At 39.6% G+C, this 144,179-nt stretch overlaps 4 protein-coding genes and 1 pseudogene across 25 annotated transcripts; 2 read left to right on the forward strand and 3 right to left on the reverse strand.

Annotated features, from left to right (window-relative positions):
• The first annotated feature begins 2,833 nt into the window (after window positions 1-2,833).
• On the forward strand, window positions 2,834-42,002 carry CENPU (centromere protein U). 2 transcript variants are annotated; one of them, XM_014839505.3, is made up of 13 exons: window positions 2,834-3,189; window positions 6,379-6,427; window positions 8,223-8,340; window positions 12,504-12,609; window positions 16,542-16,602; window positions 17,101-17,337; window positions 24,468-24,534; window positions 25,699-25,807; window positions 35,504-35,582; window positions 35,795-35,842; window positions 36,971-37,032; window positions 39,000-39,156; window positions 41,336-42,002. In XM_014839505.3, the coding sequence occupies exons 1-13, from the start codon at window positions 3,149-3,151 to the stop codon at window positions 41,441-41,443; spliced, it is 1,242 nt and encodes a 413-aa protein (XP_014694991.3). In that variant the 5' UTR covers window positions 2,834-3,148; the 3' UTR covers window positions 41,444-42,002. The 2 variants fall into 2 exon arrangements, with proteins under 2 accessions (XP_014694991.3, XP_044616512.2); XM_044760577.2 differs by having other exon boundaries at window positions 3,179-3,422; window positions 41,336-41,704.
• A 271-nt stretch (window positions 42,003-42,273) lies between these two features.
• PRIMPOL (primase and DNA directed polymerase) lies at window positions 42,274-82,568 on the reverse strand. Of its 20 annotated transcripts, none has more exons than XM_014839499.3 (16): window positions 82,268-82,541; window positions 81,083-81,141; window positions 80,627-80,711; window positions 78,509-78,618; window positions 76,743-76,949; window positions 74,362-74,459; window positions 73,322-73,451; window positions 69,853-70,000; window positions 65,437-65,724; window positions 54,648-54,810; window positions 52,768-52,856; window positions 50,752-50,838; window positions 50,566-50,674; window positions 45,218-45,300; window positions 45,089-45,135; window positions 42,274-42,679 (listed from the first exon to the last, which is right to left on the reverse strand). In XM_014839499.3, the coding sequence occupies exons 5-16, from the start codon at window positions 76,920-76,922 to the stop codon at window positions 42,428-42,430; spliced, it is 1,674 nt and encodes a 557-aa protein (XP_014694985.2). In that variant the 5' UTR covers window positions 76,923-76,949; window positions 78,509-78,618; window positions 80,627-80,711; window positions 81,083-81,141; window positions 82,268-82,541; the 3' UTR covers window positions 42,274-42,427. The 20 variants fall into 20 exon arrangements, with proteins under 20 accessions (XP_014694985.2, XP_070356124.1, XP_014694982.2 ...); XM_070500023.1 differs by having other exon boundaries at window positions 42,274-42,771; XM_014839496.3 differs by having other exon boundaries at window positions 50,752-50,841.
• An 87-nt stretch (window positions 82,569-82,655) lies between these two features.
• LOC139042256 (uncharacterized) lies at window positions 82,656-83,726 on the reverse strand. The gene has a single exon (XM_070499726.1). It carries the CDS (start codon window positions 83,724-83,726, stop codon window positions 82,656-82,658), a length of 1,071 nt encoding a protein of 356 aa, XP_070355827.1.
• On the forward strand, window positions 82,856-103,295 carry CASP3 (caspase 3). 2 transcript variants are annotated; one of them, XM_044760560.2, is made up of 7 exons: window positions 82,856-82,986; window positions 93,706-93,773; window positions 96,103-96,227; window positions 98,982-99,110; window positions 99,443-99,618; window positions 99,886-100,006; window positions 101,432-103,295. In XM_044760560.2, exons 2-7 carry the CDS (start codon window positions 93,721-93,723, stop codon window positions 101,659-101,661), a joined length of 834 nt encoding a protein of 277 aa, XP_044616495.2. In that variant the 5' UTR covers window positions 82,856-82,986; window positions 93,706-93,720; the 3' UTR covers window positions 101,662-103,295. The 2 variants fall into 2 exon arrangements, with proteins under 2 accessions (XP_044616495.2, XP_044616496.1); XM_044760561.2 differs by lacking the exons at window positions 82,856-82,986; window positions 99,886-100,006 and having other exon boundaries at window positions 93,712-93,773; window positions 101,432-103,294.
• Window positions 103,296-133,070: 29,775 nt separating this feature from the next.
• LOC123281375 (transmembrane protein 256 pseudogene) lies at window positions 133,071-134,130 on the reverse strand (annotated as a pseudogene).
• Window positions 134,131-144,179: the final 10,049 nt, after the last annotated feature.

Here is a 144,179-nt window from a genome sequence, read left to right on the forward strand (position 1 = left end):
TTGTTTTTCCAAAAGGTCCTGATGTGGCCGTTGAGTATGCATTATATATCTGCTTTAAGCATTTGCTATGTCTCAAAGACAAGAACAAATGTCCTTAAAATAAAGGTGCAACTTCCCCCACATTAGCATTTCCTTAAGGATAAGCATCTCTCCCTAGGCTAGGAACTGATTGCTGCACTCACCTGTGATCACATAACTTGAGAGAACAGACCTGCCACCCTGCTGTGTCCATCAGTTGCTGTGCCAGCTAAGCAATCTTGTGACTGTTGTAAAAGGGACATTCCTATCAAATGTAATGTATGCTCTTTGATGGTATATATCTACTCTGTGCACCCCACTTCTTTGGTGCCCCTACTTCCTTGGGGAAGGAAGGCCCTGGGCTAGTCCTCAGATGTGGCTCGTAATAAACCATCCCAATTTTGATTTATAGATTGGTTATGGCTTATTTGCATCAACATTTTGATCATAGTGATGGGGTTGAGGGCAGGCCACCCCAAGATGCACCACTCTGGTATGTGGATTATTTTGAGCTGAAGACAATAAAGGCTCAGAAGACTCAGGAAGAACATTTGACCTTCCCCCAAAGTGCTTAAAAGAATTTAACATAGAAGGCCTGTTCCAAGAAGGAGCTGATACTTTAAGATGGCTATAGTATAATGTAAAATACGTGTGATAGAAAGGCACCAACAAGGCCATTTTTGGCCCAGCAAAACTTGTTTAACAATCATTTCCATTTTCATCTTCATGTAAATTGTCTTGCCCTCCTCTGAACTCCCACACCACCACACCCAACATCCTCCTTTGCCTTTATCTGAAGATAATATTTAAGCTGGCAGCTCAGCCATTTTGTTGAGTTACCCAGTTTTCCTGGGTCTCTCCCGTGTATACATGTTATAAAGCTTTGTTTGATTTTCTCCTGTTATTCTGTCTCATGTCAATTTAATTCGTAGCCCAGCCAGAAGGACCTAGAGTGGGTAGAGGATTTGTCTTCCTCCCCTACAATAGTAAATGCTCAATAAATCCAAGTGATGATGACGACGATGATGATGATAGGACCCAGGGAAAAGCTGACATACAAGGAGGGCAAGAAAGAGCCTTGATGGCTTCTCAAACTTCTAGATCAAATGGAGCCATCCTACCTTTTTCAGTGACACAAGCTCATCAATTCTCTTATTATTTAAACCTCTTTGGGTAGAGTTTTTATTCCCATCCATAGTGCTAACCCTCTTCCTGTCTGAACAGGTGGGCAGTTTCTTTTTTCAAACCCACAAGCACAAAAGGTTTGACTACAACTTCTTTCCCATAAAATGGAGCTACTTATCCGCTCTCTTAAGGATGACAACTGTCAGTGGCTCTGGGATCCCTATTTCTCCCTGAGAGTGGGAACTACCTTCAGTACCTCAAAGGTGATTTATTCCTCTATGGCACTTGCCCAAATGATTCCTGGGTGGGGTGAACAGGCATTTCACTGAAGAGGAATCAGGCAGGACCAATAAATGATGAAAAGATGAGCAACTTAAGGGAAATGCAAATCAAACACACCATAGGATAACATTTCAACTCACTAATTAGGTAAAAATTTTAAAGTTTTGTAAATCCGAAGTATCGACAAGTATGTGGAGCCAAGGGGACTTCTATATACTGCTGACTGGGGTGTAAATTATACAATCTACAAAACAATGTGTAAAAATTGGCATTATCATGTAAAGCTAAGTGTCTTTATCCTATGACACGATAATATTACTACTGAGTCGATCTGTAGAGAAGCTCTTAGATGTGTGCTCTGCAAGACACGTGCAAGACTGTTTAGCACCGTATTGTTGGTAACAGCAAGAAGACTGAAAACAACTGATGTATCCATACCCAGAAGGATGGATAAAGAGAATGTGGTATATTTACTTAATGCATTCCAAAGACAATGAAAATAATGAGCTACAGATACATGCATCAAGTAGATAAATCTAAAAATCATAGCTTTGCATGAGAAAGAGTGCTTGCAGAATACATACCAAATATTTATATAAATTTTAGAAACATACAATAATTAATACATTACTTAGGGATATATCAAGGTAGAAAGGCATGGGAATGATAAAACACAAAATCAGATGAGTGTGCATCCTGGGGAGGAATGATAATGGCTTATTTCCTAATCCAGTGGTGAGTCCATGGGTGCTCCTTTTTATCATTATATTATATATTTATATGCTTTTCTATGCACGAAATGTTGTAATTTTTTATTGTGGTAAAATAAACATAATATAAAATTTAGCATTTTAACCATTTTGAACTAACTGTACAATTTACCGGCACTACTCAAGTACGTTCACATTGTTCATAACCATCCACCACTATCCATCTTCAGAATTTTGTCATTATCTCATACTATGCTCTCAGCATCATATCCAAGAAATCATTGCCAAATCTCATCTCATGAAGCTTTTGCCCTGTTTTCTTCTAAGAGGTTTATAGTTTTAGCTCTTACGTTTAGATCTTTGATCCATTTTGAGTTAATTTTTATTTATGGTGCGGTGTCCAATATCGTTCTTTTGCAGGATAATACATTTTTAAACAAAAAGAAAAGAATGGGAGAATACTAACTCGAGAAAGGGCCTTCCCCATTTACGAATGAAGAAACTGCGACAGAGAGAAAATAACACCAAGCTTACACAACTGATTTACACCCTGTCCCTTTGGCAATGCGTTGCTTTAGACAGCTGCGCGGTAGCCCTAGCAGCAGGGGCTCCCGCCCTGGCTTTGGATCCGCCCCTTAGGGGCGAGAGCCTTCTAGTGTTACGGCGCTGGCTCCGCCCCTTCCTCCGCCCCTGAGGGCGGGGCCAAGCGGCTCAGGACCTTCGGAGCCTTGGAAAACTGGCGAGGAGCACGGGTGGGAGGGAAAGCCGGGCAAATCTGGTGTCTCATGGACCGCCAGCGACTGGCTGGAAGGCCTGGACTCCAGCTCCGCTTTTGCAGGATGCCAGGCCTGGTTTTCCCTCGCGCTCTGGGAAGGGCGGGAGCCTCATCCAGCTCGGGTGCACGGCGGGGGCGGGGCGTGCGCGCGAGCTCGGCCCGGATTGGCCGCTCGGGGTGGCGCGGGGTTCGGCGGGAGCTTTGTGGGCTCCGCCGGCGCAGAGGGCGGTGAGCTCGGATGGCTCCGCGGCGGCGGGCGCGGCCCCCGGCGGCCGCGGGGTAAGTGCTGCGAGCGCGGCTGTACCTTCTTCGCCTCCTGCGGCGGTCTGTGTCTCGGAGCTGCTCGGGCTGCGTGCCGAGCCCCCCTGGCTCTGCCGCTGGGGAAGCTGTGCGAGGGACTGATGGCCCGGAGCCTCGGCGCCCACGTCTGTAAAATGGGAGCAATAATTGTCCCAACTTTCCGGGGTTACCATGAGGGTTAAAGGAGCGACAGTCCAAACTGTGCCTGGCGGGTAGGAAAAAACGTTGGCTACTGTTGGCATTACTTTGTGTGGGTGAGTGTAGTCTAAAGTAGGCTGCAAATACTTTGAAACAAAATATCCAACAACGACTTACTGAGTGCCTACTACTTTTTTTTTTTTTTTTTTTCTCCCCAAAGCCCCCCGGTACATAGTTGTGTATTCTTCGTTGTGGGTTCTTCTAGTTGTGGCATGTGGGACGCTGCCTCAGCGTGGTCTGACGAGCAGTGCCATGTCCGCGCCCAGGATTCGAACCAACGAAACACTGGGCCGCCTGCAGCGGAGCGCGCGAACTTAACCACTCGGCCACGGGGCCAGCCCCTGAGTGCCTACTACTTTTACACATTCCATTCTAGTGATCTTGAAGCTCTGGCCGTCAGGCAGTATTCTTATTTTCAAGACCCTGTTGTTTTTGTAACACAAACCACAGACCATAAAGTGGGGGTACCAAGCTGCCGCTTGTTATTCTTAAAAGGGGTGCTCCAGGATGGGTCAAGCACATTTTTTTTTTAATCAAAAAGGGCAAGCATTTAAAAATAGGTTGCAAAACTGCTCTCTTGTTTTGTTTTATATGTGTGTGTGTACTAATTGTGATGTAAAACATCATTACTGTGAATCACGGTAAAGAAACAGTTGGAAAATTGGCAAATGTCCCGCAGGCGGTGTCTGATCCTGGCTGGAGGGATCTCTGCTTGCTATGGCCAGTACACAAGATCCTGCCATCCATCCAGGAGGTCCCCCTGGGCGGTGGGAAGACTTCCTGGAGAAGGTGGCGTTTGTAGATGTGAGGTGAGAGTGGAAGGCCAGCCAAGCGGAGCGTGGGGAGAGAAAGGCTGGCTCAGGACTGAGCAGGGAGGTGGAATAAACCGAGACTAGACTCCTGTAGCCAGAGGGGAAGAAACGAGGATCCCCCCCCCCGCCCCCACCACCAAGGAAAGGAGGATTGAAAGAGAATATCGGGGCCTTGAACGTCAGCTGACAAGAGTTACACTTTGTCTGATAGGCCAGTGTTATTCTCTCTCTCTCTCCATGTATACATATGACATTTTTGCCTTTAAGACTCATGAAATCTGTTCCGTCTTCCCCCCACCCCCAAAACCACTGGTGCATGTACACCAAAAATTTTACATATGATATCACAGGTTTCCATCTTTTGGAAGCCTCACCTTGCACCTAGCCTAAGGTAAGGAGGAAACGACCATTTTTTTTTTTTTTGAGCACAGACAAGGCAAGAGACAGTGGAAAGAATTTAGTTTAAGGAATTATGCAATCTGGTTTCTAGTACCATTTCTGTTACTTGGCTATGTAACCACTGATAAGTCACTGAACTTTTCTGAACCCCAGAATCATGAGTGCCATAAAATGAAACCTGTCCTACCTTCTTTTTTGGATCTGAGAATCAAAGAAATCAGTGGTTCTTCAAGTGTGGTTCCCTGACCAGCAGCTTTAGCAGCTTCAGCAGCACCGGGAACTTGTTAGAAATGCGGAATCTCAGACCCCATCCCAGACTTACTGAATCAGACATTCTGGGCCTGGGGCCAGACAATCTGTTTTAACAAGCCTTCCAGGTGATTCTGATGCCTGACATTTGAGAACCACTGCTCTAAACAATTTTGCAACTTTTTGTGATTACATTATGATTCACAGTAATGACGTTTTACATCACTATTATACACACACACACACATAACAAAACAAAAGGTTTATGAAAATACTATGTTTAGTGCAATCTGATATTTTATATTCTCTTGTATTTCCAGTTTTAAAATGCTGGAGAAAAAACCCTCAAAGGTTTTTTTACTATGGGCAGTTGATGAAATTTGGATATCGACTGTAGATTAATCATATCAGTGTTAAATTTCTTGATTTGGAAATTATATTGTGACTAGGCAAGATAATGCCCTCTTTCTTAGGAGAGACACACAAGTATTTCGGGGTCAAGGCGCACAGTGTCTCCAGTTTACATACACACAGAAAGCAGTTGAGACAAAATGTAAGTCATTGGTGAGCGTGAGTAAAGGATATACAAAAGGTCCTTATATTATTCTTGTAACTTTTGTGGAAGTTTGAAATTATATCAGATGAGAAGTTACTCAAAGAAATATTGGTTCAGCCACACGACACTGATGTTGGTGTCCACAAATGGTGTCTGCATGGCCTGTCTCAAAGTCAGCGACTGTGTCTGGTGTCACTCCAGAGCGTCCCAGTGTCCTTGTGCAATGCCTGCTGCACAGAGGATGCTCAATGTGTATTCACTGACGGTGTGGTTTATTTCCTGCCCTCTTATTTCCAGTTTTTATTCTAGTTGCTTTTGTTACATCTTGTTTCCGTTAAGCTTGCTGAAGATATGCAGCTGTTTCCTTTTATCCTCATGCCCAGTGGAGGGAGCATGAAGGAGTGGAAAGAGGGCAGTTCTGGATCTGAACTAATGCAGCTTTTAATTCCAGCTTCTCTCCTTCCTGGCGGTGTGTTGCTTTGGGCAAATATACATCTGTAGCATGGGATTCGCTTCTACCTTGTAGGACTGTTAGAGCTAAATGATAAAGTGTACGTAGAAGAGCCAGGCGCAGGATGGAACGGGTGTCAGGCGCTTACTAACTTTGCGCAGTTCTGTAGAAACGGTCATTCATTGCTATTGCTTGGGACCTTAGGGACAAGGCTAACAGCAGGATTAGGCGTTTTCCATGTCCCTGAGGGAGAGACCTAAGCTGTTTTATACATTGGTGATCTGATTTGACCTACAAAAAATATAATTAAATTTGTGATATGGGCTCTGCTTTCTAAAAGGATTTTGCCTAAACTGAATTTCACTGGGTGCACACTGTTACTGCAACGAATGAGGAATATGATTTGGAAAGAAAATGCTTGGAAAGAGTTGCAAGTTATGGTGTTTCCCCCAATTATTTTACAATATTTCCTAACTCTTTTGTGTGTGTTTGCTGTTTAATAGTGCGAGATATTCAAAGAGCACTGTAGGAAGAGCACATTCCACAAAACATGTAAGTTATCTTTTTATATTTTAATATAATTTTCTCATAATCGACAACACAAAGTAGCATTTAATGGGAGCCCCAGAGTTTTGTAGACTTCACTTGGTAAGCTCAGTGTTTTGTTGTAGTGAAAAAGTATGTTTCTTTTCCTCCCACTTTTTCTAGTATAATGGAGAAAATGACCATTGTTGATGTTTTGAATCTCTTTTGAGGGGGCCCAGGTTGGTTTTATTTTCGTTTGAATAATTGATATCATACAAACATTGTACAACACCGTATTTTGCTTTTTTCATTTTTAGCCATTTCTCCTTGTTATTATAGTTTTCAGCAATTGTTTATGATTTCATAATATTCCACTTAGTCCACGTTATAGTTTTACATTAGAGTAGAGTCTTAGAATAAGTGTGTTATGTTAAGGGCAGGTACATTTCTTTCACCCTCTTGATAGCTCATTTCACATCGTTTTCCAGTGGCCTGTCCAGCTGGCATTGGAAATCCGCATTAACACCGGACGAGAGCGCCTGCTTTCTGGGCGCTCGGGCGTCAGGAGTTCTCTCTGCTCTGTCCTGACCCCGGCCGTCTGTCTTGCATGGTCTCTCTGCCCTACTGCTTTAACCCCTGCCTTCGGAGGCTACTCTTTTACTCTCTGGGGAGCCCTGGGACACCTCTGCAGGGGTGTGCTCAGCTCTGTGCTCCCACCCAGCCCTAGCGTGCTTGTTCTTTGGATGGATTTCTCTCCGCTCTCCGCCCTGGGTGGCTGTAGTCCATATCGTGCCTGGGGGGGATTTCTCCGAGCTCTTCAGCCCCACCCCCAGCCTTCCTTAGCTGACAGTCCAGAGTGCCTGGTGTGGATATCTTCAGGCTTCCTGACTTGTCCCTCCTTTGGAAGGCCGCTGCCTTATATGTGCTGGAGGGAGGACCGAGATCTGTCAGCATCCCTTCTTTGGCAGTCCACCCCCAAGCCCTCTATGAATCATTTTTTGAGGGAGTCTGTGCGTGGTAGAGTTTTTGTTTTGTCAGTTTTATGCCATCACCTTTATGTCTTCCAGAATTTCTTCATCTATGAATGGCACCCTTGCACATTTTCCAGAGTTTCTCTGGAAGTTTCTCTCATCTTCTGTATGTTTTGGTCCTTCATTAGGATTTGAGGTAGAAACTCCATGGGGCTTATTGTTAGTCCATTGAACAGTAAACTGTGGTCTGTCTCCTTCAGTCAGGAGTCTTCACCCCTGTGTGTCTTCAGAACTGTTGAGGAACTTTCAGGTAAACGGGCATATTTCTGGGGAGAGGACCCACGGCCTTCGCGAGGTCAGGAGTTGGCAAACTGTGGCCCGTGGGCCAAATCTAGCCTGCCACCTGTTTTTGCACAGTGCTGTGAGCTGAGAATGGTTTTTACCTTTTTAAATGGTTGAAATAAAAAAAAAGAAGAATATCTCATGACATGTGAAAATGATATGAAATTCAAATTTCAGTATCCATAAATAAGGTTTTATTGCGACACAGCTGTGCTTTATTCTTTCTGCATTGTCGCTGTCTGCTTTTCACACTACAGTGGCTGAGTTGCGTAATTGCAGCAGAGACCCTATGGCATGCAAAGCCTATCATGTTTACTCTCTAGTCCCTCCTAGAGAAAGTTTGCCAACCCCTGCCTTATGTTATCAGAGGCGTCTGTGTCCTTCCAGAAAGCGTTGTGGCTCGCTTCTTTAAGCGGCAGTGATAGGAACATCCTTGCTAAATAAATCAGCTTTGTAATGTTCTTCTTTGTTAGAGCCAATTCAATGACTTTGACTTTATTCATTCTCAGAAAACTGACCAGAAGCACAAGCCTCTCGATGTGTTTGATTTTTCCGATGATTCTGATATCTCCAGCATTGGCAAACTGGGTGAAAATGAGAAAGATGAAGAACCTTATGAAACCTTTGGTTAGTATTTGAAATAGTTATCCTAAAAACTTTAAAGTAGGTCAAGCTACAGCATAGGCTAGTTACTAATAAAAGTATAGAAATATCTTCAAATATAAAAATTAGTTGACTGCATATGAATTGAGTGTTCTGGGGAGTACTGATAGTTTGAAGTACTTTTTCTCATGTCTAAGAACGTTGGAACTAAGAACTCAAACGTTATCAAAGTGGAACTCTTCTAGTAGCATTTGTCAATCAGCCTGCAATGTTAGGACACCTATTATAGCACTCTGTAAAGGAGGAATATGAAGTCTCTTTCTCAGTCCATACCACCACTTGCGTCATTCGGTAAGGGGTTTTAATTTAGGGAGGAGAAGAGGGTACTTCTCCCTTTTCTTAAACATGTGAGGCAGAGGGCACTTCAGGAGACCCAGTGGGAGAGTCTCACCGGTGTTCCTTGGAGTGCGAAGAAGGCAGGGCTGGTGCCCGGTTGACCGGGAGTGTGTGAGTGGTCCAGAGGGCACTGCTTCTGTCAGTGTCTCACTCACTGGCCATTTCAGGGCCAGAAAAGACACGGAAAGAGCCAAGTGCCCCCACATCTAGAACAGCAGGGATCAGACATTCTTGCTGTAGTAAGTTTTAAGGGAATTTTGAAAACATAGACCCTTTCACATATTTTTAATTTGGCGTCTAATATTTTTCATTGTAATGTTTTGTTAATAAAGAAAATCTGGGAAATTTTATAAGATGAAAAGTAATCATTACCAGAATACATCTTTTATTATGATTCGGTAAATGTGTTTTAATTATTTATCTAAAAGAAATCTAAATGGAAAATATCTGAATCTAAAAGAAATCACATAATTTTTAAATTGAGATATAATTCACTTACCATAAAATTCACTCCTTTAAAGTGTAGAATTCAGTGATGGTTTGGTATAGTCAGAAAATTGTAAAGCCGTCACCATTATCTACTATTCCAGACATTTTTTTTTATTGAGGTAACATTGTTTTACAGCGTTTTATAAATGTCAGATGTACGTAATTATATTTTGGTTTCTGTGTAGACGACATCGTGTTCACAACCCAAAGACTAATTACCATCCATCCCGGTACACATGTGCTCTGTGACCATCTCCTCCCCACTTCTCCTCTGGTAACAACCAATCAAATCTCTCTATCTGTTTCTTTGTTGTTGTTGTCTTTATCATCCACTTATGAGTGGACTCACAGAGTACTTTGGCTTTCTCTGTCTAGTAATACCTTTAAGGTCCATCTATGTTGTCACAAATGGCAAATTTTCATCTTTTGTTTTATCGTGGAGTAGTATTTCCATTGTGTATGTATATACACCACGTCTTCTTCATCCATTCATCCGTTGAGGGGCACTTAGGTTGTTTCCAAGTCTTGGCTATTGTGAATAATGCTGCAATGAACATAGGGGCACGTAGATCTTTTTGAATTAGTGTTTTTGTGTTTGGATAAATACCCAGAAGTGGAATAGCTGGATCATATGGTAGTTCTCTTCTTAGAAACATTCCAGAACATTATATCACCCCAAGAGGAAACTCTGTATGCGTTAGTAGTCACTCCCCCTTCCTCTTTCCTCCCAGCCCCTAGAAGCCATAAACGGCTGCCTGTCTCTCTGGATTTGCCTATTCATAGAATGGAATCATACTCTGTGGTTATTTGTGACTGGCTCCTTTCACTTAGCATAGTATTTTCAGTGTTCATCTGTGTTGTATCAAGTATCAGTACTTCATTCCTAAAGATTTTTATAGCTCAATAATCCATTGTTTGGATATACCTCATTTTGTTATCCATTCATCAGTTGATGAACATTTACGTTGTTTGGCCGTTATGAGTTATCCTGCCGTGAACATTCATGTACCAGTTTTTATTTCTCTTAGGGATATGCCAAAGAGTGGAATTACTCAGTCGTATGGTAATTCCACTTCAGCCTTTAGAGGAACGGTTTGACAAAGCAGCTGCACCCCTTACATTTCCATCAGCACAGTGTGAGGGTTCCAGTTTCTCCACGTCTTCGTCAGCGCTTGTTATTGTCTGGCTTGTTGATTCCAGCCATCCTAATTGGTGTGAAGTGGTATCTCATTTACCTGTGTGTGTGGTAAAATATACATAACGTAAAATTTACCGTTTTAACCATTTTTAAATGCGCAGTTCTATGGCTTTAAGTACATTCATGTTGTTGTGCAGCCGTCATCATCCATCTCCAGAACTTTCTCATTCACCCCCACTGAGACTCTGTCCCATTAAACGGCTCCTCATTCCCCACCCTCCAGCCCAACTTTCTGTTTCTCTGGATTTGACTACTTTAGATACCTCATATGAGAGGAATCATACAATATTTGTCCTTTTGTGTCCTTTTTCTCCACTCAGCATCATGTCTTCAAGATTCATCTGTGTTGTAGCATGTGTCAGAATTTCCTTTTTAAAACTGAGTAACAGGGGCCGGCCCGGTGGCACAGCAGTTAAGTGCACACGTTCCGCTTCAGCAGCGCGGGGTTTGAATCCTAGATGCAGTTTGAATCCCGGATGCAGACATGACACCGCTTGGCACGCCATGTTGTGTTAGGCATCCCACATATAAAGTAGAGGAAGATGGGCACGGATGTTAGCTCAGGGCCAGTCTTCCTCAGCAAAAAGTGGAGGATTGGCAGATGTTAGCTCAGGGCTAGTCTTCCTCCAAAAGAACCAAAAAAACCTGAGTAATATTCTGTCAGCGGACACTTGGGTAGCTTCTACCTTTTGACTATTGTGAATGGTGCTGTTATGAACATGGGTGTGCAATAGCTGTGCAAGTCTCTGCTTTCACTTTTTTTGGGTGTATACCCAGAGGTGGAATTGCTGGGTCGTATGGTAACTCTAAGTTCACTTTTTTGAGGAATTGCCATGCCGTTTTCCACATTGGCTGCGCCGTTTTACATTCCCTCTGGCAATGCACAAGATTCCGATTTCTCCACATCCTCACTTGTTTCCTGTTTTTTTGACAGTAGCCATCCTAATGGGTATGAAGCGGTATCTCATTGTGGTTTTGAATTGTATTTCCCTAATGACTAATGATGTTGGGCATCTTTTCACGTGCTTATTGGCCATTTGTTTATCTTCTTTGAAGAGGTGTCTGTTCAAATCCTTTACCGCTTTTTAAATTGGGTTATTTATCTTTTTATTGTTGGGAGAGTCCAGTTTGCATGACTGGTTCCATATGGAGATTTGGCATCGGTCTATTTCTCTTTTTTGCTTGTTGTTAGTGGAGCAAATAAGTCCCTTTGCCTACTTGAGGGCAATACAAAGTTATTAGTAACTTTAAAATTGTGCAGTTGACAAGTTCATTATTTAAGCAGCTCTTTATTTGAAAATGTTGTTGAAATTTGCACTGTCGTGCTGAAGTGTGAGCATGAAGAAATGGGTGCTCAGCTCTTCCCAGGCTCCCCTGCAGGAATTCAACCCCATGGTGCTGGCCACCTGCCTCCCACCCTGCTCTGAGCCCAACCCAGTGTGCTGACGTCTCTCCTGCTCTGCTCTCCTGAGCAGGGAGGAGCATTCTCTTCCTCTTAGCATCTTCTCTCTGTGCCTTTCCACCAAGGCCATTTAGTCTCCTTGTTCATCGCCTTCTTCCTCATCCCAGTTGACTTTTTCTGCTAACTGTGGGCTCTAGAAGTGCCGAGTAAAGTAGAGAGAGAGGAAGTGAGAGGTGCCTGGAATCCCTCCGCGGAGGTCCATTCAGTCACAGATGGTGCGTGCCCGCTTTGTGCTGGCCCTATGTGAGGAAGTAGTCACGGAGTGGGCCCGGCACTCGAACCCTTAGAGTTTACAGTTAACGCAGTGGTCTCGCGAGGAGAGTGTGTGACGCTCCATCGGATGAGGAAAGAGAATGCCAGACTTCCTATTTATATTTATCTTTTATCTCATTAAAATTTTCTGGCTAATATGTAAGTATAGTAATACAGGTTATAATTGTAAATATCTATGTATTGGTGAAATGGTTTGAATTTTTCATTGTTGAGGTGTGAGATCAGAAACATGTGGGAAGTAGCCTGTGCAAAGGATTTGGATTTTGTTAACCATAAACAAAGATTGCTTTGTACTCCATTGTAAGGGAACAAATGTAAATACTGCCCAAACTGCCAGACTTTGAGCGTAGCTTTCTGTGTCTTTCGTAGATCCTCCCTTACACAGCACTGCCATATATGCGGATGAAGACGAACTCTCCAAGCACTGTGGGTCCTCCATCCCTTCAACTCCTCAAGGAAAAGAAGCGAAAAGAAGGTACGGTTGTGTCTCAAGCAACGGTTTATTCATGGTTAGTGGGATTTATGAGAAGCTCCTTAAGATAGAAACTTATAAAAGTAAAGCTTTTTAAAGATCTTTGGGCCAACTTATGTCTGTGTGGCTCACTCCCTGGTTTCCTTTCAGATCTCCCCTGATCACAGCAGTCTCCTCTGATACCTCATAGAAAATATCGCCTTTGTCAATATATTTCCTTTACTCTGTTCTTTTTCTCATAGCATTTATCTCTACCCAACCAATACTTTATGTTCATTTTTTAGTTTGTTCGTTGTCTGTCCCTCCGCAGTAGAAGTATCTTCAAAAAGAGCAGGGCTTTGTTCTGTTCACTGCTATCCCTCGGGTGCCTGGAACACTGCCTGGCATATGGTCGGCATTCAGTGAATACTGGAATTCGGTCTTCCTTCATGCCGTGTAAGGGTAGTGTCATGGTTAAGGTCACTGGCCCTGAACCCAATGTCCTGGTTCAAATCTTTGTTCTGCTACTACGAAGTCTTTGACCTTGGACTAGATATTTAATTTGTAGGTTCTTTCATCTGGAAAGTGGGATAATGATACAACTTACTTTATATGATTGTTTTAAGATGAATTTATCCTCTTAAGCTCTGAAGACAGATTGGCGCCTAATAAACTTTCAAATGTTAGCTTTTCATTATTGATATTTTTTCAACAAACATTTATTGAGCGCTGACTACATACCAGGCACTGTGTTAGGCTCTTGGTTTAAAATAATAATTCAAAATGGACTTAATCCTTGCCCTCATGGAGCTTATGGAGCAACAGATATTAATGAAGAATCACTGACAAGTCACGTATAGGGATGGACGTGATGCTGTGAGTAGGAGCTGGGTTGGTGAGGGGTAGAGTGAGGAACATTCCACACAAGGGAATAGCGTGTCTCCAGGCACCGTGATGGGAGGAAGCATGGTGAGTCTGTGGGACTCAGAAAAGCTGGGATGCCCCAGAGGAAATAGAGTGAAGAAGGGAACACATTGCAAGATGGTAGTTACTTTGAATGTCACAATTAGGAGAGATGGTTAGTTGTCTACTCCGACGTCTTCCCCTTCTTCCTTGGTGATAGAATGTTTGATTTTAGCTGAGCCCCTGGCTGTCAGAACAAAGAATATATTTCCTACCTTCTCTTGCAGCCGAGATGTCTATATGATTAAATGTTAGCCCACATTCCAGCTTCATCTGCAACTTCTGGAAGTGTCCTCATAGGGAGGATTGTGCCTTCTTTTTTCCTTCCTTCTTCCTTCTGGTTGGAATTGGATGTGACTGCTGAAGTTTGAGCAGCCATCTTGGACCATGAGGCAGCCTACTAAGAAAATGGAGCAATAACGTAGAAGGAATCTGGGCTCTGATGATGGTGGGGCTGCTGTACCAGCCCTGAAATGTCTCTGGAGTTTTGTAGCAAGGGAAATAGAGTATCTCGTTTAAGCCATTTTAGGGGTGTATTTTTCATCATTTGCTGCCATAGCTAATCCTAACTTACAAACTTGGTAAAGAGTTTTGTCATTATCCTCAACAGTTGAAGAATTCTAAGCAGGAGTGACGTGGTCAGGTTTACATTTAGAAATTATCACTCTGGTTACTGTGTGGAGAATGGATTTGAGAGAGGCAAGAACGGAGTGGAGAGGCCAGTCTGGAAGCTGTTTTAGTGGTCTGTGGCAGGGAGGACCACGGTAATTGAGACAGAGATGGAGGCAACTGGCTGGGTTCAGGAAATAGTTAGGAAGCAAATCCACAGGGCTTGGTGTTGGGTCAGATATTGGAGGGTGGGGAAGAGTTGCTGTCAGAGACAACTGGCTTTCTGGCTCGTATACATGGCTGGTAATCGTGCCACTGGCTAAGTAAGATAGGAGTTACTAGGAGATTGAGTCACCCTATCATCATCAGCCGATCGTGAATTTGGTGTGGAGATGTCAAAGAGACTGTCGTATGCTTGAGTCTGGAGCCCGGAGGAGAGGGCTAAGCTGGAGTTCAAACTGAAGTTGTCTGCATATAGTAGGATGCATGGATGGATGTGGGCATGGATGAGAGTTCACAGGAGAGACTGTGGCCTGAGAGAAGGCAAGGACCTGGGACCAGCCCTCAAGATAACCTGCCTACTGTCCCGGTAGAGGAGAAGGATCTTTCAAAGGAGAGAGAGGAAAAGTGGCTAGAGAGGAAAGAAGAAAACCAGGGCAGTGCTTGTTTGCAGGATAGTGGGGGGAGCGTGCATGTGTGTGTGTGTGTGTGTGTGTGTGCGCCAAACAGGTGCATTGCAATGAACAATATGGACATTCCTGGTAATCTTGGTTTTGGCGGTGTGACAAGTCCAAACGAAAAATGTTGTGTGGGTTAGACAGGGTCTGTATGTGGATACAAAGGGGAGTCAGGGCAGAAGGGATGCTCTGGAGAGAGACCAGCAGCATTTCCTGGGACTCACGGAGGCGTCAGCATCCAGGGCCCAGATCCTCTCCAGGGATGTTCAGTTGTTCATTCCCAGACTTCTCCCTCCCTCCCTCCTCTTTACGTGCAGGAGATTCCGTTCTCTGCCTTCTCCTCTCTACCCACCCCACCATTCCTCTCAGGGTTTAACTACCCATATGCCACTGTTCCCCAAGTCTCTCTCGCCCAGCCTTTCTCCTGAGGCCCAAGATGTCCTGCATCTTGGCCATATTTCCCTAGATGCCCGCAGGTGCCTAGGACTTGGCAAAGGCAAAACCAAGCTCAATCCCTTTCTCCCTCATCCAGAGTCAACAAGCTTCTTTGGTGTTTTCTGGGTTAGTGGTCCTGCTGTTACCTAGTCACCCAGAAAAGCAATCTGGGAATCATTCCTGGTATCTTCTGCTCTCTGACTGATCCTGTCTGTCCTGGCCTCTGACTGCCTCAAGAATCCACTTTCCCTCCCCTAGCCCTGCCGCCTCCCTGCAGCGGCCGTTGGTTATGCACTTGCTGCCCTCACCAGCACTCCTGCAGTAGTTTCCTGCTTGGTCTGCTCGTCTCCAGAATCGTTCTTTCTCTTCTGATCCAGCCACCTACCCAAACAGCTTCCAATGTGATCTTTCTAGAATGCGAGTCTTATCTCACTCTCACGCTTCCCACCTTGTAAGAGCACTCCATTGCCTGTACGCGTGGCATGGGCCAGTTTGGATCCTCAAGTCAGTAGACGCTGAGGCAGAGTTCGAACTGAAGAGCTTTATTAGTAATTCCTATGAAAGTGAAAGGTGGAAGGGTCAGGGTTGGCAGAGATGGCCTCAGACTGCAGTGCAGCCCTCGCCCTTCCAGCCAGCCCACTGGGAGCTCTGGAGGGAGGAGTGCCCATTAGAGGAGGCCTGTGTTGGGCAGAAGTGGCAAGGCCCTGTGCTGCCTTTGGCCTTCCTGTTAGACAGTGAACCCATTAAAGGAAGCCCTCTCATTTTTAAAATAATTTTATTCACTGTACTTTGCATTTTGATGTTGGTGTGAAATAAATGTTTGTTGTATTAAAATGAATGAAAAAAATGAAAGAACTCTTATCACTCATCAGAAGTTTAGAGTTATTTTTTTCCTTTTCAAAGGAAAAAAGAAGGTATTCCTGTTATGTCACCTAATCATAGGCCAGGTGTCTATGGATTAGCTCTTAGTACAAATGATGGCCGCTACACCTAGGAGGGGTTAGATGGAGGAAGGTGCAGTTCTCAGACGTGACGACAAGATGCTACAGTAATGGGACACTTACCTGCCTACCAAGGATAAACTGATGTGGCCAGGGTGTGGGAAGATGTGGGAGATGACCAGCAAATCTGGGAAGGTGGCAGGCCCGCCTGTGACACGGGGGAAATCTCCTTACATTGAACTTGTTTTTGTGTTGGGCAAACGACTTACAGAAGACGTGTGAATAAAAATGAAATGTGTGCAAGATATTGATGGCTTGTTCTTTGGTACAGTTTGAACACTCCTGAAATTGAAGCAAGTGAAAACAAGTCTGTAATAATTAGTGCAAAAAAGGTATGTTTTCTCTTCTATCTTAATTTGTAAGATATTTCACATCCTATTTAGACTGGATGCAAGTGGAGAAAATGTTCTGTAGAATATTTCATATCCTGTTTAGATTGGATGCAAAGGGAGAAAGTGTTCTATAGCAACATAGAGAAAGAGTATTATGTTTTAGAAGATACTTTTATAATAAAAAGTGGACTATATTTATATCTGAAGTGTTCTTCATTACAGAGGTCTCAAATTTCTACGTACCATGTCAGTTTTCATAGTGTTCATGTAATGTGTTTAGACTGAGATTTGCAAAGGCACAGTGGATTGTTGGGAGTGTTTATTTGGAGCTATTTAATCTGGGTTTCCCATCCTGTCCAGTAATCATGTCGCCATCTTCCTAGTGTTCAGTCTTGAAGTTCAGAAATGAGAAATGTGGACTGTACAGTTATCTACTATTACAGTAAAAACGATAGCATTTGTATTTTCTAAACCAGTAATGCTGTTTGCTTGATATAGTCAGGAAGAAAACTCAAGCCCATTAGTGATGAATCTGAAAGCAGTGAAGAAAGTGACGTAAGAAGAAAAGTTGAACTAGCAGAGAAAACCAGTACAGAGCAACGTGAAGCTGCTCCAGCTACAGCATCTTCAGAACTTTCAGAGAAACCAGTGGAATCGGTCACTCCAAGGAAGATAGGACCCCTTAGTGCCGAGTCCACTGTTGAAAAAGAGACCCTGGCAACAGAAAGTCAACGGGTAAGAGAATGTCTGCCATCCGCTTGGAGAGAAGAGAAGGTTGATCAAAACGTGTTAAGGAGGAAAATAAAGCATTTTCTCTCTTTCCTTCAGTTCTTTTAAAAAATGTCTTATATTTTTCTTGTTATAAAAATGTTTGTTTTAGAAAATTTAGAAGGTATGGAAAAGAAGATAAAATTATGTATAATTCCATCACCCGAAATAACAACCAGGTTTTTAAATCTGCACTCTTCAGTACTTTCACTGAGCTTTTCTCACCCTAAGTGGGACCATATCCTTGTCATTAAGTATTCTACAATACCATTTTAATGAATGCATGACATTTCATTCATGAATTTTCCATAGTTTAGTTAATCTCTTACTAAGGAATGATTGCCACTTAAAAAATTTTAAGTGCTTTGAATTTCTTTCTGGCTAAATCTTTCTCCACACCCTTGATCATTTCCTTAGAAAAGAATTGCTGTGATAACATTTCTAGTCATGCGTGTTCTGTTTTAAGATTCTTGGCATATCTTTTGGTCAGACTCTTAATATGTCATTTTATTCACTTGGCTTAGTGTTTTGAGTAAATAATTCACCCTCTTGTTCACAAATTTTTCTAAGTGTAATAAGCTATACCTGCCACCTCATCTTCCACTTTCCACCTTCCCCACCCACTGAATATGCACATAGGTAAGTTTATAACTAGTTTCTTATGTATTCTCCCAGAGTTTCCTTCTACGCATACGAACAAGTACGAATGTGTTTTCTTCTTTTAATTTCCCCTTTTTTACACAAATAGAAGCATGTTATACATGTTGTTCTGCCTCTTGTGGGTCTGTCTTGGTGAACATGCCATGTAAACTTGAATTTACAGTTGTTCAGTATGATATTCTGTGAATGTCAACTGAGGCCAAGTTGATTGACAGTGTGGCTCAGATATTATCTCTCCTTATAGTCTTTTTTTTATTGAGGTCATACTGGCTTATAACATTGTGAAATTTCAGGTGTACATTATTATTAGTATTCTGTATAGACTGCATCATGTTTACCACCAATGGTCCATCCTCATATATATGCGCCCCTTTATCCCTTTTGCCCTCTCCTCACCCCCTTCCCCTTGGTAACCACTAGTCTGCTCTCCTTATCTGTGTTTGTTTATCTTCCACATGAGTGAAATGATATGGTATTTGTCTTTGTCTGACTCATTTTGCTTAATATAATACCCTCAAGGTCAATCTATGTTGTCACAGACGGCACAATTTTGTCTTTTTCTATGCTTGAGTAGCAGTCCATTGTGTGTATATACCACATCTTTATCCATTCAGCCATTGATGGGCACTTGAATTGCTTCCATCTCTTGGCTATTGTGAATAATGCTGTGATGAACATAGGGGTGTGCAAAATCTCTTTGAATTGTTGGTTTCACGTTCTTTGGATAAATACCCAGTAGTGGGATAGCTGGGTCGTGTGGTATGTCTATTTTCAATTTTTTGAGAAATCTCCATACTGTTTTCCGTAAGGCAAAACCAGTTTGCATTCCCACCGGTAACGTATGAGGGTTCTCTTTTCTCTACATCCTCTCCAACCCTTGTTATTTCTTGTCCTGTTAATTATAGCCATTCTGACGGGTGTGAGGAGATATCTCATTGTAGTTTTGGTTTGCATTTCCCTAATAATTAGTGATGTTGAACATCTTTCCTTGTGCCTGTTGGCCATCTGTGTATCTTCTTTGGAAGAATGTCTGTGCATATCCTCTGCCCACTTTTTGATCGGGTTGTTTATTTATTTGTTGTTGAGTTGTGTGAGTTCTTTACATAGTCTAGAAATTAACCCTTTGTCAGATATGTGGTTTTTAACATTGCAGTTTTGTGGATTTTCTTTTGTTCTCTGATCTTTTGTGTCATGAATTTTGAAGCTATCTTATTTGTTTTTTAATTTTAGACTTATAGAAACGTTGCAAATATAGTTCAGGGAGTTCTCACAGATTTTTTACCCAGCTTCATCTGATTCTTACATCTTATGTAGCCAAAGTACATTGATTAAAACCAGAAAATTAATGTTGATATAATACTATTATCTAAAGTACAGAAGCTCTGTTTTTAATTGCATACTTATTTAAGGTTGTTTGTCTTCTTGATGAATGGCTTTATTATGATGAAAATTTCCTCTTTAATTCTAATACTTTTTTGTCTTAAAATCTATATTGTCTGATATTCATCTAGCCCCAGCAGCTTACTTTGCAAGGTAAATCTTTTTTCATCCATTTACTTTCAACCCTGTCTTTATTTTTTTTCCAGCTTTATTGAGATATAATTGATATATAACATTATGTAAATTTAAGGTGTACAATGTGTTGATTTGATACACTTATATATTGCAAAATGATTACCAGTAGCATTAGTTAACAGCTCCATCACTTCACATAATTACCATCTTTTCTGAGGTGAGAACATTTAGGATTTACTCTTTTAGCAACTTTCAAGTAAATACAGTACTGTTAACTATAATCGCCATGCTGTGCATTAGACTATTAGAACTTATTCATCTTATGACTGGAAGTTTGTACCCTTTGACCAACATCTCCCTGTTTCCCCCACCCGCCAGTCACTGGAAACCACCATTTACTCTTTGTTTCTATGACTTCAGCTTTTTAAGATTCCACATAGAAGTGATATCATTCAATATCTGTCTGTCTCTGACTTACTTCACTGAGCATAATGCTCTCACGGTCCATCCGTGTTGTCACAAATGGTACAATTTCCTTCTTTCTCATGACTGAATAATATTCCATTGTATATATATACACACATTTTCTTTCTCCATTTATCCATAGACGCACACTTAGGTTGTTTCCATATCTCGGCTATTGTGAATAATGCTACAGTGAACATAGGATTACAGATATCTCTTTGAGATCCTGTTTTCATTCTCTTTGGATATATACCCAGAAGTGGGATTGCTAGATCATATATGGTAGTTGAGTTTTTAATCTTTTGAGTAATCTCAAAAAAAACAAAGTGAGATATTGAAATTCCCTACTATTACTGTATTGTTGTCTATTTCTCCCTTCAAACATGTTAGTATTTGCTTAATATATTTAGTATTTTTGCTTTATATATATATATATATATACTTATGATTGTTTTATCTTCTTGATGAATTGACCCCTTTATCATTATATAATAAGCTTCTTTGTCTCTTGTTACAATTTTTGGCTTAAAGTCTATTTTGTCTGATAGAATTATAGCTACCCCTCCTCTCTTTCAGTTTCCACTTGCATGGAATATGTTTTTCCATCCGTCACTTTGAGCCTATGTGTGTCCTTAAGGCTGAAGTGAGTCTCTTACAGCATATGGTTGGGTCTTGTTTTTTATCCATCCAGCCACTCTATGCCTTTTGATTGAAGAATTCACTCCGTTTAGAGTAATTATTGATAAATAAAGGCTAATGCCATCTTATTGTTTTCTGGCTGTCTTGTACTTCCCTTATTCCTCTCTTCGTTGATGATTTTCTGTAGTGATAAGCTTTGATTCTCTCTCTTTTGGGAATTTACTGTAGGTTTTTACTTTGTTGTTACCATGAAGGTTATATAAGGCATATACGTATCTGTAGTTAGATGTAACTGTATATAAATATACATATTTATAGTTGTGTATAAATACATAGTTATATATAAAGTAGTTTTATAATATCTATGTCTATTTTATGCTGATAACAACTTAACTTTGATCACATATAAAAACCCTACCCTTTTGCTCCCCTTTTTTTTGGATGTCACAGTTTACCTCTTTTCCTACTGTGTATTCATTAACAAATTATTGTCACTATAATTATTTTTAATACTCCTGTCCTTTCACCCTTATACTAGAGTTAAGTTGTTAACACACCACCCTATTACAGTATTAGTGTATTCTGAATTTGACTGTATACTCACCTTTACCAGAGGAAGATTGGCACAGATGTTAGCTCAGGACTGTGCTCACCTTTCATATTACTTACTAGCGTCCTTTCACTTCAACTTAAAGATCTCCTTTCAGCGTTTGTTGTCAGGCAGGCCTTGTGGTGATGAACTCCCTCAGCTTTTGTTTACTAGTGAAAGTCTTTGTCTCTCCTTCATTTCTGAAGGATGTCTTTGCCAGATAGAGTGTTTTTGGTTGCCAGTTTTTTTCTTTGAGCCCTTTGAATATATCCTTCCCCTCTCTCCTGACCTGGTAGGTTTCTGCTGAGAAATCTGCTGATAGCCTTATGGCAGTTCCCTTGTAAGTTTCAAGCTTCTTTTCTCTTGCTGCTTTTAGGATTCTCTCTGTGTCTTTGATTTTTGACAGTTTTGTGTCTTGGAGAGGATCTCTTTAGGTTAAATTTGTTTGGTGAGCTGTGAGCGTCAGAACTTGGATATGTAAATCTCTCACCAGATTTGGGAAGTTCTCAGCCATTATTTTTTTTAAAAACTCTGCTTCTTTCTCCCTCTCTTCCTGGAACTCCCATATTTCGCAAATTGTTTCTTTTGTTGGCATCCTATTGATTACGTAGGCTTTCTTCACTCTTTTTTTCATTTTTTTCTTTGTGTTCTTCTATTTGGATAACATCAAAGTTCCTGTCTTCTGACTCACAGATTCTTTCTTCTGCTTGATTCGTTCTGATATTGATGCTCTCTGTTGCATTTTTAATTGAATTCATTGTATTCTTCAGCTCCAGATTTCTCTTTGGCTCTTTTTAGTGATTTCTGTCTCTTTTTTAAACTTCTTGTCTTGTTTGTGTATTGTTTTCCTGCTTTTCTTGCATTGTCTTTCTGTGTTCTCTTGTATCTTGTAGCGTTTCCTTAAAACAGCTATTTTTAATTCTTTATTGGTGAAATTGCAGATCTCCATGTCTTTGAGATTGATTACTGGAAGATTATTGTGATCATTTGGTGTCATGGTTGCTTGATTTTTCACATTCATTGAAGTTTTGCATTGCTGTCTTGCATTTGAAGTAGCAGTCACCTCCTCACATCTTTACTAGTGCCTGTGGGAGAGAAATACTTTCCGTCAGCCCTGGGGATTCTGAGACTTTCTCAGACCTTCTGTGCACGCCTTCTCCATGCCTCTTGCTCCCTCTTGTGGCAGAATTCTTAAGCTTGTATGCCTTCTCTTGATCTTGTAACACAACAGGCCGAGTGTGACAGCCTCCCTTTTGTTTTCCCAAAGGTGGCACTAAAGCTCAAGTTTTTGGTCTCTCCCTGGCCCACAGATTTGGGCCAGCTTTTTGTATGTGGTCACTAGCCATCTGCCAAGGCTCGCTCTTGCCACTGCCTTCAGGAGTGTGCATAGGGAGCCGACCACAAAGTCGGGGTCTGTATTGGTGAGGCGGTCTGTATTGGTGAGGCATGGAGCGCTGGGGGTGCCCATGGGCCAATTGGGATCCACAGGTGAGGTGTCCCTAGCAGCTCCTGGGTGGCGTTCTTGATGAAATCCGCAGTGCAGTTAGGATCTGCTCCCTTTACTGCCCTCTGACAGTCCTATGTGCCACCAGGTTTGCAGTTTTATTCTTTAAATATGTCATTATGTCAGCTCTTTAAATATGTCATTCTGTTGTCTTCAATCTCTGTTGTTTCTGATGAGAAGTCTGTGAGATTTGTCATTGTTCCCAAGTGTATTTACTGTGTCCTTTTTCTCTGGCTGCTGTCAAGATTTTCTCTTTATCTTTGGTTTTTGGCATTTTAACTGTGATATGCTTTTATCTTGCTTTGGGGTTTACTGAGCTTCTTGGATTTGTAAGTTGGGAAAATTTCAGTCTCATTATTTCTTCGAGTATAAGTTTTCTACCCCATTCTCGCTCGTTTCTTCTTTTGGAACTCTTCTTATACATATTTCAGAGCGTTTGGTATTGTCATAGAGGTTCCTGAGACACACTGATCATTTTTTTTTCCAAACTCCTTTTCTCTCTGATCTGCCAATTGGATACATTTTTATTGCCTTGTCTACAATTTCACTGACCATTCTTTTGCCTTTTACGATCTGTAGTTAAGCCCGTGTGTGGTGGGCTGAATGGCGCCCCCCAAAGATATGTCCGAGTCCTAATTCCAGGAGATTATCCTGGATTATGTGGGTCGCCTGTGAGTGTCATCGCAGTATCCTTATAGGAGAGGAAGGGAGATTAGACAGACACATGCAAGGAGGAGGCGACATGAAAACAGAGGCAGAGATTGAAGTGCTGTGACCACAAGCCAAACAATGCCACAGCCACCAAAGCTGGAAGAAACAAGGAATAGATTTCCCTCCCTAGGCTTTGGGAACAGTATTGCCGTCTTTGAGATTACATGCTCTAGAGTATGATTTTTACCCCTAAATTTTGGTCTTTCTACTAGCTCAGCTAGATAGACAGGTGTTAACTAGTCATTAATGAGGTGTCTGCATTTTATACATCCAATTTCTCTTGGCATTGCCTGTCCTCTGTTACCTGTTATCTTCTTAATCCCATGAGAGCTGCTTTGAAGTAAACTAGATGTGGTGTCACTCTGCACATGTGGAGTATCAGTCAAGGACTTTTGGATAACCCCCACTTGGACTTCTGATGCTCTCCTCTGAGCAGCTTTTTCTAAGTGCTTCAGCTGCTGTGCTCTGACTTCTGCCTGCTCAGTGGAGCGGGGTTATGATGCTCTGCTTGGACTTAGCTTGCTGTGCTGCTGTCTGGAAGTGGTCCCAGGTCTGGAGGGGCAGAGCGTAGGGTTCACCTTCTGAGTTCCCTGGTCTTGTTTTGCCTCTTGCCCAATGCCTAAGCAAAGTCGTCACCCCCTCCTCCCATCGTGTGCTTGTTTATGGCAGTGGGGCTAGTTCAGAAGCTGTTACTTCATCATAGCTTGGAACAGAAATTGAGCTGATTCCACACATTATTATCTTAAGTAATGTAAAAGTTCAATTTCCTCCAAAGCAAGCACTTTTAAAAGCCAACTGAAAGTTTTATTTACTTTTTATTTTGAGACAGTTTAGTTTTTTTCAGTGTTCCCTTATGTTAATTTAGATAATTTATATAGCATATTAACTTAGAAGTAATGAGAATTATAGCTAAAATATTAACTGACAGTGTTTCATAATATTGCCTTCTTAATCATTGTTTTAAGAGAAAGAAAACTTTTCTTAAACAAAATACTTTGCTGTATTTTTTTGTAGAAAACTCAGAGAAAGGAGGTGTTTCATGGCAAAAGGAAGAAATCAAGAAGTGAAGCCGGAGACTCAGGTACAGAATAGCGTTTTATATTTAACACTCATTCAAGAGTTTCATTAAAAAAACATATTTCTTTTTTTAATTTGTTAAAGTAGTAAATTGTAAGTATGTAAAATTGCCACTTTAAAAAGTTCAAAATATGTGACTTTGGAGTAACTGATTTTTTCCAGCTTCTATCATGAAAATTTTCAACATACAACAAAGGTGAAAGAATTTTACAATCGATATTCATATACCCACCACCTAGATTTTACTATTAAATTTTATTATACTTTATCACCCATCTATTAATCCATTTTAATTTTTCATCACATCGTATATATACTCTTTTCACGTATCATGCAATATGTTCTCTTTTGTATAAGGCTTCTCTTAGTTGGTGTAACTTTTTTTGAGATTCATCCATGTTATTTTGTTCATTTTTATTGACATGAATAAAACATTTATTGAAAATGTTTGGTAAGATAAAGCATTTTCTCTCTTTCCGTCAGTTCTTTTAAAGATAAGTTATTTATTTTTCTTGTTATAAAAATGTGTATTTTAGAGAATTTAGTGGGCATGGAAAGAAAGGTAGAATACCGTGCAATTCTATCACCCAAAAATAACCACCATGTTTTTTGGTCTGTACTGGTCAATCCTTTGAGTGAGTTTTTCTCACCCTAAGTGGGATCATATCCTTGTCGTTAAGTATTCTACAATACCATTTTAACGAATGTGTAATGTTTCATTCACAAACGTACCAGAGTTTAGATAATCTCTTACTATATATTGTTACAACTGTCTAGATCAGTACACTGAGTGACCTTTATGTGTTCTAGAAATGACCTATTTGGTAGATTAAAATTAAGAAAATACAGTTAGCAAGAAGAGCACTGTCACCAGTAGTGCTGGATGACAGCAGACAGTTAAGGGCACAGCAAGGCCGTTAAGAGGCAGCAGCGCTTTAGGCTGCGTCAGCCGAAACAGGAGAGCCAAGGAGACGGAGAGCGACGAGTGGACGGGTCTGTGAGATGTGCAGAGACAGGCAGGAGTGAGGACGTCTCCTGTGTGCTTCTTCTTCTGTGGCTGCTTTAGCAGTTTGGAGGGACGATTTTTGTTGTAGACTTTGAGAACCCCAGACCCAGACCCAAGTTATTGATAAGCAGTATATTAAATTGACTTATCTTAATGTTCTAGATATTTCCGATTGTGGACACATTTGGTGTCTAAAAGGAAAGAAAACCAGTGACATCATGGAGTTAGATGTTGTTTTGTCTGCATTTGAGAAAACCCTCCTAGAGTATAAGTAAGTCTTTGATGCCGTGATATATGTACCTAAGAAATTTCTCTTGAAAATACCACTTTTGCTCATCCACAGCTTTTGATATGTAGTATTTTCATCATCATTTAGTTTTACATATTTTTATGTTTCCGTTATAATTTTCTCTTTAATCTTGTGAATTATTTAGTAGTATTTTTTGTATGTCCAAATATGTGACTTTTTAATTTTTATATATGTATATTTTTCTTTTTTTTAAAGATTGGCATCTGAGTTAACAACTGTTGCCAGTCTTCTTTTTTTCTTTTTATTCTTCTCCCCAAAGCCCCCCAGTACATAGTTGTAGATTCTACTTGTGATTGCCTCTGGTTGTGCCATGTGAGACACTGCCTCAGCATGGCCTGCTGAGCAGTGCCATGTCTGTGCCCAGAATCCGAACCGATGAAACCCTGGGCCGTCAAAGCAGAGTGCACGAACTTAACTACTTGGCCATGGAGCCAGCCCCATAATTTATATTTTTGTATTAACCTTCTAACTTAAATATGTTGTGGTCACATTTCATGGACTGGTGTTACCTTTTTGGGTTTTTTTTCAAACTTTGAGACTTTCTTTATAGCCTAGCTCATAATCCATGGGGAATCTCTAATTAGTGTGTCTATATAGAATCTCTAATTATTGGATCTATGTAGAATCAGTATTATTCAGTTTTTCCTGGTACCCCTGTCAATTTATGCTTATATGTATTTAGAGACTATTTTCTTAGGACATCATGTTTAAAACTGCTCTGTCTTGTAGATTGAACATTTTATCCTTAAGTAGTGACCGTCTCCATTGCTAAAAATTCTTTTGTCTTAAAATCTATTTTATTTGATACTAAGATAGTGTTGCTAGATTTCCTTTGCTAGCATTTGCCAGATTTTACATTCTTTTTACTTTCTTTTACTTCCAATCTTTGACTTTAAACTTTAATATTTCTTATAAAATCTTTTTCAATCCAATGTGTCCATCTTGGAATTTCACCTATTGACTTTAGTCCATTTACGTTTATCGTAATTATCAATATATTTGGAATAATGTATTGATGTATTGTTTTTACTCTTTTAAATTTTTTTGTTCTATTTTTTCTTTTTTTTTGAGAAAGAGTAGCCCTGAGCTAACATCTGCTGCCAGTCCTCCTCTTTTTGCTGGGGAAGACTGGCCCTGAACTAACATCTGTACCCGTCTTCCTCTATTTTATGCAGGATGCCTGCCACAGCATGGCTTGCCAAGTGGTGTGTAGGTCCGCACCTGGGATCCGAACTGGCGAACCCCGGGCCACCAAAGTGGAACATGTGAACTTAACCACTGTGCCACTGGGCTGGCCCCTTTTTGTTGTATTTTTTGATGTTTTTAATCCTTTCCAACTTTTTTTTTTTTTAAAGATTTTATTTTTTCCCCTTTTTCTCCCCAAAGCCCCCCGGTACATAGTTGTGTGTATTCTTCGTTGTGGGTTCTTCTAGTTGTGGTATGTGGGACGCTGCCTCAGCGTGGTTTGATGAGCAGTGCCATGTCCGCGCCCAGGATTCGAACCAACGAAACACTGGGCCGCCTGCAGCGGAGCGCGCGAACTTAACCACTCGGCCACGGGGCCAGCCCCTCTTTCCAACTTTTTTTGAAAAATAAAACTTATAATGCCCCCCTAATAAGATTAGAACTTTGGCAAGCTGTCTTACTTCTTGGTCTTCTCTCCATTTCCCCCACCCCAAACTCCATCACGTTTATAATACCTAGGCACTTTTAATTCTGGGTTGAGACAAATTGTCTTTTTTATTCTCTCTCTCTCTCAGATAGCAACAGATGTTACTAAGATATTTTGTTGATCACCTTTACTTGATATATTTCTTGCAACATCCTCTGCACATGTCTCTTCTCTTATTTAAATGCTTCATCCAACACTTTTCAGTGTGGCTCTTTATGTAGTAACACTTCTAAATCCTTCTGATGATTTTGATCACGCCTTTGAATTTGAATGAATTTGGCTGGATCTAATATTCTGGGCTCTAAATCGTTTCCTTAAATACTTTGGAATGACTACTCCTTTGTCGTCCTTTGCATCTAGTGTTGATTTGGAAAATTTGATTTGATGTCTAAGTCTTGTTTCTTTGTATGTGATCTGCTCTTTCTCTCCCTGTATAAGCTTTTATAATATTTGTCTTTGATATTCTTAAATTTCACTGTATTGGATCTGACTTTTTTAATCTAAGGCTTTTTTTTAATTCCAAAAATTTAAAAATATTTTTATCCTCTCTATTTCTATAGCATTGTCTTTTGCTTCATTCTTCAAGGAGATTTCCTCGATCTAGAAACTAGAAATCTGCTAATTTATTTCTCAGATATATCTATTCTGTCACTTATTCCATCTGTTGACTTCTTAGCTATTTTTCTTTTTATATCTAATAGTTGGTTCCTTTTTATGTCTTATATTAGTGTTTTATGTTGCTAGTATCTCCTTTAGAATATTTATTAGGCTAATTTCAAATGACGGGATCATCTATTGTGAAATCCCTGCTTCTGATAGCATTTCTGGTCTAATAAATTGCTTTCCCTTTGAAATGGTCGTGTTCCTCCAGTGTCTTGCTACTCCAGCCTATCAATTTATTTTCCCTTGGGGCTGTCAGCTTCCCTGTCAGACTGTGTATAAGGGAAGGCCACACCTCCATCCCTGTCAGTTCCTGTGGGTGCAAGCAATGGGGGTGGATGAGTCCTAGGGTGGGACGACTCAGTCACTCATCCCACAAAATAACCTGTCAGGTCAGGGCTTCACCCTTTGCCCCGCAGAGAGAAGTAGCATTAGGAGGAGATATACTCCTTAGGTTTCATTCTCCAGCACTGGGGGATTTGGCAGGAGAAGGCTGAGGAAACAACTGCCCCAAGTTGGTCAGTCTCTAGCTGTTTTCTCCAGGCCTCACACACACACAGCCCAGGTTTTACTCTAGATCACACGGGGATAGAGGTCTGAGTCGCTGCAGTGTCAGGGAGGCACGACTCAGTGCTGGGGAGGAAGCAGGAACCCACCTCAACAGCTCTTTTCCTGCCCTGGGTCACAGCCACCCCTCCACGCCAATTCACCCATTCTAATCACCTCTTCCCCTCACCCCTCAGGGGTTTTCACAGCTTCCTCCATTTGGGGAGTGTCCCTCTGTAGTTCTTCTGAGGTTGATTTTGGGAAAAGGAGCCAGCCTGTTATGCTAACTCCTCATTATAGGAAGTGTCTGTTGTGTTCTTTTGTAGTGTATGTTCCAGAGCCAGTTTGCTGTTAAAACGGGTACAGAAGTTCTCTTAACATACCCAAGACCATCTTGGTTGTGTTGTCCTTTTCCCATGATAAATCTCTTTAAGGGAAGAAAAGATTTATTATAGACGCTGATGTTTCAGGGAAAATGGCATTATCTTGCCTTTTAACATAGTAGGTTCTTGATGTATGAAACAATTTAGAAGAGGCATAGTATTTTCATTAGACTTTTAAAATTATAAAACACTTTTGTATTTTTTCATACCAAGTAATTCTGGTGAATCACTGATCTCATTTTATCTTCTTGACATAAAGTGTCCTCAACCACATGGAAAGCTTCACTCTTTCAAAATCAAGTTAAGTATTTGAGGGTCTGCTTTTTTTTCCCCCATGGGGAAGATTCACTCTGAGCTAACGTCCAGTACCAGTCTTCCTTTTTTTTGGCTTGAGGAAGATTAGGCGTGAGCTAACATCTGTGCCAGTCTGCCTCTAGTTTTTTTTATGTGGGATGCCTCCACAGCATGGCTGATGAGTGGAGTAGGCCAAACCTGGGATCTGAACCTGCGAATTTCGGCTGCCAAGGCTGCCAAACGGGTGGCTGGAACTTTAACCACTACGCCTCAGGGCTGGCCCCAGGGTCTGCTATTTTTAGTATCCTGTACCTGGCACTTAACACTTGAACAGTTTTTTGTTAACAGACTTACTGATTGTAAGCAGTTTATCAATGTGTTTAAGTAGGGAAATACACCATGAAATACAAACATCACAAACTTAGAATATACAGTAGCTGACTCAGTTATCGGTAGGGAGGTGACCAGATTTTTAAAGCACTAGAATTTGAAGGAGCTGTATCTGGATATCATATGTAGACCACTACCACTTTGGTTGGTAGAATCCACTAATTTATCATCATTATAAGCCCTATGCAGAAAGGCATGACCATTTTTTCTAACTTTTTCAGTGTTTTTAACATCTTAAAATCATGATTTCACATTTATATTACAAATAATTTTTTAAAGATGGGGCTGATGTATTTTTAAATTTTTAATTGTGATAAAATACAAATAACACAAAATTGACCATCTTAACCACTTTTCAGTGCACAGGTCAGTAGTGTTAAGTATGTTCTATTGTTGTGCAACAGATAGCCAGAACTTTTTCATCTTGCAAAACTGAAACTTTCTGGTATACCCATTACAACAATTTCCCTCCTCGCCCCCCCCTCCCCCCCACCACCTGGCAACCACCAGTCTACTTTCTGTTTCTAAGAGCTTACTTCAGATACCTCATAGAAATGGGATCATGCAGTGTTTTTCTTTTCGTGGCTGGCTTATTTCACTTAGCATAATGTTCTCAAAGTTCATCTATGGGGTAGCATGTGTCAGAATTTCATTCCTTTTTAAGGTTGAATAATATTCCGTCTGTAAATATACCACATTTTGTTTATCTGGTCACCTGTCAGTGGACACTTGAGTAGCTTCCACTTCTTGGCTATTGTGACTCATGCTCCAGATGAACATGGGTGTATAGAAATACGTTTTTATTCCTGAATTATTTCTTTAATTCAGTGTGTTATAACCAGTTACATCTTTATTCTTTTTTCAGTCGTGTTTTCTTTTTAGATAATTGTAGAGTCACAGGCAGTTGGGAGAAATAATAGAGATTCCGTGTACCTTTTAATGTAATTTCCCCCAGTGATAACATCTCATAAAACTATAGTACAGTGTGACATCCAGGATATTGCTGTTGATACAATCCTCTGATCTTAGCCAGATTTCCTCAGTTGGATTCTCGTTTGTGTGTGATTAGTTTTATGTAATTTTATAATGGTTCATGTGCCCACCACCAGTGAAGATACAAATTAGTTCCCTCACCACAAGGATCTTCGTGTCCTGCTGCTGCCTGTGTCCTCATGTTGCCCTTTTATAACTACACCCGTTTCCCTCTCACCATCTCCCATCCCGTCCCTAAGCCCTGGCAACCGCTAACCTGTTCTCCAGTTATATAATTTTGTCATTTCAAAGTGTTATATGAATGAAGCCATCCATTATGTAACCTGTTGGGCTTGGCTTTTTCCTCTCAGCATAGTTCTTTGGAGATGCATCAATGTTGTTGTGTGTGTCAGTAGTCCGTTCCTTTTCGTGCTAGGTAGTAGTCCGTGGTATGGATGTACCAGGGTTTAACCATTCACCTGCTGAAGGACATTTGGGTTCTTTCTAGTTGTTGGCAATTGCAAATACACAACTATGAACATCCATATACAGTTTTTGTGTAAATATAAGTTTACATTTCTCTGGGATAAATGACTGAGAGTGCATTTACTAGGTTATGGTAATTGTGTGTTTGGTTTTGTAAGAAACTGTCAAACTGTTTTCCACAGTATATGAGTGATCCAGATTCTCTGCATCCTTGCCAGCATTTGGTGTTGTCACTATTTTTTTTTTTGGTTATTCTGATAAGTGCGTAGTATAGAAATACTTTCTTTTTAATTGAAGTTAAAAAAAAAGATAAAATTTGCCATCCGAACTGTTTTTAAGCACACATTAACAGAAGTGTTAAGTGTATGCACCTTGTCACAAGCTTTTTCCAGAACTTCTTCATCTTGCAAAACTGAAACTCTACGGTGTACCCATTAAGCAACAATTTCTCATTTCTCCCTCCGCCCCAGCCCCTAGCAACCACCCTCCTACTCTCTGTTTCTGTTTGACTACTTTCTGTTTCTGTTAGCCATTTTTAAGTGTACCGTATCAGTAGTGTTAACTGTATGCACCTTCTTAGGAAGTTTTTCCAGAACATTCTCATCTTGCAAAACAAGCTCTATGGTTTACCCATTAAGCAACAGTTCCCCACAAGCATCCACCCCCAGCCGCTAGCAACCGCCATTCTACTTTCTGTTTCTGTTTGCCTACTTCAGGTGCTTCATGTAAGTTCAATCATGCAATATTTTTCTTTTTGTGACAAGCTTATTTGACTTAGCATAGTGTTCTCAAAGTTCATCCATGTTGTAGCATATGACAAGATTTCCTCCTTTTTTAAGGCTGAATAATATTCCATTGTATGTATATACCACATTTTCTTTATCCCTTTATCCACCCACCCCTTGGCTTTTGTGAATAATGAACATGGGTGTGCAGATATTTTTTCAAGATCCTGTTTTCAGTTCTTTTGGATATATACTGAGAAGTTGGGTTGCTGGACCAAAAGGTAGTTCTATTTGTAAGTTTTTGAGGAACCTCTGCACTGTTTTCCATCACAGCAGCCCCATTTTACAGTCCCACAAACAGTGCGCAAGGGTTCCAGTTTCTCCACATTCTCACCAACACTTGTCGTTTTCTGTTTTGTTGATAGTGGCTATCCTAATATGTATGAAATGATATCTCATTGTGGTTTTGATTTGCATTTTCCTGATGTTCAGTGATGTTGAGCGCTTTTTCATATGCTTGTTGGCTGTTTATACGTCTTTGGAGAAGTGGGTTTTCAAGTCATTTGCCCATTTTTTAATTGAGTTATGTTGTTGAGTTGTAGGAGTTCTTTATGTATTCTGGATATTACCCCTTATCCCAGACGTGGTTTGAAAATATTTTCTTCCATTCTATAGGTCACCTTTTCACTCTGTTGATTGTTTCCTTTGCTGCACAGAAGGTTTTTGTTTTTTTTCGCTGTGGAAGATTAGTCCTGAGCTAACATCAATGCCAGTCTTCCTCTATTTTGTATGTGGGTTGCCACCACAACATGCCTGACGAGTGGTGTAGGTCCACGCCTGGGATCCGAACCCATGAACCCAGGACACTGAAGCAGAGCACGTGGAAGTTTAACCACTGTGCTGGGGGCTGGCCCCTGCACAGAAGATTTTAAGTTTGAAGTAGTCCCATTTGTCTTTCTTTTGTTGTCTATGCTTTGGGTGTCAAATCCAAGAATTTGTTGCCAATACCAATGTCTTGAAGTTTTTCTCCTATATTTTCTTCTAAGAGTTTTATAGTTTCAAATTGTACATTTAGGTCTTTAATCCATTCTGAGTTAATTTTTGTATATAGTGTAAGGTAAGGGTCCAACTTCACCCTTTTGCATGTGGCTATCCAATTTTCTCAGCACTGTTTGTTGAAGGAGCTTCCCTTCCCCATTGTGTAGCCTTGACACCCTTGTTGAAGATCATTGACCGTTTATGAGATACTTTGTTTCCAGGTTCTCTATTCTGTTCCATTGGTCTGTATGTCTGTCTTTATGCCAGTACTATACTATTTTGGTTACTGTAACTGTGTACTATGTTTTATAATCAGGAAGTGTGAGGCCTTCAACTTTGGTTTGCTTTCTTAAGACTGTTTTGGCTATTTGGAGTCCTTTGATATTCCATATGAAGCTTAGGATGAGTTTTTCTATTTCTGCAAGAAATGCCATTGGGAATTTGTTAGGGATTGCATTGACTCTGAAGATTGCTTCAGAGTCATTTTAATAGTATTAAATCTTCCAGTCCATGAGCATGGGATGTCTTTCCATTTATTTGTATTGTCTTCAAATTCTTTCAACAATGTTTTGTAGTTTTCAGTGTACAAATATTTCACCTTTTTGATTAAGTTTATTCCTAAGTGTTTTACTCTTTTTGATGCTGTTGTAAATGGGGTTGTTTCCTTAATTTCCTCTTCAGATTGTTCATTGTTAGTATGTAGAAATGCAACTGATTTTTGTGTGTTGGTTTCATATCCTGCAACTTTGCTGAAATTTGTTTATTAGTTCTAACAGGGTTTTTTGATGGAATCTTTAGGGTTTTCTACATATAAGATCATGTCATCTGTGAACAAAGATAATTTTTCTTCTTCCTTTCCAATTTGGATGCCTTTTATTTCTTTTTCTTATCTAATTGCTCTGGCTAGGATTTCCAGTACTATGTTGAATAGAAGTGGCAAGAGAGGGCATCCCTGTCTTGTTCCTGAGCTGGGAGCAAAAAGCTTTCAATTTTTCACCAGTGAGTATGATGTTAGCTGTGGGCTTTTGGTATATGGCCTTCCTTATGTGGAGGTAATTTCCTTCTACTCCCAGTTTGTTGAGAGTTTTTGTCATGAAAGGGTGTTGAATTTTGTCAAATACTTTTTCTGTATCGATTGAGATGATCCGGTGGCATTTGTCCTTCATTCTGTTATTGTGATGTATTACATTGTATTTCATATGTTGAACTATCCTTGCATTCCAGAAATACATACCACTTGGTCATGATGTATAATCTTTTAAATATGTTGTTGAATTCTGTTTGCTTGTATTTTGTTGAGGACTTTTGCATCAATAATCATCAAGAATACTAGTCTGTAGTTTTCTTGTAGTAGCTTTGTCTGATTTTGGTATCAGGGTAATGCTGGCCTCATAAAATGAGTTTGGAAGTGTTCCCTCCTCTTCAGTCTTTTGGAAGAGTGTGAGGACTGGTGTTCATTCTTCTTTAAATGTTTGGTAGAATGCTCCAGTGAAGTCATCTTGTCCTGGGCTCTTGGATGGGAGGTTTTTGATTATTGATTCAATCTCCTTACTAGCTATGTGTTTGTTCAGAGTTTTTTATTTCTTCATGATTCAGTCTTGGTAGGTTGTATGTTTCTATAAATTTATGTATTTCTTCTAGGTTACCCAACTTGTCAGTATATAATTGTTCATAGTCATCTTTTATCGTGCTTTTTATTTCTGTGGCATCAGTTGTAATGTCTCCTCCTTCACTTCTGATTTTGTCTTCTCTTTTTCTTAGTCTATCTAAGGATTTGTCAATTTTGTTGATCTTTACAAAAAACAACTCTTAGCCTTGTTTATTTTTTATTACTTTCAATTAAAAGGACGTTTTAAATTATAGTATCCTACTGTGCCGAGGCAGAGTAGGGGTCTAACAGCTGCCCTGGCAGAATGTCTGCTGCTGCTGCACAGTCACTATGGGTCTGCCGTCCAGCCATGAGGGAGCCAAACTGGGAGACTGGACTCTCTGCTCCCTGATGCGAGGAACCAGTTTGTTTGGGTCAGCATTATAGTTTATGAAAAACTGGATGGCTGGCTTTGGCTGCTTACTTGTTGGTTAGTGCAAATGTCTCATATAATTATTCCTCCAGTTGTTAGCAGGCAGGGAGGGAGGGGCTGAAGTATTCCGGTCATTGGATCAAACAGCAGGAAAAGACTGGGGTTGGCTGTAAAAATTTCCACATCTCTTGATATCACCTGTGGATGTGGCCAGTGTCAGGCAGTTAAGCTGACCACATACCTGAGGTTTAGGAGAAAATATTTCCTGTTTTTTTTCTTTTGTTGAGACATTTCCAGTATTTTTTTAAGCCTAAGAACAGGCTGCAAGCTGACCATGCCATCTTAGATATTCAAAATGGCATGTGCCAAACTGTGTGTATTTGTTGGTGTGCTAATGAGCAAATGAAACACACCTTTCAAAATCCTTTAGGACACCTAGTTTGATTTCTTTCTTTTTTATTTTGCTATAGACAAAAAATGGGACCTAAAATTTGTAAGGAAACCATCAACAAATTTCATTCTCATATGAAAGAAGAACTCATCAAAGTGGTAAGTTCATTGACATAAATTTGGTGGTCTAAATTTTTTTTAATAATCCTGAGGCAGCATCTTAGAAAAGCTTGCATTTGCTGGTAATGTGGTGAAGCTCTCATTAGAATGATCCGTATTTCACATGTTTTTAAACTAAATGTGATATATTGTAAACTATAAACGTTTAATTTTGGAAAATGCATATGAATAATTATTTTTGTTTTGTGTAGCTTAAAGAAGTCCAGATGTTGAAGACTCTGAAAAGGAAGAATGCTAAGGTAAATCACTTATGATTAGGAGCTTATAGTTGTTAGAACACTGACAGACATAGAGTTAAGTAAATTGACTCTGGGTTTTATGACCTTCAGAGTTTGTGTAAGATTTCTTATTTTTAGTTAGGCTTTTATTTGGTTGATCTTGTGGTTGAATACTGATAATGTAGTCAAAGGAATGAGGATCCTAGTCAGCCAAAAAATGGCTCTCAAGCCCAAAATGACCACTTATATGGATAAGGATTAAGTAATATATATTTATTGCTTTTGTGGATGTCAAAAAGCAAAACCTTTTAGAATAAATAACTGTCTCAGGTAAAAGGACAGTCTGGGAACAACACTAGATTAAGGGTCAGGAGACCTCATTTCTTGTCCTGGTTCTGCTATGTCAATGTTGTACCACCTTTTTGAAAACTGCACACGACTCGATGTGCAACCAGGAACAAGCTGGTCAACACTAGGCGCTGCCTCCCCATCTGTCTGTGGTTGGACCAAGTGACCTCTGAGGTTCCAGCCCTAAACTGACATGAATCTAGGAGAAGAGCAGCACCCTCTCTACATTTATAATAGAAATAGATTTGAAACACACACATTTTCCTTCAAAGCCTTTCTTTGTGTGAGTTTTAATCTCTTACTGGTCAATGCTGTGTTGCCTGTAAGTAAGTGATTACAGTCTGAATGTCCAGCAGTGGAATATTAGGTAGTCATTAAAAGTGATGCTGATAATAAAATTTATTATATTGAAATGCTCGTTTTTAAAATGCAAACTGTATGATGACACTCCCCCGCTTCAACATTTTCCTAGTGTACCTAGATAAAATGGAAACTCCTTACTTTATAGCTCACAGGGTAGTAAAGGTCTGGTCCCCACTTCCTCTTCCAAGTTATCTTGGAGTAGAAACCGCTGCCCTTCTTTTTCCAAGTTCCCCGTTCTTTTCCTACATGGCACACATGATGAGCTGTAATTCCGTATTGTGTGTGTGTCGTATCTGGCTTCCCTAGTAGACCAAAGTTCCGTGATGGTAAGAAGGGGGTCTGTCTTGTTTCTCACTGTATTTCCACCACGTGGCACAGTGTACCTGGCAGTGCTCAAACATGTACAAAATCAATTTAACAAACTATTGCGTTACTTAGGTGATTTCAGATATTGAAAAGAAAAGGCAGCGTTTGATTGAAGTCCAGGATGAACTGCTCCGGTAAGACATCAGCATCCTCTGAGAACTCAGCCGTAAGGATTTATTTACAACGTCCTGTGGGGCTAGCAGGACTTGCTGCTGTGTTGAATTAAGATCCAGGTTTTCTTTGAGCTTGGAAGCTCAGTGAAGGTAGGGTGTGCTGCCAAGTTGGAGAAGCTTTCAGCACAGGAGAATTCAGCACTCACCTATCTGCCATCAGATCTCTCAGCTCTGGCCTGAGAGGCAGCCTAATGAGAGATTTAGTGCATACACTCCAGAACTAGACTACCTGGGTTTGAATCCAGGCTCTGCCACTTACTGGCTGTGCAACCTTGGGCAGGTTACTTGACCTCCCAGGGTCTTAGTTCCCTCATTTGTAAATGAGTATAATATTACCTACACCTCACAGGGTGTTGTGAGAATTAAATGAATAAATAGACAGAAAGTGCTGTGTCAGTGCTAAGTTCTTGTTAATGTTGTTATTGTTGAAATACAGACCTTGGTGGGGCACTCTTGTGAGTCCATCCCCAAGTGTTGGACCAGGAGGACTTTGCTGGGGGGTCGCCGTGGTCTGCTCAGGAAGACTGGAGTACGCTGCATCAGCGCTCCACCAACCAGTGTTTTCTGGTGCTCTGCTAGACAGTCAGGATCCTGTGTGAGCTGGAGGGTTGGCAGTAAAGCAGTGGGAGGATAGGCTGTAGCAGATATGCTCTCTGCTCTTAAGGAGCTTTAAAATAGCTTGAGAAAGTGGTATTATCAGAAAAGACAGCCTGTAATTAAGTACTGTTTTAAAGAAGAGACTGCCACAGAACTTTAGAAGAGGGAGAAATTGGTTGTCTAGTCCACTGGTTTCCAAATCTAGTCTATGGACAAGTGCTGGCCCAAGATAAAGCTTTCACTGGCCAGGCATAAACAAGAATGTCAAAGATACTATAATAATGATGGCTAATGCTTAAAAAGCTTCCTGTGTGTGCTGGGCACTGTCCTAAATGCTTTATATATTAACTCGTTGGTCATCATAATCCTGTGAGGTAGGTTACTATGGCTACATAATAAGACTCAGACATGTCTTAAAGATGAGCCTCTTTTGTGCCTTTTCTAGATATAATTTTAGAAGTTGAAAAGTATATTTTGAAAAGGCATGGAAAAAAAAAATGTGGTATATCATTATTTTAACTTTACATGTGGAAAACCTACACATGGGGAGGTAATTGCCCACAGTCACCTCTGGGAAGTGGGGGCGAGGCTCTGATGCCTGCATTCCTGACCGCAACCCTGGCAAAGAGGAGGGAGTTTACAGAACGCTGCCTTTGTTCAGCGTACAAATCATGTTAGGGATGCTTGCTTTTTACGTCTTTATTTGTGAGAATAAAAAATTGGCACCTCTCCCCCTCCTTTTATTCACTGGCCCGTAAAATCCAAAGTGTCCCTTGTCATTTTATAGTTACAAAACGAAGCCACTGAGAGGAAGCAGTGTGCCCAAGGTGACACATCTTTCCTCCAGGCACTGTGGCAGTTTTCCACTCGTTTTACTGGATCTTGGAAATGGGCAAGATTTTGAGAAGAGGCAGGGGAAAAGGGGAGGCTTTTTGTCCCTGCTTTTGCTGTTCAACTGCAATGCCTGGGTATTCCTGCCAGAAGCTCTAAAATGTCAACTAAGCGTATGTTCTAATTCACTAGTTCCCAAGACCCTAACAATGACTTGATGAATTTTAGGATATGGAAGGCAGGCATGGTCCTCTGTGGGTTTCACTGCTAATTACTCATTGTATATTGTATTTCAGAGGTTTTTTTCTATATTTTAAATTGAAACGTAGACTCTTTCATACGTTTGTAATGTCATAGCCAAAGATATCTTAAGCCATCTACTCCACGTCCCCCATTGTTTCTTCTTTCACTCAGTGTACTTAGTCTCATACGCTGCAGGCTGTTACCGTTTATTATATGTCATTTATTTTGGGGAAAAATATTTTTTTGTTTATTTTCAGGTTAGAACCACAGCTGAAACAACTACAAATAAAATATGATGAACTTAAGGAGAGAAAATCTTCCCTGAGGAATGCAGAATATTTCTTATCTAATTTAAAACAGCTTCATCAAGATTATTCCAATATTCGACAGAAAGAACCGAATGTAAAGGAAACGGTAACTTTGGGTTTTACTTTTCTCACCGTCCTTCAGAAGATAGAGGGCGTTTGCATGCTAGAGGACCAGAAGCTTTGAGGAGAAAGAGAAGGAAATGTAGATGCAACATTAGTTTACCCAGAACAGCATCACATAAATTGGTGAAAATTTGTTATATCATCACTTCTTTAGCTACTTAAGGCTGGAGGAGTACAGAAAAATCCAGAAACATTGATTTTATTAAGGTATTTATGCTTCAGAGAACTGCATTTCATCAAGGGAAGGAAATCCTCTGTGTACAAATCTCAAGTGAGCAATGATGCTTTACTTATTAAAATTGTCATCAACATAAGACTGCTCAGACATGTTTTACAGAGACCAAGCTCTTTTGTTCTTTGTTCAGCCCATGTTTGTAGTATCTTTTGTATCTTAAAAACAAGCCATTATCCCATATAAATAGTAGGTGTATTTTTTTTTTATTTTTTAATTTTTGGTGAGGAAGATTGGCCCTGAGCGAACATCTGTGCCAATCTTCCTCTATTTTGTATGTGGGACGCCACCAGGACATGGGTTGATGAGTGGTGTATGGGTCCATGCCCAGGATTTGAACCTGAGAACCCCAAGCTGCCCAAGTGGAGTGTGCAAACTTAACCACTACATCATCGGGCTGGCCCATAGGTGTAATTTTAGAAGCTGAGAAACATAAAAAGGGCATATAGTAGGGAAAAGTGTAGTATGTTACTGTTTTAATAAATTTTGTAGTTGCTTCTGGATTTTTGCTGCAGACTTTGCTACTGTTATGATAACCAGCTCAGATTAATAGAAATGTTTAAGTTACAGAAAAAAACATAATTTGTATTCCCTAATATAATTTTATATAAAATGTATAATTATGATCACACTTGTATTTTTTACTTCTAAATTCAATTTTAAGGTTTTGACACTGATCTAAAAGTTAATTCTCCTGAGCCTAAGGTTTGTTCATATATTAGAGATCTGGAAATAGAATGTTTTTAATTACCTTTTTCTGTGACAGTACCCAACTAGTCTAAAGCTTATGTGGAGTTGGGGATTTGGTTACTAAACTTGGAGAAATTAGTGGTAGCACTGATTGAATGTGAACAGCCTAACTTGGGTGAAAACTTGCTATGGTGACTCTGCATTGTTTGGAACGCGCTGCTCTTATAACATCCCGTCCTGCGCGTGCCCTCGGTGCCTTTCGTACTTCCATGGCAGCATCTATCCTTGATGCTTTATAGAGTGCAGATATTTGGCTATCAGTCTTACGTCTTTTCCCAAACTAAAAATCTAGCAGCAACTGTAAGTTCTTCCCCTCACCCGTCCCTGAGAGCATGTGCCCCTGGCAGCTGGAACACTGGGCTCTCCAATATCTTTTGAACTGAATTCCATAGTAATGTGGTAGCTTCTATCCCAAAAGAATTCCATTATTAGGTGGGTGGTAGTCGTAGTGTGACAGCTTTTCTGTTTAATTTTCATTTCTAAGAAAACAACCTTGGAAACATTAAACTATCATAAGTATGATAAAATTCTGTAAGGGGAATTCAGTCACTCACCCTTAGACACAGTTTGCAATACGAAGTTTGGCTTTGTTAATTTTTCAAAATCATGAGTAGGGTTTTGTTTTCTATTTTATGTTGGGTTTGTATCTAATTTTGTCTTTAATCATTAAGAACATTTGGATTGGCAACTTTTAAGACATTTAGTCAATCTTCCCAATAAATAATTTTTCTAGATAGATTTTTTTTTCTCATGAACTTTTATGGACCTGGTGTTCTCATTTTGTCAGTTTTGCGGTGAAGGTGAATGTCTCAGTTTTCTGTGTTTAAAATAGGCCTGAGATCAAGCAGGCCCCACAGAGCTCTAGTGCACTTGCCCAAACCAGGTCTGGACCTGTCCCAAGAATGATTCTGTTTTAAATAATTCAGATGCCACAGTTCTTTAAACCAGCTGGTCTTCTGGGATGAGATCAGCTCAAGCTTTGCAGAGCAGTTCCCGTGCAACGTTATTTATCAAAGGAAATGGATAAAAACCAATTTTCTTAATAGTCCTAGTTGCCAAAATGAAGAGTAGTTTATGAAAAGCTCTATTAAAATTGGCATTTCGTCATAACATTGAGCTATGTAAAATAGATTATAAAAGTTTTTGATATTTGTTAACTTAAATTATTTTCCTTCAACAGTATGATTCATCCAGCCTTCCAGCCCTGTTATTCAAAGCAAGAACCCTTTTGGGAGCTGAAAACCACCTGCAAAATATCAACCGTCAATTAGAGAAGCTGCTTGACTAGGAATGAGGCCAGTCTACGAAAATGCACCTTCATAAAGATCGGCCTCATGCTACTATCTGTTGCCTTCTGAAACTATACTTTTATAAATATTCTTTTTGAAAAATTAAAAGGGAAGATATATGTTTTTACTTCATTTTTCCACTAAGAAGATTGGGAGGAAAACCCCAAACTTTATTACTGTTGAGTTGAGCATTTTTTTTTTTAATATCTGAGAATGTTGCCATAACAATAAAAAGTAAACTTGTCTAATGGTTCAGAGTGGTTGTATGGCCTTGTCACCATTTTAATATTTAATATTACTTTGCCATTCAAATTAAGTGAGTGAACAATGTTAAGTGGCATCAGTTTGATTGTATAGTAGTTTTAGAGGCCATAATTAAATTGTTAGTGTCTTGAATAATAAGTTTTAAAATATTGACACCTGGGGCCGGCCCCGTGGCTGAGTGGTTAAGTTTGTGCGCTCCACTTCAGCAGTCCAGGGTTTCACCGGTTCGGATCCTGGGTGCAGACATGGCACCACTCATCATCCCACATGCCACAACTAGAAGGACCCACAACTAAAAAAAAAAAATATATATATACACACACACACACACACACACACACACACACACACACACACACACACACACACACAACTATGTACCAGGGGGCTTTGGGGAGAAAAAGGAAAAATAAAAAATAAATGTTGACACCTAATCAGCCCCAGACATATAAAAGAGTTCTAACCTATAAATAAACATGCAAAACTAAGTTGATGCAACATAGACTAACTTTGGTTAACCAATAAGGAGATTTCTACTGAGTTTAAATACACGAAAGCCAATTTTCAGTAAAACTGGTTTACTTCAATAAACAAGAATTGGAAAGCAAAGTGATAAAATTTAGTTGATATAAATAAGTTTAATAAGTTACTATGTCTGTTATTAAATCTGTCTTCAGGCAAATTACAGGCTTGTTGTGCAAGTGTCCACAGTTAATTAGCTACTCTCCTAACACTTCTAGAATTAGTTCATCGGGAATTTCATCCGCTCCACTGTTAGAACTGAGCAGCCCATCCTCTGCAGCTTCTGCCAGCTCAGCATCTTCAGTAGCTTCCAAAAAATAAGCATCCTCAATGCCATCACCCCAGTCGGCATGAGAATCTACACCTTTTGACAAGGTGCTAGACGGTGGCTTAGGAGGCGTCTCAGTCTCACTGTGGGTTGTCACTTCATCTGTTGTCAATGCCTCTTCCTTTAGTTCCAAAGGGGAGGGTGAGGGAGAATGGGATGGAAAGAAAACACCGGGTATCAGCCAGAATACGTGATGATTTCACCAGCGTCAATCTGCGTGGAATTAAGGTATTTAAGTATACGACCAGTTCTTTGACAGACATTAAAATGAATCTGCTGGGTGATATTGTCTCCAGTATAGTGACCATGAAAATGAGTTCATTAATTCAGTGCTGCTGCCATCGTAGCTCAGACGCTGCTGAAACTCCAAATTTGGAAATGCCTGCAGCTCCTGTGGTACATTCTTTTCAAAATATACAAGACCTACAACTAGAATATACAACTGTATACTGGGAGGCTTTGGGGAGAAGGAAAAAAAAGAAGATTGGCAACAGATGTTAGCTCAGGTGCCAGTCTTAAAAAATACAGATGGAGTTAGAGCAAGGGCAGACTGAATTTTTTAAAAAGTAGATCCCGCTGCAGGCGCAGTGGGAAACACATCCGCTACATTAACAACACACTGATTTCCCTATTTATTAAGTATGTAAAAAAAGAACTTGGGTTGAAAAATTCTCATTCTCCAGCTGCACACCTAAACATTTGAGATGAAGGGTTTTAATGTCTGCAACTTACCTTTCAAGAGATTTGTTATAGACTGAATGTTTCTGTCCTGCCCCCCCAGAAATTCCTCAGTTGAAATCCTAACCCCCAACGTGCTGGTATTAGGAGGTGAGGCCTTTGGGAGGTGAACAGGGCATGAGGGTGGAGCCCTCATGAATGGGATTAGTGCCTTTACACGAGAGACCCCCAAGAGCTCTCTCGTCCCTTCTGCCCTGTGAGGGCACAGCGAGAAGGAAGCTGGCTCTCACCAGACACCAAATCTGCCAGGACCTTGATCTCGGCCTTTCCAGACTCCAGAAGCATGAAAAATAAATTTCTGTTGTTTCTAAGCCACCCTGTCTATGGTCTTCCGTTATAGCAGCCCAAAATTACTAAGCAAGAGTCATCAAAAATTACACAGATAGCAGTAGAGGGAGAAAACAAGGGGGGCCAGATGTTAACAAATGGCAAATCTAGGTGAAGGGCATACAGGAGACTTCCTTGTTCTTGTGCAACATTTCTGTTTTAAACGAACAAGGATGACATTCCTCCTCCTCTTAGAGGCAAAGTTTATTTTTAAAAATTTACTTTGTTATTGGTTATTTCAAAACACTTTTTAACCTAGTAGATTCCCAGAGAACTTGGCTATCAGCTATTTTATGTCCAGCTCCTACAGACCACAAATCAGATTTCTACCATTTCTATCTTGGATGTATGAGCTTTTTCAGGAGAAATTTCATTTTCTTTTTTTTTTTTGGTGAGGAAGATTGACCCTGGGCTAACATCTGTTGCCACTCTTCCTCTTTTTGTATGTGGGATGCTACCACAGCATGGCATGATGAGCAGTGTGTAGGTCCACGACCAGGGTCTGACCAGGCGAACCGCAGGCTGCCGAAGCAGAGCGCATGAACCCAACCACTATGCCACTGGGCCAGCCCCTCAGAATTTTTTAAATCAAATTGAATAGGTACCAGACCATTATCTAGAATGTAAACTCAAGCACTTACTCAGCTTGCAGCAGGTAACTGACTAGAACACGATAAAGGAAAAGGCTGACAGATGTAGGGGAAGAAAACACTAAAAAGTCTAGGAAATAACACAAGAGTATTTAATAAAAAATTCTTATAAAACATTAATAAGATCTCATAGAAAAGTAGAAAGAGGCCAGTTATAGGCAATTCATAAAGAAATACAAATAGTAAATCTGAAAAATGTTCAACTTCATTAATTAAGAAATGTAAATTAAAACAACTGAAAGACCAATTTTTGCCTACCAGGCTGATAAAGAATAAAAGGTAAAAATAAGCAATGTTGGCAAAAGCTGGGGTAATAGGTGTTCTCATACATTGTGAAGTCTCATTTCCTATCATTTTTATGGAGAGCAATTTGGTAATATATACTACTGAAAATATTTGTGATCATTTAGGGAAAAAAAGCCTGCAAAATACTGTGTATACTATGACTTTAGAAAAAAATATATATGTAAGCATACATAGACACAAATTCTGGAAAATATATGCCAAAACATTTACATTAGTTATCTCTGAGTGGTCAAATTATGAGTGAGGATGATTTTTACCCGTTCTGCTCGTAATGTCTTTAATTTTTTCCTACAATAAATGTGAATTATTTGGGTAAATAAAAGTTTTTAAAAGAAAAATGTTGGTTTGGCAATCTGGTAATATCTACCCAAACTAAAAATGCATATACCCTTTGACACAATTCTACTTCTAGAAATTGAAATCGGGACACGTTTGGACACTACCCATAGCTCATTTATAGTATTGTACCAAGAATAAGTAACGAGAAAGAAACTGAAAACTGGGCTTACATCTTTGATAAGAAACTGGAGACATACTTCAGCGGGTAATGGAAAACCTGAATCAGAAAGACAGTAAAATTATTTTATTATAGATACCTCATTTTCACTTTGTGGTAAAAGTAAAAACTAATAACTCACAGGCAGATTTGAAGTTTTCTGCTTTACATACAGGGTCATGACATTTTTGATACCAAACTTCATTTTTCAGGTCAACCAAAATCCTTTACATTAAAAAAAAGGAAGAAATTATTACTTAATACCAAGACTGGATAGAAAGCAAAATTCAGCTATAAGCTGTTTACAAGAGACACGCCTAAGAATTAAGGATGGAGAAGAGTTAAAAAGTAAAAGGATGGAATAGATCTACACCAACCAAAAGCAAGCCATGGCTGCCAAAAATATCACACAAAATGGACTTTAGGCCAAAAAGGACATATTGACAAAAGTTCCTCCGAGGAAGATACAATAATTCCCAATCTGTACCCACCACGATACTTCAAAATATGTGTGCAGATTGACAGAACTTCAAGGATAAACAAACCGTCTACCACAAATCAAGATTTTAAAGAACATTCTTTTGATAATTGATACAACAAATAACCACAAAAATTCAGTAAGGACGTAGAAAATTTGAATGACATAATTAAAAAGCAATTAACAAAGCTGATATAATAGTCATATATGAATACTGCTTCAAATGGCGAGAAGCAGCCCTTTACACTCACATAGAAAACAATGATAAAAAGGGACTATGCTAGGTACAATGTGAATCTCATCAAATTTAACAGTATTTATTCACACAACACATTCTCTGACTAATAGCAAATTATTTAGAAACAAATAACAAGAAGATAGGTAATAGAAACCCATAGCTTGGAAATTAAAAACGTTTTAAAATAATCAATGTCTCAAGGAAAAATCATGATGAGAATTAGAAAATTGAATGGAATTGAAAATACATATTAAAATATGTGAAATAGAGCTAAAGTAATCTATAGAGGGAAATTTTAGAATCTTAAAAGCTTATCTACAAAAAGGAATGGCTAAAGCCAAGTGAGTTCAGTAACTAACTTGGAAAATGAACAATAGAATATAAAGGAAATAAAAGGCAGGAAGTAATAAAGAACAAAAATTAAAAAGAATTAACAAGGGCAAAATGTGAAAACTAACAAAATTCTTGCAAGATTGATCAAAAATACAGATATATGTTATTAGAAATTCAGTGCAGATAGAACTACAAATACAGAATAGACTAAAAATAGAAGAAAATTATGAACTTTTGCCAGTAACATTGAAAATTCTGGTAAAAAAGACAAGTTACTAGATAAAAATATAACAAACTAAGTCAACTTAGAAAGTTACAGAATTCCTAAACAATCCCATAAGCAATAAAAATAAAATTTTAAAAATTTGAGTAAGTAGTTTAAAACCTTCCCATAATTCACAGAAAAGAAAACATAACATGGCTAACATTCCTGTGGCAGCGGGACACGTACCCAGGAGAGAAAAATGCAGGTGACTCAGTCTAATCGCCTCATAAACTTATTCCAGTAACAGATTTATGGATAAACACGCTGATGCTGCAGTCCTCAAATGTATACCAAAGCGCCCAGGAGACTCCAGGATATTCACCTCTTTCCAGAAAAGCACAGTGACACTTGACCTCTGTCAAGCACCATGCAAACTACCGGCTGGCAGTTCACGACTTCAATATCACATGGCCCTTCCTTCCTCTCAGTGCTGTCCGACCTTTGCAGAGCTGGGCTGTTTTTGCCGGCAGCTGTGATAAAAAGTACCATAAACACCGATGTGGGGGTGGCAGTACCATAAACACAATGGTGGGGGTGGCAGTGTCCAATTCGATTATTCCAAGGTTTAAGAGGTGAGGCAGTGCTCAAAAGGACACAGTCCACTAATACGTAACTGCATTTAAGAAGGGTCAAAAGGCACAAACTTCTGGTTTTAAAATAAGTAAGTCACAGGGGTGTAATGTACAGCGTGGCGACTATAGTTACTACTACTGTATTGCATATTGGAAGGTTGCTAATAGGAAATCTTAAAAGTTCTCATCACAAGAAAAACAATTTTGCAACTATGTATGGTGAAGGATGTTAGCTAGATGTATTGTGATGAACATTTTGCAATATATACAAATATCAAATCATTATGTTGTACTCCTGAAACTAACATAATGTTATATGTCAATTATACCTCAATTAAAAAAGAATGAAATCGAGGCCGGCCAGTGACGCAACGGTTAAGTGCGCACGTTCCACTTTGGTGGCCCCGGCCCGGTGTTCACTGGTTTGGATCCTGGGTGCAGACACGGCACCGCTTGGCAAGCCATGCTGTGGTAGGCATCCCACATACAAAGTAGAGGAAGATGGGCATGGATGTTAGCTCAGGGCCAGTCTTCCTCAGCAAAAAGAGGAGGAATGGCAGCAGATGTTAGCTCAGGGCTAATCTTCCTCAAAAAAAAAAGAAAAAGAAAAAAGAAAGACAACTCATTCTTAATATTTAGGGGCCGGCCCCATGGCTGAGTGGTTAAGTTCGTGCGCTCTGCTTCAGCAGCCCAGGGTTTCGCCAGTTCGAATCCTGGGCACAGACATGGCACCACTCATCAGGCCACGCTGAGGTGGCGTCCCACATGCCACAACTGGAGGGACCCACAACTAAAACTACACAACTACATACCAGGGGTCTTTGGGGAGAAAAAGGAAAAATAAAATAAAAAAAAAAAAAGAATGAAATAAAAATATTTTCTTTCAATTTATGAATATTTTTTCAAAGAGCTACTAAACTGTTAGAACATAAATACTTATTAAGTTGTTTGAAACTAATAAACAGAACATTAGGTATTTCTTTTGGCCTCATAACAAAGTGAAAAAACTACTAAGATACTAAAGTCACCATGAACTGAGAAGGTTGGGAACCACTGGACCAATGGTATTTTCTAGGCGGAGAGTCCTTCCCTATAGAATGCTCTTTGCAGGATTTTTCGGATTTCTGCATATAGTAAATAAATCTAGAGTCTATTTATTTATGAGGCATGTTCCAGTGGAAATGTCACCATGCTGGCTAACCATATGAGTATAAAATGCAGCTGTTTCGTAAGCTCAGTGCTCCCTGCTCTGTGCGGTGAGTGCTCACACCTCCCTTGGCTTTCACCCTGAGTCAAGAGAGCTTCGAGTGCAGGGAGGACCTGGGCAGCCGCGCCAGGTGGCTCGGGCCTCACTCCGCTTCACCTGTGCCTTTTGATTCCTCCTCTCTTTAAAACTATTAGTAAGGCTTGACATTGGGTAAGATCTCTGATTCGTAAGAGTGCGGTCTGACAATCCAATCCTCAAATTCATTAGTAATCAGAGAAATTCAGATGAAAACTACAAAAAAGAAAAGCTAACAATACTAAAGGGTTGGTGAGAATATGGAGCAGTAGAAAATCTGAAAACACTGCTGGTGGGAGTATAAGTTAGCATGACCTTTTGGGAAAATAATTTATCATCTAGTAAAATTAAATACGTGCAGGTTTTACGACACAGCAATTCTACTTTTAGATATATACTTTGAGACACTCTTGCATATGTGCACTAGGCAATATGTACAAGAATATCTGTAGCTTCGCTGTTCATAATGGTAAGCCAAATGTCCATAGTAGGACAACAGATAAACTGGCATACATATATTGATATAATGGCCTACTATACAATCATGAAAACAGAATAAGCAAGAGCCAAATGCTGCAATATGGACAGACCTCACAAACGCAATGCTGACCAAAAGCAAGTCAAAGGATGCAACTTACATCACATTTAAAAACATACACAATGAAGCAATATATTATATGGGGATACAAATATATATGGAAAAAATCACAAAGAAAAGCAAGGGAAAGATTAACACAAAATCCAGGATAATAGCTATTATCTCTGAGGGCCAGAGAAAGGAAAAAATCGGTGTTGGGCCCACAAGGTGATCCCGAGGTTTAATGAAATTCTGTTTCTTAAGGCGGCTGGCAGATATGACAAGTGGTCACTCTAGAGTTAGCCTTTAAAATGTACACACACATTGTATACACTCTTTAATATGTACGATATATTTCACAGTTAAGAAAAATAGATTATGGACACATACTACAACCCGATAATTCTTCAGAAAGGAATAAACAGCAATGTGAGAATCACAAAAAGGTAAAAAATGATCATTGTACAATAATGATTTTTTTCGTAAACTTATATGCACAGAAAAGAAAAACTAGAAAGACACATCAAAATCATAACCATAGTCATAGTTATTACTGGTTCTGGGCCATCTTTGCCTTTGTGTGTTTCTATGTTGTAGCTTTGCGTACCGAGACTTTAGTTTTTGAAGTTTTTTTAACTGAATTAATCTACATAGATAAGTCTAGCACTGAATCATGATACCCTAAATGTTTTCCAGCTTTCTGGCAAAAGCTTCATGATCACCTTCTCATGTCTGGCATATGTGCTGTCTATGCTTGATATACAGAAGCCTCAGCTTTGACATTAAATATAAAACAGAAAAATTTCTCATATTGTAACTGATAACGGCTGAGTTTTATTTTATCCCTATTCTAACCACATCCTTACATTATTTAAAATTCTATTTATGGTTTTACTTCATCTTTTACTTCTTCCCCTTTTGCCAGGGGCATTTTAAAGAAAACCCCTAAAACAGGGCCTGGCATATACAGTAAACAGTCAATACTGGTGGGTCCCTCCTATACCATTCTTTGTCTTCAACATGTTAACATAATCTTAACTCCAACTCTTAACACTAACTGTTAACTTGCCCAAATCTGCTCAAATTCAATTTTAGACTGCATAAGGCGTCAAGGGCTAATGGCAACAGATGAAGGAGAGATATACCTTCCACTATCATTGTTCATCCACCTGTCTGCTGCCTCTCATTTCTTTTTTTTTTTTTTTCAGGAAGATCAGCCCTGAGCTAACATCTGCTGCCAATCCTCCTCTTTTTGCAGAGGAAGACTGGTCCTGAGCTAACATCCGTGCCCATCTTCCTCCACTTTATATGTGGGACGCCTGCCACAGCATGGCTTGCCAAGCGGTGCCATGTCCACACCCGGGATCCGAACTGGCTAACCCCGGGCCGCCAAAGCGGAATGTGTGCACTTAACCACTGCACCACCGGGCCGGCCCCTGCCTCTCATTTCTTTCTAGCCCTACTCAATTCTACCTTAGCCTTCTCAAGATTATATTATCTGAGGGATTATTTTACCAAATAAAGTACAGATACAGATAATATGTGCTAGAAGCAAGGTAATAATTAAGATGCTCAAGTTAAATACTATAAAACACAAACCAAATATAATATAAATTGAATTACAACTAAATCTACTATAAAACTAAAATCACTTTTATATTCTCAACTTTATTTAAAAATTATAAATGTTTAAAATATAATATTGGTTAAATACCTAGAACTCATTATTAAACAATATTACTTACATGATATTATTACTCTTGTGAGCTCTTCCAATGTTTTCACACCAGCGATATTTACAAATATCATACACCAATAATTCTTCTAGGAAAAAGTAGTTCCAACGCCGAATTCCTAAAATGCAAATAATATGTCTAAAGGTATTATTACTCTATCATACAACACTTAATAAAGAATAAGATTATCTTTACCTCCTTTAATTCCATTTTTATTCACCAAAGAAAGAACAAATCGATCAATTTCAGGGTAGGGTGAACACTGAAAACCTTCAATGGCTTCTACTGCAACAGAGAGAAAAACTAATTATAAACTATAATGGCTAAAAGTTCAGGGGTTAAATTTTGATTAAGCTGTTAACACAATTTGCAATCCCCCAGATTTTTTTTTCCTTTTTGGCAATTTGCCTTTCATCTAGTCACGGATTCTTCTTTTTTTAAATTGAGATATAATTGACATATATTAGTTTCAGGTGTACAACATGACTTGATATTTGTATATATTGTGGAATGATCACCACAATAAGTCTAGTAATCATAGATTCTTGTTACCCTACAAGGAAGTAGTGAAATTCAAACCTCTCAATTAAGTCAAATGTTAACTGATTTTCTTAAAAGCATTTCTAATCATTTCAACGGTTTTCTTCATTCTGACAAAGAGAGAAGCAGCCCCTGACATCTAGGAGCTGGCTTAGTACTGTCAGCGAGGCTTTGCTGTTGCTAGAAGCTGGCCGGGCACTCACAGCTCAGCCCTGGTGTTCTCCTGTCAATCGTAAACTATTTCACAGGACTTCAGCAGCAGAGAAGACCACTCTGTGGCCATGATGATTCCAGACAAAAGAAAGACCACTCGGTAACCATGTGTGAACACAAACAAAACATGAACACTTCCCAAACCACAAAAATGACCAAACATCCCCCATCCTACTACAAGTAACTGTTGCTTCTTTACCAACTATGGCTTTCGTCTTCTCCCTGTGGTCTGCCTTCCTTCTAGATGAGATTTATCAAGATACTCAATCACAGAATCGTCCCTGACAGCACACAATTCACAACAAAGCCACACTTCCTGGGACACTCCTCGAAAGCACCTAACCTAAGCCTGACTCCTGTAAGCTCTTTCTGACAGCCTTTTACTGTGATGACCCACGGTGTCCTGCAGTGAGCGTCCTCCAACGCTGCAAGCAGTAATAAACGCAGCGTGCTCACTACAGGTGTGTTCTCCGCTGATCTTTAGCTGTAGGGCACTGACAATTCAGTTATATTTTGTACCTAAGAATCTACTGAAATAATTTAGGATAATTTATTCAAAATCTCATCTAATTTTTAAAGACAGAATAATCTAGTTCTTAAAGCCTGTATTTCACTTATAAAAGGAATACACATAATTGGAGAAATTTTGGAAAATATATTAAAACAGAAATGAGAGAAATAAACTCCAAATCAATGTCTAGAAAAAACTGCTAAACATCTAGAAGAAATAAACTTAAGAAAATGTTATCCATATTTTTTAATAAAACTTGTGATCACACCTCATTTATAATTTCAGTCTACTTTTTCTCCTAACATCATGAATGAACATTTTCCATATTATACAGCCTTTATAAACAAATTAAATGGCTACAGAGTATTCTGATATAATTGATATAACCAATCGTATTTTATTGTATATTTAAATTGTTTTCAGTTTTTCACTATTATAGATAATGATAGCCCAAAATATGTGCATAAAAATGTTTACTGGAGAATTTATGGAAATCTTAGAAAAAACCTGCATTTTCCTTGGCATAGAAATGAAGGACATAGGATTTCATGAAAAACTATGCAGCCATTAAAAGAATAAGGAAGCTCTGCATATATTGGAAAAACAGAAAAAGCTCTGCCAGTCTACATACGGAACTATTAACACTGGTTACTCATCTTTGATTGTGGACAAAGGGGCGAAGAAAACTTCTAGTTTTTTAATTTTAATATGTGTTTATTTTATATAAACAATCTACATTATTTTCATATTTTTTTCAAAAACACCATAAAATGAAAATTTGTGAATAAGCTTTAAAAAATATCTTTTTTTACACTTTTTCCATTTTGGATAGAAACCTACTTGTTTTAAAGGTTCAGTAGATATGAATACTTAAGATTTAAGATTTTTAAGGCAAAATAGATTTTATATCCTTAAATGTTCATAGGAAATTGTTTTCTTAAAATTACCTGAAGTGCTGGTACTGTTAAAATACTCAACTCGTTTTTGTTCATTCTGAGATATGTCACATGTAAGAATTCGTAAAGTATCTGAGAATCTGAAAAAGAAAATATGCACAACAAAGCAACATTATATTAGAATTAAAGAGACATGCCTACACAAAGACTGAATTTCAAATAGTTCCATATGAAAATCCTTTGTTCAACGGCTAATTTTCTAGGACATCTATGCCACATTTGCCTACAAAAGCACCAAGCCTATATAAAAAAAGAGCAGTTTGGTGAACATTTAAAATCCCTTTCCTCAACTACAAAGTGAATCAGAGGACTCTAGGACCGCTGCAGCTGTAGAATAAAGTATAATTCTATTCCCCAAACGTACAGAGCTTTTGAAATTTTTGTTACAATGATTTTAAAAGTGTGAATAATAGGAAGAAAAAAGAAGAAAAGATGGATGAAAGCAAAGGGGAAAATGGATTCAAATTAATTGAAAGAAAAGATAACATTCATAAGCATAAAGAATTTAGCCTTTACTTCAGGAAGAAAAATACCTGGTATTTACTTGTATACACAAAGGACAATTACAGTAACCCTATTCAGTAGAACTCACCACTTCCGTGAGATTATTATGGAAACTACAAAAGAAGTGGGATTTGGTAATCGGGAGATTACCTGGACTTCGGGCCGTATTACAGGCCAACTGGGTTGCTTTTCCCACCCACGATAGAACGTGATCCTGTTCTGGTGCCAACAACAGCGGGCACCAACAGTCATACGATTTCTCCACTACTACACACGACCTCTAGAATCCCAGCAGCCACCACGAACATCAACTGCTTAGCTAACTAACTGGTGTTTACAAAACAAATGCCACGTGCCAGGCACAGTTGTCAATGTACCCGTACAGTTTTAACTTACTTAACCCTCACAACAACTCCCTCAGATAGATGTTAATATTATTTCCATTTTAAAGGTACTTCTGAGATACGCTATGAAAGAAATCAAAAAGCCCAGAAATACAGGAGGAAAAACAACCCATCTTCCCACCCTCCTGGGTCACCGCTGTCCAGTGGGCGTCTGAACACAACTTTCCCTATAGCGATGCATTTTAAATATTTTTATTAAAATTCATTCCTATGAAATTTCTCTTTAAAATTATATCTAGGGAAGACAAAGGGAGAAGAATTAGAGCAAGTTAATTTAGCGAGGCCATTTAGTATGATCCTTAACTGCAGGTTTTAGACTAACAAAAATTGCCAGCCCAGAATGAAGGGAAATATTTCTCTTGAAGGATGCCTTTCACACTTCGTAAAAATGACTGAAACAAGAAAATCTAAATGTTCAAAAACAGAACTGACAAAAAATTAGAGTATATCAATATAATGGAAAGCTATATAGGCATTAAAAGTTTTATTTACAATTAACTGTTGGCAAGTTATTAACTTGGCAAATATTCATGATATAATATTGAATGGATTAAACAAGTGACATAACCATATAAATAATGATCTTAAATATTTTTTGAATGAAGGTCCTATGTAAATTATATGTACATAAGTACATACATAAAAAGAAAATGAGATGTTTCCAAAAGCAATATAAGTAGTTTTATTCTTTATAGAATTGATAATCATTTTAGGAAAACTAGAAAATATATAAAAATGTAACTGTAAAAGGATATAGAAAGAAAACTAAGTGGTTAAAAAAAACTTTCACTATCATTTTTCAGTTAATAGACAAAAGAGAACAGTTAATCTGGAATTTTAAGAACTTTCTTTTTCTTAAGGTAGAACGAATTTACACAATTCACATTTTAATACTATACAATGCCATTCACTGCTTCATAAACATTCATGAATAGACAACGGTTTAATTCTGGTAGTATATACCTGACATTGCTGACCAAAGAAGAGAGGAAATACTGATATTCTTCAGAAATATTGGTTGACCGTGCAGGAGAAAATCTGTTCTCTTCAGCGACCTCCAAAGCCACATGCTTTCCTATTTTGGAAGATTTATATAGACGAAAGTTTCTATTTCTTGTATAAACTCCTATATCAAAAATTAATAAAACAATATGAATGCATGTTTTAGAGATTTATTTTATTTTATTTTAATTATTTTTTTTTTTTTGGTGAGGAAGATTAGCCCTGAGCTAACATCTGTGCCAATCTTCCTCTATTTTGTATGTGTGTTGGGACCTCAGCATGGCTGACAAGTGGTATAGTTCTGCACCCGGGATTCAAACCCACAAACCCGGGCCACCAAAGCAGAGTGCACAAACCTAACCACTATACCACTGGGCCGGCCCCAGTGATTTATTTTTATAGTCGGCAAATACTAAATCAATTTGTATAGCAGTATTAGAAGAACCAATTTGTTCTGGTTCACAATGGCAATGTAGGAAGATCCTGAACTGGCCACCTTCCAGGGACACACTGAATCTGTAATTATATACAGAACAATTTCCTCTGAAAAAAACCCTGAAAACTGGTGGAGCGACCCATTCACATCAGGGAAACCACATCAAAGCAGGTAGAAAAGGCTGAGATAATCTTGCCATAAACCTCACCCTCAGCACAGCAACCCACAATCAGGAGGGAACTCAGAAGCTGAGCTTCTTTCTGAGGAGCAAAGAGCTCGCACTCCATCTCAGGCACCAACTTTTAAGAGTGGCATCTGAGAGACAAACCCCCAAAACACCTGGCTTTGAAGACCAACTGAGCTTGCCCACACTCACCCACCCCAGGGCCCTTTGAAAAGCACCCAGACTTTATGTGAAAGAGTCTCACTTGCTAATGTTAAAGCGGTAGTTTGAGGGGCCAGGGCTCCTGTTAGGATACGCTCCACGGACAGAGGCAGGTAGGCACTGTCTTCCTGCTTTCCCTCGGCCTTGTTAAAGCCGGCAGGTGCCATCTTTGATTTTTCTTTTCTGGCAGTTGCCATCTTTATGCTCCAGTCAGCAGGCCCCATCTTCCACACTCTCCTTCTGAGTTGCTAAATGGGCGGGTGATATCTTTTTAAATTCTTTTCCCTTTTTTCAGTGGCTGCGATCTCTGCACTCCCCTCTGCCTCACTCCAGCCAGTGGGCACCATCTTCGTACTCTCCCTCTGCCGCCCTCCAGAGCACCAGTACCTCCCGGAGGGCAGCTTCTACAGGTCTTGTGCCCCAGTTTTCACACATGGTAACCTGGTTTTTGTGGCTGCCACCCAGGGATACCCCTTGATCACCTGGCTCTGGAGGCCAGGGGGCTTGAGTTCCTGCGTCCAACAGGACTGTAACAATCAGAGAGACAGCTCTTGGCAGGCCACCCCCTACCCGCCCCCCCACCCCCCCCCCCCCCCACACACACACAGGGCATTGCACAGACAGCCTATCTGTGAAAGGGGCCCAATTGTTTGTCCTGGAGCTTTGGCCTTAGGGGCAGGCTTCAGGTTTTGCACACATCTAGATGGTATGGAGCTGATCTCACGGAATATAGGGCAAGGGGCACTCTCTTTGCACTGTCCCTATACCTCAGTACAGCTCACTGATTTTTCCCAGAAAGGAGCATACATACCCCAGTTTTTGCAACTGCTGCCCAGGGGATACCTCCAGACTGCCTGGCTCTGGTGGCCAGCAAGTCTTACCCTTGCAGCTCCCAGATCGTTTACATTTGCCTTCTTTAAAAGCCACTGCCTGAGGGTTTGGTTCTAATTAGCCTGAGTCTAGGTGCTAACTGAGGTCTTCTCCTTTGGGACAATGACTGGTTTGGGCACACCCTGAACTACTGGGAGCTATTAAAAATAAAACAGGCTGCTTGGACCATCACAAAAGTTTGAGAGACAACGAACAGCTAGGGCAGGGTTGAACAATAAAGCTCATCTCCTACACAAGCCCAGCCCTTCCAGACTTGGAGAGGTGACTGTTTCATCTAAGACATAGAAACAACACAGAGAGTCAAACAAAATGAAGAAACAAGGAATACGTTCCAAACAAAGAACAAAATAAAACCTCAGAAAAAACCTCAATGAAAAAGAGATAAGTAATTTACCTGATAAAGAGCTCAAAATAATGGTTATAAAGATGTTCACTGAAACACAGTGAGAACTTCAATAAAGAGGTAGGAAATATAAGACACTACCAAAAAGAAGTCACAGAGCTGTGGAATACAATAACTAAATTGAAAAATACACCAGAGGGGTTCAGCAGCAGAACAGATGAAGCAGAAGAGAGGATCTGTGAATCTGAAGACAGGGTGGAGGAACTTACCCAAACAGAGAGCAAAAACAGAAAAGAACCCAAAAAAGTGAAGATACCTTAAGGGGCTTCTGGGACAGCATCAAGCAGACTAACATTTGCATTATAGGAGTTCCAGAAGAAGAAGAGAGAAAGGGGCAGAAAACTTATTTGAAAAAGTAATGGCTGAAAACTTCCCTAACTTGGGGAAGGAAATAAACATACAGATCCAGGAAGCCCAGAGACTTCCCAACAAAATGAACCCAAAGAGACCCACATCAAGACACATTATAAATGTCAAAAGCTAAAGGCAAAGAGAGAATCTTAAAAGCAGCAAGAGAAAAACAACTGGTTACATACAAGGGAACCCCCTATAAGACAATCAGATTTTTCAGCAGAAACGTTGCAGGCTAGAAGGGAGTGACACAATATATTCAAAGTGCTGAAAGAAAAAACTTCCAACCAAGAATAGTCTACCAGCAAAGTTATCAATCATGACTGAAGGATGGATGAAGAGAATTTTCCAGAGAAGCAAAAGCTAAAGGAGTTCACCACCACTAAACTGACCCTACGAGAAATGTTAAAGGGACTTATTAAAGCTGGAAAAATAGAGTACTAATGAGTAGCAAGAAAACATACGAAAGTATAAATTTCACTAGTAAAGGTAAATATATAGTAAAGATAGTGGATTGATAACTTATAAAGCTAATATGAAAGTTAAAAGATAAAAGTAGTAAAAATAACTACTTAGTTAAGGGATACACAAGATAAAAAGATATAAAATGTGACATCAAGAATATGAAATGTGGGGAGAAGGAGTAAAAATGTAGACCATGCAAACTTAAGTTGTTATCAACTTAAATAGATTGTTATAAATATAAATTGTTATCTGTAAGCCTCACGGTAACCAAAAGCAAAAATCTACAATAGATAGACAAAAGACAATGAGAAAGGAATCTAAGCATAACACTAAAGAAAGTCATCAAAGAAGGAGAAAGGAACAGAGGAACTACAAAACAGCCAGAAAACAATTAACAAAATGGCAATAAGTACATACCTACCAATAATCACTTTAAATGTAAATGGACTAAATGCTCCAATCTAATGACACAGAATGGCTGAATGGATTTAAAACACAAGACCCATCTACATGCTGCCTACAAGAAACTCACTTCAGACATAAGGGCACACAGACTGAAAGTAAAGGGATAGAAAAGATATTCCATGCAAACGGAAACCAAAAGAAAGGTGGGGTCGCTATACTTACAGCAGAGAAAATAGACTTTAAAACAGAGACTGTAATAAGAGACAAAGAATGGCACTGCATAATGATAAAGGGGTCAATGCAACAAGAGGATATAACATTTGTACACGTTTATGTACCCAACATAGGAGCACCTAAGTATATAAAGCAAATATTAACAGACCCAAAGGAAGAAACAGACATCAACATAATAATAGTAGGAGAGTTTAATACCCTGCTTACACCAACGGATAAATCATCCAGACAGAAAATCAGTACGGATTTTTTTTCTAGAAAGTTAAAAATACATGAGAAAGGTGCTTCTCTTAGAGAAGGCACTTTTGCTATCATCCTGCCTCTAGAGTTATTTAGAGAGAATATCGAATTATCATTGACGAGAAGAAAAATAGTCCAAAGATCACTTACTAGTAGAAAATCATGGCTGTCAGAGAAACTTCAAATTTATTTTAAAATACATGCTCACACACACATACACACATGCATGCACACAATGGCACAAAACAAGTGTTAACAAATTTAAGAATACTGAAATCATATCAAACAACTTTTTCCAACCACACTAGTATGAAACTAGAAATCAATTATAAAAAGAAAACTGAAAAATTCACAAATAATGTGGAGACTAAACAACTTGCTACTAAACAACCAATGGGTCAATGAAGAAATCAAAAGAAATAAAAAATACCTTGAGACAAATGAAAATGGAAAAACAACATACCAAAACTCATGAGACGCAGCAAAAGCAGTTCTAAGGGGGAAGATCATAGCAATAATTGCCTATCTCAAGAAATAAGAAAAAAATCACAAGTAAACAACCTAACTTTACCTCTAGGAACTAGAAAAAGAAAAAACAAAGCCAAAAATTAGTAGAAGGAAGGAAATAACAACAGATCAGAGCAGAAATAAATGAAGCAGAGACTAAAAAGACAATAGAAGAGATCAACAAAACCAAGAGCTGGTTCTTTGAAAAGATAAACAAAATTGACAAACCTTTAGCTAGATTCACCGAGAAAAAAATAAGTAAACTCAGAAATGAAAGAGGAGACATCACAACTGATACCACAGGAATACAAAGGATTATAAGACCACAAGGATCATAAGAGACAACTATGAACAATTATATGCCAACAAATTGGACAAACTAGAAGAAATGAGTAAATTCCTAGAAACATACAACCTTCCAAGACTGAATCATGATGATATAGAAAATTTGAACAAACCAATTAGTAGTAAGGAGATTGAATCAGTAATCAAAAACCTCCCAGCAAACAGAAGTGCAGGACCAGGCTGCTTCAAATATGAATTCTACCAAACATTCAAAGAAGCATTAATACCAATCCTTCTCAAACTCTTCCAAAAAATAGAAGAGAAAATACTTCCAAACTCATTTTACAAGGCTAGCGTTACCCTGATACCAAAACCAGACAAGGACACCACGAGAAAAGAAAATTACAGGCCAATATCCCTGATGAACATAGATGCAAAAATCTTCAGCAAAATATTAGCAAACCAAATTCAACAATACACTAAAAGGATCATACACCACGATTGAGGGCAATTTATTCCAAGGAGGCAAGGATGGTTCAATATCTGCAAACCAATCAGTGTGATACACCACATTAACAAAATGAGGGATAAAAAAATCATATAATCATCTCAATAGACGCATAAAAAACATTTGACAAAATTCGACATCCATTTATGATAAAAACTCTCAACTAAGTGGGTATACAGGGAACATACCTCAAAATAACAAAGGCTGTATAGGACAAGCCCACAGCTAACATTAGATTCAATGATAAAAAGCTGAACCATTTCTCTCTAAGATCAGGAACAAGACAAAGATGCCCACTCTCACCACTTTTATTCAACATAGTATTGAAAGTCCTAGCCAGAGCAGTTAGGCAAAAAAGAAATGAAAGGTATCCAAATTGAAAAGGAAGAAGTAAAACTGTCAGTATTTGCAGATGACATGATATTATATACAAACAGACCTTAAAGACGACACCAAAAAACTGTTAGAACTAATAAATGAATTCAGTAAAGTTGTAGGATAAAAAATCAATATACAGAAATCTGTTGTGTTTCTATACACTAATAACAAACTATCAGAAAGAGAAATTAAGGAAACAATATCATTTACAATTGCATGAGAAAGAATAAAATACCTAGGAATAAATTTAACCAAGGAGGTGAAAGACCCATACACTGAAAACAGTAAGACATTGATGAAAGAAACTGAAGAAGACACAAATAAATGGAAAGATATTCTGTGCTCGTGGATAGGAAGAATTAATATTTTTAAAATGTCCACACTATCCAAAGCAATCTACAGATTCAATGCAACCTCTATCAAAATTCAAATGGCATTTTTCAAAGAAATAGAACAATCCTGAAATTGGTATGGAACCACAAAAGACCCCGAATAGCCAAAGCAACATTGACAAAGAAGAACAAAGCTGGAGGCATTACACTCCCTGATTTCAAACTCTATTACAAAGCTATAGTAATCAAAACAGTATGGGATAGGCAATAAAAACAGACACAGGTCAATGGAACAGAAAAGAGAGCCCGGAAATAAGCCCATGTATATATGGTCAATCAATTTATAACAAAGGAGGCAAGAAGATACAATGGGGAAAGGACAATCTCTTCAATAAACGATGCTGGGAAAACTGAACAGCCACATGCAAAAGAATGAAATGAGACCACTATCTCACATCATACACAAAAATTAACTCAAAATGGATTACAGACTTGAATGTAAGACCTGAAACCATAAAATTCCTGGAAGAAAACATAGGCAATAAGGTCTTTGACATCACTCTTGACAAGTGTTTTTTGGATTTAACACCAAAAGCAAAGGCAACAAAAGCAAAAATAAACAAGTGGGACACTACATCAAACTAAAAAGTTTCTGCATAGCAAAGGAAATCATCAACAAAATAAAAAGGCACCCTATTGAATGGGAGAAAATATTTGCAAATCATATATCTGACAATGGTTTAATATCAAAATATATAAAGAACTCATACAACTCAATAGCAAAACACCAACAATCCAATTTAGGAATGGGCGGAAAATCTAAACAGATATTTTTCCACAGAAGACATACAGATGGCCTACAGGTATGTGAAAAGATGCTCAACATTCCCAATCATCGTGGAAACGCAAATCAAAACTACAATGAGGGACCAGCCTGGTGGCGCAGTGGTTAAGTTTGCACGTTCTGCTTTGGTGGCCTGGGGTTTGCTGGTTCAGATCCCGGGGGTGGACCTACACACTGCTTATCAAGCCATGCTGTGGCAGCATCCCACATATAAAATAGAGGAAGATGGGCACAGATGTTAGCTCAGGGCCAATCTTCCTCAGCCAAAAGAGGAGGATTGGCAGCAGATGCTGGCTCAGGGCTAATCTTCCTCAAAAAAAAAAAAAATGAGAAATCACCTCACATCTCGTAGAACAGCTATTACCGAAAGATAAAAAGTAACAAGTGTTGGCAAAGATGTGGAGAAAAGGGAACACTAGCGCACTGCTGGTGGGAATGTAAGTTGGTACAGCCACTATAGACAATAGCATGGAGGTTTCTCAAAAAATTAAAAATAGAACTACCATATGATCCAGCAATTCCACTTCTGGGTATTTATCCAAAAGAACCAAAAATACTAATTTGAAAAGATATATGCAATCCTTTCACTGCGGTACTATTTGCAGTAGCCAAGATATGAAAACAACTTGTGCCTATAAATGGATGAACAGGTTTTTAAAATGTGGTATATATATAGAATGGAATATTAGTCAGCCATAAAAAAGGAAATCCTGCCATTTACAACAACATGGACGGACTTTGAGGGCATTATGCTAAGTGAAATACATCAGACAGAGAAAGACAAATAGTGCATGATCTCGCTTCTACATGGAATCTAAAAAAACAAAAACAAAAACCAAGCTCATAGATAACAGAGATCAGATTGGTGGCTGCCACAGGTGGAGGGTGAGGGGTGAGCCAAATGTGTGAAGGGAATCAAAAGATACAAATTTCCAGTTATAAAATAAATAAGTCTGGGGATGTAATGTACAGCATGGTGACTACAGTTAATAATATGATGTTGCATATTTGACAGTTGCTAAGAGAGTAGATCTTAAAAGTTCTATCACAAGAAAAAAAACTTCTGTAACTATGTATAGTGATGGATGTTAACTAGACTTAGTGTGGTGACCCTTCTGCAACATATACAAAGATAGAATCATTATGTGTGTATCTGAAACTAACATAATGTAGTATGTCAATTATACCTCAATAAAAAAAACAATAAAATGAAGGTGAAAAAAACCATCTTCAAACAAAAAAAAATACAAAATAAAAACAAAAAAAGAGAGAAACAATTATTTTCTACCAGCTGTAAACAAAATAAAAGCAATATAAATTAAAATAAATTAGAGTTGGCATGGAAGAATGCCACATCCAGAAATAGCAAACTAGATTTTGGGGGGCAACTCTGCTATTGTAAATAAACAGAAAAGCTAGACAAATGTGATAGAAAGAAAAGTTTGAGACTATTAGAGAGTTTCCAAGGCAGCAAGGATTTGTGGCGCCAAAATCTCAGAGAAGAGGGAGGAATCAAAAAATCAAATTTTGCTGTCTCTCTGCCATGTGAGGATACAACGAGAAGACAGCCTTCTGTAAACCAGGAACAGGGCCTGCACCAGAACCCAACCAGGCTGGCACCCTGATCTTGACTTCCAGCTTCCAGAACTGTGAGAAATAAATGTTTGTTGTTTAAGCCAAAAAACAAGCAAACAAAAGCAAACATCTTGAATAAATCTAACACAAGATGTACAAGATCTCTATTCAGAAAGTTATAAAACACTATTGAGAGAAATTAGAGAACATCTAAGTAAATGGAGGGACATAGCATGTTCACGGATTGGAAGACTCAATATTATAAAAATGTCATTTCTCCCCAAGTTGATCTATAGATCCAGTGGAATCTAAATCATAATTCTAGCAGGGTGTGTGTGTGTGTGTGTGTGTGTGTGTGTGTGACACCTGACAAGTCGATTCTAAAATTTAAATGGAAATGCAAATGACCAACAATAGCCAAGAAATAAAGAACAAAGTTGGAGGAGGAGTTACCCTATTGGATATCAAGACTTTAAAAAAAGCCATATTAATTAAGACAATTGTGGTGTTGGTGCAAAAATACATCAACAGAACAATGGAACAGAACACAGTCCAGAAACAGATTAAACATATATGGACACTTGATTAATGACAAAGATGTCCTTTTAGAAAAAGGACAGTTATTTCAACAAATAGTGTTGAGAGAAATGGATATCCACATAGGAAAAAAAAGCGAATCTTGACTCCTTTTCATCCAATAAGCAAAATCCACTCCAAGTGGATTGTAGATCTAAATACAGTACAAAATGTGAAAAAATAAGGCTTCTAGAAGCAGGAGAGTATCTTTATGACCTTGAGATAGGGAAAGATTTCTTTAACAAGAGAAAAGAAACACTAACCACAGAGGAAAACATTGATAAATTAGACTACTAGTACTATTTAAAGTTAGTAACTTTTATTCACCAAAGACACAATTAAGAGAGTGCAAAGGCACGCCACAAACACATCCTATATGATTCCAATTGTAAAAAGTTCAAAAATAGGCAAAAACTAATGAAGGGTGTTAGAGATAGATTAGTGACTACCTCTGGAAGGGGGACGGTACTGACTGGAAGGGAGATGGAGGAGGTTCTGGGGTCCTGGTAATCTTCTATTTCTTGTCTTGGGTGGCGTGGTGACAGGGTGTGTTCATTTTGTGATAGTTCACTGATCAGTGCATTCAACTCACAAGTTACGCATGCTTCTGTTGCAACGCTATACTTCAATTAAAAAGTTTCCTAAAAAGATGTTAGCCTGTCCTATTAAAGCTCTGAACTTTTCAAAGGATACTTGAGGGGATGACTTCCCCATCCGCTTTGGTACATAAATAAACCTGGCTCTACTGTTGAAGTACTTCTTTCAAGCACGTCAGAGCAATTTCCGTGCTAGTCCAGTAACCTAACTTTCAAGGCTGGAGCTGCCAGGAATCGGGGTAATCCACTCAGGGGCTGTTATACTGGGGGAGAGGGAGAGCACAGTGAGCTCTCGCTGCCTCAACTGCCTATTAGGCCTTTTCCCTAGTTTTCTGCACATTAGTCCAAATTGGAGAGGATGTTCTGCTAACAAAACAAAACTTGCCATTTGGAAGAATGCTCCTCTACTCATAAGTCACACGGACTGTTCACACCCAAACCAGTCCATTGCACCTCTCTGACTATATTTCCAAATTCCGGCACTTGCTTGTCAGGGGTGCTAGAAAGATACACAACACAGCAGGAACACTTCCCTGCTCTGGACCTGGTTGGCCGGGTAATCTTGCCTGTAATTTAAATCTACTTTCTCTCAACCTGTAGACATTGAAGCTCCCTGAAGTGCTCTGAAAGTCAATGGCAAAAACGCTGCTGTGTGGCCTTTCGAATCACAAGCTAGAACCTCAATATAAAGATGAGGGTTGGTTCACCAAACTGGAGCTGGCTGAACTAGGGGTCCTGACCGGCCTAATGTGGTACCTAATCAGCTGAAGTCTTGCCATACAGTGCTGTGTACATCCTGAGGCTCAGAGACCAGAGGCAAGCAGAGTAGAAGAGAGCACCGTTGAAGACGCCACCGGTCTGACTGTAGCAGGAAAGCTCATGAAACAGCCCGTGCCACTGCTGCAAAGCTCTTCAGTGAAGAGAACGCCAGCCTTACTTTGCCACATCAGAGTACCATTTTTATATTGTGTCTGTTATTAAAATTTATTTTATCTAATTAAACCTCTCAGCAGTGTTGGTCCAAGTGTCCCCTGTCAAGACTCCCCTGATAGGAATCCTTTGGACAGTTCAGAGCAGAAGCCAGCCACAAGCATTCTCTTTTGGAGCTCAGGCCAGCCTGGTGCTTGTGTCCCACAAGGACCTCTCTAAGACCTCTGAGCAGAAACTTAGCAGATTTCTACCACCTGGGCTCACTGATCACATTATGCTGGTGACCCCACTGTCACGGTGGAGTAGTGGTGGTAGCGAGAATCCTAAGCAGATGGACAAGTGGGTACCGACTGGTCTCTCAGAGAAGTACACAAGGACAGTCTAATAGAGAGCTGTCAATTTTACTTACCTAGATCTACAAAAAGATGCTTTTCTCCTTTGTTATTCTTCACAACTAAAAACGAAAGGTCAGGACTGCTTTGCTTAGCTGACCCCAGCCTCTCCTGTTCCTTTGAATTCAATGCCCAGCTCTCTCCTACATCCTTATCTGTGGACATTTCACTAAAGGAAATTTCTTGTTTAATTGGTGTTTCAGAAAAATGGGAAAATCCATGGTCCATTGTTTCTGGATTCCTATCATCATCTTCACTGGCAATTAAGTGTAAAGCAGGCTGCAAAATTTTTCTCACAAAATTACCTAAGAAAAAGAAATATGATTAATCTAACTCTTCTTTTCTGCAAGCCATAACTTAAGATCTAGGCGCAAATCTACACATGACAATTTTACACAGGAAGACTTCTTTTTTAGATTTCTGGTTTTAAAACTGAGTTGTTATTGCAAACTATAACATGCCTCTCCTGTTACTTCCTTCCTCTTGTGCAATCTTTTACTTTCTCAATTCCCATTGACAGGGGAGCTTGGTGTCACTTACAAACAAATCACCTTAGAAGGGAAGGTTCATTTGAGAAGATGTGTCAATGTTGCTAGTATGGGCTTGAGCCTAATGTGCTGTCACCAAAAAAGCACCAATTTTATTCATAGAAGTTGAGTGGAAAATATTTTCACAATCAATGATTAAAGAATGAAATGTTGATGGGGCCAGCCTGGTGGTGCAGTGGTTAAGTGTGCACGTTCCGCTTCAGCCACCCAGGATTTGCCGGTTCAGATCCCGGGTGCGGACATGGCACGCTTGGCAAGCCATGCTGTGGTAGGCATCCCACATAGAAAGTGGAGGAAGATGGGCACAGATGTTAGCTCAGGGTTAATCTTCCTCAAAAAAAAAAAAAAAGAATGTAATGTTGATATGAGTACATGGTGTTGCCAAGATAATGCACAGAAACCCTGAGAGAGTCTCTGCCACATTCTCCTTGAGTCAGGACATCAGCAAATTCCTCAGGAGCGTCTTCTCCCTCCTTTACCTGAAATAATATGCTCTAAGAACCCTGACATCCACAGCTATCAGTTCCAAAGTTGTTGTTCCTCCTGACTCTCCCTATTAATGGTCACAAGATGGGTCGTGACCTCAGAACTAAAGTCCAGAACTAAAGCAATTAAACGCATTTATTGTATTTCAACATTTATTCTAAGAGCTCTAAATATTAGTGGTCCTATCTTCACCAAGAAAAGATGACATAACAATCTGGAACTTCTTTAAGCTCTCATAAATTATTCATACCATAAAATCAAGTAATAACTTGGTTAAATTGATTCATGTAAAACGGTACTGGAGAAATGCAATACTTTAAGAAAAATTTAATTTAATTTTAATTTCTAACACTGGCATATCTGGGTTTGTCACTTTATTTACCAGACAGCTTGATCCCTTAAATCATAAGATATACATACTCTAAATCCAAAATTCTCCTCCAAATCGGACTTAATTACTCCCCTATTCAAAGAAACAAATCTGCTATGTTATAAAACACTAAACATCAAAATGAAAGCAAAAGCATTTGATTCTTGCAATGATATGCAGACATGATTATCTCTAGAATGAGGGAAATAAGGTAAACACTGAGTGAAAAGAAATCATGATATATCAAAGGACAACAATGCAACACAAACATAAGTTGATAAAGTTAATTTCCCTGGAAATGTATAATTACATCTACTTGACACTAGGCAACGAGAGAGGGAAGGCATGATTGCAGAACCAGCTGCTAAGGTAGGCAAGGAGCTCCTGACCTTTGGCAGGGAGCTAACGTGGCCAGGATATGGTGACTGTATAACCAGCAATAACTGCCAACACAGCCTCCCAGCAAACAACTCTGCTTTCCACTTCCCTTCCCCAGTCTTATCACCCTAACCTCATCATTAATACAGGGGCAATTTCAGTGGCTGAGAATAACTCAAAAGAACATATCAATCATAGAAATGTCACATCCTATGGCAGGCAGGCAGAATCAAATTTATACATTTTGCTAACATTCTATGATCTCTTACAATTACCCTAATTCCCCTTTCTGAAAGGCTGACAATAGGAACTAGAAATGGCACCAATGGATACATTGAGGGAGAGGAATTGAAAGGGAAAATCTGGACTAGTATTTCACAATCTCTGCATCTCTGGTTCCGGCAGTTCCTAAATTTAGAGGAAAGACGCCTTGGATGGCATCCATTTAGCAGGTCTGGCTGTGTCTCTCACTCTAGCCACTCCATACTCCCACTGCTCCCCAGATTCGCCACCAACTCGGATCTCTCCACTTTTGCTTATGCTGTTCTGTCAGTAAAGCCCTTCTTACCCTTGTCTAGAGGATGGAATTTGATTTGAAGCCCAGCTTGAATGTCATCTGCTTTCAGAAGAGATCTATAGCAGAGACTGACAAATTTCTATCCTCCTCTTCTTCCCTAGCAACAAATCTCAATTTTTAGCTTTGTGGCTAGGAGTCTTGGAGGAGTAAATAGGAATCAAAGGAATATCTCTCTCAGGACTCTGCCCCGACACCCTGACAGTAGAGCCCACTTGACATTCAGTCATTCACTCAGCAAATATTTATTAAGTGCCTACTTGTATTTATTATTGATGCTGCTGTTATTGTTATATTATTATTGACAAAGATATTATTATAAGATAAGCTCTGGAAATAAGTGACTAAGAAAGAGTCCCTGCCCTAAAGAAACGGTAGGTGGAACAGAGAAGGTTAAAAAAAACAGGAAATTACCTCAGGAAGTGGTGAAAGCTTAGACACAATAAGCACTGGGTGCTCTCTGCGACCCCGAGGAAACACTACCCTAAGTCTTAGGGTTTGGGATGTGACAGAAATGGGTTCTCAGATGAGGATATCTACACTGAGTCTTAACAGACCAGGTGGAATGGAGGCATGTCCATTGAGACAGCAGCATCAAAAAGTGCAAAGGCCCAGGGATTAGAGAAAATGTGGCCCCAATGGGAGCTGAGTAAAGGAGATGAGAAGGGCCAAGTGGTGAGAGATGAGGCTGGAGCACAGTGGGCCTCACTGTGCAAACTAAGACATCTGGGCTTTTTCTTGAAGGCAATGAATAATCCTTGAAGGGTGTGAGGCACATAAGTGGCAGAATGAGATTGCTCTAACTGGCTGACTAAATAAGTAAGCTGAGCGACACGGAGGTCAAAGATGACACCAACATGTCTTCCTGGGGAGTCGGGTAGATCGTGATACCACTCACTGATATACATATCACAGGAGAAAGAGTACGTTTTGGGGAAAAGATGAGGAGTTTGGTCGAGGACATGCTGCGTTTGAAGTGTCTGTGTGGGGATGTTTAAAAGGCAGTTAGCCGTATGAGTCTGGCGTGGAGGAGAACAATCTCGGCTGAAGATAGAGATTTGAGAGTCGTCAACACGTGGATAGTAATCACAGCCATGACAGACGATGATCCTCAAGGTTACAGATAGAGTGAACAGAGGGATAAGGATAGATTGTACAATTACTAATATCTAAGGGATGAAAGAGAGAGACAGAGAAGGAATATCCAACTAAGCTATCAGAAAACAGAGAGATAAGAAGGAGCCCCACGAATATAGCATGCTAGGCCACTGTGACCCAGTGCTACCCTAATCTAGCAGTTAGGTTCCTGACTTTTATGCCAGTCCCTCAGTGACTATGTTCATGCCTTTTACCCTTGGTACCCTTGAAACTGTCAGACACTTGTAGTTCTGAAATGGATTACCTGTCACCTGAACTTCAGTTAATTGTCTGCTGTGTGGACCTAGGAATACTTGACCTACATCTGCTTTGATAAACACTCAGGATTTTGGCTTCTGTTTAGACTGTGGTTTTCCATGTTCTCTTCTGCCTTTTTGCTCCCCTTCAGACTGTCTTCATTTTATACCTGGGCCTATATCTCTAAATGTCCAACCCTGAGGTTCAGCCTGGAAAAATAAACGAGACTTCCTGGATGTGGCCTGGAACCCAAGCCGCAGTCCTCATGCACTAAAATGTAAGGCCAGGGCAAGGCTGAAGCCAAGGTCAGAAATCCAGATCTAAGACATCACAGGTAAGACTTGAACTGGGCCTCTCAGCTACTACCCATAAAACTTCCAAAATGACTCCTCTTGGAGCAGAAACCTGTACCAGGGCGTGCATAACCATCTCGATACCTACAGCCAGAGGCACCAATGCCAAAGATACACTGAATAGATTGATGTGTCTGAAATGTGTCTAGAACAGGAAGATACACCTAGAACTAAAGGCAAATCCTGAAAATGTGAAAAATCACATTTCCTTGTTTAGAACAGGTTAACAACCATAAGCCTAACAAATACTTACAAAATTTTAAGAGGAAAAAGAAAGTATGAGTTTTTAATATAACCCCATGACTTTTTAAAAAAAATAGTATACTTACCAACATGAATGTTATCTTTAAATGCCACATCATGGAGTTGAAATATTAAATGGCAGCTAAATTTCTCATCAGTGCTAGAATCCAAGTTGAAAACATCCTCAGTTGAACAATTAACTCTGTATAACTCTTGAAGTGCTTTGCAAACATGCTAAAAACACAAGTAAAATGCAAATAATTAATTTTTTTAATTTGTTTAAAAATTTTTCCATGTGCAAAATTCAAATATCTTGGTACAAGTCTAACTTGTTTTTTATTTTGATTTGCTATCAGAATATTTATTATATAACAATTTCACCAAATTACTTATGTATTGTAATACATATCATATTTAAATTGTATTACACGTTTATGTTCAAAAATTCATAGGCTCTCAGGATTAAAGGCCTCTTACAAGTTAACCAATTTACCTTAGACTTTAATATCCTCTAAAATCACAAAAATATTCCTTTTTAAGCAACTCTTTAAGTATCATCTATGAGTTAAAAAGTCACTAATTCCATTGTTTATAGTTTTAATTTTCAGAAAGTTCCTCAAAACATACTGAGCTCCAAATCTAGCTCCAAGAACATAGCCTCTAGGGCGAGATGACGCTGATACTGAAGGCAGTTCTGCGTCGTAGGGAGGCAGCAGACATAAGGTTAGGAGCACAAGATTTGGAGTCAGAAAGATCTAGGTTTGAGTTCTGGCTTTGCCACTTACCAGCTGTGACTTTCGTCAAGACCAAACCTTACATTCCTCAACTGCAAAACAGGATAATAGGACCTGCCTTTTGGGATTGTTGTAAGGAGTAAACGAGAAAATGAGAGCAAAGAGTTAGCAGAGTGCCTCGCACGTGTAACTGCTTAAAAGCATTAGCTGTGCAGCCGTGGGACAAGTCACTTCTCCTGAGCCCTTAGTCTTCTCATTTGCAAAACAAAGTCACTAAGAACTACCATTCAGGGTTATCAGTAGAAATAGAGTCCTGATTACTAGTTAGATACGAGGCCACCCAGAAGAAAGACCACATTTCCTTCTCAGTAAGGTGTGGCTCTGTGACTAAGTTCTGGCCAATGGGATGTGAACAGAAGGAGAGCTGGCCACTTCTTAAAGGCAAGGGGCAGGCCCGCCCTTTCCCCATTTTTCACTGACTAGAATGCAGACATAGTGGTGGTGAGCCATCTTGACATCTTAGGAAGCGCAGAGCAACAAGTCCCTAACACAGAGGAGCCACACCCAGATATTACATGAGACAGAAATAAATTTCTATCTTGTTTAAGCCATCTTAATTTCAGGTCTTTACTATGGCAGCTAAATCTATCCTAATGTGTTATCTTCCATTAGACTATAAACTCTATGAAGGCAGAAGCCACGTCTCTTTGGCTAACCATTGTATTCCTAGTGCCTAGCACAGTGACACTTACTAGGGGCTGAAAAAATTTTGATAAATGAATAAAGCCTAGTTTTGCATTCTGGAGCTATACAGAATAAATATAATGACTCTGTAGGTAATAAAAGTAATCATAATCTCCTAAATTCTCTTTTCCAAGTTTAACTTTAAATAAAATTTTAAGTTATTTAAATATTTAGTTTGAAAAATCCAGAAGTTAGAAAGATAGGATTATTTCAGCAATGTTACCTGTCAACATAGTTTTACAAAATGCTTTCGCATCAGAATGCTTTCCAATTGGGAGAAATGGCTTACTGAAATTTGTCAGCTAAGTCATTGAATCAAAGGGCATTATATATTATCACTAGTTATTATTAGCCAGTTATTTATTAACCATCTGTTAAATTGAGATAAGAGCTAATTTAATTTATGTCTTCACAGAGAGACTCAAAAGGAAAAGTACTTACTGGATTATATACCTGTTACATACAAAGTAATCGATAAATGAAATTAATTTCAATATAATCATTTATAAAGGTTATACCAAGTAAAATAACCCTAATAACTTTTCTACCAACATGATAAACATGTTAAATAAAAATGCTGTATAATTTTACACTCAGATTTCTACAACTTTGTCCAACTTTTGCTGATGTAGAAGTTTAGTCGTTCAAAACTAATTTGGATAAGACCATATAAAGAATTAGAAGGAAAAAATTTTTAAACATCTACATTATCTTTGCCACCCCAGTGTTTATTAATCTATGTTACAAATGGGATTTGCAGTAGTGTTGATTCCATTAAGGATATTTCTAGTTTCTAGTACAATGTGGTACTTTGTTACTGGTATCACCATATTAAAGTGCCAGTGAAAATCTCTGAATCTTAATTCCTTGTCGGCCACACAGAGCCCACATAATAAATCCCACCTTGGACCGTAGAAGTGTATCAAACACCAGAAAAAGTCAGTATCTATGAATTATTAAAAACACAATTAAGGTTAAAAATTAAACAATTTATCAACTATAATGCAATAAAATATTTCAATTTATTTTTAAAGGTCCAATGCCTATTTTAAAAAACATAACTTTTTTGTTATTTTTGGTTTTTGGGGAGAGGGGGACTTATGTATATTTATTCTGCTTCAGAGCCAGGAGAAAGCTAACATTATATGATTTTTTTCGAAAACAATGTTTGCCTACATTTTTCAAATAATTTAAATATTTTTCAAATAAAACATGTAGAGATTCAACATAATCAGTAGATATTTATCAAAAAACTTTAATTTGGATGTATTTTTAAAGTTATAAAATGAGTCATCTCCAGGTAACAGCTAAAAGAAAAAATAGTTAATAAATGTTAATACCTCCTCTGAGGCCAAAAAGTGGTCAACATAATTTTAACACAACTTAACGCAATACAATCTTAAAAGATTTTATAAGCAAAGCTAACAGAGCTTAGTTGCACAAGTCCATATTATTCCTTTTACTAGTAACTTCTTGGTGTACACCACTAAATCAAAAATACATAGTAGAACTACACTCTTTTCTCTTTGTTAAAAACAGTGATAACTGTATTTCTAGAACAGGCTTTGCCAATAACTAGCTGCGGTACCTCGAGTAGGAATTAAGTCTCCCTTGGCCTTAGTTTCCTCATTTATGATGGTGCAAGATAGAATAATTTCCAAAATGCCTGCCAGCTCAAAAATTCTGACACTATTTTTATCAAAGGTTTTCTTGAAGTTTATCTCAGTAACCTATTTTTACAGTAAAAATTACTTTGCATAATCCTTATAAGGGTCAGCTATCTGTAAGTCAGAGAATATATAATTTTAAAACACAGAACATTCCCAAACTGCCACCTTTTTCAAAGATTTTATTAGATATATAAAATTTATGGACATAAAGTGAACTTTCCTCCTTTTTAGAAGTTTACTCAGAGAAGTGATATTAAGAAATGAAAATCAAAGGAAAGCGTAGCAAGAAAAAGGAGAAGAAACACAGAACATATATATTACAGAGGCTGCATTCACTTAATGAATGAATGGTGACTGAAGAGATACATGGAAAGATGTAATGAGAAAAAACTGAGTCTGTAATTTACCTCAATGAGTAAGGCAACCATCTTTTTCCCATCAGCTCCTGGATTCGCAGGTTTGTTAAATTCCAAATCAAAATAAAGTTTGCACACAGCATTTTCAGGAATGACTTCATAGCAGTGTAAGAGATTTTTTCTGAATTGAATAATTCAAGATTGTTAGGTTTATATTATACCTTTTAAATCACAGACGTTGATCTTACATCTCAAGATACTGCATTAACGGCATTTTAATGACATATAACTATGACATAATGAAGACATGATAAAGTGAACTGCTCACCATAGGTTTACCAATCATCGTATCAAGAGTTTCCATCAAACAAGAGGTAACAATCATATTCTGCAACATTATTTAACTGGGAAATATGGTCAACTTCATAGTGTTATTTATTCACAGATGATTGTGATATTGTGTAACACTGCTATATTTGTTTTTGGTGTCACCATGAAACAAATTTTGTTTGAGAAAAGCACTTTCTTTAATCACATATTCTTGAGATTCCATGAATCTTTTGTATGAGAAGTTTTAAGTTTCAAATTTTCATTAGGAAGATAATATTTCAAAAATTGGTTAGAAACATTCGGGATCACCTGACTTCAATGAGCTTTCAGTGCCTACGTTTGCAGCTACATTCTCGCTGGCATCAAGAGGTATGACTTTAACATGGGTTAATAAGAATAGATGCTGACTTGATAGGTAAATGCTAACTTGTGCAGAGTGAAGTTCGGATGGCATCCTATACAAAGAAAAGGGCTGTGGTAATTTGAACAAGGAAAAGTAATGCGGGAATTGTGTCATCACGTAGCACAAGCAGTAAAGGAACTCAAAACACACACAATTTTTTTTCTCCCAACACCTAGTGAGATAATTCAATGTTACTATGACGAGGAAACTCCAGAATTCAATTCTAGTAGGAAAGGAGTAACTAATTGTGTGATTGAGAACTATGAAAGCCAATTCAGCCTGAATTAATCTCACAGACATTACTAGATGAAGGAAATGTAACTTTAGTTTAATGGGTTGTCCTTGATAAACTACGTACCGGGATTTATAATAAAACCAAAGCTCAGTATAGGTTGTTACGAGGTAAATACGTTGTCCATCGCCCCCTTTGCGTTCCAAAGCAAATACATGGACATCCTTGATAAAACCAAAAATAATATTCAAAAAATTAATAAAATGCAAATCTAAAATAAACTGTAGCTATTCAATGTTCATAAAAAATTGTACCATTCAATACATCCAAAACTAGAATTTGAACATTTGTACTGTTAAAAACAAGAAAAATAATCACTAGATCTATGCCAATCAAAATCTAGTTATTTGTATTTTTCATCACTCAAGTAATACATGTTCAAGGCAGAAACAATTAGAATATCCAGATTAAAAAGAGAAAAAAACGAGAAAAATAACTGTTCAATCACTCTCGTTTAACTTCCTATTCTAGTTTTGTTAGTTTATGAAATTAAACTTATTTTTTAAAAGTACCTAAACATTATTTTAAATGATTTGGGCTAAAACTAATTAATAAATTCTCTAATACATACAAAAATATGTGGGGATCAATTTTTTTAATGGAATACTTATAAGTTAATCTTAAAAGCTTCAGGAAAATTTTAAATGCTTAACTCTAACAAGTAACTATAAATTGTCTTTTCTATGAGAAGCCAATTTTTTAAAGGTTAATTGCTGTGGCACTGATCTGTTGGTGTCTGCTGCCATAAGAGTTTCTTCTAATAAAGGAATACACAAGTTCTTTTGTTTCTATTTAGCTAAAGGTAGCTGTTGAGCCTATAAAGGAACAAACTTTCATTTCATGAGTAAGAAATAAGAGGACTAAGTTGCTTGACCCTATTAAAAATCTTCTTGGGGGCCGGCCCAATGGCATAGTGGTTGAGTTCATGCACTCCACTTCAGGGGCCCAGGGTTTGCCAGTTTGGATCCCGGGCACGGACCTCTGCACCACTTATCAAGCCATCTGTGGCAGGCGGCCCACATATAAAGTAGAGGAAGATGAGCACAGATGTTAGATCAGGGCCAATCTTCTTCAGGAGAAAGAGGAGGATTGGCAACAGATGTTAGCTCAGGGCTAATCTTCTTCTTCAAAAAAAATCTTCTTGAGATAAATTGTATATACTGGGATTGGTAAGCGCAGCAATCACATTCCTATACGGTGTATGATCCTATGTGGTGGTGATGATCCAGCAATCATATTCCTATTTTTTTTTAATTCAAGATCAAATGAATCTGTCAGTATTTTCTGATACTTGAATTAGGTTTACACAAAATGAGCATGAAAAGTTCTTCCTATATTTCCTAAACCATGCTGATGACATCTGAGTGAGCTTCTCTTTAGTAAGGAAAGAAAGATCTTCCTCCTAAAAAGTTTTAGCACTTTGAATTTTCATATAGCATCAATAATCAGAACACAGTATATTTATGCTAGATTTTGTATATGCATCTTTTTTTTTTTTTAAAGATTTTATTTTTAAAGATTTTATTTTTTCCTTTTTCTCCCCCGGTACATAGTTGTATATTCTTCGTTGTGGGTCCTTCTAGTTGTGGTATGTGGGACGCCACCTCAGCGTGGCTTGATGAGCAGTGTCATGTCCGCACCCAGGATTCGAACCAACGAAACACTGGGCCGCCTGCAGCGGAGCGTGCGAACCCAAACACTCGGCCACGGGGCCAGCCCCATTGTATATGCATCTTTTCCTTATACTTCTTTACATTCCCCACAGTGCCCAATAAACAAACGACGTGCAATACACATCTGTTTACCTTTGAGCACCACACCCTTAGCAAAGCCAGCGTGTAGCAAGCACTTCTTCCTCCCACTTGCAAGGGAAATTACTCTACTTCCACTTCCCCCTAATATGTTGGAAATTATTATGATAAATCCACTTTCCTACGCCAAAGCACAAAAGGAGACAACAGAAAGATAAATACCTGTGTGCTTTCGCACTATGGTTTAAGTTCTAGGGCTTATAAATTCTAAGATATAATATTTGAGACATTTTCATTTCCTATCATTTAAATTCAATTCTCCTTTCCCTAATTTCATCCTTAAAAATCCCACTCTTCACTCATTCATTTCCTCATATTTCTGTGGGTAATTTTTTAGTTTTACTCTTAAACTCAGTCATCCTATTATTTTTCAGTCCAAGAATACGGTCGCTCTTCCTCTAAGCAGTTTCATTTAAATGTCACTACAAATTTAAAAAATTAAGAGATATCTCATTCTTTTTCATTATTAAGTAAATGGCTAATGATTCATAGAGTTTTTTTCCATAATACTGTGATATTAAGATCATGATTAAATTCTTTTGGTAGAGTATGTGGCCTGAAATGAAGACGAACACGTGTTTTTATAAATCTTAAATTATAGTAGCTCTAAAAAAAAGTAAGAGATGAGAAAATTACCTCTTGGCAACTCTTAACAAAATTAAAAGCTTCAGTTTGCCGATAAAATAGTTTCCAAATGGAAGCTGGTTCCTCTGGCTTGGACAATCTTGGTCTGTACACTGGGGACAATGGTTTCATCTCATAAAGCGATGCCCGTTCTTCAATTTTCTTCAATTTGGCTTCCCATGTTCTGTTCATTGGTTGAGAAGTATGGGGAGACTAATCCTGTCACATGTAAGATTTCTGTCAATTACTACTAAAACAAACAAGGACATCAATTTCTCCATTTAGAATACACTTTGTTTAGTATAACCTCAAAACTCATTTCCTAATGTTTATTTCCTTATCTGCTTTATATTTTATGTTTTGCATGAAGTTTTAATGTGAAATGAGAACAGGGCTGGTTACCAGAAATCTTTAGATCCTGGCTCTTCCATCCAATGGTGCTAGGATTTTGGACAGGTTAATGAAGCTTCCTGAATCTTAATCAACTGCAGAATGGGAACCATTATCATCTTGAATACTTTATGTAGTTACTTGAGGATAAATGTGCTAAGATATATGACAATGTTTTATAAATTACAAAGCCTCATGTAAATATAAATGTTTTTGTATTATAACCATTTATTTTATAACCATTATATTGGTTATTATATAACCATTTTATTGCATCAAGCGCTATCTACCTTGCCCAGCTAGTGCTACTTCCTTGCCCATCATTCTTGTGCTATTATTTCTTGGTGTGAGGTTCATTTCTTGGCACCACTGGGCAGGTCTCAGCTCCATTTTCCTCTGTTTCCATTCATTGCTCTTCTTTTCTCCCAACACAAGTGTAAGTTGGGAGGATCACTCAGTGTATGAATGGGAATTACACTACTGGCTAGCTTTGGTTTAGGATGTCTATGGTTATCATAAGCATGATTAAAGAAAGGAATAAATAAATCTGAACCTTTGTTAATTCAATGACTGTATTTTTGTGAGTAGCCAATGTGAAATGATTGTCTTTTAACTCTTGTTTATTAATGACATGTGTTTTTATTTGTATACAATGCTTCCTGTTAGCCATGCCAAGCTAAGGGGGCCAGGCAATACCTTTCCAATTTGGGATTATGGTTTTACTTACAAAGGAAATAGGATCGGTCTTTTAGAAGAAGGGAGGAAAAGCTTCCATTATAGATAAAAAAATGGCCACAAATTCTTTGCCATTCCTCCCATCAAGAGATGCCATCTAAGACCACTCCCCTACGACTCTGGGCTTGGCCACGTGACTTGCTTTGGCCAATGTCACATGGACAAATGAGAAGCGAGCAGAGATTTAATAATTGCTTTTGCACTGGATCTGGCTATCCTGAAGGCCTGCCCTGAGATTGTTCTGCTATAACTCCAGCCTCATAGAGGATACAAGGCCATCTGGAGAAGAAGCAAGGTATCCCAGCTAATGGCCAGCACCAACTATCAGATATGTGAGTTAAGCCATTTTGGATCATCCACACATCATCTGAATTCAATGTATGAGTAAGCCTGAGTGAGTTCAGGTAAGCTCTGCCAAAGAAACTACCCGGCCAACTGACAGAAGAAAAAATTAATTTGTTGTTGGTTTTTTTTTTTTTAAAGCCAGTAAGTTTTGGTCTAGTTTTTACACAGAAATAGATCACTAATACAGTTTCCCTCTTCATTAATATCATCTATGTCATAATTTATCTATGTAGAAAACAGATATATTAGTTTTTTAAAGTGAAATAATAATAAATACTAAAGCATTTGAGGGTAATATTCTTATGTACCTTTGGCACTGCCTTTCCAGTACTTGTGCTTATCAAGTGGATAAATATTCTCCTAAATTTTAGCCAAAAACTCTGCAACAACACAACCTCAATGGCAAATGATATATTCCCTAGAAGGAAAAACAGAATCACTCTAAAAGATTAAGAGAGGGTAGGAATATCATGACATTGTTAGATTTCAAATTTGACTTCAAATATAACAGACCTAAGAAAGATTATTCTCTCAAAGTTATCCACCTTATCCACATGAAAATTATAAATTATAAACCAAGGGGCCAGCCCGGTGGCGCAGTGGTTAAGTTCACACGTTCCGCTTCAGTGGCCCAGAGTTCGCCAGTTTGGATCCCAGGTGTGGACCCACACACCACTTGTCAAGCTATGCTGTGGCAGGCGTCCCGCATATAAAGCAGAGGAGGATAGGCACAGATGTTAGCTCAGGGCCAGTCTTCCTCAGCAAAAAGAGGAGGATTGGTGGCAGATGTTAGCTCAGGGCTAATCTTCCTCAAAAATAAAATAAAATAAAATAGAATAAAATAAATTATAAACCAAGAAACAAGGAATACAATTCTAAAGGTATCAATATAAATTTCATAACAGATATACCTAGGAAAGGAATACAATTTCAATGGATTGAAAAGATGGAGTAATTTTAAATAAACTGCTTCAATTCTTCGGTATAAAGTGATACGGCTCCTTATTGCTAGAAAGAGTCTTAGTATTCAGTTTACTTCAATCTGCTTTGCATACAGATAGAAATCCCCTACATTTAGACAATCTGAGAAACTGACTTTCTCCTACGAAATTAACTTTTAATAAAGTCCACTGATTACTTAATGAAGAAAATAAACACAGAATACAATCAGATATGATTTCTAGCTCCAGTATCTAACCAATAACTGACTAGGAATAACCATGTGGACATTCACACTTAGTGACGCTGATATGGGGAAAATTCTGATTTTGTAAGAATATTGGTACCACCACGGGAGAGTGTCATACATGAAAGCGAAGGAGTCAGAGTGGAAAACTAGTTTGACACTTACCAGACTGAGGGAACCATGAACGTCAACAGAGATAAAAAAAGAGAAGTTCAATATATGTTAGCCCTCGCGTTCTTTGCACAGTTTGACTATTTTAACAGCTGGGTTGAGGGTTAGAAGACAACTGGAGCTTGTACTATTTGAGCAGGAAGTTGACTGACAAAAGCAAAGGAAACAGAGAACAGGAAGGCATCTGGCATTCTGGTTTCAGACTATCATATTCCTCATCCTTACCCTCTGAGAGAATATGTCATCATTTTAGAAACGCCTTTAATTCCTAGTGGGGAGAGTGCTGTCTTTCTTTTATATAATTGTACATCAGAACCCCTTTCACACAGGGACTGTAATTCTTTTTGGTAACAGCTTCCAAGTTCCAAAGAAAAATATTTGTTGTATTTTAAAATAGTAGGCTTAGGAGCTGTACTGTTTCTTAACGTTGCCCCTGAATATTTATTTAACCATGTTTGATACCAGTTTTACAACTAAAGGTGGTTGGGCTAGAAAAAAGGCTGGCTTAGTCCTTTTAGAGTAACTATAGTATAGTGAGAGAAGGGGACGTGGGGATGCAGGTGGAGAGATGACTCAGATGGCCAACCCAAGGAGCCCTGGTTTCCCTGGGTTTATGCCTCAACTTGCCCAGCTAGGACATGTGACAGCCTGGTGCCCAGGAACAGCTGGCTGGGGCTGCATGCTTCACAATTACTGGCTTCTAGGGAGACCTGAAGCCTGCCTCGCTGTGTTCTCCCTAGGCCACATCTCCTAGTTTCTTTCTTTTCTTGTCTAATCACAAGTCAATTTCCATTCCCCAACTCCAGCTTCCCACTCTGTCCTGAGAATAGATTCATCAGTATTTTGTGTTTTCTGTATGTATGTTCTAATTCTAGTATTTAGTAAAGTTCTGGTGTTTGGCAATGTTTACTTACTATAATCTCTTTTATGGCATCTTGGAAAACATTTATACTATTTCTCCCACTGCTAAAGTATTCATAATAAAGTACATGATTAAAATTCATTAACAGTAATATTAATATATGTTTACTGCCCAGATGAATAACCTTAAGAAATTAAATATACTGACTGAATTTGATTTTTTTCCACTTCAGTCACTTTGCCAGTCTATGCTTGAACAGAAGTAACTCATATTTAAATTTCCCAAAATTCTCCTGTAATGGATAAGAAAACACATGATATGTCATTCTTTTCCACTTACCCCTTTCTACCACCTCCACAGGCTCTCCAACCCAAACAGACTAACCCTGCCAGACTAATCACCTTTAAAACTATTTTTCATAATTTTTCATAGGGACACTCATTAATGATTCAGAGCAACACTCAATTCACACTATAGATAATATCAAGAAGTCCAAACTCTCTCCAGGATCTGGCCCTAAATCACTTACACAGTTTATTCCTTATCATTTGGCCTTCTGAACCAACGGAATGATAATCACCAAATGAATGATAATGACCACTCTCTGCCCCTGGCCCACTCCAAGAGCCCATACATTTCTCTCACCTGGAATGCCCCACTTACCTTTCCCAAATTCTTCCCCTTCAAGGCCCGGATCAAGTTCTGCCACCTCTGAGACAGCTCTGTAAAAACAAATTACTGGACTCAGTCAGAAGACACTGCCTCCAGACAACTGTTTTACTGTAACTAAAGTTTCTCTAGACTAAGTAAATTAGCATAATTTACACAAAAACAGAAAACTGCTGTAGCTTTAACTGAAGCATCATTTTGGTAAGAAAGTTTAGTAGAGGAGCCAGCTGTGGGTAGAGCGGTTAAGTTTGGCTTGCTCACTTTAGCTACCAGGCTCATGGGTTTGGATCCCAGGCGCTGACCTACAACATTCCTCAGCCACACTGTGGCAGCCACTCACATACAAAATAGAGGAAGACTGGCACAGATGTTAGCACAGGGCTAATCTTCCTCAAGCAAAAAAAAAAAAAAAAAGAGGAAGATTGGCAACAAATGTTAGCTCAGGGCCAGTCTTCCTCAGCAAAAAAAACGAAAGAAAGTTTAGCACAGGAAGGGGTTTGGGCATCACCACGGCATAACAGGACTTGATGAACTATAATGGTGCCTTCCTTATGAATAACTGCATGCTGAACCACTTAGGGTTGGGAGTGGGTCCTATTCTTCAGTTTTACCACAGCAGAAAAAGGATAGCCAAATATTCATCTTCTCTCAATTTGGGAGGGATAAAGAAAGGCCTAAGTTTTATTCCTGGGATCCGAGTTTAACTTCTGTAACTCTCCTTTTAGCAAGAACAAACCACTTAACCTCTTTAAGCCCTGGTGGGGACTGGAATTCCTACCTCCCGGTGTTGTTGAAAGGCTAAAACAAGAAAATGCATTTGGGCACACCTAAGAGCGCAGAACAAGCGCTCAACAAACGGTAGCACATATATAATGATGTATACTTATGTACAAAATACGGCCCCTGATTTATACCCAAATAGGCACAAGTGTTCTTAATACGGGGTCCCTGACTTGTCAGAATATCATGAATCTCTAGAAATTGGATGCGCAATTTCGTGGTCATTTGTGTGGGTAGATTCTTCTTCTGCAAAAATGATTCACAGTTTGCATCAGAGTCTGAAAGGATTTCGTAACCCAAAAGAGGGGAACCAGTAGGCAGTGCAGGTTTTTGATTTAGGGACGAATTGGAGGGGACCTAAGGAAAGGCTTCAGGTCATGCGGGGGAAGGGGAGATTACCAGCGCGGGTCGGCCTGCTCCCCTTCCTCCCAGAGGTCCAACAGGGCGGCAGGCCCGCCCTCGACTCCGGTCTCTCTGCCCCTTGGGCCTGGCGCGGCTTTCCGGTCTCCCTCCGTTTCCCTCCAGAACCCCCCGCAAGGGGGGGACACCCACGTGTCCTCTCTGGCTGGCGGGACCTGAGACCTGCCCACGGTGGCGCTAACGCGTCTTCAAACCTGGCGCGAGGTCGGGGCCAGAGCGCGCCGGACCCATGAGAGCGCGGCCTCGGGGCGGTGCTTGGCGGCGTTCTCTGCGCGGGGGCGGGGCCAGAGCGGGCCGGGCCAATGAGAGCGCGACCTCCGGGGGGGCGGTGTTCACTGCGCGGGGGCGGGGCCAGAGAGCGCAGGGCCTACGAGAGCGCGCCCTCCGGGCGGGGCGGTGTTCTTGCGGCGGGGGCGGGGTCAGAGCGCGCCGGGCCTGTGAGGGGCGGCTTGGAGGAGGCAGGGGACGATGTTCTTGGACTGGCGGGCGGGCGGGCGAGCCGGGAGCGCGCCGGGCCTCTGTGGGAGCGGCGTTCGGGGCGGGGGCGGGGCGGGAGACATGTCGACGCGGAGGGGGCGGAGCCAGAGGGGGCGGGCCGTGCTCGGAACGGAGCTGAGCCGGACAGGGTGGGGGCTACAGAAGCGGAGCTGGCGGGGCGCAGAGCTGAGGGGTCCGGAGTGGTGCGTGGAGGCTGAGCGGTGAGTGCTGCCCTCCTGTCTTCTCGCCGCGGCGCCGTCAGCCCGGGGCCCGCTCCCTCCATCGGCTCCAGCCCAGCGCGCGCCCCGGGGACCTGTTGGGCCCTGCGGCTGCTCCGAGGAGACGGAGGAGATGGGCACAGTCCGGGCGGCGGATCCTTTGTTTTGCCACGACGACGAGTGCGAGGACGAGCCTGCTGCCCACGGAGCGAGAGAGTCGGCCTGGGGTCCGGAGGCCGGGCCGGGGGTGTGGAGGCCGACGGCGGAGACTCGGCTGGAGATGCCGACCCGGGAAACCGGACCGCAGATCGAGAGGCCGAGCCGGGAGCGTCGAGGCTGGGGGAGGGTGGTGGGGGAGGACAGGGGGACGGGAGACCGGGCCGGGGAGCGGAAACCCGGCTGGAGATGCCGAGCCCGGGGGACGGGAGGCGGACCGAAGATCGAGAGGCCGGGCTGTGGGTTGGGGGGAGACGGGGCCGGGGCTCCGAGGCCAGGTAGCTGGGGGCTGGACCCCGGTCGCGGAGCTCGCGGGAGGGGGTCGCGGGAGGCCGGGTGGGAGGAGGTCGGACCTGGGAGCGGAGGCAGCGGGATGCTTGGGAAGTGAGGGTGCCCGGGACCGCAGGCTGAGTGTTGGATCGGGAAGGGAGTCGCGGATGGTCGGCGATGAGAAACGATGCCCCGAGGGCAGGAGGCGGGCCCGGTACTGTCTGAGTGGCGCTGGCCCTCGGAGCTGAACCTCCCATTATTGGAAGAGGGTTTGGTCTCTGCTGCCTTCTTTATCTCGGGCCTGGATCTTCCCGGATTGCCTGTGTGACTCAGTTTTCTGGAGAAGTAATTTCAGGTGTTAAACTCTAATTCCTTTTCAGACCTGAAGGTCTCCATGAATCCATCCAGTTCGGCCATGTGACTATGTGTCCGTGGACGAATTCACCCAGGAGCTGCTTTGAAATCCGCTCAGGCCACGCTGAATAAGAGTGCCTTTCTCACACTTATCACTCCTGTTCTGCTCTCAAGCTTTACTTCCCAAGCAGCTGCCTCTGTCCCATTCTCAATCAGTGGAACCCAAGCCAGAAAACCAGGAACCAGGCTTCTCAGCTACCACTCTCCACTCCTTCCCCAGTTAGCCACCAAGCCTCCTAAATGTCCACCAGATCTGTCCACTTCTCTCCATCTCTGATTTAAGTCACCATAGGCTCTTACCTGGCTACAGCAGCCTCCTTCTTGGCCTCCATACTTCCAGACACCCTGCCCCTCTCATCCACTCCATTCTTTAGAGCACAGGCTGAGGGATCTTCACAAAGTAGAAATCTAGAAAACTGTTTGTTTGCCCATAGGATAAACCCAGTCCCTTAACATGGTTAACAAAGCCAAGCACAGGTTGGCTCCTTGCTCCCCTCCCTTTCCTTATCTTTCCTTATAGCACCGTTTCACTTTCTACACAGCCATGCTGCTGTTAATACCTATTCTCTGCCTGAAACACACCTGCATTCATCACATCTGCTTGAGGAACTTCTGCTTAGATTTCTGTTCTCCTTAAACATGTGAAGGTTAAGTCTTATACCATGTGCTCCTTTTGCATCGGAGTTCCCTAAGAGGGAAATATCATATTCTTTGCAGTTGCTTGTTTCCTTTCGTCCCTACTAGCTTGTAAGCAGATTCCATGAGGAACTGTTTATGTTGTTCCTTAGTGTCTTTCCCCTTATCCAGGGCCTGCACAAGTGAATACCCCTCCTACAGTATTATGCTTTTTAATAATTATGCCCTATCTAGAAAAAATAAACGTGTTTTAATATTACTTAGCAAATTATAATTAAAAGATTGGATTAGAAAGGAATGGTAGAGGTGAAATATGGAGTCATTGTAACAATGTGAGTATACAGGATGGTAACAGGAGGTGCTTAGCAAGGAGGTTAGACCAGCCTGTATCAAAACGTGCTCAGCCACTTTGAATGCATTATAGTTACACATGATCTCTAAGAATGAAATGCAAAGTTTAAGTTATCTCCATCACAACCTGATGTTTGAGCTTTGGTTTTGCTTTGCTCTTTGCAAAAGAAGGCTTTTGAAAGTTAGAATGTGTTTTGGAGTGTGGCAATAGAACCTGTTAACAGTAAAAAAGAAATAAAACATTATACCTAATTAAGTCAGATTTGCTTTGCTATCCTGAAGAAAAGGCCTTGCCTCCTGCCATTTTAAGAGACTGGCATCTTATCTGATGTAGACAATTACAATGCCTCTTTAACTGTTTTGCTTTCGAACCTAATTTAGCACAATCTCCTACTGCTTCATCCCCCTTGTAATTCTAGAAAGCAGTCTTTATTCTCATGAACGGTGTTAAATTAATTCTGGCGCTTAATATTAGATACTTTTTAAAGCTCTGCCTTAAAGATGTGGATCACTGATGTTTGGGCCTGAAAAAAAGATGTGGGAATTCTTAAACTGTTATATGCTGTTTTGTACACATTTAACAAATACAAATGTAATAGGGGGAATAGGTACTCTGTTGTCAGACAACCTAAGGCCAGGTCCCAAGGGTGACACTTACCAGCTCATCCATAAATAGGCGTAAGTAATATACATACCTCACAGGGTTCTGAGGATAAAGTGAGATAATGTCTTTGAGGGTGCTTTGTAAATGTCTATGTCATATTGTTATTTCTCTCCCTATTTTGTTCTTGCCTTCAAATTGCTTATAGAGCTTCTGAGTTAGGGGAGAGTAAGATAAAGTTATCTGATGTGTACTGAACACTGGCATTTGCCTTGTTGAGCCACTTTTGAATGCTAGTCAGCATGGTCATGAGTCCCACATTGGGCCAGGGTCCTTCTCTCTCCTATTACTTGATGCACTCAAGGTTTGCTACAGTACTTTGCGCACAGTTGGTGTTCAGTAACTTCTGATGGCTCAGTTGATGATTGAATAGATACTGCTGACTCTGACTTTTTGCAGTTTCAAACCTTCTCTGGCAGGCAGGATTTCTTTAATCAGATGGTTATAAACTTAAAGCTGCTTCTATAGAGGAGTGGTTCTCAGTGGGAGGGAAGAGGCCTTGCAGGTTTATAAAAGGCACCCAAGATCCTTCATTTTACGTTCATTTCATACAAAATATTTAGGTCTGCAAGGCCTTTCCCATTTCTCCTTTTGTCCCTCCAAAGACACCATCTTAGGGCCTCAAGGGAGGGGAAGACAGACCCCTTGCACATAGTCAGTACTGTGTTCTTTCTGGCTAATGGCTTTGAATAGTGGGGAGGACTCCAGTCTGTCTTCCTGGTCATGTGGCCCTTGCCAGAGACAAGGAAAGAATGGTTTTATTTGTTTGTATTGCACAACTGAACCTATGTTAGTTTATTCTGTGTTTAGTTTTACTTGCTGTTTGTGTCTTTTCACCTTAATTACAAAATAAATAATAGAAGATTGATGTTACCAGGCCCAATGACAATATCCAGTTTGGTGATTGTTATAAATCCCCAAAGAAAGAAATTGAGAGACCGGATGGGGAACGATTTCAAAAAAACCTCTAGTACATTACAGCTGAAATGTTTTCTTAGCCAAACTATAGGCAAAAGTATGTTCTCTCTGTTTCACTTACTAAATCTGGAAATGTGACTGCTTTTGAGACTTTGGTAACAAATGCCTCTCAAATTGGTGATAAATACAATCCTGGTGTTTTTCAAGTTTTTTGACAAAAGTTGAGTCTCCCCAGAAGTCATACTGGAAAGGCTTCACCTTTCTTTTGAGGCAAACAAAGATCAGAAAATAAGTCTTAATGACTTATACTGAATATTTAACATGAAACCAGTTATTTTACTTTTAGAAGTAAATTACCCAGGGGCATCAGAAACAGCATAACCATCATTTCTGTTTTCTTCATTAATTAGAGTAAGTGCACCTTATACTATTTCAGTGTCTCTGCAGTCAGTTTCTACCATGTTATTTATGCTCTTTGTCTCATGTTAATTAGAGCTTCTAGGTTGTGGATTTTTGTTTCCTTCCTTGAAATCATCGATAGTATTCCCCGTCCTATATGGTACGGAGCCATGTAGAAGAGTGGGCGGGTAAGACAGACAGATCCTGATTTGAATCCTGGCTGTGCCACGGGAAGTTATTTACCTGTTCTAAGTCTCAGTCAACTGAACTATGGAAAGGGGATCATGATGTCTCAGCATCATTGGAAGGATGAACCAGAAATACATAAATAAATAACACATCAGTCAATCAATAAAAGTATCTTTTAGCCCAGAGTCTAGCCCATAAGAGTAGGCAGTGGGAGGAAGGGTTATTACGCAACACTTTGTACACAATGCTCAAATCACGCATGGCATTGTGAATCTTTGGTCTTTTTGGCTACCTGTTTTGGTAAATCTTTACTTATAAATTTTTTTTTTAAGATACTTATATTCATGGAGATGATTCAAAAGTGAGCAGTGTTGGTTCTTATGTCTTATTTTGAGATTTTAAACCCATTAGAGCAGAGACCAGGTTTTATCCCTTACATCACTTTCCTTGTAGGACAGGTAGCAAGAACAGCCTACTGATGGGAGATGGTTTAGCTGAGTAAGACTCTCTCAAACTGGTTATACTATTTCATGTCTCATTTTGAAATCTCTACCATAGGCACACTTTCAAACTATTCTGTTTTTTTCTGAGGAGCCCTGAGCTAACATCCGTGCCCATCTTCCTCTACTTTATATGTGGGATGCCTGCCACAGCATGACTTGCCAAGCCGTGCCATGTCCGCACCTGGGATCTGAACCGCCGAACCCCAGGCCGCCAAAGCAGAATGTGCGAACCAGGCTGGCCCCAATATTCATTTTTAATAACAGGGTTTTTTTCCAAATTTTTAATGCTTTATAACTTCATGTAGATATTTTAATTTTAGAAGTTAATTTTTATTCCTCTACCTTAACTCTGTAGATAGTTTATTCTGCTTTACTTCCTTATTGTAGTGTGCAATAGTCTCTTTAGTTGGCTTAACCACAATATAAATAGGGAGAACATTACAACTTTTCACTTCAGGAAAACACAGCATAAAATATTTAAGTATCTATTTTACAGTGACAGTAAGTTTATGCTGACAACATTTTTTAACTTTCGAAGATCTGACTGTTGTGGCTCCTGTGGCAAGTGTTAAAGGAATTTAGGAACTAGAGAAGTGATTCTAAGACCCAAGTTCCAAGTTGCTATCTAATGTCAAATAGTCCACTTGGAACTTCTCTGGGACCTAATTAATGTATGTTAGAAAGTTTACCTTATTATCGGCAGCATCCTGAATGCATGGAAAGAAGTACATCCATCAGTGCAATCAGAAACAATTGGTGTTAAGTCCATTGTTGTGCCAAGATAGATTTTTTAAACCCCTATTGTATATTTTCCTATTTCTGTTTTATCAAATGAAAATGTTGTAAGAGGGGCTGGCCTGGTGGCGCAGTGCTTAAGTTTGCACCTTCCACTTCTTCATGGCACTGCTTGGCAAGCCATGCTGTGGCAGGCGTCCCATGTATGAAGTAGAGGAAGATGGGCATAGATGTCAGCTCAGGGCCAGTCTTCCTCAGCAAAAAGAGGAGGATTGGCGGTAGTTAGCTCAGGGCTAATCTTCCTCAAAGACAAAAAAAAAGAAACTGTTCTAAGAACTTAAACTCCTGTTATTGTTTAGGGCCTTAAATATTTCCCTTGGGGGGATAATTTTTTGTCTTTCTAGGATGAGATCACCATCCCCAGAATAACTTGTATCCAGCCAGGCATTAGCTAATGGAGGTGAGGTCATGCTAAATGTTAACACTATAGTGAGTTCTGCAAGAAAGTTCTGCTCCCAAGAGTGTGGGTTTGGGGCTTTTGTGAGGAAAAAGCAGATGGTGGCAAGTAAGTGCAAGTGTGCACATGTCTGATGCAATGAGGACTTTGTTTACCATTATATAAATTTTTAATGGTACGTGAAGGTCAACTGATACTGTTGCGGTATATGTTATCCAGATACCAATAATGAAGGAAACAAAATACATATAGTACGTTGTTCCTGAGAAATCCTTATCAAATAGTCTTAACACTGTTTTAGATCCTATTTTAACAGAAGGCATGTTTTTGCCTTTCAGCCACCAATTACCTTACTCAAGCAAAATAGTCTATCTCATGTCTAATATCAGAAATGATTAAATGACAATTGCTTATATTCAGACTGATCTATCTGCAACTTTCTTTAACTTTTGGGAATTATTTGGTTAACGAAAGTTGATTAAATGTGTGAAAAGGAGATGACTACTTAAACGTCAGCTAATATTTAGATGAAATCTTCATTGGTAGGAGTCAAGAAGCCAAATATTTTTAAACTCACGAAGGCTGGTCACTATTTAAATCTAAACCTTCTATTCCAGTCATAGGATAGAATCGTTGTATCCCACAGCTTTATCGTTGGCATGAAAGGAAAGGTTGCTAGAAGTTGGTATTTCAGCCCAAGAATCACTGCACTATTTGCAGAAGTGTTCAGTAAGAGATCTGTCCTTAGGGCCTTGATCGTTGGTGGGAACCTACCAATATTTAGGTTGATATGTAGTATGAGCACATACTGTGTACCTGCATTTGGCAAACTTGTTCAAAGGGCCAATTTGAGGCAAACCCTGGGGCCAGCAAGGACACTGACAGGAGCTCCAGGTTCAACTTCAGAATTTATCATCTTATTAAGGTTTCTTTCCCATTGTGTTTTCACTCCAGATTTTTTTACAGGCTGGCCATAAAGTCTTGAAACATAGGTCATGTTTTCTCATGGATTGCAATGTCAAATAAACCATTTATTATGTATTTGCCTATGTTTCCGGAATTGTTAGCCACTCTGGAACTTGTTAGCTACTCTAGCCACTCTGATTAGTTCTTTCAATTAATCAAATTAACCATGACTTTATTTTTCAAGCATGGATGGATAATTATTTTGATTTATAGCCTACCCACTTAGAATTGGCTTGCATGGGGCAAGTGAGTTGGTCTTTATGACATTTCTGGTTCAAGGAAGTTTGAGATTTCCCTGTACCTAATACATGTTTGTTATATGTACGCAAGAGAAAAAGAAAGGCAGATGGCCTGGAACATGGTACAGAGCAGTCAAGGAAGGGTTGCAAGTTTCATAGTAGTAGAGATTCCCTATTTTTGTCACTCTTAAAAAAGGGCTGAGAGTTGAAATTGGCCAGCACAGTCCTGTTTGATGCAGTCTGCCAATGTTGATAGATATTATTTTATGAAATAATCTTGGTTCTATTTTATAACTTTAAAAACAATGCAGCTGTTATAGAAAAATTAGGAAATATAGAAAAATATGAAGGAATAAGTAAGTTGTCAGTATTTCCATCATCTAGAGATAGCCACTATTAATAAATTGGTTAATATGTAAGATGCTGTATAATTACTTTTGGTCTTTTTCTTGTGTTTATTTTAATTGAGATTGTATTGTTTTAAGCAGTTTTGTAGCCTATTTTTACTTAGCCTTATGTTATAAGCAGTTCCCATGTCACTGATTAGTTCTTTAAAAAAGTTTTATAGCTATATTAACCAACGTATGGGTATACCATAACTTAACTATTTCTCTGCTCAAATTCTCACTATTTTGATGAATAATGTATCCTTCCCTTTCTCTCCTCTCCCCAACCCCTGGGGTTATTTCCTTAGGCTGCATTCTTAGAAGTCTAATTTTACTAGATCAAATTTCAAGGCTTTTATTGGGGGTGGGGGGCATGTTGTCAAAATGTTCTCAAGAGATGATACCAATTTATGTCCCTTCCAGTAGGCTATGAGAATGCCTGTCTCATGCACCTTTGCTGGCATTGTGCATGATTAGTTTTTGGTACTACTTGATAAAATCCATGGTAAGCACACATGAAAGTATAGATAGGACATTTGGGGATTCCTGTCTCATAGTTTATCATATGCAGTCATATGAGAAGTACCTCATCCTCCTTCCATCAGATTCACCAGCCTTCACATGTTGTGTCCACAGAGTTAGTCTTCCTGTTACAGAGGGTGAACCCTCACTTGTTCTTATCAAACCAAACAAGAAATCTCTACCCCTTGTCCCTCTCCAGCTGCTGTCTCATTTCTCCTTTCCCCTTCATGGCAAAATTGTGCTTACTCACTGTTGTCTTTACTCGTTTTTGTTCTCTCATTCTCTCAGTTCGCTGCAGCAACCTTGATCCTTTCAAAGTATAATTTTCAAAAAGTAAAACTTGGCTGCTGTGTAAATATAAAATAAATTGTGTCAAATATTTTATTCAATTAATTAATTAATAATAAAACCAGTAAGATGTTAAGACCAGTTCAAAGGAGAATTTGAAACAAAACAGATGTAGATGGTATAATGAAATGAATTTGCTAATAGAAGCAAAACTGGTTAATATCGTGTAGAGCAATAGAATGTAGTTTGGGAGGGTCATCTTTTCTATAGATTGGGCATCCGTTGAATCAAAGACAACAGGATAAAATTCATTTTCGTTTCTGTGGAGAATCATTTGCATGATTATCTGTTTTTTATGGCTTAACTTCCTACAGAGTTCTAAAGCAGCCTAGTCAGTAGAAGGTCCATCAAAGGGGACACCCATAAAATCAGATACTCCCCAAGATTCCTCTAGACAATGCCTAGCACCACACTAAAATGATATCCAATAATTTTTTTGCCCATTTCCAAGTTTTGGACAATTTTTTCTGACAATCGCCACCATCCTCATGACATTCTTGCCAAAGCCAGTGGTCTTCTTTCCTCATCTGACTTGACCACTTAGCAAGATTCGAAACAACCCAACACTCATTGAAAGACATCTGCATGCTTTCGTACACCACATTCACCTGATTTCCCTTTTTCACTCACCTCTCTTTTAGTCTCTTGCTGGCCCTGCTTCCTCTAGTAACCGTCTGCGTATCAGAGTGTCCCAGTATGTCTCCAGCCCTGATCTCTTTCTCGATTCCAGATTCTTAACTACCTATATTCGCTGTGCAGCTTTAGTCCACGCTCCCAGCATTCTTTCCGGAACTATTCCAGAAGGCTTCTCATTGGCCTGTGTGCTTCCACTTCATCCTTCTGCAGTCGATTCTTCACTCCACAGCCAGAGTGGTATTTTTAAAGCATGCTGTCCCTCCTCTGCTTCAAACACTCTAGTGGTTTCTCCTTGCAGTTAGGATAGAGTCGAAGCTCCTCTTGGCTCCTGAGTTACCATGTGATCTTGCCTTTGCTGCTTCATCTCCCTTCACTCCTTCCCTTCCTTTACCATGTGCTAGTCAAGCTGGTCTTTCTGCACTATGAGTGCACCAGACTCTTTCAGGGCCTTTGTACTTGCTCGTCCTTCCTCCAGCAAGGACAGCCTCAGTTGGTAGCCTTTATGTCATTTAGATCTCATTGTTAATGTCACCTCAGAGATGACTTCCCCAACTACCTTAGCTAAAGGAGCTCACACTCCCAGTCTATTACATTACTCTATTTTATTTTCTTCATAGCCCCTGTCAGTATTTGAAATCTTATCAATCTATAATTAGTCCTCTTCTCTAGAATGAAAGCTTCTTGAAGGTAGGAACTTTGTCTTGTCTTCCACCCTGTCCTAGTACCTAGAATGGTACCTGGCGCAAAGCATGTGCCACCAGATATTTGTTTACTGACTAAAAGATGGTTCCTCCCAGCTGTACTCACCATCCTCCCTTGGTTTTCTAGAAAAGCTACAGGAAGTAAGATGGTAGAAAAGCAGAGAGCCTTTATAGAAGTGCAGAAACAAAGACTAGCTTCGAGAGAAGGTCAAAGCCTGCCCTCCCCTGTGGTTGAAGTGGCATGTGACACCTCCTCTCCTCCATATTCTTTTCTCCATCTTTCCCCACCCAGGTGCACACAGAACTTAGGGAGACAGGAGGGAAGAACTTAGCTTTGGAGAAGAGAAGAGGTCTCCTTAGCTTTAAGGAGACCTTGAAGAGGACACTTTGGTACTGCTTTCAGTTTGGGAAGATAGAAAAGTTCCGGAGATGAATGGTGGTGTTGGTTACACAACAGTATGAGTGTACTCAATGTCACGGAACTGTATACTTAAAAATGGTGAAAATGGTAGAATTTGTGTCTATTTTACCACAGTTTTAAAAATTTAAATTTAGAAAGGGGGAAGGAGGCTTGGACTTTCTGTAAAGGCTTTTATGGTTGAGCAAGTCCTGTTGATGGGGTTGTGTACTCTTTTAAGATTTATGATTTTAGCATAAGAGTTAAGTTAAAGTCGTATTTTGATTGGTGTTTTTGAGTTAGCCAGGGCTTCTAGAGGCTGGAGAAAGTCAAGATTTTTTTCTCCTTGTTTTTCAAGTTTTTGGTTTTCAACTGTGTTGAGTTGAAAGGCTGAGTTCTGACCAATGAGCTGATGGATTGTAGTAGAAACAAGTGGCAGTCTGTATCTTGATCTGGTGGGGGCATACAAGTGTAAAAATTAATCGAGCTGCACACTTCTTATCTGTGTACTCTATGTACTTCGTAGCTCATTTCAAAAAGACAGAGAGATTGAGAGAGAGAAATGGGCTATATTACACATTCCTTTACAAAGGATTATTCTCAGGTTTGACTCGCAGAACCCTTTAACAGTAGAGGTGAAGCTGGGGTGGGAGTGGTATTGCTAATGGGAAAAAGTCCATATAAAGTATTTAGAGAGATGATCATTGGAATAATTAACATAGTGCAGTGATCTTATAATGACTGATTTTGATTAACTTCTACTTTCTTTATATTCTAGTGAATAAAAGTATCCATGGAGAACTCTAAAATCTCAGTGGATTCAAAATCCATTAAAAATTCAGAAACGTAAGTATTTAAACGGAATCCTGTATAATCAGTGAAAGATAGGTGTATGTAATACAGCAAACCTTGAGGAGTGAGGAAGCAGAAAAAATGGGCTTTCAAACCAAGAGCCCCAGTTGACTTCCTATCTCAACAGCGATATGGCTTTACACGCGTTAAAATGATCCTCTCTGAAGCTCCTCCTTAAAATGAAACTTTGATGGAACTTGGGGGAGGATTGAGGGAAGGACCAGGTACAGTGCCTGACCCATGGTCGGCAACCCTGTCTCAGAAGCAGAAGGACACACAGGAGAGGCAGGACATGCAATTGTGGGTGCTTCTGGACCTTCCCAAATCACTCGCAGGACGAAAGGTTTTGTGTTTGGGGGAGGTTTTTTGCCTCCTATTTATTTATAAGTTTTAAGACTAAAATGAAATGCCAATTCTGAGTCTGGAGAAGAATTGCCTGTTTATAGATTATCTTTTACTCTTTTTTTCCTCAGTCTTCCTCTTTGAAATATTCTGCTTATTAATGCTTCTAATGAAGAAAGGAAAAAGATAAAACTCAAACACTCTTAATTCCTGTCTGTTATTATCCATTTGGGATCTCTTGTGATACTTTTAATTCTAAAAGTTTATTTCTGAGACCCAGTATTATTATTCTGAACCACCCAGGGAATTACAAACTAATTGTAGTACCAAACAATAGTATTACAGCAATACTATTAAGAGCTTACCAATAAAGATTTAGCATATTTGTTTCACAAAGGAATTTTCCTAGAAATTAAACCTTTGAAATGTGATTTCTGGGGCTGGCCCCGTGGCCGAGTGGTTAAGTTCATGCGCTCCGCTGCAGGCGGCCCACTGTTTCATTGGTTCGAATCCTGGGCGCAGACATGGCACTGCTCATCAAACCACGCTGAGGCAGTGTCCCACATGCCACAATTAGAAGGCCCACAATGAAGAGTATACAACCATGTACTGGGGGGCTTTGGGGAGAAAAAGGAAAAAAATAAAATCTTAAAAAAAAAAAGAAATGTGATCTCATTTTAGAGATTTTTGGGGTTTTTTAAAAATGACTTACACATTTTCTTACCTTTTCACATAGTACAGAACATAATTTAATAGCAAATTGCATGGGAGCTCAAAACAAATTTAGGTCTCTTTTGATCCTATGATAAGTTGTCCTCATGCTCCTAGGCCTTTTGAGTCTCTGCTCTTTGTCAGGTGTGCCCCCTCCCACTCTGGCTGTCCCTCTGCCTGGAGAGGAGCAGCAGGAGGTGGTAGGGAATTACTCTTCTGAGGTTCATTATCTGTATGACCTTCAACAAGCCACTCATCTTTCAAGAGTTTTAATTTTTTCGTCTGTAAAATATGGGAATCCTTACCTCTAGCTAAATATAATAGTTGACTTCTGAACTTGACCGCATTAATTTAGTCTTTTAATCTTTTTCCAACAATTTCTTTTAGAATTGTGTATCATGTGAAATACTCTCAGGTTAAGTGCGTGAGTATGTTGACTTTAGGTATCAACGTTTGGCTGCTCCTGCGCCTGTCATGTCCTCATTCTTGGTCCAGATCAGGGTCAGGCCTGCAGTCTGTATCAGTCAGGTTTTATTGGGACATAGCTGCACCCATTCGTTTACATATTGTCCTCAGCTACTTTCACCAGCAGAAGGGAGTCGCTGCAACAGAGACTGGACAGCCCACAACCCTACAAGACTTAATATTTGACCCTTTTGAGAAAAAGTTGATTGATCCTGAGCTAGATAACAGAGATTTTTGGATAAGTGACCTTGAGACAAGTACTTTCAATTGTTTACAATAGTGATTCCATGTATTAATTTGTTCAGCTCATAGAGTTTAAGAAACAATTTAGCAATTGTGATCAATATTGTGCTTTGAGTCATCTTTGCATTTGTTGATTTCTTATAATTTCAGGCCCATTTTTAAGATTTTACTCTTACCTTGAAGGATAAAATATTTCACATAGTTATAGGGATTTTTTTAGAGTATAAAATGTATTTGATGAAATTTTAATAAAATTTAGAGAAAAACATAAAATATAGAGATTAAAAGCCTGAACTCTGCAGTCCAACAGATGGTTTCAGCCTTGGCTCTGACACAGTAGTGTCTGCATAACTGTCAGCACATTCCTTAGCCTCATGGCGGTCATTTCCTCTTCTGTGAAATGAGTTTTTGTGCAATTTAAGTGAGGAAAAGCCTGTAGCACACAGCCTGACACATTACATTCTACAAACGTTAACTATTATGTGCTTTAGAAGTTGTATTAATGTGAACAGCAGCATTGATCATTTCTATCTTTGTAAACTATTGTTTGATTTTCAAACAGAAAGATCTTACATGGAAGCAAGTCAATGGACTCTGGAATATCCTTGGACAGTAGTTACAAAATGGATTATCCTGAAATGGGGTTATGTATAATAATCAATAATAAGAACTTTCATAAAAGTACTGGTATGTATCATAACATAATTTTTAATCCTTTTCAAATATTTGTACCATGTATATTTAGTATAATACAAAAAATAGTATTGATGTTATTAGTAAATTATGACACAGAATGGCCATAAGGTAGAGAGAGAGCAGGACCCACAGGTCCTACAATTCACCATGGACTCTTAGTCTCCTGCCCATCATCACAGTCTCTCCCTCTTCCAACAGCTAGCCTCCTATCTGTATGTTGGCCTCTTCTGCCCTGACTTCTCTGTCACACTTGCTTCTTTATCCTTCTGCTCCCTCTTTTATGCTAATGGAAGGATCTCAACAAATAGTAAGTAGTAGTGTTTGTCCTTTCCAGGAACTGTGCAAGGCACCTCACAGATATTGTCTCATTTAATTTTTACAGCATTGAAAAGTAACCGCCATTAGATGCTGAAAGGTTAATATCCTTGCAGATTCACACAGAAATTTAGTAGCAGAGCTGGGCCTCAGCCCTGGTGTGCCTGACACCCCAGCCCGAGCTCTGAACCCACCTTCTGTGCTGCTTCACTTCCTTGTGTTTTCATTTGCTCTATTGACTTTTTCCTCCTCTCCTACGGATGGCAGACCCCATCTTAAAGAGACCTTACTTCTACTCAGCTTCCTCCTAAGCTTTGCCCAGATTTTTGTCTCCTTCCCTAAATTTTGAAAACATGTACTTTAAGCTCACCATCTTCACTTCTTTCAATTCCCCTTGAACCTGTTTTGCTGTTTCCTCCTCACCCTCTACTGAAACTGCTCTGTTAGGTTCGCCACAGGCTGCTCACCAAATCCCCTGCTTAGTCTCTATACTGTGTACTATTGAATCTAATAATACATTTTAGAAATTTTTTTTAGAGAATATAAAAAGATAAAAGCCTTCATGATCCTAAAAAGCTAATATCATCTTGATATATCGCTTGATGTTTTTCCTTGACCGTTTCTTAAAGCTTAATCTTATTCATAATATGCAAGCAATATTGTATCCTGCTTGCTCCACTTAATGTAATATTACCATTTTTCATGTTGTATAATTTTTGTGTTATTTTAATGATTGTATAATACCCCATTCCTGAATCATACCATTCCCTTAATTTGCATAATTTACCATATGAATGAACATTTGGGCTGTTTCCCCGTTTTTCATTTTCAAATTGATGATGTGATAATTCTTTGAATTGGCATATTAATCACATTAGAATTAATTTTTAATTAAGGAAACTAGAAGCATCAGATCTAATTTAGGAGGCTATCTACCAGAGTGGTGGTAAAAATGGAAAGAAGCCAGATTACACTGGAAAGATAAGCAGGATTTGGTGTTAGATTATAAGGAGTGAGAGAAAGCGTAGTTGAAAATGGGTGTCTAATCTGCACAGTACCGTTTCTATTGCTTTTGGCTATAAGTTGAGATACCGTCTTCAGCCATTAGGTATTCTGCTTCACATTGCTAGTGATGATGCCCTCTTCCTGTAGAATTTTACATTGCTGAACCTATTCTTTTTTTTAAAAGAAAAGTATATCATTCCACTCTTCCCCCCAAAATAGTTAGACCAGTGGTCGGGCCTTAGCCTTTGAGTGAGCCCCTTGTCTGCTCTGAAATTTAAAGGTCAGGTTCTCACAACGATCTCTGACAGCCTGATGTTTTCTGTTTTACTACCAAGTGGCTCACAAACCAGGACCAGAGTTCAGTCACCTTGTCACACAGGTGCATGGTGTCCTCAGCCTTTCCAATATCAAAACTTGATCAGCTTATTTTAATTTTATAGAAACAATATATGGCCCTAATAGAAATTTCAGAAATTACAGATTAGCAAAAGAGAAAAATTAAAATCATTTATAGTCACACTACTCAGATAATATTTTGGAGATAAAGATATTTAATCTTTTTTCTATTCAGACATATTAAACTTATTTCTAAGATGTGTTGCCCCCAACACTTTAGCATTTTTAAATCTGAGTGCATCATACAGTCAATCTGTACGTTTCTGTGGAAGGTTTGGTAAAGGAAGGTTGAAAGCCCAGGACCCCTGGATGCAGATCGAACACACACTTTGTTCCTTTGTACCAGTCCCTGGTCCTCTGTGCTCCACATCCCACATCTGTACAAGTGAAACAGTCGTCGTAGCTGTCTCATGTTGGTTGGAAAGATTAAAGGAGATTACCCACAGCAGAATGCCTGATGAACAGTGTTACTGTGCAGTGGTTTGTGGTTTTTTCCTGAAAAGACATTATGAAAGTAGTAGTGTATCTTAAAATCGTTGGGAACTTAAAAATCAAAGAAATACAGTTTCTCTGAGTGTGTGTTTTGTTATATATCTATATAATTTTTTCTCAAAAGTTGGATCATATTTTCTAGTATTTTTTTAATAATCAATGACCATTTTTTCCTGGCAAAATTTTGTCTGCAAAAATGTTAATGGCAACATAGTATTCCGTTATTTAAGTGAACCATCATTTACTTAACCAAATCACTCTCGTTAGACATTGAAGTTGTCTCTGTTTTTCACTATCTAAGCAGCTGTGAAAGATATCCTTGTGACCGTGACATTGATATAGCTTCTATTATGAAGTGTCATCTAAATACCAAGAAGTTAGAGACTTTGTGTCCTTATCAGAATAATTGAATCTTCATAGCATTTGAAAGGAAGAACTGACTGTGGATCCTGTGAATTGCTGAATAGTTTATTTCATCTCAGAGCAGTTAATCTTCTTTTTTTAAATGCAATTAAAAGTAATTTTTTCTGTTCTAAGGAATGGCATCCCGGTCTGGTACAGATGTGGATGCAGCAAACCTCAGGGAAACATTCACAAACTTGAAATACGAAGTCAGGAATAAAAATGATCTTACCGGCGAAGAAATTGTGGAATTGATGCGCAGTGGTAAGAAATAATTAAAAGAATTACCTTCATTGTCCAACTTTATATTACAGTTTGGATGTAATTACACATATAATAATAAAGCATGAGAATTGTGGAACTATACTGTGCATAATCTTACTCTATATTTTATTTAAGTAAAATAGAAGTTATTTATGCCAGCTACCTAAAATGGTTTGAGGTCTGTTGCTCTGCTCCAAGCTGGATCTAGATGATCTCTCTTAGTTTTGTTCTCAAGTTTCTTCATCTTATTCCCGTATGGTATATATGAGATTGAATAAAGTTATGTTGTTTTTTGTTTGTTTGTTTTTTCTTATTTGTAAATGTTTTTCCAGTTTCTAAAGAAGATCATAGCAAAAGGAGCAGTTTTATTTGCGTGCTTCTAAGCCATGGTGAAGAAGGAATAATTTTTGGAACAAATGGACCTATTGACCTGAAAAAATTAACTTGTTTCTTCAAAGGGGATTGTTGCAGAAGTCTAGCTGGAAAACCCAAACTTTTCATTATTCAGGTAATATATAACTGAGCAACTCAGTTATCAAGGTGGATTATGAAAAGGGTTTATTTTTTTCCCTGAAGCTACTGAACTGTTGTTACTATTTTATTCATTTAAACCACCACTTAGGAGATATAGAATAAATCTTAGTTTTGGACTTATATCAAAAAGATTCTGCATAATTAACATCAGTTTTTACACAGCCTTTCCATTTCTTAGGAATTACAGTTATTTGTGTACACACATATTGTTTTAAATAAATGTTTATGTTTTTACCTCTAGGCCTGCCGAGGTACAGAACTGGACAGTGGTATTGAGACCGACAGTGGTATTGAGGATGACATGGCGTGTCAGAAAATCCCAGTTGAGGCAGACTTCCTGTATGCGTATTCCACAGCACCTGGTAAGGAAGTTACAGATAACGAATGTCATATGTGGATTTTCAGCAACCAAGAGTGTATTCCAAAGGCATCAAGATTTTGATATACATAAAAAACAGCTAACTTGTCGGTATTTTAGGGTACCTTAACCAAACAGAAGTCTCAAAAAATTGTCTTTAGCCAAATTTGGCTGGAAAATACGCATATATAGAAAGCATGCTTACCCAGTATCATTCATGAACTAATAGCAGATAGGATGCTGTGTTGTAATATAGGCCAAATCAGAGCTTCATCCACTTCTTAGAATGGAGAGAGGTATGTTTTCCAGGAATTCTTTGGAAGATAGGAAATAAAAAAGATAAACATGAATAGTATATGATAGTGTTGAAATGGAATGAGGGGTGGGCCAGCCCAGTGGCGCAGCAGTTAAGTTCACACATTATGTTTTGGCAGCCTGGGGTTCGCTGGTTCGGATCCCGGTGCGGACCTATGCATCACTTGTCTGGCCCTGCTGTGGCAGGTGTCCCACATAAAACAGAGGAAGATGGGCACAGATGTTAGCTCAGAGCCAGTCTTCCTCAGCAAAAAGAGGAGGATTGACAGCAGATGTTAGCTCAGGGCTAATCTTCCTCAAAAAAAAGAAATGGAATGAGGGAAAAGGAACAAGGTAAAAAATAATCTATGAATAGGTTACTAGCCTCCACTTTTTGTGGTTGTGTTGCACATGCAATTACATAAGTAAATATTTATTGATCATACAATTATTTATTGAACAACTAACTCAGGATGTCACAAAGGTAGAAAATATAGGACAAATATATTTTTAAAGTGTCACATTTTCAAATATGTTCAGTATGATTGCTTTTTAATCTCCAGGCATCTTTCCAGGTAAAGTACTTCTAAACTAAAAACAGTGGAGCCTATAGTTAAAATGAAAAAGTACCATAAAATACACCATTTCCCTTTTTGGACTTCTTTAATACTCTGTAATGTATTTATTGTACTTTATTCAGATGCCCTTTAAATAAATTTAGGACACTCAAATGTGTGTGCATATGTAAGCAGTTTATTTCTTGGATAAGCCAGTAATCTGATTGTGACACCATGCTACTTACAATGACCCTGTTTGTATCTTTGCTTTTGCGTCATCTTCTGTGTGTTTTCCTGTTTTTCCTTGTTGGAAGGGAAGCCCAGAAAGTAGAACTCTCAGTAATGCAACAGTAAAGGTAGTCCACGACTCTTTTTCCCTTGTTGAAAGCATAGGTATATACACAGTACACTTTCTTTTTCCCCTCCAGCATCATTTCCCCTGAAACCAAAGGTGTCGTTTGTTTGTTTATATAGCTAATAATACCTGTGGGAGTTTATGCTTGTTTTTACCTTTATGGTTGTATAATAATTTATCAAATCTGATATCCATGGTACTTTGGTTATATTTTGCCTTGCAGGTTACTATTCCTGGCGAAATTCGAAGGACGGATCCTGGTTCATCCAGTCGCTTTGTGCTATGCTGAAGCTGTACGCCCACAAGCTTGAGCTTATGCATATCCTCACTCGGGTTAACCGCAAGGTAGCCATGGAATTTGAGTCCTATTGCCTTGACCCTACTTTTCATGGAAAGAAACAGATTCCGTGTATTGTTTCTATGCTCACAAAAGAACTGTATTTTTATCACTAAAGAAATGGGTGGGTTTTTGTTATTTTTTTTGTATGCCAAATGAGAAAGCAGTATAATTCATACTGTATTTTCTTCTCTCGTTTAAATCTCATCTAATCCTCCAAGTGGTACTTTGAAACATGCCGCTTTCATCGCAATAAAACTACTGTGAAGCTACCTCAAACTCAGAATCAGGTAGTTGAAATTGAATTGAATTAGGAGTAAATAACAATGGACAGTGGTACAATCATGATGAGAGAAAATGATTGTAAATTAACGGCTCTCATCGTTAGCAATTTTTAGTGATGCTATGATATGAATTTTCAAGTAATCATGGGAAAAGTTAAATATTGCAGTAATGGATTTCGGTGATACTGATGTGCTCTCACTTGAGTATGCATCCTGGTCTTTGTCAGACTAGAAACGATGATGTGGAATAATGTTTCCTAGAACTGTACACCCATGGGCCTGGCCAAAGGCTTGAGGCCCTTGACTTTAGAATTGGTATTTGGAGATAAGTCAACTGTATTTTTAGATCATTTATCTGAGTGCATGGTTTTGTGATGTTTGTCCTGAGCATGTCTTTGTTGTAAAGAGTTGTGTTTAATATTGAAAAAGAAACTAAATATTTTACTTGGGAGAAAGCATGAGCACGCTAAGTTGACTCTTTTAAGACTAAATACAACATTAATAAAGGGAGGCGTAGTTAGAACTATAAGGTGCTGAAATATAGCTCGTCTACCAGCATGTGTATCCTGGCATATTTGTCTCTGTGCCATCTGTTGAGCTTCAAATACCAGCAAAGCCTCTGAAGAGCTGTTATGTGAAAACCTCAAGTTGTTGGTCAAACTGAGTAGCAGCATGTATTGAAGAAATTCTGTAAGAACATATTAAAATACAACTTATATAACAAACAGTGAATCGTAAGGAAGAAACAAGGAATCAGTCAGCTGGGCATTCCGTAATGAGAAGATGGTTTGAGCCTGAGCAGAAGCATGATACGGCTTCTATGTGATGAAGGCAGAGCCGGAGACCAGAAAAAGCGCTGCTGACTAGTTTCTTCATATGTACCAGTGTGTGTGGAGGACGCCCCCAGGGCAGGAATCTCCACGAAAGTGAGCCAAATCAGAAATTCCTGAAATGGAAATTTTCCAAAGATGGTGAGGGTCACAATAAAAACCATAGTACTCTTTGTAGTCAAATTTTTGAGCACGTTAAGTTATTTTCTGTTAAAGTTTACAATCAGGAAAATGATACCATTATAATTATATACTGTTCTCTGAAATGAAAGGACCATGGTACATAGGACTTCAGAACCATCTAGTCTTGCCCTCCTTTGGCGGACGGGGAAACTGAAGGCCAGAAAGGAGAAACGGCATGGCCGCCAGCCACAGAGGCCGGGCTCCAGCCTCCCCAGTCAGGAGGCGCTGAGCCAGTGGCATCCTGGTGTCTTACTGGTTGTCAGTCTGACATTTCACGTAAGCTTTCTTGTGCTCAAAGAAAAGAACTCACGTTTATAAATGATGGCTATTTGTTTTGACTACGTCTGTAATTTTTTCAAAGTAAATGAAGCATGTAATGATGACTCAAGCTATGTGACTATTTTGTAAAAATTTATTATGAATTCTTATTTCAAAATATAAATTCTAACAAAATTCCCAACGTTTGTTTTTGTTGTTTCTGATGTTGTGCTGCTAATTGAAATTAAAATGTTTTCAACTAAGAACTTAAATTGGAAGGGCCAAAGAGGATGCAACAGAACCCTATAATTAAATGTTTTGAGATAGTGGCACGTTACCATATAGAATAAGCAGACTTCTGTTCTTCCCGGGCCCTCTCAGAAGGCCCTGTTCCTAAAATGACCATGATGCCAGGAAGGATACTAGGTTTGCATGGATCGCAGTCCCTAAAGATGACCATATATTTGTTTGTTTTCCTTGCCTTGTGCAAGGGTGAATAACAGAGTATAAAGGATATTGCTGAAATGAAACATTTTCACCACGTAAGTTTTACATAGGGCTAATAGGGGGAGGTAAAAAAAAAGAACTAAGGGATTATGCAATAAACCATTGATGTTCACTGATGGCCACCTCTGGGAGATGCGGTTGTGACAGGAAGATGGTCCCTTTTTTTAATTCTATATGGTTAGTAAAGGAATATAAGAAAGTGCAAACTTGGGTGGTTTTAAATTTCTTCCAATATTTCTATAATGAACATAGATTACTTTTAGGTCGGGAAACTAAATAAAATTCTTCTAATTGTCCAGTTTCCAAGGAGTAGAGAATGGCATGAATAACTTTTTTAAGACTCTTTTAAAGCTATAGTTCTGTAATGTGTTGAGAAAATTAAGCCCATTCTAATCCTCCTACTATATAAATAAGTCTTAGATATTAAAAGGAAAAAGACTGGGAGGGTGAAAGGAGGTAAAGGGGCAGACATGTACGGTGACGGATGGCAACTAGACTTTTGGTGGTGAACACAATGAAGTCTGTTTAGAAACTGAAATATAATGTTGTACGCCTGATGTTTACATAATGTTATAAACCAATGTGACCTCCATAAAATAGAAAAAATAATAAAAATTTAAAAAATAATACACTACTTTGAACAACAACAAAAAAGACCAAGAACCCAATAGAAAAATGGACCAAGGGCATGCACAAACAGTTCACAGAAAAAGAAAGACCAAATGTCCCTGACATTCAGGTAAAGAGCTTAATCTCCATCATCATAAGAGAAATGCAAATTAAACTAAGGTATCATCTGTCATCTATCATATTGACAAAAATTGTAAAGTTTGATGATACTCTGTTGGCAAGGCTATGGGGAAATGTCCTCTCCCATTGGTGGGAGGAGAGTCTGGCAGTACCTACCAAATTATTTACTCTTTGAAGTAGCGAATCTCATTTCTTGGAATACAAACTGCTCATACACTTGTACAAAATTATATACACGATTATTCATCACAACATCGTTTGAATGATAAAAGATGGCAGCAACCCAACTGTAAAGAAGACAAATACACTATGATATATCCACACAATAGAACACAAGTTTGCTGTAAAACAGAATGAGGAGAACCCTCCTCAACTGATAGGTAAAGGTCTCCAGCATATATGATGAAGTAGAAAAGGATGAAACAACACTGCAGATAGTATGCTGTATTTTGTATAAAAAGGGAGGGGAGATAAGAATATGCATGTGCATTAAAAAACACCAGAAGGATAAAAAAAAAAACCTAATAAAAATGCAAATGGTGAATGAGGACACAAATGGAAGTGAGATTCCTCATGTGTTTACTATATCATTTTGGCTTTCTTGAACCATGTCAATGTATTACCTGGCTTCAAAAATGGAATTAAATCAAGGGGGCTGGGGGTAGCACAAAACATGGATCAGTACAGGAGGGAGGGGTAGATAGGGTGCCCTAGCTTTCCAATAGCCATGTTATGGAATTTTGTTTAGCTTGTTTGTTTTCTTTGCCTCAGCCTCTATGGGTATTAGCTGAGAAATCATAACATGCTTAATATTAGAACTTGAGCCTAAAGTAATCCTCAGTATCAGCGTTTTGGTCGAACGAGCAAACTATGGAGTATCTACTCACGTTAGTTTCTTAATTCATTCTCTAATTGCTCCATCCTTATCCTTTGCAATATGATGATAATAAATTATCTCATGATAAGCAGGCCAACAAATATCCCCAAAAGAACTTTCATGCACAGAATCTCTGTCTGCTACAGTAATAATGAAAAGAACTGAGGAGCTGACGTTTAGGAATGTACACAAAGAGCAAGCATCTCCCTTTCAAGAAAACGTGTGTGCCAAATTTAAACTTGGAACAAAAGCTATTAAGTAGTATGTTTGAGCTGAAAGAGGCCATTCTCTAATCTACCCCGTATGTTTTGTTTTCAGGTGACTTAAATATAGCTCAGGAACCTAATGCCCCACATACAGTTCCCTTAGAGGGAAGCAAGCTTGGCCGATGTGTTGAAAGCCAATTCATTGATTTTACCGAAATGTTTCCGAAAACTCTTTTCAGCCTAGCAGGTTGAAGGAGCATTGAGGAGGCCATCATGGCTGGAGGAGAGTCAACAAGAGGGAGAGTAGATGAGTTCGAGAGCGGAGATCTTGCGGGGCCTTTAGAGGCCATACCTAGAGATGCCACTGAGCGAGAGAGTACGCATGAAAAGGGAGGAGGCCCCAATGTTTAGAGACGCAGGAAAGGAGGCTAAAAAGGACTGCCAGAGCCAAAGGTGCAGAAGCCAAGGGAAGAAACTGTTTCCAGAGGAAGGGGCCAGTTGTGACACACTACTGAAAATTCAGAGAAAACAAACATTGTAAATATGCGTTGGATTTGTGACAGGCTGTTATAGGTGATCCTGAAAAGGGGGATTCCGTGCAAATTTTGAGACAGAAGCCAGCTTAGAGTGGATTGACACATTAGTGCCAAGTGAGGACACGGAAATAATTATAGAAAACTTGAGAAGTTAAAGAGACAGGGGAAGTAGCTGGAGGGGGAAGTGAGTTGAAATCATTTGTTTTTGTTTTTTAAAGGGAAGAGATTTGAGTGTGTTTAAATGCTGATAGTGAGGATCCAGTCAGGAGAAAGATTGAAAATACTGGAGGGAAAAAGTAACTGACAGTATATGGTTCCTAAGAATATGAGAGAAGGATAAACTTGAGCACAATTGTGGGGAAGAGGCGAGGAGACACTTTTTTTTTTTTTTTTACAGGGGGAAAGTGTGAGGCTGAGTGCAAAGGAAGCTAGATTGCAGTTTTTGTGGCAGGAAGTTCCCTTATAATAGCTTCTATGTTTTCTATGATATTGAAGACAAAGACTCTGCTCAAAATTAGGGAGATGATAGTGGGATCAAGGGTTAGAAAAGTAAGGAAGGTTTGAAGCAATCACTGGCAGGAGTGGGAGAGTGAGTTGACCAGAGAAGTTTAGTAAGATTGCTGGGCAGTGTTTAGGGCCGGGTTGAAACCAGCGATGATGAACCCACAGTGGTACCAGCCTGCTGTGTTGTGCCATTTTATCTAGTCACACTCAGCTGCTTGTGTACTACTGTCTGTATAGATTTCATCCAACCCTGGGCTTTTGCCCACATTTATAAAAAAAGACAGGAGCCACTGATTTCAGGATACTGAAAAATGAGTTACTGAATTGATGAACCATGGAATTTAAGCTGGATAAAGAGGGAAAGGAAAACAGGGGGACTAATTAGGAAATAAGAAGAGTGGTCCAGGGCCTTCTGGTCCTGATGCTTTTGAAGATTCCTTGCAATGTGTGTAGTGGAACAGTAAGACTAGAATGATGGGAGATTGTGATCCGAGAATGGATTGGAGGTGGGGCAAATTTGATCATGAAGAAGATGTGACTGATTGGGTAGAAGGATGAAGTAGAATGAAAGACCATTCTGGAAATGAGGTCGTGGAACTAAGGGGTGAGAATGTTAGATGTGTCCTCCTCCATATGGGCATTGATTTGCTTACATGAGATTCCATACGTGGGAGTATAGTAATAAGACAATGTGATAAAATTTGGCTATGTTTATGAACCCTTGATTTTATGGAATTTTTTAAATCCATCTTTTGTTTTTGCCAAGTAAGAACATTTTTTAAAACTGCCACCTATTATCACCGTTTTTCATAAAAAGAAAAGACATTTTTAACTCCCCACCTGCTCATTTCCCCCTTTTGGGGGATCAGAATTTGCCACCTCAAGATGTGTCTCTTTGGCATGAGGATTATTTTTGGCTGGTTATTTTTTGAGAAACTGCAGACACAAGAAGAGCTATGAAAACCAAGTATAAGTTACTGCTTTGTAAGAGATGTTTACATTTGTAAGGGAAATCTCCATCTGTAAAGATAGCACCCTTTCTGTGCCAGGAAGAAGGGGATGACCTTGTCTCTAGAAACTCTTATCAGTGCTGGAAGGCAAGGACTTAACTCTGCACAATAACTTTACTCTTGTTTACTGTGCTTTTCTGGTAATCTCCCATAACTGACTCCCCCTACCCCCAACATCCTCCATTGTCTTTAGCTGAATGTGGTATTTAAAGCAACAACCTCAGCTATTCTGGCGAGTTGGCTCAGTTTTCCTGGGTTTCTCCCATGTATGCATGTTATAAAGCTTTGTTTGATTTTCTCGTGTTATTCTGTCTCACATCAATTTAATTCATAGCCCAGCCAGAAGGATCCAGAGGGCAGAGGATTTGTCTTCCTCTGCTACACCCTCAACTCCAAAATAAAGACAGACAGAATCTCCGATGAAAAGATGATACTTCCAAGGAAAGGTGGTGTGCTTATTATACACACACACACACACACACACACACACACACACATTCTCTTATCTTTTCTCAGTTTGCCAGGACCAAACCTGTTACAGGTTGAAATAGTCCACGTGATATTGTAATTTATAATAAGAAATATACATTTGGTCCTCGTCCCTGTTCTGACACAGAGCTCCTAAAACCCTTGGAATTTCCTCAGTGATGAGAGAGATAAAGGTGCCTTTTATGTGACAACAAGGTGAGTTTTGGAAAACCCCTAGGTAACCTGAGGCTGGGGGCTGGTTGCCAGGGGAACCACGTGATTAGAGGGTGGGAATTTTCAGTCTCCCGCTCCCCTGCCAGACCTCTGGGGAAGGGAGTATGGTAGGAGGTTGAGTTCGATCACCAATGGCCAATGACAATCATGCCTACATAATGAAGCGCCCATAAAAACCCGAAAGGCCTGGATTCAAAGAGCTTCTGGGTTGGTGAACAGATAGAGATGTGGGGAGAGTGGTACACCCAGAGAGCATGGAAGCTCTGTGCTATTTGCCCATACCTTGCCCTAGGCATCTTTTCCCATCTGTCTGTTTCTGAGTTATATCATTTTATAATAGACCTGTAATCAAGTAAATAAAACGTTTCTCCGGGTTCTGTGAGCCACTCTAGCAAATTAATCAAACCCAAGGAAGGGATCATCGGAACCCCTGATTTACAGTTGGTCATCAGAAGCACAGGTGACAATCTGGACTTGAGATTGGCATCTACAGGTGATGGGAGGCAGTCTAATAAGACTCAGCCCTTAACCTGTGGGATCTGACACTATCTCCAGGTAGATAGTTATCAGAATTGAGTTGAATTGTAGGACACCCAGCTGGTGTCCAAGAATTGCTTGGTAGTGTGGGGAAAAGACCCACACATGTTGGAATTGGTATCAGAATCAGAGTCCTTGATCTAGCATTTGGGAAGCACTACTCTAGTCCATTAAAATTTCAATTGCCACTTGAAATAAATTTTTAGTCTTAAGAATGTCGTTTCCTGATGAGACTCTGATAGTGAGAAGGAGCAATGACTGGCAATGGCATGGAATTGTCTCTTAACAGAAATCTTTTTAGAGAAATTTTCCTTGTGCACCATTACTCTATCATCGTTAGTGATTTGCCAGAACTTTCCATAGATAAAATAAAGATTCCAATTTAAGTCTTTATTTCTTTTCAGATTCATCTAACTTTTCAGTTGATCTTGAGCAAGAGAAACAAGTGAACGTTGATGTGCCAGGATCCCTGTCAGTCCATTGCATAGAGGATTAAGAAATAATAGGTAATAGATTCAAATCAAGCGCAATAAGCATGTCGATGTTAGGAATGAGGATATTTAAGTCCCGGTCTCTATTAGGCCACTAATAGTAGAGTGATCTTGGACAAATGACAACTTCTTGTTCCCCTGTGTCCACATTTTTAGAGTCCCGGGATTTCTAAGGACTCTTCCAGAGCGAACATTGTACATAAAAGTAAATGCACTTTGAGCATATCTAAAGACCATCCATAACTCTTCAGCTTGTCAGGCTGCAGTTTCTCAAACTTTAGCATGCGTGATAATCACCATGTTGGAATGAAAATACCAGGGTTCCTTGCTCAGAGATTCTGCTTTCATAGGTGAAGGATGGGACTCAGGAATCTTCGTGTTTAACGAGCACTTCAGGTGATCCCCGTCTCTTTGTTCCCAGGATCACAGTTGGAGAAACACTGTTGGGGGTCTGTGTAATGATCCTCTTTCTTACTCATGAACCAAATGGGAGCAAAGCCTTTTCTGCTATTTCTTCTCTCAACTCAGGTTTGGACTTCAAACTTCCATCTCCCTTTCTCTCCTCCTCTCAAGATGTATGTGGGAGTTCTGTGACTAAGAACTCATCTTGGTACCTGTAGGCAGTGTATACAGTGACCATTGGCAGTAGCTGAAAATAACTGGCCAGAGCAGAAGCAGCCTGGTAAAGTTGGAGAACAGAGGAAGCCATGGCAAGGGAGGGGAGAGGCCGTCCAGGTTTGAGGCTCAGAAGATGGTGGCAAGGGAGAGGCCAGGAAGGAAAAAACCCTAATGTTCTATAACATATCCATATCTGATATTAGCTAACAATCTTCTAAGTGAGTTTATTACAGTGTTTCGAGATCCTATTGTTCATTTATAGAATTTCTTTCTAGGCCTTCAAGTTTTCCAAGACCCTTGCCCACTTTTAAAGCTTAAATACCTGATGATTCTGTCCAAAACCTTAAAAGATAGCATTTTTTTGTTTCAAGTTTTTAATCAGAACATAGTATAGTCAAGAGCACCATGTAGAAACAGTAGTTCCCTGTTTCCAGCCAATGTTGCTCTGTCTCTCTTTTGAACATTTGCCTCCAGAACCATTGTTGCTGATGCAAATTCAGATGGAAAGGACTGAAAAATAAAATTTGCAGGTGGTGTCTGTCGAGAGCATCTATTATTTAAACATCTGTGAGAATGAGTTGGACTCCCGCTGGGGTGCGGGGCGGGGGCAGTGCGTGTACCGAATCTTCTGCACCTGCGCCAGCTCAGCTGCCTTCTCCATCTGCTCCCCCTTCACCCCTCATGACTCTCTGTCTCCTGCTACGAACTTGAGACCTTGGAGTGAGAAGCAAATCAACTTTTTATGGCTTGTGCACATCAACTGTGGTCTGATTCATCCCTTTCCCAATCCAGGCTGATGAAAAATTTAATGATTGAAACACTAAAAATCTGCTTTTAATGGACAGATTCCATCTTTCTCTTTCACTTTTGTTCCTTTATCCTTATTGATCAACTCGGTAGCCTTCTGAAAAACTTTTTTCGAAAATCTTTAATGTGATAAATTTAATATGAACTTTCCCGCTATATCTATCTCTCTGAGGTTCAAATCAATCAAATATCCTTTATGTTTCATTTTGAATTTCTAGTATAAGTAGAAAATTGTACAAAATTAGAACCTGATTTATCCCTGTTCTCCTGCCATCCCATTGCATCCCCTCATACACCCTCAAGCATGGAGCGGAATTGAAAGGTTGAAACAGTTGAACAAAACAGTGGTTTGGTTTATCCAATGAGAACATGAGAAAGAAAGACTAGACTCAGAGGCACTATAATACATTCATATCCTTAAAGTTAACCACTAAAAATTTTGAACAATTTCCTGTGGGTTCTCTTCACAAATTTCCTCTCAAAACTCATGTCACTGATGGAAGTTTATTGTGAAAGCTTATCTTTGAGCCTTAAGGCCATCTACTTTGTGTTCAAGTCCTGGAGTAAATGTCCCTTCAGATCACTGCTCTGATATCATGACCACCTTAGTTGGAGAAGGGTATGTATAATTTCAAAATGCTAGAGAAATTCTCTTCCACCACCTATCAAGATAGACCCAGTCACATAGTATCTGATAGTTTTGAAGAAGCAAAAGAAAGGAGTTATCCAGCCAATCTCCTGCTTTGTTTCTGAAGGGGAAGCAGCACGGAATCCTTGCTCACCAAACTTGCCCTTTCTTAGCAGTGAATGTCCCAAAAAGAAGCTTCTAAGACCTTTGCAAGTTATTATTGCTATTCCTAAGGTGTGTTGAAAAACAAAATTCACCTGAGTAAATATTAAAGATCTTATTGGCTCTATTCAACAATTCACGAATCGAGCAGCAACCAATCCATCAGGTTGAAAGGAGCTCCAAGGAGCTGGACAAAATGAAAGACTTTCATAGGCAGAAGGGAGTGGGAACAAGGAAGTCATATGAGACAAAAAAGCGACAAGGTCACTTTCCTTTAGCGTGTGGCAGCGTCCATCAGGCAGATGACCTAACTTGTGCTAATCAGGTGACTCCTGATTGACTGGTTTAAGATTCCATTTTTCTGGGAGAACCGAAACTGTAATTAAGTCTCAGTTTGGTGATGTGGGGCTTAGAATAACGGACTCCATTTGGGACCTGTTGTCCTGTTTTTAACAAGGATATGTTCTGTGCCTACTAAGCATAAATTCCCAATCCTCCAACCCCGGTATCCAGTAAATGTAACTTTCTTTTGTCAAATGACAAAACCAAAATGACTTAGTAACAAATTTGATGTCCTTTATTCAAGAGAACACAAACCACATGTCGACAAAAATAATCCATAACCAATCTATAAATGAAAATTTGGGTGAGTTTATTCTGAGCTAAAATGTGAGAACCATGGCCCAGGGCCTTTCTTCCAAAAGGAAGAAAGGGCGCAAAAGAAGTGGGGTGTACAGAGTGGTTATATACCCCCAGAAAGGATGTTTCACATATGATTGAAGTGTCCCTTTTACAACAGTCACGAGATCGCTCTGTCGGCACAGCGATTGATGGACACAGCAGGTAGTGGGTCTGCTGTCACGGCGGGTGCAGCAGGAAGCAAGTCTGTTGTCTTGAGCTGGGTGGTCACAGGTGAGTGCAGCAATCAATTCCTAGTCTAAAGAAAGACGTTTATCCTTAAGGAAATGCCAATGTTGGGGGAGAGTTGCACCTCTATCTTAAGGGCATTTGTTCTTGCCATAGGAAATGTTTAAAGCAGATATACAATGCCTGCTCAATGGCCATGTCAAGCCCTTTTGGAAAAACAAAGTCAGGCCAAATTAGGTTTACACTAAATGGCTTCCTCATTTACTCCAATATATCCTATTGCTTGCCACTTCTATTTGTTACCTGGATTGGGAATATAGCGCAAACTCAGTCCATTCAGAGTTAACTCAGCCAACTTGTGGCTCTCTCCTTGCCTGGGAGTTTGTGAAGCAGTGTCTCACGGAGGTAGGAGGAGGTTGGAGGGTTGGAAGTATCTGGTCCTCCATTGTCATGGGTGCCCAGTGGGTCCCGCTGAGATGTACACCATTCCATACGGTTGTCCTCATCACTTCTCTTCTCTGGCATCCATTGAGATATCTGTATTCCCATTGAGTATCTGCTCTTATGGTTTACTCTGCAACCACTCTATGTCCTCTCATCCCAGTCATGAGGCCCCTGCAAGGGAGGAAAAATAGTTCTCCCTCTACCCTTTGGAGTTCTTGCCTGAGACTTCCCCTGTAATAAAAGACAGATTACCAAGGAAAAACAAACAGAAGTTTAATAACATGTATACTTCATGTACACATGGGAGATACCCAGGGAAAAATGGTAACTAACTCCCCAAGATGGCCTAAGCCACTGGCTTAAATACCATCTTCAGCTAAAGACAAAAGAAAGGTGAGGTGGGCTGGTTATGCAGGAGGTCACCAGGAAAAGCAAGGTAAACGAGGGTAAGGTTTGTTAATACAGATTTGTCTGTGCCTCCTCCACTGATAAATCTCTTGTGATTAAGAGTCACTGTCATCTTCTTGTACCGAGAGGGGGACATCCTTACAAGTGGAGATTTCTTTTAGAAAGGTAAATTTCTCTTGCAAAAGAAGAACTTCTACTCTGTTTTCAGAGCTTCTCCTGTGTCCGTCAAAATAATCTATATCAAAAAGGCATATTTTAGGGTGGCCTATTCTGCTACCCTTCACCCCTCAAAGTCCACTGCACTTCAGACTACAGAGGAAGATGATTTAGCTGTTTCCTGAGCCCTGTTGGGACAAGCAGGTTGTGTGTGGGGCTGCCTCAGGCCCGCCTACCACCTAGCTTATTCTACAGCCGCCATGATGGGAGGTCAGTGTGGGAGCTTCTCCTCAGGGTTCTAAGCAGGATATGGGGCACTACTCCCTTCTAATTTGCAGAACCCCAAATCCAAGGGGCTGAAGAGCAGGGCCCCTTCTCTGAAGCCCACACCAGTGACTCACTCGGGCACTCTCCCAACCAGGTCTCCTCCCTTCCCCAGCTCAGAGGACTTTGACCTAATGGCAGGAAGGGAAGAAGCCGGTCAGCATTTTTGTTCTGTGTTACACTTTTCCTTCAGCTGTTAAACATCAAAACTTAAGAACTTACTGTTCTCATTCTTTAGTTCCGCTGTGACAATTCTCCTTGGCGCTATGAAGGCCTCATGTCTAAGAGCCACACTGAAAGTGTGAGAATAGGAGGGGTAATGGAATACTAGGAAGTGGGGATGCAGATGAGGGGGACACATCAGTTAATATTTCTTAACATCATTTTGCCACATGTGCTTATAATAATAGCAGTTACTCTTATGCAATTTCTCTCTGCAAGCACTTTACAAACATCTTCTCCCTTAATTCTCACAAGAATCTTATGAGGTAGGTATTATTATCTCAGTTTTGTAACAGAAGGAAACGAAAGCTCAGAGGTTAAACAACTTGCCTAAGGTCACCAGCCTCTAGGTGGTAGTGCCTAAACATGAATCCTGCTGTTTCTTACTCCCAATTCTTTGCTCTTTCTACTGTTGAAACCAGAGGCCAACTTGCTTTCACTATACTCAGTTAGTAGTCTGTTTGCAAAAGTAGTTAGATAATGTATTACTAACACCCACCCTATAGATAACATCTCTGCCTCTTGGGTCACCATGGTAACAGGTGCTTGAGTTTTTCAGGGACTGAGAGTTGACTTCTTGTCCAGTTCAGGCTGGTTAAGACCAGGACTCATCAACTGGGCCTGCACAGATGACTGGCAGGTGACCCTTTGATGTCAAGGAGTTGAAAACCCCACCCTCAGATCACGGTAATGCCGCCATTTTGTGAACACGCATCTGGTGAAGAGCCATGAAGCTTGACTACACTTGCGCAGATCATCAGTTACCTCACTTCTCCTCACCTCCAATTGTCTATTCCCACTTCAGACCAACCCACCCCTTTATCCCATAAATATCCCTAATCCCCATCTTTTGGGGAGACAGATTTGAGATTGGTTCTCCCAACTCCTCACTTGAATGCCTTACAAATAAAATTCTTCTCTGCTGCAAACGCATCATCTCTGTGACTGGCATAATTGTGCAGCAGGCAAAACGAATCTGGTTCCATAACACTTTCCTCCCACTGCTTACCTCTCCAAAGGATACTGAATTAAAAACACAAGCCAAAGCATGCACCAGAATCTAGCAGAGAGTAGGCATCTGGAAGACAGACTGGGACAATACCTTACACCTGGCTCTTAGAGCTCAGGCCTTATGAGATACTGAAGCAGCACCTTGCAGGGAGAGTTGGTCAAACTGATGGAAGGTCAGAAAGGATTGGGCCATCCTATGGCCCTTCCTTGGGAGAAGCTGGAGGAAAGAGCAGAAAAACAGATGATCTCAGATCCTTGAAAACAATCTGAACAAATGGCAGAGAATCGCTTTTCCAGAACCTGCCCTCAAGATGACCAAGAACTAAACTTCATTGTATCGTTTAAAGAAGCCAATTTAAGGGAGGGTGAACACGTCCCAGGAGAGAGTTGGAATGCTCCAGAGTTGGTGAGTCAACTTTGGTTGGAAATTGGCAGATCCCTATGCTTGATGCATACACTGGTTTTCTTAACTAAATTTCTAAATCTCTTGGCAGTTCATTTAAAACACCACAATTTTCTTTTTAATTTTTCTTCTTGATTTTCCACCCAACTCCATTCTTCTCTCACTTGTTACCTTCAGATCCAGAAAGCAAAGAAGCAGCAGTGGCTCTAGCTGAGGGATCTAAACTAGGAGCATCTGTCCATGGCGTTGTGTGTGGGTAGCAGCAAATACACACGAACAAGAAGACCCACGAGGAGAGTTTTGGCTACAAGCATTCCTCTAAGCAAGGAGCAACAGCAAGAGCACATGCCACAGAGCTGGGCATTTGAGAGGCTGGGTGTTAGTGCAGCTCTTAGAAACTCAAAAACCTAGCGGAGGTAAGAAAGAGCAAGCAGCATTGTAAAATGGAAAGTTCACCGGCTTTGGAGTCAGCAAGATCTGGCCATGAAGCCTGACATCTCTGCTCATTAACTACATGACCTTGGGAATTTTAATTAACCTCTATGAACTTCAGTTTTCTTATTCATAAAACGATTATAATAAATAGCATCATCCTTGCAGAGTGGCTATGAAGATTCAAGGTGATGTATACCAAGCACACAGCTTAAGACTTACTAGGCAATCAATTCTGACCTACATCAAGGCTTGTTTATTTCCTAAGAGATCCTCCATGGTTTCCATGAGATTCTTAGAGCTCATAATAGTTTGGATTCACTGCCCTACTATGTGCAAGGCACTGTGCTAGTGCTGTGAGATCAAGGTGCAAGAAGCTACTGCAGAAAGCTGGGGAAATGTTAGTATCAAAAAGTCCCTGCTGTATTCATTTCCTACTGATGCATACCACAAACTTAGCATCTTAAAACAACACAAGTTCATTCTCTCACAGTTTTTGTGGCCTGGAGTCCAGGCACAGTTTCGCTAGGTCCTCTGTTCAGGGTCCCACAAGGCTGAAATCAAGGTACTAGCTGGGCCAAGTTCTTATCTGAAGGTTTGACTAGGGAAGAAACCATTTCCAAGCTCATAAAAATGTTGGCAGAACTCACTTCCTTTTGGCCTAGTACTAAAGTCCCTGTTTTCTTGCTAGCTGTCAGCTAGGGACCATTCTCATTAACTACAGACCACCCTTGGGTCCTTGCCAGGTGGCCCCCTCCACAAGCAGCTCATAACATGCTGTTTACTACTTCAAGGCCAGCAGGAGAATCTCTCTCACTTCAAATATCTCCTCCCTTCAGAGACAGCCCAGATCCCCTTTTAAGGTGTCCGCCTGCTCAGGTCAGGCTCACCCAGGATAATCTCCCTTTTGATTAATTCAAAGGCAACTGATTACAGACCTTCGTCACAGCTGCTAAATCCCTTCACTTTTGCCACACAACCTAACCTAATCACAGGAGTGAAATCCCTACATATTCCCAGGAGGGAATCATACAGGGCCTACCCACCAGGGAGCAAGCTTAGAATTCTGCCAGCCATATCTGCTTCATCACTCCCGGCTCCAAGTCAGGATGGAGGGCCAAGCCTTAACACGGGGTGAGTAACACCTGGTGGACAGCTTGTGAATCAGCTCTTGACAGACTTGGAAATCCACCAGGCGGTTTTTCTTCCTACGAGATTAACATGTTCCACAGAATCACAGCAACAATTCCAGCTCCACACCCTGAAAGAATATTGTCCTTCTGGGAAATGTTTCGCCCTGGAGGAAGCATCTCTTGCCATCTCAGAAACTTCCCATTCTGTCTGTCGTGCAGACATCTTCAGGTTGTAATGTGCATCCAGAGGAATATAGGTCATGTGGCCTGAGATCGAACGTTAGAAATACTCTCAATCTAAATGTGGGGAAACCAAGGCCCAGACAGGACCAAACTCATCTGGCCGCCTGCGCTGGACCTCTTGCAGAAGTGTCCTGACCAAAGGAGAGAAGTATCAGTTGAATAGGATTCCTAGCAGGCGGTCTAACGAACAGGTGACAACTGGAAAATGGAAAAAATACTAGCCAGTGTTGGGTGAGTTGAGGCATATTTCAAATAAAGTTTAATTTCCTGCGTAACTACTACTATACGGAGAAAAAGATTGGTAAAAATTATTTTCAAATTAATTGAAATTGAATTAGTAGAATTAATCGAGGAATATTTCTTTTGCTTAAAGTCTTTTTTCTCACTTGCAATGAAAAAACGATTTTGTATTAATATTAACAGGCTCCAGGAGAAAAACCACATTTCGAAAGTAAGTAACTTACAAATCTTTCAAGGTCTTTTAGGATTAAAACAGCTACAAAATTATCTTGTTCATTTCCTCCAACCTAGATTACTGATACCGGACTGGTCTACTGGTCTCTACCACCCTCGCACCTCCAAGTGATGTTTACATCTCTTTCAGCCTGAGCACCTTAATTACACCCGGCAGTGTTTTCACTTAAAGAGGGACTCTCCATGCTGACAAAATACGGGGTTAGGCTTGAGAAAGACTTGTTGGATTCAAAATCCAGAATTCAAAAGTCAAATGAGAAGAGCGGTTCTGGGTGTGTAAGGGAAGACCCCAGCCCTGTCCCGACCCAACCCTCCAGTCAACGGAATTGAAAGAGCCAAAATGGTGGGAGCATGGGCTCGTTTTGGTAAGAAGTGCCGTTGGCTGAGCCTAGCACTGAAACCAGTCTTGGTGGCTAGGGACCAGAGTCAGAGCCCAAGAATGTGAAGTAATCAGAATTCTCAGGCACTGCTCAGGCAATGCAAAATTGGATGGCCACTTGCAAAATCAGCATGGCAGTTTCTTGTAAGTTACATATATACTTAACCATGTGAGGCACTCATTTCACTCCTAGGTGTTTATTCAAGAGAAGTGGAAATATATGTCCACCAGAAGACTGGGATATGAATGTTCATAGCAACTTTATTCATAATGGCCTAAAATGGAAACAACATAAATGTCCATCAAGAGCTGAATGGATACACTAATTGAGGTATAGTCATACAATGGAATAGTAGACACCAATAAAAAGGAACAAACTACCAATACTCACAATGTGGATGAGTCCTGGAAGCATCTTGCTGAGTGAAAGAAACCAGACACAAGAATACATACTATATGATTCCATTTAAATAAAGGATTAGAACAGGCAAAAACTAAGCTATAGTGAGAGACATCATATTTGTACCTGCGTGGGGCAGGGATTAAGGCTCAGTCAACTGCAAACATGCACAAGGAAGATTTGGAGGGTAATGAAAATATGTGAAATTTTTTTTCTTGTTTGTTTATTGAGGTCATAATGGTTTATAACATTGTGAAATTTCAGGTGTACATTATTATTTATCAGTATTCTGTATAGACTGCATCATGGTCACCACCAATAGTCTAGTTTTTTTTGTTTGGGGTTTTTTTGGTGAACAAGACTGGCCCTGAGCTAACAACTGTGCCAATCTCCCTCCACTTCATATGTGGGACGCTGCCACAGCATGGCTTAACCAGTGGTGTGTAGGTCCATGCAGGGGATCTGAATCCATGAACCCTGGGCACCAAAGTGGAGCACGCAACTTAACCACTATGCCACTGGGCCAGCCCCAACAGTCTAATTTTTATCTGTCACCATATATATGTGCCCCTTTACCTCTTTCACCCATTCCCCAACCTCCTTCCCCTCTGGTAACCACTAATCCGTTCTCTTTGTCCATGAGTTTGTTTATCTTCCATATACGAGTGAAATCATGTGGGGATTGTCTTTGTCTGGTTTATTTCACTTAATACCCTCAAGGTCCATCCGTGTTGTTGCAAATGGGATAATTTTTTCTTTTTTTGTTGCTGAGTAGTATTCCACTGTTTATATATATACCACACTTTTTTATCCATTCATCAGTCGAGAGGCACGTGGGTTGCTTCCACGTCTTGGCTATTATGAATAATGCTGCAATGAACATAGGGGTGCATAAGTCTTTTTGAATTATTGACTTCAAGTTCTTTGGATAAATACCCAGAAGTGGGATAGCTGGATTGTATGATATTTCTATTTTTAACTTTCTGAGAAAGCTCCATACTATTTTCCATAGTGGCTGTACCAGTTTGCATTCCCACCAGCAGTGTATGATGGTTCCCTTTTCTCCACATCCTCTCCAACATTTATTTTTTGTCTTGGTGATTACAGCCATTCTAACAGGTGTAAGGTGATATCTCATTGTAGGGTTTTTGTTTTTGCTGAGGAAGATTTGCCCTGAGCTAATGTCCGTTGCCAATCTTTCTCTTTTTGCATGAGGAAGATTCATCCTGAGCTAACATCTGTGCCAATCTTCTTTTATTTTTGTATGTGAGTTGCTGCCATAGCATGGCCACTGATGAGTGGGTATAGATCTGTGCCCAGGAACTGACCCCAGGCTGCTGAAGCAGAGCATGCCAAACTTAACCACTAGGCCATGGGGCCAGCTCCCTCAATGTGGTTTTGATTTGCATTTCCCTGATGATTAGTGATGTTGAACGTCTTTTCACATGCTTGTTGGCCATCTGTACATCTCCTTTGGAAAAATATCTGTTCAAATCCTCTGCCCATTTTTTGATCTGTTTTTTTTGTTGTTGTTGTCAAGTTGGGTGAGTTCTTTATATGTTTTGGAGATTAACCCCTAGTTGGATATATGATTTGCAAATATTTTCTCCCAGTTGATAGGTTGTCTTTTTGTTTTGATCATGGTTTCCTTTGCCTTGCAGAAGCTCTTAAGTGTGATTAAGTCTCATTTGTTTGAAAATATGTGATATCTTGATGGTGGTGATGGCTACACAGGTGTAGACATTTGTCAAAACTCATCAAACTGTAATTTTAAAATGAGTGCATTCAGTTGTATTTAAAATATTCATTATTCTATGAATATTAAACCAAATAAAGTCTATTTTTAAAAAATGAGCCAGATGCAGGGGTTTCCACTGGAGAAAACTCTCATCTAGATCACTCTGTGTGTCTGTAGAGACATCTGAAATTTATGCTATGTTTCTGAATTCCAAAGGAATTTCTATTTAATTGATATAAAAATACTATAGGGACCAAGATGGAGTAGATGCATTTCTCTCTGCTCCTCCTGTTAGGTACCATAGCTAAAAAGTCTGGCCCTTATAAAGCAAATATAAGAAGATTCTGAAAGTGTATAGACTAAGGAAGACCAGGGAAATGACCTCAGAACCCAGGGAATGACTGGCAGTGAGTTCCCTGAGTTTTCTTTTTGTTTCATATATCCCGGATCGAAAAACAGAGCAGCCAGCAACCCAGAAATGCTGATGGGCGCAGACCAAAAAAAAAAGAATCTCCACAGAAGCCTGCTCTCTCTAGCCAAGGGACCAGGAAAGGGACAGCTTAGCAAGACAGACAACTTCTAGACAATAACCATCCTACACAAGCCAAACACCATGGGAAAATTGAGGTCCCACCCCGACCTGGTCAGCAAAGGCAGCCCGAGCAGCACAACTTGTTGTTCTTCCCAAGTAAGCACTGTTTCTTCCGAAAACCCAAAATTGGTAATGTTTTCAATGGTGCTGGCTGTGCTTTGGGGTAATTCATGGCTAACGATGGCTATAAAATCATAAGGGTACCTCACTTCTGTAGGAGCTAAGATATCCAATGGTCCTTCTAGTGCTATGTTCTGAGACTGTTATATTGCTAGATCTCTAATACAGATCTTTGCTGTTCCTCATTCTCAGATTGGACCCTTGATTTTTAAAAAATAACCAGTATTCTCTGACAACCCTAAATTTAGGGGGGGAAATACTTGGAAACTGTCAGGGTGACTTTGTCCCCATTATCTCTGACACTCCCTAGACGGCCAGTTGGTATTGCTAAAGGGTTTATTTCAACTTCCTGCTGATTTAACTCATGGTCTGCCACACAGGAACAAGGAGGGGATTCTGAGAATAATTAGGCATGAGTAATATGCCTCACAATTTTGCCAGTGTAGCTCAACACTACTGTGAAAACAGCTCTAATATTTCAGGTCCACAGTACAAGAAAAAAACTTTAAAGACAAAGAAGGCAGCTCATCCTTCTCCTTGAAGGATATTTATAATTATTCAGACATCTATTTAAATAAAATGTCCTCCTTATAAACATATGTGTTAGTAGTTGTATCTTTTCAGGATGGTTAGAAGAAACTGATATACAAATATCTGTCAACAAACGTTGTAAAAGATTTTGTTCTGTCAACCAAGCAAAAATCACTACACTTGAAATAGCAGACAATTATTTGTACTATGAGAATTGCAATTTGGGAGATACAGATTCAGGTAGAAACCCAAAATGTGTTCTGATTATAGGAGAGCGGCTTAGGGTTTTTATGGGGAAAAGGGAGGATGAGGTGAGTTGTATTAAAGAAGAGTCCATTGGGGGCCGGCCCAGTGGCACAGCGGTTAAGTTCTCATGTTCTGCTTCTCGGTGGCCTGGGATTCGCTGGTTCGGATCCCGGGTGCAGACATGGCGCCACTTGGCAAAAGCCATGTTGTGGTAGGCATCCCATGTATACAGTAGAGGAAGATGGGCATGAATGTCAGCTCAGGGCCGGCCTTCCTCAGCAAAAAGAGGAGGATTGGCAGTAGTTAGCTCAGGGATAAACTTCCTCAAAACAAACAAAAAAAAGAGTTCATTGATGCTAGATGAGGTAAGGCTGGTTTGTACTTCGTAGATTGACTTGAGATTTGGTCTTCAGGCAAAAGGCTAGACTTATACCTCATTGATTGATTAGCACTTTGGTCATCAGCAAAGTCCAGTTCTATCAGTCCTTACAAACAGGATGTTCTCGTCCTTACTGACTTCTTAGAATGTTGGCAGTTTGGTCCATTTTGGAAGATAAAGAAAATGAGACGTGCAAGGCAATTCCTCTGAAATGGCTCCTCTGCTCTATTTTAATATGGCTCCACTCATGTCATCCTTCATAATTCTAATGTTTGAAATACCTGATCCATTAAGACTGAGTGGATTTTTATAGGATGGTGTCAACAGTTTGTAAAGCCCTATAATACTAACAATGCTTCCACTACCCACATCATCCACACCCAACAGGAATACTAAAATATCAAAATTGCATTTTGGAAACTAAACTTGTCATAATATGTGTTAAAATTGGCCCTGCCTATAGCTCTTATGAACATGAAATCGATAGCTTATAAAAGAATGGCACCTTCCCCATACGAAATATTACTTTGTAGGACTTAGGTCTTCTGGGCACTTTGGCAGAATGCACATGAGTTGAACGGTGTTGTGTTGGATTATAACGATACATGTGAGATGCGACATTTCATTCATGAGTAAGAGAGGTTCTACCAGTTGATCTGGATGACCATGAAATAGCATTGGTTTCACATTTGGGTTCATCAGTTTTCACTTTGCTTAAACCCTCCCTAGAAGGAGTTTTATCCAGCCCCACTAACTAATATGACTGTCAAGTACTGAGTTCTTATATCTTAAACCCCTACCTCCCACAATAAGCAGATGTCAGTCCCACTCATTTTATAACTTTTTGCTATTGAATTCTCTTCTTCTCCCTACACACAGGGATTAGCAACCCACTCTCGACCAAGTTCCTAATCAGTAGGGGCATCATGTTGTGTCTCAAGGGAGACCCAAGGCTACAAGGTAAAAGGACAGAGAAGCTCCTCTAACGTAGGCCTGCCAAGGGGTAAAATTCAACCTGTGTTCCTATGTTGTTCACCAATCTTCCTGAACTGTAAGTAAGTTCGTCCCAATAGAACTGGAAAGACTCACAAAAATCTCCAAGGAGACATTGTTCAACCTACCTATTGTCAACAAGAAGACAGGACCAGTGACCATCACAAGTATCACAGCACACGACAGTGATCACACACCACGATGTTTGTTGTTTTGCCGCATAGCTCCATCTGAACTTTCTGGTCTGGTCAAGGAGTCATGATAGGGCGGTAAAGGGGATTTACTCTCAAAGACCAAGACTGACCCTCTCTGGATACCATGCCTTGACCTAGCTGGTCTTGTCTTCAGGAACTACAAGATGCAACCACAATTTGTTCCTTGGTGACACTCATATACAAAATACTTAAATTCTAAATGGAGGGTCTGCTGTCATATGCCAGAAGGTACTAAGAGAAAATCCCCGTAAGAGTACCTTTCCACTGAGATGCAAGGAACTGTGACAGTCAAGCAGCAAAAGGTTAAAAAAAGCCCAAAACTCCCCAAACGTTCTGGGTAATACAACTAGTATAACTTCATAGAATTTACACTTTCCCTTTCCAACTCAGTGGAAAAATACACAGATCACTAGTGATATGAAAATAAGAAGAATAACAAGATTTCACATACTGAGCTATGTGGGCAAGCCATTCTAGCGTAAATCTGATTTGGCCTACAGCTTGTTTTTCCCAGAGTAGCCTGACTTGCTGCCCACCGAGCATGCATTGTACATCTGCTTCCAACATTTTCCCCAAGCAAAGAATGCTCTCTTTCTCTGATGCCGATACCAGTACTTCGTTGAAGATAAACTTTTCTTCCCAGAGAACCAAGGCCAAGTTGACCTTCTGTGTATGTGCTAAACTGTGGCAAAAAATCTCCCTGTGGCTTTGGAAAAAAATTGTATTCCTGTGATGCTTGCTGTACGTTCTTTGTTCTGAAACAGTATATAGCCATGCTGTGAACCAGGCTTCCCTCGAGGGTTTTCTTCCCTGGGAAAGAGAGCGCTTCTGGGCTAGTCCTCACACTAGCGCATTAACTATCTTTCTTATCTATAGATTGGTTATTGATTATTTGAGTCAACACTAGCCACTGATGGATTAGTGTGCTAGGCCATTGATTAAACTGTGTTGTTAGAAACCAGCATTTAATTCTATCCTAGGCTACCTTAAAAATCAATGCAAACACTTGTAGAGTATAATGCCACTTTGTTTCTAGATGACAATTACAATCAGAAAGGAAAGAGTTTACATGAAACATTAATACTTATAACATGTTGCAGAAACCGAGCCCTTCAAAGAATGTACTGTGAACTTTCTCACCTGGATACTAACAAATAGCGAGCACTAAACTTTTAAGAATGCATTTGGCCACCACCGTGGCGGAGTGGTTAAGTTTGCGCACTCCCCTTCGGCAGCCCAGGGTTGCGCTGGTTGGGATCCTAAGCACAGACCTAGCACTGCTCATCAAGCCATGCTGAGGTGGTGTCCCGCAGAGCACAAGCAGAGGGACCTACAACCAGAATATACAACTATGTACTGGGGGGCTTCCGGGAGAAGAAGAAGAAAAAAAAGAAGATTGGCAACAGATGTTAGCTCGAGATGTCAGGTGTCAATCTTGGAAAAAAAAAAAAAAAGAAATCTGAAGAACCAAAGGTAAGAAATTTTATGAAGAATCAAATTTAAAATGAAGCGTTGCTAAAAAAGAGGCAACAAAGAGAACTGCAGCGTAAGAAGCCCTATATTCCATGTGTTAAAAATTCTTTTCTGTCGTTTTACGTTTCTCTCTTTTTGAAATGGCCTAAAGTACACAAAACGGTTGGATCATAATCCTTGGTCCATAGCACACCTTGGCTTATAATTCATCTTTGGCTGTGTTTGGGCCTCTATGGAAAAATATTTGAATACATTTGCATAAAATAGTGATCACCTGCGAACCCACCACACAACCCAAGAACTAGGACTCTGACCCTCACTCCGACTAATGTCTGCTCTTCCCCTGTCCTTGTCCCTGCTTCACACTCCGCCACCTCAGCCCAGAGGTAACTGCTATCCTGAATTTATGATTCCCTTGCTTTAAAAAAATGTTTTATCACATATATATGACTGCCTAAACGACATACTGGTTAGCTGTTTTTTTAAGTGAATAACTTACTTCTCCATTCTCCTGTTAATTTACCCATTCTCCTCTTAATGAACGCTTGGTTAATTTCCAGATTTTTGCTCTTATGAATGGCACTCTGTGAGCATTTTTATTTTTAAATTTCTTCATGCACGTGGGCAGGAGTTTCTCTATGGCTTACTGTAGAGGAATTACTCTCCCAAAAGATATGAGAATGCTCAACTTCATGAGGTAATCCAAATTGTTTTCCAAAGTGGGAGTTTTAATTTAAACTCTCTCCAAATAATAAGGAGGTGATCTTTGTTTGATCCACAATATTTCCATATTTGGTATCGTCAAACTCAATATTTGCCAATAGAATAGATGCAAAACATCTCATTGTTCATTTTCCTGATTCCTGAGGTTGAACAAATTTTTATATGTTTATTGGCCATGTTTCCTCTTCTGTGAAATCCTTATTAATGTCTTTTGACAATTTTCTACTGGGTTGTCATTTTTTATTAATTTATAGGAGTTCCTTATACTGTCGATATATTAACCCTTTGTAGGTTTTATCTGCTGCAAATATCTTCTTCCAGTTTATAGTTTTTTTTTTTTTTACTTTTGGATGAAAGATATTCTTAGTTTTTCTATAGTTAAAAACTTTAACCTCTTTTTATGGTTAAACATCTTTTTGTGTCTCGTTCACCTATATTTTCTACTAAACATTTTAAAGTTTTGCTTCTGACATTTAAATCCTTGATCCATCTGGAATTAATTTTTGTATCTAGAGTGAGGTAGGGATATATTTTCTTTTTTTCCATACATCAATATCCATTTTTTTCTAATTCTATTTATTGAAAAATCTCTCCTTCCCTCGCTGATCTGCCATGCCACTTAGATCACACGTTGAAGATTAACTATGTGGAGGGCTGTTTGGGGCTCTCTATTCTGCTTCATGGGCCCATCTCATTGGTCAGTTTGTTTATCTTTGTGGCGATCCCACGCTGTCTTAATCGCCGTAGCTTCGTAAAAGTTCTGATCTTTAGCAAGGCGAATCTTCCCTCTTTCTTCTTTAAAAGCGTCTTGGATGTTCTCGGCTCTTTTCCATATTTTAAGATCTAATCTTCTCAAGTCTGCTTTTTTCTCTTGGTGCTATTTGGAACTACCATGCTGAGCCTTGAGGATGCTGCTGGTGGTAAATAATCTAAGAACATAAAAACAAAATAAAATATTCTCTCTTCTCTTTCTATCACAGAAAATCAGGAACTCTCCTGAATCATAAAGCTAGTTCTATTAAATTGAAAGCATTCACAGGAGTATTAATTAATCTTGTTTTAATTTCTACTTAACTATGGAGTCTCTTAAGATACATAGATTTAAAAGATTATTGCGCAGTACTGGCCTGGTGGTGCAGTGGTTAAGCATGCACATTCTGCTTTGGCGGCCGGGGGTTTGCCGGTTTGGATCCTGGGTGTAGACTTACGCATTGCTTGGCAAGCCATGTTGTGGCAGGCGTCCCACATATAAAGAAGATGGGCACAGATATCAGTTCAGGGCCAGGCTTCTTCAACAAAAAGAGGAGGATTGGCAGCAGATGTTAGCTCAGGGCTAATCTTCCTCAAAAGAAGAAAAAAAAGATCACTGCTATGTTCTTTGAAATGTAACCTATAATCCCTACAATTCTACAATTCCAATTGTTTGTCTCACTTAATAATCAGTTACTCTGTTTAATAATATTTAAATTGGCATATATATGAGTGAGGTTCCTTAGTTAATCCAGGAGAAACTTCACCTTCATTTACCAACACAATTTATGCCTAAGGGTGTAATAAATATTCCAGCTCCTGTTTTTTTGCATCATAGCATGCACAGACAATAATATTTCTATAGCAGATTGGGGTAGATGGACAATGGTGCCTGTGGCCTGAGGTGAATGGCTCAGGGGTTCCAGTGCCCCAGGCCCCACTGAGCCTTCCTGAAGGCTGAGAGCATCAGTATCTCCACATACCTGTAACACGTGGTACCCCAGAACACAGATCAGGATGCTCTGCTTTATTCAGATGAGGAGCTGACTCGATCCCATTTTAATTAAACCAATAAATAAGCGTTTATATATATTTAAAATCTGGTTGGATTTGTGTCCCTTCACACAGTAAATTGCTTAAACTGAACCAGAGGCATGCACAGAGTTAACATAAGTTGAGCACGTCTGCTTTCTGTGAGAGATTATTCCAAAATTTAATTTGAATCTAATGTGGAATGCCAATACAAAATTTAGACATTGACCTCATTAATTTATAGATTATTTTACTTTAATTGTATTACTAACTTTTATGACTTTACTGTTGTAAAAAAAGGCTCACCTAGAAAAAAAAATCAACCAATATAGTAAAGGACAAAGGAGATGGGAAAGAACCATTCCCAGCCCCACAACCTAGAAATGACCTTTTTTTGCTTTTTTTTTGTGTGTGTGTGAGGAAGATTGGCCCTGAGCTAACATCTATCGCCAATCTCCTATTTTTCGCTTGAGGAAGACTGTCACCGAGCTAACATCTGTGCCAGTCTTCCTCTGTTTTATGTGGTACGCTGCCACAGCATGGCTTGACAAATGGTGTTCGGTCCACGCCTGGGATCCAAAACTGTGAACCCCAGGCCACCAAATTGGAGTGTGCAAACTTAACCACTATACCACCAGGTCAGCCCCAAGCATTATTAATATAGGAAAATACCATGCCATTCCCCCCTCTGGGCTGATATACAGATAAATAGGAAGATGGAAAGATAGATGATGGAAGGATGGACAGACCAAAAAAATTCTGAATAAATGGAATCACTATAATACTGATTTTGATAAAAAGTTTTACATTTGCATTTATCTGAATTTTGAAGCTCCACTGTTTGGTGCATACACATTTAATATCTCTATGTCTTCTTGGTGGGCTTTTAAAAATCATTATATCGTGTCCCTCTTTATCCCTTTTAATTTTTTTCTCTGAAGTCTACTTTATCTGGTATCAATATAGCCACTCTTGCTTTTATTATTATTTGTGTTAGCATGATATATCATTTTTATCCTTTTGCTTTCAACCTACCTATGTCATTGTGTTGGAAGTGAGTTTCTTGTAGACAGCATGTAGTTGGCTCATGTTTTCTTGTCTTTTTCTTAAATCTGTTTTGCTAATCTCTGTTCTTTAATTAATGTTTTCAGACCATTTATCTTTTTTTTTTTGAGGAAGATTGGCCCCAAGCTAACATCTGTTGCCAATCTTCCTCTTTTCACTTGAGGAAGATTGTCACTGAGCTAACATCAGTACCAATCTTCCTCTACTTTATGTGGGATGCTGCCACAGCACAGCTTGATGAGCAGCCGTATGTCTGCCCCAGGATCTGAACCTGTGAACCCTGGGCCACCAAACAAGAGTACAGGAACTTAACCACTATGGCACCGGGCTGGCCCCTAGACCATTTATCTTTAAAGCAATTCTTGAAATGTTGGAGCTTCAGCCTGTCATTTTATTATTTGTTTTCTGTTTGTTTCTCATTTCTCCTTCCTTGCCTACTTGTGGGATTTTTTTAGGATTGATCACAATTCTTGATCCCTTTTTTAGGATTCCATCTTATTTAATTTATACTGTTTTTGAGTATATTGTTCTGCATAGTTTTCCTAGTGGTTGCAGTAGGTATTACAATATACATACATCATTTATCACAGCCCACTGGTATTGATGTTTAACTACATCAAGTGAAGTATCGAAAACTCTTTGACCCTCTCTACTTGTTAAATATCATTGTTTCAAGTATTTCCTCTGCCTACAGTGAGCACCACACAGATACTGCTCTAATTTTTGCTTCTACTATCAAACACGATTTCAGAAATTCATGAGAAGAAAATAGTTTATTATATTTAGCCCTAGTTTTACCCATTCCATTGTTCTTTTCTTTCTAAAGTTCCAAGACTTCTTTGGTTATTATTTTCTTTCTATCTGGAGAACTTCTTTTGCCATCCTTTAAGAGTAGGTCTGCTAGTGACAGAGTCTTAGTTTTCTTTCAACTAAGGATGTTTTTATTTCCCCTTCCTTCCTGAAGGTTAGTTTCTCAGGACACAGAATTCCCGATTGACTAATTGTTTTCTTTCAGCACTTGAAAAATGTCATGCCACTTCCTGCTGACCTCCAGGGTTTCAGATGAATAATCTGCTGTTATTTGTTTCTCTGTAGGTAACACATCATTTCTCTGATTGCTTTTAAGATTGTTCCTTTGCCTTTAGCTTTCAGAAGTTTGAATATGAAGTGTCTTGCCATGGATTTCTTTGATTTGTGGTTCATTTATTTTCATGAATCCATAGGTTTCTGTCTTTCATCAAATTTGGGAAGTTTTCAGTCATTATATCTTCAAATGCTTTTTCAGCTCCCCATTCTTTCTTCTCTCCTTCTGGGACTCCAATGATACAAATGTTGTAACTTTAGTTAATGTTCCGCAGGTCCCTGAGGCTTTGTTTATTTTTTTTTCCAAATCTGCTTTCTCTCTGTTATTCAAGTTGAATAATTTCTTCTCACTGTTCTTAAGTTCATTGCTTTTTTTTTTTTACATTTTTTTTTTTTTTTTAAAGATTTTATTTTTTCCTTTTTCTCCCCAAAGCCCCCCGGTACATAGTTGTGTATTCTTCGTTGTGGGTTCTTCTAGTTGTGGCATGTGGGACGCTGCCTCAGCGTGGTTTGATGAGCAGTGCCATGTCCGCGCCCAGGATTCGAACTAACGAAACACTGGGCCGCCTGCAGCGGAGCGCGCGAACTTAACCACTCGGCCACGGGGCCAGCCCCTTAAGTTCATTGCTTTTATCTTCTGTCATTTCACTCTACTGTTGAGCCCATCCAGCAAGTTTTTTATTTTAGTTGTTATATTTTGCTTGAATTTAACAGAAGAAAAATAAATGAAGTCAAAGTGAAATCAGTGCTGACTTAGAGGAATTTTTTTGTACTCCACAAGATAAAGCTATTCCCTAGTCCCCTTCTCTTCAATGTGGAGCACCTTAGCAGGGCCATCTAGAAAACGTGGTAGGTCCTGAACACTCTTTTTTGGAGACATTCTTGTTCTTTATCATATCAACGTATTAAAGTGATCACATATTTCACTTTAAATATAATTTTCCTCTAAAAATATATGCAGGAGTTTTAACAGTATAGCATTGAAGTTTTAATTAATTTTAATTTGTTGTTTTGTTTTGTTTGGAGATGATAGCAAACATTCATGGAGGTCGTTATGGTTTTGTGGTCCCAGACTCTGCACCTGTCCTGCCCAATGGTTCAGGACTGATTTTGTTGATGAGAGTGGGTTTGACACCCAGCAGGGCCTTTCCAAAGTTTTCTTTCTCTTTCATTAGCCATCATCTCTGTCTGAAGTTTCTAGCCTGACGTTATACCCTTTTCCATGTTTTCTTACTCCAGGGGAATTTTGTTGTTTCTCTTTGAGTAGTTTATGTCATTAGGTATTGAAGGAGGTAGATTCTGTGATCCAACTTCATTCAGTCATTTTTACCCAAAAATCTAACATTTTCTTAAAAAGTAAAAACTATCATTTTTGGTCTTTTCTCAGTGATATCTGTCTAAACCAAGACATTGTTAGCTTTTGATATTTTAGAATGTGTCTGTCATTCCTTGGCTGTCACTTACTTAGGTAACATTTCCTCCCTACTTACTAATTAAATCCTAATTAAATTAATCCTAAGTTTTGGCCTAATTTAGTTTCCTTTTTAAATGGCTCAAAATTTCTTCCATCCTGTTAACCAAAGTTACCCAAATCTAAAGCATTATTCCTTTTGTTCGTGTACTAAGGATGGATAAATAGCTTTCAGGTTACTTTTTACTGAAATTTGTTAATATATTCGGATCAATGCATATTGCCTGTTTTCTACCTTCCGCATTGTGCATGACAAAGACACCCAAAGCTCAGGTCATTACATTTATTTTCCTTTCACAATACTGCTTGCTAAATTTTTTCTGTTTGCTTCATTACCATCCTTCCAACCATTTTCCATTTATTTTGTAATTTGGCATATTTTAAAAGTTTGCCCTTTCTGTTGTTTCGTTCTGACAACCCCATAGTTACCAAGTTATTTTTTTCTTCTCTGATATCTCTGATGTTTGATGCTATTAATAATCTTGGTGTAAAAAGTCTATTTGTTGCTTCTTCACTGATATTGGAAAAATAATAAAGTTATGAAGTTGAGGTGTTTTTAAAAATGTGAATACAGTAGTCGCTCCTCATCAAAGGGGTATACGTTCCAAGACCCCCAGTGCATGCCTGAAACCACAGATAGTACCAAACCCTATATATGTTATGTTTTTTCCTATACACACATACCTACGATAAAGTTTAATTTGAAAATTAGGCACAGTAAGAGATTAACAACAATAACTAACAATAAAATGGAACAATTATAATAATATACCATAATAAAAGTTATGTGAATGTGGTCTCTCTCTCAAAATCTTATTATACTGTACTCATCCTTCTTGTGACGATGTGAGATGATACAATGCCTATGTGATCAGATGAAGTGAGGCGAATGACTAGGCATTGTGACCTAGCATTATTTTCAGGCAGCGATTGACCGCAGGTAACCGAAACGATGGAAAGTGAAACCATGGGTAAGGGGGAGCTGCTGTAATAGGAAAGTGTTTTGTTGCTGTTTGTTTTGTCTTCAAAGTGTTTCACAGAGTAGATTTAAAGGTTTGTGGAAGATGGGCAAAATTGTCTGGTGAAAGTTGCATCCTGTGACCTCAGGCTGACCTCAGGCAAGGAAGAGGGGATTTGATAAAGCCATCGTCTTTCTCTAGGTGTTTGCATCTTGAAAAAGGAGTTGGAAAGGCAGCTATGGAAGGTTTGTTTAGATGTTAGGAGAGGGAAGATGTCAGAGTACTCCTCCATTTACATCCTGTTGAACCACTGTTGTCTAGGGGTTAAATATGAAAAAGAAACGATCATTATAATGTCTGTTACAGTGCACATCACACTGAATGCGATGATTTGAAGATCGTTCCTTTCAGGGCAAGAACCACGAGTTCCTCTAGCCAAAGGCCCTGTATTATCGACCTTTCTATCTCAAGGACCTAGAGCAATGCCTGGCCAAAGGTTCATTTAAATAAATGTTTGCTGAATATTTAAACATTTCATTTGTCTACGGCCTTGTATCTGGAGGTTAAAATTTGATATTCCAGTGCTTTTACATAAAAGGTCCTTATTCGTAACTACAAGGATGAGATTCTAATTTCTGGAGAGGAGGACCAAGCCTACAAGGCTATTGTGGCATTGATTATAATGACGGGTAATTGTTCTCTTGGCTGGAGAGGTCTGTTTCCTGGATGCACTAATGCCAGTGCCGGCTCCTGGCTGTGCCTTCTTACCTCCACCACTGGGGGTCAGCAAAGATAATGAAATTAACTCCATCAGCTTGCCCCTTGCAGGCTCCCTCCACGCTGGTTTACAGTGCAAAATAACCCCTTGTTTGTAGAAAACATTATTAAATAACAACATGCAACCATTTTCATTTTAGGATTAATTTTCCCAAATCTCTAGAAAAGCCCAATGCATTACCTTAGGCTATAATCCCCTGGCAGAGTCTCACCTGTTAAGCGAGGGGTTAGGCTAAGATTCCTTCCAGCTCTAAGACTGATGGCTCCCCAGGTTATGTTTTTTCCTATATACACATACCTACGATAAAGTTTAATTTGAAAATTAGGCACAGGTTCCTTCTCTCCCTGCCGCCCACCTCCTTTTTTGGTTTTTCAAGAGTGGAGGTAAATGGTAGATGGCCAGCTTCACCTCCAGGTCAGGGTGGCTGAAGCCCCACGGCAGAATCAGGGTGGGAGCGGGAAGAGCCCATGACCCTAATCAGGCCTCTGTTGCATGGTGACCTTCTTTTTCTTCTTCTTCTTCTTTTTTTTTTAATTTGCCTTTCTCTTTTGATCCTCTCCTTGCACCAATTCTCAAAAAATTACCCAGAAATTAAACACAAGGAGCCAAGGCAAGCCAGCACAGGAGTGGCAGGCTCCTTCCACTGGGGCCACAATCTGGGCACTGGGTCTCCACTCAGCCTGGCAGTAAAAGCTGGTGCACAATAAGGTGCTTCCAGAGGCTGGTAGTAACTCAACCCACAGGGGCTTTCTGTAACGGGACCCCCCTAACATTAGGGCCAGGCTGTGGAAGGACGGTTTGTTGGCCTTGCCAAAGAGCTCCTTCCCATAGGCGTCCAGGAACTGGGCGCCATGTGCCCCGCAGCAGGCCGAGCCCAAGGCCCCAGCTCTGGATAAGGGGCCCAGGTGACGGAAAGCAGCCCCTGGCCTGGCCACGGCTGTGGACAGTCTGTGACCCTATTTTCTGAAGCTCACATCTGGACAGCGGTCTGACCAGTGAACGCGTTTATCAATCTCATGTCAAACGTTTGAAATGGGGACTGTCCAGGAAAATCTGGTATATGGGTCCTCAGCCCAACGCTCGGCTGTAAAAAGAGGCTATTTGTGTCACCCAGGGAAGTCCCTAAAACATTTTCCATGTCTAATACTTTTCGAGTTGCGCTTGCTTTTAGGAACCAAGGCAGAAAAAAGGCATGTGGCCAAACGGCAGAGCCGCTCTAAACCAGAAGGGTCCAAGATGGTGACAGCATGCTCTGCGCAAAAAGAGACAGTGCAAAGCACGCCCTGTGCAGGAAGGGAAGATCTGCGCATGCCCAATGCCCCCGCTCTGAGAGATGACGGGGAGACCTCTTCCCCTTCACATCCCGTAAGAACCCTGCACACCTTCTCTTTGAGGGAGAAAATGTTTGAAAGCAGGAGCTCTGCCTCCATCATGCGTTGATTAATGAATCACGTTTTTGCTCCGCTGTTCCCAACCCAGTTTCGTTCTCTTGGCGCGGGCAGCTCTGGGCAAAAGGACCCACTTGCGGGTTACCGGTCCCTTGGGGGCTCGGTAATATTTGCACTTTCTCTTGTTCATTTTCATCTTTCATGTCAAAATTAGTAACAGCTTTTCGCTTCTGGTCTGCTTCCCTTCCTCGTGCATTTTCCATAAGCAGGTTCCTGCCTCCTGCCCCCCAGTAGGCCAGAGTCAATTCAGGAAGTTTTATCCATGAAAATGAGGCTTCGTAAAAGGAATTTAGGCGTTAAAATAGAGGGAAGAGCAAAGGGACCACCCCCCCGCCCCAAAGAAAACAACAAAACAAAACCAAAAAACCTCTTTAATAAGAGTTTAGGTTATAATATGTGTGTGAATACTTTTACCTTAGGAAAAGTTAAAAGAATGTTGATGAAGGATTCCAGTGAGATTGCGCTGATGATGGGGTTGTACCAGGAAGGGGCTGGTCTTTCTGTTTGCTGGATTTGTCCCTTTCTTCTTTTGTGTACCCCAAAAAGCAGAGCCTGAAGGAAGGACTTGGGTGTGGGTGGTTTATTTGGGAAGTGATTCCAGGAAGGGAGACTGAGGCGGGGAAAGTGGCATAGCCAAGAGAAGGGTGTGCTATTGAGGTTGCTGCTGTCAGCAGGGGACTAGTTTCTCCCAGAGCCTCAAAAGAAGCTCGCAGAAAGCTGTCCAGAATTATCTACCCCCAAAAATGGGAGGCTTGAGCATCTGTCCACCTACTCCTGTCCTGTGTGAGTTGAGGCTTCCTCTGAGGCTGTCAACTTCCAGGCATTTCTGAACTGCGTTTGTATGTGGCAAACTCCTACAATGTTGGAGATGGCCCTGGGGCAGAAAGTTGAACTTGATCTTGAGCTTGAGGTAGGATGTTGGCAGCACAAGGAAAGCCTATGCTTTCATGGAACCGTCCACTGTTGCTGAGACTGAAATGAAAGGTGGGCTGAGACGACATGATGCACCATTTGGGATGTGCAGTTGACTTGGCCAAGAAGGCCCCCACCCAGAGCCTGTGCTTTAGAATGTGCCTCTCTGGCCTTCCCCTGGTGGCACCCCTTCCTACCTAGAACTTGTACCTTCTCTTCTATACCACACTCTGGGGGGTACTCAGGACCCTGTCCATAAGGCCTGGAGCCTGTATGCCCTCTTCCCTGGGTCCATCCTCAAAGAGCAGACTGCTTGCCCAAAGCATGCCCAAGGTACTGCTGTCTAAAGGGGGTGAGATATGTGGATGGAGCTTGAATGGGGCTTAGGGAGTCCACAGTGGGATGCAAGGCCCCTCATGTGAGGAACAGGGCTAGGGTGAAAGACTAAGGAGATTGGCCCAGGGCTGGGGTCCAGCTTTCTCTCTGTCACTATGTTCCTGTACAGAATGCCAAGAAGTCTAAGAATTCTAAATTCAACCTTGGCCTTGTAAGTTATTGCCATGGCATATTTGTCAAGGTAGAAGCCTAGACCGTGTATTATTTAACAATTTGTTGGCTTGATTTATAACCCATAATTATTTAGACATAAGGCAAATAATGTCTTGTGTCTAAAGTCAAGGGCTGAAAGCCAAATTCCATCATGTTCCAATTTCTGTGGTTTTGAACTAAGAATGAGGAACCTTGGAAAATAGGCTTTATATGCTTGAATGATTTCATAGAATTCCCAAGTTCCTTACCTTCTGGGATGACTCATGGTTATTACTAGAATAAACTTTATATTATCTTTAAAAACTTAGGGATATTATTTAAGTCAGCAATTAGAAGGCACTAGATTCAATGTTTCTGTGAACCAAGGGATATGAATGACTACAAGCAGGAGAATTATTACCTGAGGATGGAATCTCAGAATATTACATGAGCAAATTTTCCTTTTGACTCAGTGCTGGCTGAAGGTGAGGCAGGAGAGCACCAGAAGCAATGCATATCCAGCACAGTAAGGAATGTGGGCAGCAAAGCAGGGAGAAATGGGCCCTGTTTTAGGCAAAGATGAATCTTAAAAAGAAGAGAAGACATTTTGGAGGAAAAAAAAGAAAGGTGAACTGTAGAGTTGAAGAGGGGGGCCGCAGAAATTGAATGGCAAAGAGAAAGAGCCAATTTAGCAATGTAAAAATACATATCAGAAATTGTACCCGTATCTTACACCATAGGCAAAAATCAACTGAAAGTGGGTTAAAGACTTAAATGTTGACCTGAATCTGTAAAATTCCTAGAAGAAAACATAGGGGAAAATCTTCATGACATTGGTCTTGGCAATGATTTCTTGGATATGACACCAAAAGCATAGGCAACAAAAGCAAAAATAGACAACTGGGACTCCATGAAACTAAAAAACTTCCGCACATCAAAGAAAACAATAACAGAGGGAAAAGGCAACCTAGGAATGGGAAAAAAATGTTTGCAAACCATATATCACAGAAGGGGTTAATTTCCAAAATATATAAAGAGCTCATCCAACTCAATAGCAAAAAAACGAATAACGTGATCACACAATGGGCTAAAGACTTGAATAGACATTTCTGCAAAAAAGACATACCAATGGCCAACAGGTATATGAAAAGATGCGCACCATCACTAATTATCAAGGAAATGTAAGTCAAAACCACAGTGAGATACCACCTTACACCTGTTAAGATGGCTATTATAAAAAGAAAAGAGTAGGAGTTGGCAAAGATGTAGAGAAATTGGAACCCTTGTACACTATTGGCAGGAATATAAAATGGTGCAGCCACTATGGAAAACACTATGGAGAATACTCAAAAAATTAAAAATAGAACTACCATACGATCCAGAAATTCCACTACTGGGTATTTATACAAGAGAATTGAAATTGGGATCTTGAAGAGATAGTAGCATTCCTATATTCCTTGCAGCGCTATTCACAGTTGCCAAGATGTGGAAACAACCTAAATACTCATCAACAGATGAATGGGTAAAGAAAACATGGTATTTCCGTGCAATGGTATATGATTCCGCCTTTAAAAAGAAGGAAATCCTGTAATTAATTAATTAAATTAATTAATTAAAAAGAAGGAAATCGTGTGACAACGTGGATGAACCTTGAAGACATTAGGCTAAGTGAAATAAGCCAGGCACAAAAGGACAAATACTGCATGATTCCACTTATATGAGGTATTTAAAATAGTCAAACTCATAGAAGCAGAGAATAAAATGGTAGTTACCAGGGGCTGGAGGGAGGGGTAAATGAGTTGCTAATCAACAGGCATAAAGTTTCAATTATGCAAGCTGAATAAGTTTTAAAGATCTGCCGTGCATCACGGTGCCGATAGATAACAATACTGTATGGTGCACTTAAAAATCTGTTACAGCGCAGAGCTCACGTTAAGTGTTCTTACCACAATGGAATTTTTTTAAAAAGCTATATCAGTGTCATTTCCTTCCACGTCTCCCATGTCTGGTATTCTTTTGAGAAACTGAATATGAGGTAGGACTTTTTCTTTGAGTCTATTCTTATCATTACTACTGTTAAATAATAGATGACAATTATTGAGGGCTCAGCATGTGTCCAGCTCTCTTCAAAGACCTTTACATACGTTGTCTCCAACCCTAAGTGTTAGGTATTATTATTATCCCCACTTTATAGATGAAGGAACTGAGGTGCGGAGAAGCTAAGAAACTTGATCACGGTCCAGCAGCAAATAAATGATGGAGCCCAGATGCAAATCAGGTAGTAGCTTCCTATTATATGCAGTTCAGTATTTTCCCATATTCATTTTGTTATGAATATACCTATTTCCAAAAGGGTTTTCAAACTACATTAAAGCCTTTTTTTAACCTTTGTTTCAGAGCTTAGCTGTTGGATATGGGTGAATTTGGAAAGCATTTGGTGAGGACCCACTGTCTCCTGGCAGTGTGAGACACTGAAGGATGACACAACGACAAACAGGCAGGAGTTAATAATAATTTATTCCTAAGTCACTGAACAGATTATAACATAAGGCAGAAAGTGGCAAATATTCCAAAAGAAGAGGCACAAAGTGCTACGACAATGCAAAAATGAGGAAGATTATCTCTCGGGGTTGTAGAAGGATTAAGGGAGTGTCTGGGTAGAAGGCCCTTTGCTCCTGGGCTGGGCCTTGAAAGATGCGCAAAGTTTCAACAGTGGGAGATCGAATTTTGTGGTTCTGGCCATGTCGATAGATGATACTCATATTTATTTTGAGGTCTACCAAGATTTATTCTTAGTATGTCTTCTAAAAGTATTTTTTGAGCACCTACTGTGTACTCTGTGCTTAACTAGGCCCAGGGGTGCAAAGAATTTACAACACAGTCTCTGCCCTCAAGTAACTTGCACTCTGAAATAGGAAACAAATGTGTACATAAATATAATATAGCGTGATAGACACATGCAACAAGTATTCATCATTTTCTATTCTATTTTATGGAATTTTTAAACTTAAAGTATTTTCTTCGTCTTCCCCCTCAAAACCCGTTACATAATCTTAGAGGAATTTTCAGTTTGTCATCTTCATATAAACTGCAGTGGTCTTTGCTGGTGAAATACTGTTTTGTAACTATTGGAATAGTTCAGACAATAAGGAGAGAAGTGCATTATTTGAGAGCTGTGAATGGACTGTCCTCAAGTCTCAGACAAAAAGAAGGAAGTTCTGTGGTGGAGGAATAAGATGGCATCGAAACTGTTCTTTTGAAGCTATTAAAGTTCCACAAATATCTTGCAGGCATAAAGCCCCAAGTATACGCCAACAAATCCTCATGCCACAAAATTCACACCCTCCCAATCCCTTTTTTCATAACAAAAGTTTCCGATTCAGTCTCTTCCAAGACTTTTTATAGCTGCATTTTTCCAATTTTGTAATGCAAAGAAAAAGCAGGAAGGGGACTAACGTGTTGAATGGCACCTGTTGTGAGGACCAGGCACTGCCCCTGTCATTTGTTTTGGTTCTCTTTTATCCCCTATCAACCATAATAGGTAGAGGTTAATCTCCACTTTACGGCTGAGGAGATTCAAACTCTGGGAGGCTGCATAGTCTGCGCAGCGTCGGGCAGTTTATGTGTGTAAGGGCTGGAATTACAATCCAGGCTGTGTGATTCTCAAGTCCCACTCCACCATATAGTTTCCATTTTACTTTGCAATCAGTGTAACTGGGATATTTCTGCCCTAAAATCATAAGTAGGAATACTGGTCTCTATACCTCACTTTAACATCCATGGGTCTGCTTTCAGTATTTGGAGGCGTCATTACATTACAATAATTTGCTTTTATTTGAATAGTGGGCATTATACTACTCAATCTAGAGATTTGTGATATTCTGGTCTAAATCGAATGAAAGCTATTGGTCCTTTAAGATTAACCTAATATGATAAAATAAAATAGAAATAAGTTGAATTGCCATGAAGTTGCTACATCTGAATTTAAAACTAGTCGAGATGAAGTAGATATTGAAAAAGATCTCTATAATCTTCACGTGAATAATACTTTTTTGTTGTTGTTCAGGAAGATTGGCCCTGAGCTAACATCTGTGCCAATCTTCCTCTATTTTGTGTGTTGGATACTGCCACAGCATGGCCCAATGAGTGACATGTAGGTCTGTGCCCAGGATCCAAAGCTGTGAACCCTGGGCTACCAAAGCAGAGAGTGTAAACTTAACCATTAGGCCACCGGGCCGGCCAATAATACGTTTCTTTAACCAAACATATATGTTTATATATGGGCAAATAAAACCCACCTTAAAATGCTAATGTCATTTTCTCTGCTATTTCTTGAAGCAAAAAAAATGATGCCAAGCTTTTGACTATGAGTCAGCAACACAATGTTTCACGGAAACCAATGGACTTGAATAAGTAAATAAAATTTTCAAAGATAAGTGAGTCATAAACCTGCGTACAGCATGGAACAATAATTAGTGTGTTCAAACTCGAGGTGCATCAAAATTTTGACGTGAAGACTGAGGCATACGTAAAAGTAATATTTTTAGCTGAATCTGATCTGGAAGTCAGAAGACTTTTCTTTCATGAAGAGTTTCTTTGTTCGTTTGTTTATTTTCCACATTCTTCCAAAAAATGTCTAATATCAAACTGTGTAATTTGTTTTTAACAATGTGACTTTGGGAAAAAATCATTTATATATCTTAGATTTTCTAACACCATATTTATTTATTTTTCCCCCTAAAAATACTGTAAATAGCAGCACAATTCCTGGTGGACTCACTTGTGTGTAATATTATTATTTTTTAAAAAATCTTTTGTTGTGTATTTGCTTTTTGTTTTAACCACAGACTAACCTTCATAGGCTTCCCCACTTCTAACACTGCTTAGTTATTGAACTGTCGGCGTCTGGAACAGGTGGCATTTGTTTGCATGTGGAACACTCATAATTACCTTAGTTTTCCACTCCAATCATGCAATTATGCTTGTTCTCCACTTCAAAATGCATTTACCTCTGACAGAATCTTAGCAAACAAAGGGACCTGGTCAAGTGATACATGTGAGGGAGGAGATATTCTATTTTTTAAATTAAAAATTAAAAGTGTCTGACACCATAAGCACAGGCAACAAAAGAAAAGTAGGAAATTGGATTTCATCAAAATTGAAAACTTTTGTGGATCAAAGGACACTATCATCAGAGTGAAAAAGGAACCCATGGAATGGGAGAAATTATTTGTCAATCATATATCTGATAAGGGATTAAAATCTAGAATAAATGAAGAACTCCTACAACTCAATAACAACAACAGAAAGCAATTAAAAAATGGGAAAGGATTTGAAAAATATTTATCCAAAGAAGATATGCAAATGGCTAAGAGGCATATGAAAAGATGCTCAATATTACTAGGTATTAGGGGAATGAATATCAAAACCATAATGAGATACCACTTCACATCCATTAGGATGGCTATTATAAAAACAGCAACAACAACAAAACAGAAAATAACAAGTGTTGGCAAGGATGTGGCAAAATTGGAACACTTATACATTGCTGGCAGGGATAAAAAAGTGGTGCAGCTGCTGTGAAAAATGGTATGGCAGTTCCTCAAATAAAAGAAACATAGAATTACCGTATGAGCCAGCAATTCCACTTCTGGATATATACCTAAAGGAATTGAAAGCAAGGACTCAGATATTTATAAATCCATGTTCATAGCAGCATCATTCCCGATAGCCAAAGGCTGAAAGCACCCAAGTGGCCATTGACAGATGAATGGATGGACAAAATGTGGTATATACATACAAGAGAATATCATTTAGCCTTAAAAAGGAAGATAGTTCTGACACATGCTACAATATAGATGAACACGGACATCGTGGTAAGTAAAAAGAAGCCAGACACAAAAGGACAAATACTGCATGATTACACTTATATGAGGTACCTAGAATAGTCACATTCATAGAGAAAGAAAGTAGAATGGTAGTGGCAAGGAGCTGGTGTGGAGAGGGTAATAGGTGGTTCTTTAATGGGTACAGAGTTTTAGTCTGGGAAGATGATAAAGTTCCGGAGATGGATGGTGGCGACGTTGTACAATGACGTGAAAGTACTTAATGCCACTGATCTATACACCTAAGAATGGTTAAAATGGCACATTTTATGTTATATATATTTTACCACAATAAAAAACTGAAAGCTTTTAAAAATTAATTAAAATAAAATAATAATTAATTCAAACTATTTTAAAATTAAAGCTAAAATTAATTTTCCTCAATTCCCATATCTCTGTGCCAAGTATGTTGTTTCTGCTCTGATCATTCTCCTGACAGTGAGTATCCATCTGTGGCCTTTTGGCTAGTCCATCAAAATGACCTTGGATGAGCATCATTTCTTCTAATCCTCTTCCTCTAGCCCACCAGCTACATCCTACATCCTACAGACCACACCTATCAGCTACTGATTCTTGTTCTGCCTCTCCCCCATTTCCTCCCGTAGCTGTGTTTTTTATGTACCATATCCTGCTGCTTTAGGCTCAGTCTCTATGCAGCTGGGCATCTTGGTTTTGGTAACTATCAACCTGGATAAACAAGAAGCACGATTAAATTGATGTTTTCTCTTTGCAGATCATCCTGGAATAGGAGAATCTTTGGGTGGCCCATCTATGTCCATCCACTCCTGTTAGCAATGGAACAAATGTTTTGTGGGTTAGGATTTAAAAGAGGGGAATTTTATTAATTTATCAGCTGATCCAACGTTACAACAGCTTATAAAGAGTTTACGATTGTTTGAGTTTAAAATGGGGCAACATAAAACACTTAATGAAAAACGTTCACGGAATTTGGACTATTTCCAGGAGCTTAGCTCTGTGAGAATAACTTTTATACCATGACAACTCTAAAAATAAAAACATTTTTAACTTAAAGCTGCTCTTCCAATTGCTGTTTCAAACCTTATCCCAAGAACTGAGATGCTGTTCAGGAAGATGCAACTACATGCTTCTCAGCAATAAGGTTCAATAACTGTCATATGTTTTCTATGATGAATCTATTTTTTATCTTTGAATTTACAATGCTAGTAGTAAAAGTGATTGTCAATAGTATTACTATAATTTAATTTCTAATAGAATGATTTTTTGTATGTGTTAATCAGAGCTATAATATTTCTAGTAATATTACCAGAATTTATTTTGTGCTCTGTAATGATGATACCAGTCAACTATTAGCAATATTTTGCCATGTTTCAGACTATTAATAGAATTATATGTGTTTTAAAACTACAGTCTTCAATATACCCACAGTAATACCATTATAATATTCATGTCTTTAAAACTTGTGTAAATAACTATGATATAAACATCTTTCTCTAAAATGGAGCCTTGGGGCTGGCCCTGTGGCCTAGTTGTTGAGTTCAGCCTGCTCCACTTCAGCATCACAGGTTCGATTCCCAGGCGCAGACCTATGCACCACTCATAGGTGGCCATGCAGTGGTGGCATCCCACATACAAAATAGAGGAAGATTGGTACAGGTGTTAGCTCAGGTCAAATCTTCCTCAGCAAAAAATAAATAAATAAAACGGAGACTTTTTATTTCTACCAGAGTCGAGCTTGGTTTCTTTGATTGGAAGTGTGATTCTCAAATTGTGTGCTGATGCACCTGGGGTGGCATGGCAAACTTACAGGGGCACCGTGGGTTACATTTCTGAGGGACATGGACATCTCTCGGACACCAAATGAACTGCTACTATTGTCGTTTAGTTCTAACTACTGAATAAAGAGAATTGTTAGATATTTCTTTTGCCCTGAGGGCACCAGGAATCAGGTAGGTTTGGGAATCTATGGATTAGAAAGATTAGTGGACGTGAAATATAAGATAATTGAAAATTACTTATTTGGTATGACTTGTCATTTTATAGATGAGAAAACTGAAGTCTAACATGGTTAAAATCTTAAAACTTGTGATGCCTAAATACCAGCCTCCTAGCTGCCTTGCCAGGGCTGTAAGTAAAAGATCTGACGAACTTGATGGTCTGTTGAGGTTTCCATTCTCACGCTGTTCCTCATTCTCAGCTTTCTTGTCAGTAGATCCAGGCTGTGTAGCCCCAGCTTGACCGTATACCAGCTGCATGGCTTATGCCAAGGTCCTTAGCTTCCTCTGTGAGCCTCTGTGAATCTTAGCCTCCTCAATTGCAAAACAACTGGGGTGACGATAACAGCAAATAATAGGTAAAAACTGAGTTACTTCTAGAATCGGTAGAAGTAAGCACATGAAAAAGACTTGTAATCTGCCAAGTGCTTTATAAATTATCGATTTTCATTAAATAGTATTTAAACATCTACTATGTGCCAAGTACAGGGGAGACAAAAAGAAAAACAAAATCACCTCTGTGTTTAAGAAGCTTCTCTCTCCTGGAGGGGAGAGGTATAAACAACTATAATAAAAACTGATAAATATCGTTAATAGAGGTAATGACCAAGTATGATGTAAGCAGAGAAGATCTGCCTGAGGGGTTGGGAAGTCCTTGCAGAAGAGGCAGGACTTCAGGTCTGACTTGGAGGGTGAGTAGGGAATGGATGGGCAAGGAAAGTAGTCCAGGGAGTGGGAACAGCCCAGACCAAGGAGAGGTGAAGGAACAGAGTGCCTTCAAGAAACAGCATATCAGGGCCAGCCTGATGGCATAGTGGTTAAGTTTGCATGCTCTGCTTCAGTGGCCTGGTGTTTGCAGGTTCAGATCCCTGGTGTGGACCTACGCACCATTCATCAAGCCATGCTGTGGTGGTATCCCACATACAAAATAGAGGAAGATGGGCACAGATGTTA

The sequence above is a fragment of the Equus asinus genome, chromosome 27, assembly GCF_041296235.1.
Source record: "Equus asinus isolate D_3611 breed Donkey chromosome 27, EquAss-T2T_v2, whole genome shotgun sequence".
Taxonomy (NCBI): Eukaryota; Metazoa; Chordata; class Mammalia; order Perissodactyla; family Equidae; genus Equus; species Equus asinus.

Coding starts and splice junctions, on each gene's coding strand:
- CENPU (XM_014839505.3), top strand. CDS start 3,149: ATGGCTCCGCGGCGGCGGGCGCGGCCCCCGGCGGCCGCGGG. Junction 6,428..8,222: donor GAGCACATTCCACAAAACAT/GTAAGTTATCTT, acceptor ATTCATTCTCAG/AAAACTGACCAGAAGCACAA. Junction 24,535..25,698: donor AAGTGAAGCCGGAGACTCAG/GTACAGAATAGC, acceptor TTAATGTTCTAG/ATATTTCCGATTGTGGACAC.
- PRIMPOL (XM_014839496.3), bottom strand. CDS start 76,922: ATGAACAGAACATGGGAAGCCAAATTGAAGAAAATTGAAGAACGGGCA. Junction 50,842..52,767: donor TAACAGTACCAGCACTTCAG/GTAATTTTAAGA, acceptor TCTCTGTTGCAG/TAGAAGCCATTGAAGGTTTT. Junction 45,136..45,217: donor AGAAAACTTCAAATCTGCCT/GTGAGTTATTAG, acceptor TTTCTGATTCAG/GTTTTCCATTACCCGCTGAA.
- LOC139042256 (XM_070499726.1), bottom strand. CDS start 83,726: ATGGGAGGTTCAGCTCCGAGGGCCAGCGCCACTCAGACAGTACCGGGC.
- CASP3 (XM_044760560.2), top strand. CDS start 93,721: ATGGAGAACTCTAAAATCTCAGTGGATTCAAAATCCATTAAAAATTCA. Junction 99,619..99,885: donor CCAAACTTTTCATTATTCAG/GTAATATATAAC, acceptor TTTTACCTCTAG/GCCTGCCGAGGTACAGAACT. Junction 100,007..101,431: donor TGCGTATTCCACAGCACCTG/GTAAGGAAGTTA, acceptor TTTGCCTTGCAG/GTTACTATTCCTGGCGAAAT.